The sequence below is a fragment of the Lates calcarifer genome, linkage group LG4 (genome assembly GCF_001640805.2).
Source record: "Lates calcarifer isolate ASB-BC8 linkage group LG4, TLL_Latcal_v3, whole genome shotgun sequence".
Taxonomy (NCBI): Eukaryota; Metazoa; Chordata; class Actinopteri; family Centropomidae; genus Lates; species Lates calcarifer.
In genome coordinates, this window is record NC_066836.1 from 20,811,037 (window position 1) to 20,955,215 (window position 144,179).

Genomic DNA, 144,179 nt, shown 5'->3' on the forward strand with positions numbered 1-144,179 from the left:
CAGAAAATACATTTCACAGCTCTGATTGGTTAATTACTCTTTGTTTTTATGTGTTCACTTTTCTATCTGTGGAAACCCACAGTAAATCATGGCAGAGAGGTTTATACACTGACCTGCAACAAGATGATACAATGCCTCTGGAAGGCCTCTGCCAGTTTCATTATGTTCAAAAGTTAATTAAAAATTAAATCAGCGCACTTAACTGATTTTACTCACAAAGTTATCTTGCCTTGAGGAGTGCTACTCAACCTGTGAAAACAACCCCTATGATGCCATCAGGGTCAACTCAGACTTTGAGACTAGACAGTATTTATTACAGAAACCATACGTAAAAAATGGGCTATACAGACAAGTGGCTATTCCTGTAATATAAAAATAAAATACCAATGTGAGTGACAATATTAAAGCGGTGGCTCCTCTTCTCTTTATAGCTTTACAGCAAGTTTCAGCTCATTGCCTATCTTCACCAGTCCACAGCTTTACTGCTTGGTTCACTCTCTACTTTCTCAAAATGTTGTTTTTGGCCACACAAGGCAGCTGTTTTCAGTGAAAAGGCTCTATAAACCCAATGGTATACTGTCTGAGCAACAAACAACAGACAGACACAGTTAGTGACAAGCTGGTGAACAGTGTGGATCATTTAGCGGCTAAAGAGCCAGATATTTCCCTCAGGCGTTGGTAGAGACTAAAATATGAGCTATAAGGGAGCATATGTTCAGCTGATATTCATCAGGTGGCCAGACACATGACTCCAGAAGAATGTTGCTTTGTAACTGCTTGCTGTGTAAATGTACGGTCAAGTTTACCGTAACTTAAAATTATGATATGCCTATAATGTATTACAAACTTGTTTTTTTCTGCTCTCATGAGGGCAAAAAAGTTAATTACAGGTTTAAGCCGCACAGGGGACTAAAGAATATCTTGGCCTGGATTGATTGATTTTGACAATACTGTAAGTAGCACTGCTTTACAGTGGAACAATCAGATCTACATGACAAAGGCTAATTAGCTCATCAATGTTCTAAGGTCTGCCAACCAAACTTCAGGGAAATACATTAAATTTTCCTGTTAACATACAGACAAGCTAATTATTGGGAATGGGTGGAAATAAAAGTAGTTTTATGTTAATAACTGTATAGTCTTTCATTTGACTTCATGATACAAAGCTACAATGTTTGAATGGCTAGCTAGAGATCCATCTTGCACCACTGGATTGGAGAAGATTACTAAGTCTTTCTTCAAGTTTCACCCCATTGTCATCACTGCTAGCAAACTCTACCATCATCAGAGAAAGCTCTAGAAGCACAAGTTCAAGTGGTCTCCACATGGCACATCCATAGCTGCTGTAGCTGCAGACTGTCTACATTTTTGAGGAGATCCACGTCAGCTCTGACGATACCTTCAGAGCTAGAGGTTCCTCAGTGCCTTGGCCCAAAAGCTTTACTTTGGTCAGACACACCCAACCACCAAACAGCAAAGATGGTAACAGGCTGAAAGATGGCTTCCTTTCATGGTGTTATCTGATCTGCAATGCTAATCTGCTTTATTTGTCTCCTGTCAAAGAACTGTTTATTGCCAATTCTCTTAATACACTTAATCCTGTTTGAACATGCAAAATAGGGAGAGAGGAACAGCACATACACACACGCGCACATGCATCCGCACACACACACACACACACACGGACCTGTGCGCATACTAATAATCAGAAACACATACAAACAGGGGGATGCATTCAACTAAGCACCATGAAGCTAATGTGAGCCACACACACATTAACACACAAACACACGCCAGGAAAACATGGCTTCAACTCACATAAGCCATTTGGCCGATATGGTGGCTGATGAGACTATAAGGCTGTTGGGTGTGAAATCATGTCCTAATACACAGACACACTTTAAATTACCCCCATCACCATTAAAGACATCACAGAAACACACACTCACACACCCACACACACACACACACACACTCCAATCAGGGCCCAATGAGCCCATACACAGACAGAAATGGGCTGAAAGGAAGGGGTGGGGGGTAGTACAAAAAAGACAGGATAGCAGATTTCTGTAACTTTGAGGTAATGTCTGTAATTTCAAATATAACTCTCATATGATGGGTCCATTTTGTTGGAGTGAAACGAGCCGAGTGGGTGGCTGAAAAAAAAAAAAACATGCTCTGTGTGATATTTTATGTTCTGTGTCAGCCTTTATCTTTATCCCCACTTTTTGTCTTTAGAATATTGTCTACAATCAATTCACTTACCAGGACACTTCCTTTATTGTACAGGTCCTTTCCTGCCATCTGGCATTCATGATGTCATTCATTTGGTCACTGCTGAAAAGAGGAGAGTTGGAGTTACAAGCAGACAGAGTGAGTTTCACATGTCTGGGCATGTCGTGCTCTGCGGAATCATACAACATCGTTCTTAGATCTATGGCCACACACCTGTCTCGAGTGCCATTTTTGTGATGAAAAGGACCACTTTGTATCTAATCACACTCATGTTTCATGGCGTTTGTAATTTTCATACTTTTTCCTTCATTTATTATCATTTTATCATCTCTGTTTTTTGTATTGCATTGTGAGTATTCTTCACGTTATGTATATGTTTATTATTTGACAGAATAAAACCCAATGTGTCCACATTATTTCTAGCAAACATATCAGCCCTGGTAAATGAGGCCCTATTGGAACAGGCTAAAAGTGGCTTCACAGTGTGGTGTCCATACGGGTCCAGCAACATGGGTGCCACGTGGTATGTAGATGTGGGCTGACTATGTTGGCCTCCTGTGGGTTTTCTTCTGAGCAAAGCAGAATTCAACAAAAGGATCCTTTCACTAACTTATTGGAAATGTTGTTTATCCAGGCCCAGACAAATCACATTTACAAATGACAGAAGTTATAATAAGTAATATGCAAGAAATTGTATTAAAACATGCTTCATGGAATAAATAATGCTCTGTAATTAATCAAAATCATCATACAATCATACAATTTGATATATTTGTGAAGGCGATATTCAGAATATCTAAAATAAGAGCCTGCTTTACTGCTCTCAACTCAAAAATATCCACTTGGGCATATGCCATTTCTCCATCTCCTTTACATGGGACTCAGACTGAGCTCTTCCATCCTTCCTTTCTTCCCACCTTCGTTCTCGCCTTTCCTCATTTTCCAATTCATTTCTTTCCCTCCCTCCTGCTCCCCTCCCTCCTCTGTTCCACAGTTTGTTTTTCAGCCCTTTCTCCTGCTGGATGTCCCACTGGGGGCCGAGAGCCTCCACAAAGCCCCGACACCCAGAGTGAAGGAGAAAAGGGCTGCGAAAAGAGAAAAGGGGAGAGAGAAAGGCGAGGGGAAAATAGAGGGTGAGAGGTCGCAGAGAAGAGAGGAAGGAGAAGAGAGCAAGGGGAGAGGAGAGCTGTAAAGCAAGCAGAGAATAGAGGACAGAGAAAGAGCGAGGAGAAGACTTAAGAAGACAGAGGATATTGAGAAAAGGAGGCGAATAAAAGGTGGATAGAAAGAGAGATAGTAGTGTTAGAGATAGAATAAGAGGAGGAGAAAAGGGGCCGGAGAGAGGATAATGGAAGGAAGACAAAGATGCAACAGAGAGCCAGGAGAGAGAAATAGAAGCCAGGAGGGAAGGAGGGATTGGATTTGACACCAACAAGAGCATCCAGCAGAGTAGAAAGGTGGAGATGAGAAAAGGGGAAGAGACAGACTTGATGAAAAGAAATCAAGCTTTGAATAAAGAGGGAGGGAGAGAGTCGGTTGCCTGGAGCCTGTGTGTGAGTGTGTATTGTAGGGGATGGAGGGTCATAAGTAGCTGCTAAAAGGCTTGTGCCACCTCTGCTGAGGAGGAGCCCTTCAGAAAACATCTCATCAGCTGAATGTGTGTGTGTGTGTGTGTGTGTGTGTGTGTGTGTGTGTGCGTGTGTGTGTGTGAGCATGCAATTTGGAGAGGAAGTGTTTTCAGGCGCAAATGGCACACTCATGAGTTCGCCATGGGTTAGGTGATTGCACACTTCCCCTCCCCCTTAACACAGATGCAAACACACACACACACACACTGTCCACACACATACAACACACAGTCTGGCCAATCCACAGCCTGTTGACACCTCAGTCTTAATCATCACCTCTGTGTCAGGCTGACAAAATGGTCTGCTCTGATCTGGCTGTGTCACACACTCGCTGCGTTTACGTGCACTTAAGAAAAATCAGATTATTCTCGGCTTTCAGCGCTAACCTAATTTCTTAAATGCTGAGTAAATGAGAAACCTTGTAAAGGGATTAAGAAAAACTTGAGTAACAGAAGTTGATTTCTGTCAGAGAAACCTGATTATTTGCCCACATGCAGTACAAGTATCTAAAGTTGTTGCTATTGTTGCACCTCTGCATGACAATGTAGGCCTGTAGAAATATTTCTCAGGAGTCATCAACTCAAATCGAATGCTAGCACATGTAAATTGTGTAGTAATTTGTTTCGTCAAACTCAATTTATGTGTACAGTTCTAAATTGTCAAGTTCCTGAAGCAGTAGGAATGAAATGAAATCAAGAAAATGAAATGATCTCATTCAAAAGTATTTTATTTAACCTATTCTGCACTTTCTGCCTGCCTACCATTGTCACCAGACAATATGTTAATTCTTGTTGTGATGCCTCACCAAAAAAAACAACACTGTTGTTTCTATACTTCACCTACTTGTCTGTGATATCAGCATTGAGCGGCATATTTGGCAAAAGACCCAATTATAATAGCTGGATCGTGCTCCAGCAAACTACAGAGGTCTCATCAGTGTGGCTGAAACGTTTTTTCTTTTCTTCTTGTCACTCTCCCTCAACTCGCTAGGTGATTTTATTTTATTTCCTTTATGCATGTTTTTGCCCAACTTTTGTCTGGGAACTTAAGGTTTTAAAAACATTTTATCATCATCATGACAGAAGAGAAGTAAATTGGCGGCGGAATCTGATGATGCAGCAGAGTGCAGTTAACGCGACTTGCGACAGGCAGTGGCTGCCTTTCAACTATAATGCACAGGCGTGCAGGCATGTATGAAATGTTGATGTTGCAGCGATAAATAACACAGATGCAGAAAAACCACTGGCAAAACAACAATACCACAGGAAAATAATGTTAAATTCAGTTCCAGTTTTTATGTCAGTATTTTAACTGGCCTAAGCAGGAACTTGCAATCAGTCAGTCTTAAATAGTGCGCCTGGGCCAGCCAGCCAGTTATAATGTTGAGTCCTGCATTTACATTAAGAAATCAATTAAATAACAAGCGTCTACACCCATGCTAGCAGCTCTGTGAGGTAAGAAGCATGGTGGTGCTTTGAGCTAAATGCTAACCGTAGCACACAACATTAATTCTGATGGTGAGCTTGTATAATGCTTACCTATGTTACACCATTAAGTTTAGAGCAGTGTTAGTCTTTTCTATTTTTTCCATGGCAGCTGCTCTGGAAGGAAAAGCTTGATAGCAGAGTCCCTTTTACTGTGATACACCAAAAAACTCACAATTTGGATGTGGCATTTGAAGAAGGTGCTCTGAATTACTTACTGTCCCAAAACTGGAACAGCTTTAGTTGCATATTGTACACAAAGAGATGGATGGGAGGACAAATGAAAATAATCAGTGTCAGTTTTTTTAAATTTCTTTTTTTTATCATCAGTTTTTCAGTGCATGTTATCTTATTTTCATACATGTAGACTATGAATTGACTGAATCATTGATTTTATTGTTCATGTATTCAGTTAGCATGTGATCTTGCAAAAAACTAATTATGCTACTACATGAGTGAGCAGTGTTGAGGGATTGGTTACAGTTTCCTCCCCTTTAATCCAGTTGCAACATTCTAAGTTAGGAAGTTAGTTAGTAAGTTCAAATACAGATGAAATGGTTGCATTCTTGTATTCACCATTGAAGTGGGCCAAGAGAACTGACAACACTGCAGTGACATAGGGTATTGGGGAGTTCCATATTTGTAACCTATACAGCCATCTTGTGTATGAATAATGTAGCTGTTTTGAATATTTAAATTAAAATTGGTGGCATTACCATATCATAAGAAAGCCACTGATTGAAGCGTGGTGAGATGTTTGGATGACACTGGGTTTGAGTAATAAGATGCTAACAGCCTGAGGCTGATGCAAGTGTCATGAGTTTTGCAGGTCATGAGGGAAAAAGTCGCTTGATTACTTCACCCCGAGGAGGTAGTAAAGTCTGTCTTAAAGGCCATGGCAGTCCATCCAATAGTTGTTGAGACCTTTTCTCATGGTAGTGCCAGAGGAAAAATCAAGGGATTGCCATAATAAATAGGCTTCATCCTCTGGAGACCCTGAACGCCTGTATAAAATCTTACAGCAGTCCATCCCAAAGCTGTTCAGATTTGTCAGTTTCGATCAATAGGCTGACATTCCCATCCCCAGAGTCAAGCTGATGGAGAGGGTAAAAATGGGAAACATTCCTTCCCTCTCTTCTCTAGATTCCCATCATGTCAGACAAAATGAGTACACGGAAGTTGATTTGGAATGTGTAAAGGGCATTTAAACAACAATGATTATAATAAAAAATCCCCCAAATCCAACTAAAAACACTACTAATATAGTAAATATTTCAGTCAGATTTAAAAGATAGTATCAGAATATCCCCCTTGTAGTCCTGATCTCCTCAGGCAAATCATTCTAAAGATTTGGGGCCCTGACTGCAAAAGCTTTTGTGTCTGAGTCTTGCCCTTGGAACAAGAAGAGAGGCATCTGAGGAGACACAAGGCAACAAAAAGCCCAGAATATAACTGGGGACTATACCACACTGAGGCCACAGCTGTTAGTGACTCTTTGATATCCCTTAAACCTATTTTGTATCAACAGGTGGCTCTGATTTTTGAATACAAAGTCCTACTTCAATGAAGCAATTATAGTATTGACAATTTTCCATGCAATTCATGAGTGGGGGACAAAAAAATGAGGGCAAAAAATGTTGTCAGAGTTTACCTGGGATACCTGTCAAGCGCCATTACAAGAGCCGTTTTTATACAAAGATTGGGGAATATTGGCATTAAGAAGACCCTCCAATACACTTTGTTTACACAGAGCCACCTTTGTACTCTTTGGCATTGGTCTGTGTCTGTCTGGCTCCCCCTTTCATACAGACGTCGATTCGGCTCTGTGACTACCTCTGGTGCTGACTTAAAGGTGGAAGGATAAGGCCCTCAGTGAGGTAGAATAAGGGTGCAATATTCCCACCTTGAAAAGGCTGTGTGAAAGGGGCTAAAGATTCACCTCAAGGAGAGTGGCAGCAGGGCAGGATTACAGGAAAGGTCGTTAATCAAAGCACTGTCCTTGGATCTAACATTGTTTCAGTAAACTGTTTTCTTGTGTACAGGTAATCATGTCAGCATGACAAGACGAAACAGATGGACAGTAGAACAGTAGAAACAGATTTAATTCATGGAAGAGTAATTATAAATTGGCAGGCTGGTCCCTTCATAGGAAGAGGCAGCAAGTCTCTATAATGACCTGGTTGATGTCAAACTGATTCTGAAAATGTCCAGGACATTTAAATTTCTCTTGTCACGTAATGAATAGTGGTTGCAGTGATGCATAAACCATTTTCTACTTTCAGACAGTTATACATTTGTTACTGAAGCTGTTAATTGTGATGGCCTTGCCATCAGCGCTCAACCATGTCATCAATGCCTTTATTTTCATCTTGTCAGACCAACTGAAACACTGAACAGGACATATTTACCAACGACTTAACATGAGGAGGCAAAAAATTCATTACATTTGTTAATGTTTGTTTGAAGCAATATCAGCATAGTTTTTGAAGCCTTTGTCCAGTTCCAGGACATGGACAAAGACAGTGTTGACGAGGATATGGTGAAAGAAATCAATGTCAATACCTCAAAGGGATATGACATGAAAAAAGAACCTTGATGGGAACTGTTGACAAAATTGGATGTCAGGAAAACCTGTGTGTCATTGTTCTCCCAGCAGGGTTGAGAGCAGTTCCTCTAAAAAGACCTATAATGGCCTACACCAGATAACACAATGACTTCCATGCATGTACCCTCACTTCAGGTAGTCACAGTCACAGTCACATAGGGAAATGTTTAAAAAAAAATAAATAAAAAAATAAATAAATAAATAAAGCATAAGAGTACTTTGTCTATAAGGCATTAGAAAATGGCTGACAGTAAAATTTTGCACTGTGAATAGAGGGCGATAAACATATAAAATAACTGAAAGCTTCAAAATTAAACTCATATTGTTTGGCAAAAGACACAGAATGAAGCGCAGACATCAAAAAAATATTTTGACAAAAAAGTTAACTCCCACAGGCTTATAAGATATGTAAATACTGAGTTTCATATTTCATTTGAGTTTATTCAGATATTATGTAGAGATACAGCATCATCCTTCCACTGTCATTTTGTTTGACAGCAGTTTCAGTTAAAACTAAAATATCAGGGTGACATTTTAAAATGACTTTAGCTTTGACACTAGGTCTTTTTTTCCCCAGCTCGTTATTGTTAGACCATAAACTCAGATTATTCACAGCATTACATAACCAGGACATGTATTGCCATTCATGATCCTTTTCATTTGAACCCTACAGAGTGCAGGATGTGCATCATGCTAGAGGAAGAGTGACACTGGGATTATTCACAATTTCTCAAACTGTTTTGATGCAGGTGTAAAACCAGCCTTCCACAAGGTGGTCTACCATTCTTCCAACTTTAATTTCAAATCAGGTCAGTAGCTTATGAGGCCTTGACCAAACACAGTAACATGCAGACACGGATCTGTTCTCCCTCCTGCCTCTTTATTTGCAGCCTTTATATCAATGTACAATGAAGCAGTGGGGATCAGGAGGAAAAAACTGCAGCAGAAAATAAATGAAATGATTAAAGCCATCAGTGCAGAGAGAGGAAGAAAAGAGGGACATAGGGAAAGAAAGAAAGGCAGTTATTTTTGCTCCATTGTCCCCCAGTGCTCAACCGCTCAAGTGGAGTGTTTATGGTGAGGAAAGCATGTTCTCGAGCTGTCAGCCCCTTGGTTAGCAAGGTTGGGAAACAAAAGGTGTGTGTGCATGTGGCTGTGTGGCAAGGCCAATGAAGACACATACACACACACATATTGTTTGTCTGTTGAATGTCTTCACACCGTAGTGAACCTGTGTTTTTCTCCCTGCTCTCTCCAGCTACACACAGATCTATTTCTATTTTTCTCTTGCTCTTCAGGACACGACTCTTGTCCCTGGAGGAGTATGTATGTCTATTTATCTGTGTGTGTATGAGAGAGAGCTTCTGAGTTCCAAACTGTTGGCCTCAGAGCAACGGAATGCCTGCAGGAACTGTGAATAAAAATAAAGGGTCATACCTTCATATTACAGGACAGTGTGATAGAATTTGAGGATTTTTCAAAATCTTACAGGGAATTTGATGGATGTTGATATCAGTTTGACATCTCTGTGTTCAGTGGGCAGACTGGTTTTGTATATGGTTGATGTACTGTGTCTACATAGTGCTGTAGAAATAGTAATTCCAAAGTTGTCATATTTAAATTTTGTGTGTTCTTGGTTGGCTTGTGTAGCAAACGTTGGCCACAGGTATGTGTTCATTCAGGAGTCACTGCAGAGTAAACAGTGAAGAACTGACCAGATACAGTGTGCTGTAAAAACTGAAAAAACTAAAAACTGCTGAAACACATAATCTCTCACACTGTATGATCATTTCCAGCAGCGAGAAACTTAAGTGATGTTGAAAGTACAGCAACAAAGGCAGAGTTGTCATGGAAAGTTGTGTGAATGTCAAATGTTTACCTGAATCAGCCTTTGCAAAACTTGACAAATGTGGCACCTTTGACAGTGAGTCAGCATGCACAGCAGCAGGACTCTGAAAGTAGCTAAATGGAATTCATTCATTCTATTATTTATGCTTTTTCTACTGTGATATGTCAAAGTGTTTTCTGAAAAAAGGTCTCATGTCCTACCATGGGTGGGTGTCAGAATTCAACACTTATTTTGTACGAGCCAAAAAATGGAAACACTGCAGCAAGATTCCTGATCTTTTTGTTTGTTTGTTTTTAAACTTGGGTCTTGGGTCAGACAACCAGCTCTCATGGCAGTTCGTATAATAGTCACAAACTGTAATCAGTTAATTTTGTGTACATGGAAACAAATTTGACATTTTTCATGACAGCACGACTTTGAAACACATACATTTCAATTGGAAATTGAGTAACTGTACTTTTTCTGTAGAGACCAGACCACGATCTTTCACCAACCTTAACCAAGTGCTGTGTATGCATAACATGACCATAAATAAGTGAAACATTTCTGTGGCCGCTACAGGTTGATATTTTACTGTCACAACTAAAAAAAGGGGGAAAAAAATTATGTCCATGTACACATAATCAATAGATTACATTCTATGACTATTTCATGATCTGCTGTGAGACTGGGTTAAATCAAACTAAGTAAATCTGAGTACTCAGTTCTCAAGCCCCAAAGGTTTAAGTTTAACATTTGAGTTTGGCTTTGTTAAATGAAAAAAAGAAGTCTGTTTTAAGTTAAGATTTCTTTTAGCAAAGTATCAATAATATAATTTTGGAATTGTATTAGCAGTAATTTTGAAAAATCCCACTTGACACCTTGAAAGAAACAGCAGACTCAAAGACAATCACGTTTCTACTTGGTTCAGTTTTTGTGCTTTACATTCTTAACAATACAGATTTATACATTAACAAGGCACTAACCTTTCTCATTTCATTTCTCATTGAAACTGAATTGTTTTTTCTCAGTTTCTGCCCCTATAGAGAAACAAGGCTGGATTACTGTGTAAAGCAAGCAACTGCCTCAGGACTCCAGATCCACTGGGGCCCCAAAAGCCCCAGGGCGACCATATGTCAATTAATCTGAGGTAATGTAATTAACTTATTAGAATAAACTAAAATGGAAAGTGCTTTAAGATGGCTTCTGAATTTTTAGTCCAATAATCAGGCCCTTCCTGTGTCACATTCTAGTTTTAATACCATACCATTACAGTTGATATTATACTTACATGGTGCGTAATCTCAGATAAATTCAAACTTCAAACTACGTTTATTCTGGGAACAAAGGGGACTCACTGCTTATTTTTGCTCCAGAATCTGTCCATGGAGTGACACCTCATCCATTTATGATAACTCAACATATTGGTTAAGTGCACATAAGTGTAAAATATACATTTAGAGCAACACATTCATGGGTGTGAGCAGAACCCTGTAAACACAGTGTACATTTTTTGGCCACAAGCTGACTCACTGCAGCAACTAGGAGTTCACTGCCTTGTTCAAGGACAGCTTTATGGCAGCATTTGAGGGAGGGAATCATATTTTCAATTTCCTCACCTAGAATTTATAATCTGATCTCTGTATCCTCACCAATGACTTCCAATCAGAAACCAGCTCCTCTAACCTCAAGCTCCTCCACAACCAGAAAATACGTCACTACAGACTCACCACATGTTTTTTACGTGGCCACACTGCCTGTCTCAATGTGTGTGTGTATGTCTTCACACATGAGTATTTCTAACCTTTATAGCACCTCCCTGCTCTGAGTGATAATGAGAGGAATTACACACAATGGCTCCACTTTTTTCTATGGAGTCAGGAGAGAGAAATAATGGGAAGACGAGACAGGGAGAAAACAGGATATGGCAAAAAAAGGCTAATACAGGGGGAAGAAAGAGAGAAGAGGGAGTGACTGCAAAAGCAAGAAAGAGTGATTGCCTATTGACTTGATGAGAGAGAGGATGCATCATTATATAATTGTAAATCCCAGAAAGATAGGGTGTAATAGGGCTTTCTCTCCTCCCACTGCTGCTTTGGTAATTTATCCCTCTCTCTCTCTCTCTATCCCTTTCTATCTCTCTCTTTCACCCTGTCACCCATCAATCTTTTTCCAATTACCTGCTCTGTCTAACCACAAATCCATCATAATCATTTCCATGGTAACGGGTTGCATCCTCCATTGGCCTTGGCCTATTGTTCAATATAATTGTATGCCAAAAAGCAGTCTTTAGAAGAGGGAAGGGAGTACACCGAGAGAGACAGATCTGAATATTGTCTCTGTGCTCAGTGCCTAATGTCTCTCCTGTCTCTCCAGAGTCAACTTCAGAGGAGATAGCCTGTTTAATTTCAACCATGGCGTCCATTCATCAGACATTTTATCAGCCATTATGTGTAGATTGGCTTTATCCCAGGCTGATGAAACATCTTCTCCGCTCATGCAATTGTCACTTATTGTGAAAATGAGAAAATATAACTGCCCATACAAGGTCAGTGAAGAACAAAATGATATATATTTGTTAGGAGCAAATGAGAGCTAATGCTCTTCAAAAATCTATTAAGGTGGTTTGATTTTATTTAGCTTGGCATAATTGTAAGTTAATGGACAGAGATTTTCAGAGTGCCTCGGGTCTTTCTTTTTTCCACATAATTACCACAGAAACCTTTTTTTTTTTTTTTTACCCAAAGAGCTCCAAACCCCTGCCAGCCTAGGAGGAGGTCATGATTGGCCTGCTGGCAGAGGCACCAAAATGATCAATATGTCTCCAGTAGATTGTTCCCTTTCCTTGCTTGATGGAAACATGCCAAGTGATAATAGGTGCACTGTGCAAAGTAGGAGAGCTGATCTTTATATATCACAATCAAGTATTACATACAAAAACATTCATTCATGTCTTGTTTTTGTGTTGATAAGAGACATTTTTTTGGATTTGTCTGTGACATTTGAAAGCAGGTTACAGAAAACGAATGATTGCATAGCATAGGTTTAGGTTTAACTTAAAACTCATTTGATACTACCAATGTGATAAAAAAAAAAAAAAAAAACATACAATGCACAAATTCTGTTTTGGGGCCTGTCCTGTTTGTAATGCTTAGAAATAATTTGAAAACAATCTCATAGTCACTGCAAAATGCACATTGAATCAAATATGATGAAGTAAATAAGGTTCCTCTTGAGTATGTTTAGAATACCATGATAGTTACAAAATGTCATAAACAGCAACAATATCAGTATTAACTGTTTGAACATGTGCACTTCACTATGAGTATTTTCCTTTGTGGATTTTGCTCCATAGTGTTGCTTAATTACTTTGAAAGCCTGGGCATAGCCTCAAACATATGAGCAGAAGGCTTCATTTCCTTGTGAAATAAGCCTTAGCCAAACTATTAAGTTGACAGTTGGCTCCAAACCCTCTGTGTCCTGCTGCGGGAAACAGACCGGAGTGCTGCACCCATTCAAATGAATGTGTATTTGCTGACCTGGGGTAATTGATATTTATAGGGCACATAATGGTGTGAATTTAATTTGCAAAACAGTAACCTTGTTATTCATGGAGAAAAGTTGGGATCGTTATCTGCGTCAATGTAAAATGGGCATGTATCAAAGGCTTTACTGTCATGACAGGAGGAAGAATGGAGTGAGAAAGGTGTTTTTATTGGTTTTAAAGAACAGATAATGACCCTGAAATGCATTTTACAGCAATAACAATAACAGCCATAGGAGTATTGTTTGACTTATTAGTATTATTAATTATTTGCCTTACTTGCTTTTTTTAAAAAAAAACATCAGATGGTCACGTTTGCATCAGTAAATTACAGCCATTTGTGTAAAAACAAAGCATGCTGGAATATGGGAAAGCAGATCTGGGAGCTGTAGTTGGCATACCATGCTGATTGTAGACTGGAATACCTTGTTATTGTGTTGGTTAGTGATGTGTAACATCCTCCACCTACCACCAATTTACTCTCTCTCTCTCTCTCTCTCTCTCTTTCTCTCTCTCTCTCTTTCTGTCAACTCTATCCTTGCTCTGCCTACTAAGCCACAAGTCATGCAGACATATAGCTAAAGAGACAGGAAATGAAAGGATTTCCTTTGAAAATAAAAGACTTTCCATTACCTGTGAATTCATTCAGACAAACTGATGATACACAGAAGGATTGCTGCATATTTTAGACATTAAATATGAAATATCTTTTTATTTTTTAAATTATCTCTTAAAGGCATAAAATACATGACTCAGTTTCAGCAGTTTATTGGGAGTGTTATTTGCGGTTAAAAGTCTTTTTTTCCTGTGTCATACTGAATGTAGAGTGACACTTACTTTCTACAAGTCTCAGACATTAATGTTATTTTGATTTCAAGAAGAAAATAGTTGTAGGGACCCATAAAGATGGAGTCAGAAGGAGGAGGAACAGGAAAACAGCCGTAGACATTCACAGGCCTTGTTACTGACTTTTCACAGTGACCTTAGTTGTTTGTTGTCAGAACTGAATAATGCCAAAAATGAAATGAATGAAATGGATTTATTAGAAACAGAACCTAAGTTCATGACCTAAAGTAGCTGTAAACTGTTGATTTCACATAACTGTTGTTCCGCTTGGCTGACTTGCTGACTCTGTAATCATCTGATCAGTCAATGTTGAAATATGGTTTGAAAAAAAAGAGGGTGTAACAACTTAGCAGCTGATTCAAAGTTTGACCTGTTCTCCAAATTCACACACTGTGTCATTCTGAACAAAGAACTGTCTATACTGTACTATTCCTCTTTTGGGAACAAATTCTTATAGAGAAGCAAAGACGTGATGAGAATGAGAGCTAGTTAAAATACATATACTGCAGAAGAATATTTTTGTAAATGTTTGTTGGCTTTGCAGTAATTAAAAATTATATTTTTATCTTTATTTTGGAACTCATTCATTTTGATTAGAACTGAAATTGGCATAAACATAGTGATTATTGTGACATTGACGTTTCATACACTAAATTACTGATTAATCAAAAAAAAAAACTTAATAATAACAGACTTAATTGATAATGACAATAATCAAAAAATTGTTAGTTTCATTCCCTAAATTTGATCCATTTGGATCAATTACCTTCTGAAATGAGGTATGTACAGCATGCATGAGCAAAATAAGATGATATAAATAGGGGTGAATGAAGTAAATACAATATTAAAAATAAAATAAAATAAAAAAAACCTGAGAGGTTTGATTCAAGTTGCACATTTATTGATTCTCAGTGATTCTGTAATTTGAAATATTCCTGGAAATATAATAATGTTGATAGTATGAAGTATTATTATAGATTATCTATCAATATGCAAAAAAATGTAAAATACATTAATTCAATTATGATTCAGTAAAGAGTATACTAAATTAACTAATACAACTTCAATTTTCATTTTGTCTCCAGAACTGCTTCTGAGTGTGGAAATTCTGGCTAAGTGTGGCCCAAATAAAATCCAAAATCCTGTTTCAGTTACAGTTAAGTCTGATGCATGTAGTCTGAGATTTTGTAAAATGTTTTCCTGCTGTTGTTTTGTGTCGTTTAGTCTGAAGTCCAGAATGCTCAAGTACGTTTTATTTTGAAATCTGTGGTCGGAAGTCGCATCTTAGATCCTGTCTGGTTTGACAGTGGCTGCTCCGTGTGTGTGTGTGTGTGTGTGTGTGTGTGTGTGTGTGTGTGTGTGTGTGTGTGTGTGAAATCGGCTTCCTGCTGCTGCTCGGTGTCCGCACACCGTCCGTCTCGTCAGTGTTGATCGGCTCGCCATGGCGGAAGGACGCAGAGAACAGCCGCCCCATCCTCTCTTCTCAATACCACCGGCCAGCAAGCGACCCTGCCTGCGCCCTGCTCCCCGAGGTCCCGGCCCGGGGCCAGGCCACGGCAGCGGGTTACCCAACTCCCGGTACCGTTCCCCGGAGTCCCTTTTGGACTGCGCCGCGAAGGCAGTAGCGGAAAAGTGGGCCTTCGAGAGAGTAGAGGAGCGCTTCGAGCGGATCCCGGAGCCCGTCCAGCGCCGCATCGTCTACTGGTCTTTTCCCCGCAACGAAAAGGAGATATGCATGTACTCTTCATTTCAGTGCCGAGTCGCTGGCGAGGAGGGTCCGTCGGCGGCAACCGGTGGTGCAGCGGTCGCAGGGTCCGGAGCAACGACCGCCGGTGGTAGTGGAGGATCTACCGCCGGTACGACGGCTACCGTAGGGGCAGCCGGAGCGGTGGGAACGGGAGACGGACTACCATTCCGCCGCGGTATCAGGCTGCTGGAGACCGGCTGTGTGGAAAACGTTTTACAAGTTGGTAAGTGGAATGTTTCAGTATAACCGAGGCGAAGCTTTTTGGCACAAACACTATGGACTGTTTCCGAGTCTCGCTGCTGCTGCTGGATCTGTTGGGGATGATTGATGGAAGTTTTCCCTGCCATCGTGGAAAGTATGCAAAGCGTCTGTTTTCGGCGCAAATAAAACCACACATGCTTCTGTGTGTGTTTTTAGTTCAGAGGGCTTATAAGGAAACATTTACTGTCGAATTTCGAGCTTTTATCGGACTTCTCTGTGAAAAGGGAAGCGAAGATAAGGTTGCTTGCTAGCTTAGCCAACCAGCTGCTGTTTAAAAATTAAAGGGCTTCCTATTGTGGCTTTTCATTAGTCTGTAGCTCTACCTCTGGCTACTGCGTCTTTGACCAGTTTTGCCTTTACGGTAAAGCCCCGTCTCACTGTGCACTGGGGTTTTGAAACAGGAGAAGCCGTGTTTCGGCAATTATTAGCAGTTTTTCTCCCTCTCCGGGGGTTTCTAGTCGACGTCCGGAGCTGGCTGAAGCCGTAACCCCGGCAGAGAGGCAGGGGAGGCGCGGAGGAGGAGGGCTGACAGACGCGGATACAAAAGGACCCAGCGTTACAGCGTCGGGGCTTTATTTTTGTTTGTGCGAAAAGTCGTTTTTTCTCAACTCACCATCGGTTGAGAAAGGCTTAGGCGAGGAACAAAGGCGGTTATTGGGTCTCTTATTATGATTAATCCAACGGTAATCCGAAAAAATCCCCCACAGCTTTTTGTTTATTTGCTGCTGCTGGTCGGACCGGACAAAGAGCGCAGTCGGCACGAACGTGGAAAATACATGTTGGGAGTGTTTGTGTTGTTTTTTATTAATAAAGATAACCCCATAGTGGCTGTATGTAACGTTAAATAGCTATTATTAGTGCGTTCGCCCGCAGCCTATCAGTCGCTTGCAACACAAAAGGCTTCCAGTTGAAATGATCGATAAGCGTCTCGCATTTCCAGCGCTGCAGAGGCTGTTTCCAAACAAAGGGCCATTCCGCAAAGCTCATTCTCCACTCACTCTCATTAGTTTCATACCTCCGGCTCCACACAGCCACGAAATGAGCTCAGACATCAGGGAAATTGATGAGATGAAACCGATGAATAGTCCAAAAAAAAAAAAACATGGTTTTTTATGGTTACCGGGAGGATTTTTCTAAGGCCATATGGTGTGAGAGCCACTGGAGCTTGTCTGGGGTTTCATGTTGCTCCAATGTATCGGGGGGGGGCTGCAAACTGTGGCTGCTGCGTTTCTCCCTGTGTGACTGCTGTATCTAATTGCATCTCATAAATGCTCATCGATTCCACCCATAACTAAACGAAATTTGAGACCTGTGAATATGAAAGTGAGATTTGTTGCAGTCTGGCTTGATAAGTTTGGCGAGTTTGAGTGTGTGGGAGAGAGTTGATATATAAGGACAATGTACAGTTAGTCACGTTTAAAAAGTCAAAATTGGTTTGACTTTACTTTTGTTGATTGCCACAAGGCCTTACATTCATAGACTATGTAATGAACTACTTTTACCACTTCCTGTCATTACAAACACATGATCTTGGTACTCCCACATAGGTGAAATCACATGTGAATGTAGATCTAGCCAGTTAATCTGTTAATGCTGGTGTGTGCATCCAGAGCTTCATTTAAAGATGTAAGAAACCGTGTCCTGGTGGGTATGAGCTTCAGTTGAAATTGAAATGATCAAAAAAAGCATACACCCACAAGCAAACACTTCTAGTTTTAACTACCTCACTGGCAAACTGTTTCCTATCTCCCCCAAGGTCAGTCATAGCAGGCAAGGCACATGTTCTTGTTTATCTGTCAACAAAACACAGGACGGGCTAAATAGCTGTGTGACATCAAGATAAGATTTGGCTTATTTTTCACTTTGCAGACCATGGGAACCTTTATTGTGGAGGTTTTACTGACTGACTTATCAGGAGAACAATTGTTTTTTTTTTTTTCAGAGCTGGATTTAGATAGGTTGGGCAACAGAGCGCGCTCCTACACAATGCACTCATTAAGGATCATGTTACACACCTGTAAATTACAGTCTTAAGATTGCTTTCACCTGACATAGCATAACATAATCACCACTTTAAATAGTGGCAGTACTTGTTTTTTAAGAAAGCAAGATGAATGCGCCTCATGTACTTTCTGAAAGGAACTTGCTGAGGAGCGATTAGGAATGAGACCGGGCTGCATGCTGACACATGCATGTTGATGATGCATGGTTTAAAATATGGCATCTCTGGGAAATGGAGTCTGAAAAACTGCTGTTAAACTTTTTAACCACAATACACATGCTAATTGTTTAGAAGGATTGCAAGCTACATTTATACACCAGAAATAACAAATACCTCTTTTACTGGATTTACTCTTTAGCTTTCTTGTAGTCAGGACAGAGTCATTGCCTGTCTCAAGTTGAGGTGGGTGATGCTGTGTTGTTATGCAGCTCCTCTCTGTGTTTGTGACTTCAGGGGTGCTGAAACTGCAGTTTTTCGCTGGCACTATACAGGTTTATAGACATCCACCAAATATGGGCAAATCAGGCATTCTCACAGCAATTCCCCTCACATCTTATTTAATGAAAAATCTAACTTACACAACCATGAAACAGCAAAGAGCACTGAAAGGATGAGCTCACAAGCCAGGCCATCATGAGATATAATTTTTTTTGTTATTCCTCTTAGCTATCACAAGCCCAGCAGGAGCTCCTGTTCCTGTAAACGCGTACTCATCTTTAGACTTGTTTTTTTTTCCTGCTTTCTCTGAATCGGTGTGCCTAGAGCCAGATCTGGAATTGCTCTTGTTTTTTAGGTAATTGCTAATGGGTCTAGTGCCAGGGGGTGGGGTAGGGTAGGGGGGCGGCAATCTGCGATCTGCTTTTCTACTCTGTGGTACTTGACAAATTCAGTGTCTGGGTCAGGGGAAGTTTAAGATCAGACTATGGGTGTGTGAGAAGCGGAGGACAACTGTTGCCTACTGTTACCACAATGGAAAAAAACCCACAAGTTTAAGCAACACAAAATCTAATTTTACTTTTTAGTTATTCTCTGGATATGGTTTCTTGCTGCTCGCTTGCCATTGAGTAATAATGAAATGCTTTTAGAAAGTTAGTCATTTCATTATAAACTGATAATACTTGCCGTTGATGACACATATGTATGCGTCAGCAGTTAAAAATCGAGTTGACTGTATGGATACCCTCCACCCCCGTACATCGCGAGTAAAGGTCTTGTCGGCCTCTTTTAACAGTAATACTGAGGGATTGAAGAGACGTGAGCTCATCAACAACTCATTGCCCCATGTGTTCATAATAATCTGCTCCTCGCCCCAAGTCATAATTAGAATAATCAAAGCTAAGCGTGCTTGTATTTGTAAACCCCCCCCCCATACACACCACATACACACATGCACGCCCAGAAGCCCCCTTTTCCAGAGCCTTATGAAGTCCTCAGAGAGCGGGAGGAAGGGATATAAGAGGAGGGAGGGAAGGCGGAGGGGTGTGGGGGGTTTCTTTAGCTTTGAGTCAAGCTTTGGGATTATTGGGTCATGCTTTGTTACCCAGCTGTAGAAAAACCCCTTGTTCACAGAACGGGGGGGGGGTCCTGTGTGTATGTGTGTTCACATCCCTGTCTCTGCGACGTTACATAAAGCTGTAATGGCTCCCTGACGCCTTTTGAAGCACCGGTGACAAAGCGAGGCAGCTAAATTGAACACGATTAAACTGTATGGGACAGTCAGTGAGTGGGCGGAAAACACTGGGGCTTCTTTACTCCAAATGTTCGAGGTCCTGAAATGTTACAAAGGTCCTACAACTACTCCTTTCATCGAAGCTGGGTATTGAAAATGGGTACTTTTTTTTTTTTTTTTGTGAAATGTGTCTATGTTTTGAAAACTGCCAAATACCAAAAGTTGGAATATCAAGCTTCATATGTTTTCCTAACTTAATCTGTGATCAGGTAGTCTTGGATTTTAGCAAAAAAAAAAAAAAGTTTAGTTTAGTTTAGACTTACAAAGTTATGTCTGTTTGATGTAACATTTATATTTGTCAAAATATCAAAGATGTCTCCGTTTTACAGTGGTATCCAGCAATTTCAAGCAATACCCAGTGCTGCATTCAAGTACCCTGAAGTGACTGTTCTTGTCCAGTGTGTAATTCCAAACTAGATTAACATAATGTTTGTCTAAATTCTGAAATAATTTCCCTTTTAAATGATAAGGAAAGAAGCAGGCAGTCAGAAGAGCACAACCAAATCATTTAATTTAATATCTATTAGGGTTATTACTAACAATATTTCTTTACTGATTAATCTGTCAATTATTAATTAATTAAGTGTAGTAGAATGTGGGGAAAAATGCAAAAAAAAATTAAAAAAAATAGCAGTCACAAGTGTCCAAAGCCAACATCTTTAATTTGCTTGTTTTTTCCAACCAACAGTTAAAAACGGATATGATTTTCAGTATGTTGAATGTGTGTGTATGTGTATAAGATAAGATAGACTTTATTTATCCCACTTGTGGGAAATTTACATTGTGTTGAGGTGTGGGTGGCTGGTCTTGCCAGTATTTCCTCAGGTGTAATTTCCTGGATGCAGGGTTCCTTGTTGCGGAAAAGCTTGCAAGCCTCTGGTGTAAATCTGCTCTTAAGTTGCTCAAGAGCGCGGCGATGAAAGACAGAAGGCGGCGATGAGCTCATCCTCGCTTGCCTCATCACCCATCTTTCTTCTGACTCGACTCTCAGGACCGAGTCCGCTGACACACTCAGTTTTCGTTCCATGTCTCTTCCTCTCTCCTGTCTTTACCTTTCCTTTGTCCTCTTTCTTCTTTCTTTCTTTATCTGCTTTTCACTCAATCATCAACCTGTATGTAAGTCCATGTCTGTCTGTTTTCTATATTTCAACCTCTTTTATGTTCTTTGCACACACTCACTCATCTCTGTTTCTGTAACTTACATCAGTAAAAGATGACTCGCACTTTAATCATATTCTGTCTGTAGGCTCCCACGTAGCAAAGGGCTGTTCGTCGGCCAAAGTTTTTTTTTCTCCCTCTACCTCTCCGTCTCCTCCGCTGTTCATACATGAGGCTGCTGCCGGTTGAGGAAGTGTTAGTGGTTTTGACAGGAGGACTGGGGGAAGCTGGAAAGAGTCAGTCATCAGTGTTGAGTGAGAAAGAGGTCAGACAGTTGTCAACAGTGCTCTGCGTGTGCGCCTCTGTGCTCACCTCTGTGCTGTTTCCACACTGTAGGGATGTTGGCTCATGTTCTTCTGGGTAACCATGAAGAACTTCACAGAGGTCAGATGGGTTAACTAACAGTGTGTGTGTATATGTGGGAGTGAATTCACTTATGTTTTTACTCTTTTGCACCATTTGCTCTTCAGTCCAATCTGTAGGCTGGAAATAAATGTAGTAATTTTACTTGCAAGTTTCATCTTTAGTATGTTTTACCTTATCTTTTATCCTGTAAATGTATATTAATGTAATTTTATCATTGTGTCCTGTTGTTTTTCACTCCAAAACTTTGTTTAATGAAGTCCTTTATGAAAAAGCTGTCATTATCTTAATGTGCATCATCACTTTCATGTAAAGAAATGGTACATTAACAACCTGTAAGTGCTTTAACCTTCACTGCAGTGGTAACTGCAGCTGGATACCTGAGCATTCATTTGAAAAAGCATGTTTTTCCTTCTTTAAGTGCATTTGTTCTTGTATATCTATTTATCCGTGTATATTCAGAACCCATACTGAGCCACAACTTTAGCCATTTAGCACACACAGGCATTCATACACACTCGCAAAGTCTGTCCCCAACCCTTCCCCAGCGCACAGCACAGACAGACAATATTTAATCAGTGTAATTAATTCCATGCCCGCCACACTTGAAAAGAGAAAATCGGTAAAACAAATCGTCCCCACACTCTTATTAGCTCTCAGAGAGGCTCGTGAAAGATGAGGCCATTAGGAAGATGCTCTGTTGTTGTATTCATCAAAGGGAGAGGCACCTGTACACAGGCGTGTGAGAGGGAGTGCATGAGGACTGATTATATAAAATCATTAATCAGAGGTTGTTGTTAGAGTGCTTCCTCCACCAGACAGCGAGGCGACCATCTGTATGTTACATTTGAGACACAAAAAGCATGATGGAAGAGGAATAGGAAAGTGCTAATCCACAGTTTCTTCTTTTGTTTTCAGTCTTATTGCTCTGTGCTTGTCAGTTGGACAGAGTGTCCACTGCTGTGATCTTCCTTGGATTTTTGTTGATTAATATCCATTTCTGATATACTCAGAGTGCCAAGCCGCTCATGCTGTTCACACGTGATCTATAGTCAAGACGGCACATCAAAACCAGAGGAAGAACTGCAAAAATCAAACAATCATTGAAGATGGCAGCAAAAAATAACAAAACCGAATCTTAACATAACCTTGCAAATCCTATTATTCCCTCTTACCAATGAATTAGGTTTAATTAGCATACTACGTGCTAAAGGGTTCAGCATGGTTCCCGCACTTATCTGTGCAGCAGCTCCTCTATGATTGTGAGTTCAATGTAAGCATCCATCAGTGTGTGCACACTCACCAGCCGCTTTTAAACATCCTGTTGAAGACAGGAATGTTGCCCCGTTATTCTGCCTTGCCGTTCTGTGTAAAAGGCATAAACACAGAATGGTGTTTTTTTTTTTTTTTTTTTTTAAGCCGGCTGTGTAAAACAGAGAGCTGTTGTTGCAGTGTAAACAAGCAAAGCTGGTATAAAGAGGGGTCTTCTTGATGGCAATGTAGCAGAATGTCTGTTTAAAAGGGGCTACTATTTCTCATTGCAGAAGTTGGCATAACTTTGTAGTATGTGCTACAGATATAAAACCCAGGGGATGGTTTGTCTTAAGGTCAACAAACACAGGGATGCTGCCAAATTTACCGTATGCATGATGTTTTTTCTTCTGTTTGTTTTGTCATAGATTTTTTTTAAAGACATGGTGGCTTCCTAGTTGTCGACCACAGTGTTTCATATTTCAAGAGGCACGTGCTAGAGGCAGTTATGTAAATTCAGAGGTTTGTGGGTACGCGTGCAATAATGTGAAGACATGCAGCAAGCCTAATAGCCTCAGAAGGCCTCAAATGAAATGCTTATTGGATCGTTGAACAGTATCTGAACCCACCCCCCCTCCCTTCCCCTGGGCCACAAGCCTCCTTTTATCCATTTATTTAATTTTCAGAAGCTACTGCTGTGCTTTTGAGGTAAACTTTTAAAAGTACATAGCATCACCTCCTTTACAAAAGATGTGTCGCGGGACACAGACAGAACTGAGTGAAGATGTTATCAGTATTGTGTTAAAGTAGAATGTAGAAAACCAACAAAGTACCAAAAAAGTCAGCAGTAAATTAATGAAGAAGTATGTGAAATATTTTCTTAAAGCCAAAGAACCTCTACAATTAACCTCACGTGGCTCACTTTTGATAAATGATGGCTGCTCTTTTTCTTGCTGTATCCCTCAGTATTTCCAGCATTGTTTTCATTTTTTCCCCATGTGTCTTTCCCTCATGTGCTTTCTGTTTAAACCTGGCCTCAGGTGCTTCAGCCACATTTTTGCTGTGATTTCCAGCTATGCCATTTCCACTCTGGACTTGTTTGCAGCAGCAAGCAAAAATGGCATTCCTAGCTGTTGGTACTGTTTGCTCAGCGTCATCCCTCCACAACGGCTCATTTTCTTACAGTTGTGTAACCGTACAGCGTGCATGTACGAAGCCTGCGTTAGATACAAAAAACACACAGAGCAAACACATTTTACCACTGCTGTCTGGTTTTTATGCCTCCCTATCCTTAGTACTTTTACTTTGGGTGGTGGGTGTGCAATTATCAGCTGACATCAATGGTGGCCTTGTCCTCTTAGGTTCTAAAGCTGACAACCTGCTGTATTCAGTTATTGCACTGTTCCACACCTGTCTTTTATTGGCTCTCTCTGTGTGTATAAGTGTGTGTTTTCCATGGTTGTTGTACACATTTGGTCCCTGTCTGTGTCTTACAGAGGGGCTGGACTTGAAAGAGAAGGCCGAGGATTGCAGGATGACTGGACTATTATGTCCTTGTTTAGTTGTAATTGCCTAATGTTGGTGAGAAAGAAGAGAAATGGTCAGACATGGAGGGGGAAGAGGGTATTTGAAATGCAAAACAGGCCCAAATTAAACTCTGTCATATGATCATGTTGTTAGCCCCATAAGCACCAGAGCTCTATGATGGTGGGAAATATATTCTCTAGACGACTACTTCATGTAATATAATAACATGAGATTAAGTGACGCATTTCCATAAAAATAAAAGCAGTGCCTGGGGTGTGGAACATAGCAGGAGGGGAAATCCAGGATGACTTTAGTGGGGGAGTGAAGCAGTGACAGGTAGCATTGTTTAAAAAAATTCTCCTGGGTGTAGGCCTATTTGTTCCTAAAGTTGATTTTGACATGCACCAGCCTAACCGTCTTCTCATGAAAGATGAAGTTGTCTTGAACTAGAAGAAGTTCAGGCCCCAACAGTCTTGTCAATAGTATAATTTTATGGCAGACTAAAAGTTTAAACCTGTTTTCCTTTTATTGTCCCTCAAACCCATTTAGCTTCCTCCCTTTTTCACTTTGTGAGAGAAAAAAGCAGCATTATTATGTTCATTGTTGTGATGCTATTGATTACTTGATGGTTGGATAAAACTCACTCAAGCAGAACTCAAGGTGTGTCTGCGGCTTCGATTGTCTTTTTTTGATTAGCTGCAGGCAGTTTTGGAGGAGCCCTCAAAACCTAAAGGAGGCAGTGTTTTTTTTTTTTTACACGAGGTGCTGTGGCTTATTGTCTGTGGATCCTTTGGTGATATCTCAATTAGTTTGCAACATTTCAGACAGAAATGAACAACAGCATGTAGAGCCAGCTAGCAAAAACAATTCAAGCAACTATACAACTATAACATATTTATCAATGTCATCAATTATATTGTATGTATTAAAAAGTGACCAATATCCACCCATTCTTGCCATGTAGAGTTTAACAGGCTAAAGTTGAGGACATGGGACAATATTTGAAAAAGTTTGACATGCTCAGGAAATATACTTGTTATGTTTTCTGAGCTTTAGACAAGAAGATTGATGCTACTCTCATGTCTGTATGTTAAATATAAAGCTAAAGCCAGCAGGCAGTTAGCTTAGCCTAGCCTGTTGGAGACAAGGCTCTACCTACCAGCAGCTTTTGCAAACATTAATATAACATTAATTAGACACAAGTACAGGTACTGGTGGACATATTTTTAAACTTGAAACAGAGCCGCACTGACTGTTCCTGGCCACTTTTTTACAGTCTTACAGCTTAGTTATGCTAAGCTAACTGGTTGCCGACTGCAGCTTCATATTAGCCTACAGATATGAGAGTTAGAATCAATTTTGGTATTTTTCAGCAAGAAATTAAACATATTTCCCTGAATCTTGAAGTATTCCATTATGTTCATGGTTTATGTTTTCTATCATGTTTTATTTGTGCCTGCTGTGCACACTTCCTGTCTTTCTTTGTATGCTAAAGCAGCAGTCAAAGAGCAGACACAGGAGACCAAACCATAACAGTGAAAAGATCAGGGATTCTCAGAGCCAATTAGATTAGATTTGACCTTTTAGACTCCGCAGCATCATCTGCTGTGGGCACTTCTTGGTTTGATCTGTGTGGCAGCGCAAATACCAAAGGAACCAGTTTGGGGTTATTGCACTGTGAATACTGCAACCTTGTACACATTACAGATGCACACAGCATGAATACTAAACACAACGCTATGTATGGCAGCAAATGGAAAGCAACCACTTTAAAGAAACTTAAAATAATGTTATTATCTTTTCTAGTTCCACATCTGTAGTGTTTTTTACACAGGACTCCACTCGCTCTCACTTCTAATGGAAATTCCTCTTCTTTCTGTTCCCATGATGCCCTGCTTTGTGTTAGGCAGTCCTGCCCGTTTCTCGATCTCTATGCTGATGTTTTCCATTTTTCCTTTGAATGCAGTGAGTTTGGTGCTTTGTTGTGTTGCCCATCTCAGCTTGAAATGGCCAGTCGTAGATCACAGATATCTGACACAGATAGTCATCACTCCTCTTTTTAACTCTTCTTTTGAATACACACACAGTTGTGTATTGCAGTGAGTGCCTGTATCCTATGTGCTTTTCCAATCTCAGCAGCACTCAGAGCCCCTCACAACAACAGTGCTATTATTGCCAACAAGACAGACGAGGGCCCATAGGAGTCCATTGTGTGTGAGCCTTCCATTATGGTTGGATTAGGAACTATTTCCATACATTTGGTTGACTTTGATCTCAGGAAATGGTAGTCAACAACCATACTGCATGTCTTTTTTCTTTCTGCATGTGTGCAGCCTAGTATTGTCATGGCCCACAGATGTGCTCTTTCTCCTCATAGCTCTGTCATCTTTCTTTCAGATGAAAACATTCTCTGCCTGCATTCCTGTTTTAACAGTTAATATGTAATTCATCATCACTGACCCCTTCAAGTGTTTTGATCGATGCTGATTGGAAGGGTTTCTCTGTCCCTGGTCATCTTGTGCTTTTCATCGCTCTCTTTCACTCAATCATTCCTTTTCCCCAAATGTGTGGATAAGGTTTTAAAGGAAGCACTTAGTGCTAAAAGTACGAATAATTATATCACTTAGCAACCAAGTCCCCTATTATGGTGATTCAGAATGTCAGTGTGCATTAGCAAATGGAACAGGGCCTTCTGTGTGGCTGAATTATTCTGAGTCGTTCGCTGTGTGAATCTGAAATGTGACCACCACTCTTTAACCTCCCGAAGGTTCTTAAAAGTCTAAACCATTCCCAGTATTCAGGTTCACTTTATCTCTATAGGTACTTTTACATACAGTTGCTAAAGTTTAATAAAGCTCTGAAATGAGGGAAAAATCAAACCATCATAAATATGAATGTGTTTTGGGAATTGATTGACACTGCTTTCAGCTAAAGCGTCTCCATGGTATTAAAAACAGGTGGGCTTAGATCTATTCAACCTCAAAAGAGACTTATACATTGGAATAGCAGCATCTCCATGCTTTATGGAGAATGAGAGAGTGTGGACAGTTAAAGACACAGTTGGTAAACCCAATGAAAACAAGCATCTTACCCACACCACCAAAATTCTAGCTAAACGTTGAACAAAACTTTGATGAACAAACAAACACCACAAAACAGCAAAATCAAAATTTATAAAAGGATATTTCTGGTTCATTACTATGTGGTGAACTAATTTTTCCATTTCCCAAACTTTCAGTAGTAAACTTCATCACAGTTTTTATTTGTACTTGTTTTCCTCACTGTGACTCACCTATCTGTTTAGTAAGTGGCTGTTGGGTCATGCTGCTCTATTGATGGCCTCTTTCTCTTTAAACAAGCCAGACTACTAACTGGTAGGATAGATACAATCACATCAGGATGTAGAGAGGAAGATGCCTCCTCAGTCTTGCTAATTGAACACTGTGTTAATATCAGTCGCCCCTCTATACCTTTTTCTGTAAATTATTCTTTAGGATTTTCCACAGTTTTCCCCCCTTTCTCTGTCTGTCTCCCCCCCTCCTCTCTCTCTCTTTCTCTTCCTGCCTGCTAATAACAGCACTCTGTGTGGGTTTCTTTAGTGGAAGGCTTGCTATGGCCCATTAGGCTGCAATCTCACCAACAAATGAATGGTAAGATGACTGCAGAGAGAGGAGGAGGAGGAGGACAGGAGGCGAGGATGGAAAAGGGCCAGGGTGCGGATGGGATGGGTGAGAAGAGAGATGAAGGAGGGGGAGAAGGGAAGGAGACAGAAGAGAGGGAGAAGAGGGTGTGAAGGAAGGAGGAATGGAGGGAAAAGGAGAATGTGAAAAGAGGTGTGAAGCGAGGAGGAAGGGAAGGAGGGGAGAGCTGAAAGGCAAATGTAAGATGTACATAGCCAACCTGTCACCTCTGGCTCTCCCTTCCCCCTTCACACACACACACTCACACACACACTCAGCAGTCACAGAAAAAGCCAAAGGGGAGGGAGGGACCTCATTAGGCTCCCAGCAGTCCATCACACACAGGGAGAGAGAGAGAGAGAGAGAGAGAGGGATAGAGACTACTGAGCTCTGTGGTGGGGGGTGGGGATGCCCTGAGAAAAGAAGGGAGCAAAGGGAGGAATGAAACTGAATTGATAGGAGCAGTCAAGTGCAGCAACACACACACACACACACACACCAATACATGCAGGGGACAGAAGAGGACAAGCTCCCACCACACACACATACACACACACACCACCCCTCTCTATGCATTATGATTAATATGATCAACAGCCGTGAGGATAAGTCTGGTCAAGACCTCTCACCCTCTTACATGCACACACACACACATGCACACATGCACACACACACAAATGTTGGTCTACTTCTCTCAAAGTGTCTCCATGCTCTTCTCTGGCTCGTCTATTCACACACCCTCCTCACCTCGACTAGCCTACTCCACCCTCCTCGCACCCAAACAAAGATAGAGGAGACAGACAGAGGAAAGGTTTTTTTTTTTAATATCCTCTTTTGTCCAGTGTTTTATTACACTCGTAGAAGCCTGGTATTCAGGAATATTGGCAAAATATCTTCAGGTTCAATGTAGATATTTAGTTGTTCACAAAAAAGAATAATCTAGAACAATCATCCAGTCTGTAAAATATCAGAAAATGCCTTTACAATTTCTCAGAATGCAAGTCGAGGTATTTAAATGGCTTGTTTTTATCAGGCCAAGATTAGAAAAAATAGCATTTCATTCTCACACAGAACAAAGGCAGTCAGCTGGAAGTGTGCTCTTGTCATGTTTCCTTGAAAACACTTTTGTTGTGGCTAATTCATTTTCTGTGGATTGTCTAATCGATTAATAGCCGAATCATTTTAGCTTCAGCCACAACCACAGCTGATGTATCCACATTCAGGAGGATTGTTTATGCTTCAGTTTAGAGAATAATAAACATACCCAGTTCTCTTTTATTGTTTTGCAACCCACTTGGACATTTTACCATAACAAATTCATCCTAAACATTTCCACTGACAAGCAATTAAGCCAGCCGGGAGCAATATTTGTAACAATGTGGGTACCAATGGTTCATTGATGATTAGTATCATATGATTACAAAAAGGTTGCCAGGTTGGAATAGAGCCTTGGAAAAAATTTTAAGATGGCCCCTGAGCTGCATGCAAGCATCCTGAAATCACATCCCTGGTCTGTATGAAGCTTTGAGTTCTTATGGAATGCAGGAAAAGGAAGACTCAGCTTTCCTCTGCAGGTCAGGAACATCAGTCTGCTCCTGACTAGTTTTGGAATGTGGCTTTTTTTAGCTTTGAAATTTTAAAAAGGAAAATTAATAGACACTTCAAAGAATGGAATAAAGCACACTGACAGACCTATGAATGTGTTTGTGTATCATAGTTGACGGCACAAAATTGTCCTCATGGAACCTCCTTGAATCGACTGTGGCTTTGCTGAAAATCTGCTCCTGGACTTGACCATACACTGAGCAGACAGACACACACATTAGTAGACAGACAGCATCACAGCTGTGTACAGCTGTAAATAAATTTCTACAGATAACATAATGAGCAAATGGATCCTGGGTAAAAACCCCTCTTGCTAATGCAGCTGTTTGAAACATTACCTATGTTAGATGGCCTCAAGACGTTTGAACCCAAACCACTTAAACTGTCAGTTCAGATGAGGCCAGTAAACTGTCCATCACTGGAAGCACATAATAGGTTACTAAATGTCCACTTTAAGGCTGTGAATTATTTCCTACTTACTTTGCTGTGCACCTCACTGTGTGTGAATGTGTGTGTGTCCAAGTGTGGGCATATATCAGTGAATGCAGGGTTTCTAGTTGTCATGGTGTAACAGGATTAGGTGCCTTCTCCACTGCCTTACACCGGAGGACCATTGCTGTGTGTGTGTGTGTGTGTGTGTTTTCGTGTGTGCTGGGGTCCATTGTTAGAAGTTTTGTCCCGGGGGGTCTTGCTCTGTCCTGTAAATCCCGATTTGGGGGGGGGGGGGGTATTTCCTGTCTGTCTGTACTCACGTGCCTGTTTTTCAGACATCCTGAGTGGAACATGACGCCTTGTCAAAATGTCATTGTTATTGTGTCGAAATCACGGATTATTAAGTGTGTCCCCATTTACTGGAAGCGACTGTTTATTTGATGGTGTGAAGTTAGTTATTTCTTTGAACTTCCTCATTTTGATTTGTTTGTTTCTTCCTTTTAGTTTCTGTCTTGACCTTAATGGAAATAATATTGAGCACAAAAAATAATCCAACATCCTATCAGAGATTCTCCTCCCCTTTGTCTTCCACTGCTTCTAACTTTCTGTTCCTCCTTGGAACACACACTTAGAGGCGTGATCTGTATATTCTTTTCTTTTTAGATTTTAAAGTCTAATTTTCACCTAGTTAAATTTTGCCTGAAAAAAGTGAGTGTGTAGCATACTAAGCACTTTTTCTGCCACGGCAGCAGGAAATCTTTGTGTGTGTGTGTGTGTGTGTGTGTGTGTGTATATATATATATATATATACTCTGTGTGTGTGTGTGTGTGTGTGTGTGTGTAAATCAGTGTTCAAAGTGTTGTGAGTTATCAGTGGGATGTAACACCACTGCTGTAACAGTGGGATTAAAGCTGTGCTTATGAAAGAAGCAATTAAATGGTATCTTATCTCATCTGCTTCTAACACCAAAAAGCACTTTAATATTTTTCAAGTTTTCTCCTCTTCCACTTCTCTGGAGGCATCTGCAGGTTCCCAGCAGACTCTGCTGAATAGTCGGTGGTCGAACTGTCCTTCCATCTACTTGGTTAGTTAAACTTGTCAAATGTGGATAGGCAACTCGGCTTTTTACTCTTTATATCACCTTTCTTACTGCTAATGAAGATAATTGCAGCATTTTTTATTCATAAATGCATATTTTACAGTGTGTTGCTGTAATATAATAGCAGTTCAATCTACAGCCACTTCATGAAAAATTAATATTTATATTTATTTATTTATATTTTAAAAAATCAGTTCACTAGTTGATCAACAGAAACATTAATTAGAAACTATTGATAATAGAGTTTTTCAATATTTTCTTCTCCCTACTGTTTTTTCATTATTCAGTCAGTTGATCTTCAGTGTTTGTTTTTGACATTTTTAGACCCAACAATCAACTAATTGAGAAAATCATCAACAGATGATTGTATGTCTTAATATGCTGGTCTAACCACCTGTTGTATGCCAGTTGTCCAGTGGAAACAACAGCAGACTTAGTGTGAGTACAGAGTGGCCTCAACATGTAATGTTCAAATGGAGAGAAGCTCAAAGTGGCGTAGTATGTTTTTGTTAAAAGCCTCGCTGCAGAGTTCAGGACCAGTTAGATTTGAGTGAATCAGTTGTCAGTGTTACAGTAGTGGAGCTGTGATTTACCGAAAGCATGGTTATTGTTATAGTTATAGAAAACTCTGAGGCTGCCGGTCTTTGATCTCTCCAACAGTTCAGCTTTGAACTGTGCATAGTTACTAAGATTAACAGAGACAAATTCTGTCACTGACAGGTGAACGCTGGGGAATGTAGCATACAGCAACCGCAAGACACAAAACCTAAGAGATATAAACTCTGAAAAAAGTTGACATTGTTTTTGTCTTAACTTCACTTCTTTCGTTGCTTGATATAAATAGCTTTGCTCAGCTGTTTGTTGCACCTGCTGTTGTAACAGTGTTCAGAGTCATTACAGGACAAATTCTGATGGTGAGGTAACAAATGAGCTGATTCCAGAGCAGTTTTAAATCTGTATTATACATTTGTCATTAGCAGCGATAAACAAATAATACTCCCAGCCCTGTTTGTTCTCACCTCTTCTGCGTTCTCTCCTTTAGTCATCTTTCACCTCTCCATTCTTTGTGGTGGGAGGGAAAGGGAGGTGGGAAAAGAAAGAAAGAAAAGCAGAAAGATGTAGCAGTGGTGGGGGAAATAGCTGTGTGATTGGAGAGGGTTTGTCAGGATAATTCTCCCTGATTGGAGTCTCTGTCTTCTCTCTCAGCCGGGGTGAGCGTCAGAGCTGCTACTTAGCCTTGACCTGGCCTCTTTGTCCTTTGTTCCCTCCCTCCCTCCTTTCTTCTTCTGTCTACCGAGGCCAAAGACTAACTTTAAAGAACCAACTGGAATTTAGTTTTCCTGGAATTGCACGGTGATGGCACGGAGGGCTGCCTGCATCCAGCAGCTGATTGCAGCCTGTTTTTCAGCACAAGCCTTTTTGCAGTTGGAGCGTCTCCCAGAGCTGTGCAGATTGTGTTTCACTGACCTGACCTGGCTGCTCTGCAGCTGATGGGCTTTTGGTGAAAGGAGTTATTAAATCAAATTTGAGTCCAGATGTTTTGTCTTTGAATCCTTTTTAGATAAAGATGCTTTGTTGGATGATTAAGGCAGTGTTTAGTTACATTTTCTTCATCTGACCTCCAGACGTGGTAATCTCTGTGATTATTTATTCATTCATCACTTACAAGGTGCCTCTATTGCTGAACATCATTTAAAGTCATCATGATCTGCTTTTTGAATACCAAAGAGAACAGCCTCCACTGACATTGTGATTTATATAGCAAATAAATCTTTGCATATGGCTTGCAAAAAAATAATAAAAAAATATGCAACCAATTAAAGGAAAAACTAACATAAAGTGTCTTGTTGGTCTAAGAGGAGAATCAAGACCAGTCCAGTATTCACTCCCCTCTTAGATCTGCTTTAATATCTACCAACTCCTGTGAAAAATATGTGGCTCTTTAGCCGCTACATTCTCCACTATGTTCAGTAACCAGTCGCTGACTTATTCTGTCTGCTGCTTTGGTGGTGGGCAGGTAGTGTACAGTGCAAACAAGGTTTACAAGAGCAGTGAGGCTGAACCAAACTAGTAAAGTTGTGGGCAGAAAACCAAAAGAATGAGTCAAAAGACTCAGCACTGTGAATAGCTGCAGAGTTGAGTGATATTTTGCTCTCAGCTCATCAGGAGTTTAGCCCCTCTCACATTACACTTTTCATCATTTGATCTGTTGTTGCACTTACAAACATTATTTAGAGCAGCTTTAATGTAGTGTGGGGACTGAAAAGCAAATATGTACATCACAAAAACTGTAATGTGAAGCTGTTTATTATTTATTGTTCATCAACACCATCCATCACTATGTGCAGTTCTGAGTGCAGTGAACGGGCGTTCCCTTGGTTTTGGGGTCATGAGACAGAAAACAGCAGAGACCCCACAGAAACAGATACCTGTTCACATACATGACTATTAGCTGCTTCTCAAGTGGCTGCCAAGCAATCCAGATATGTACACACACACACACACACACACACACAAACACACATACACTCAATTTTCTCCCTATACACACTAAACTAACAATATTTAACTGCACACACACTCCCACCCTGCTACACAGACTGCACACACTAACTGACCCTGGCCTACATCCCTAGGGGGGTTCCCATGCTATTTAACCACTGCTTTTGTTGCAGGGGTCTATAGCTGAGCCTGGCACACCTTTTAACTTACAAAGACCATTTCAGTTGGAAGCCAGTGGTTACTGAGGCCTGGGGGCTCTCAGTATGTGTGTCAGTGTGTGTGTCATGGTGGGAAAACTTAAAGACTATGATCAGACCCTCCTCAATTGTCTAGTTCCTGCTCTTTTCTTTCCCTTTTTGGCCTTGTCTCCACTGTTAAAGCGTCCTTTAGTTTGGGCTTCCTCTAAGCTGAGGTTTTACTGTTGCCTGAAGAATTATCTGAATCAACAAATAAAAATAAAAGCCTGCCCACTGTGGCTTTTTGAAATGAGGTTGCTATGCATGCTAGTTAGCAGAACCTTTGGTAGTCTGACTTGGTGTATTGAGTCTCCAAGGTGAAACCAGGCACTAGTTTTTTTTAGTGTGTTGCCAGGTGACTGATTCAGCTGGCTCAATACATGGCAGCGCAATGGTAGCTGACTGGTGAGGAGAAGGCTGAAGAATGCTTTTGATATCAAATACCACAAAGCCAGGAAAAGAGTATTTTTTCCAAAAGCCGAGAAAGGCCACACAGGGCTTGCCAGGACCAGCTCTAAATGCTGCTGGCACTGAGTGAAAACCTGTTACTTTATTGTTATGAGAAACTGCATTTCCCATGGCAACGAGATGAATCCTGTCAAATCTTTTGAAATCTGGAGGTGCTGCCCTCCTGGTCGTCCAGGCTAAAGACCAAAGGCTGACATTATGTTGTGGAAGAATCTGAATCTCAACTTAAAATACTGGTCTTATTTATTTAGAGTTTGAATGTTGTATATTGGATTGTTAAAACTCTTTAATACTCTTTTGCAAGAAGTGCTAAAAAAAGCACAAATTCAGGATATTTCCATGCACTTTGATAATTGGACTGTAATCAGATTAAGGCAACACTCTGACTGTGGGGGCTGTAATAATATATCAGATTAGTTTCTAAACTCAGGATCTGCATTAATATAACCTGATTAGGACACCTTGCTCACTAATTACCAATCACAAATTGTTTTGTCCTTCTGAGTCATTTATCAAGGAAACAGCCAAAAAATATGCTTTTCCTAGTTTGTTAGATCATATTTTAATGATAAATGATATGTAATAGTCATTAATATTTTCTTACTTCCCTTTGGCCTCTTTCTGTCTTTGTAGTCATGTCTCCCACTCTGCTCCCTGCAGTATTGTGTCATAGCTGCCTGCTAACTTGAGGAGGAGTTCCCCCATTCGTCTGTCTCTTCTCCCTCAGGTCCTCACACTGAAAGGACCTCTTCTTTTGTCATAAATTGTGTGTGTGTGTGTGTCTGTCTGTCTGTCTGTCTGTCTGTGTGTGAGAGTGTGCACGTGCATGCAAGGACAGGCTGCTGTGACATTTCTATTGAGCTCAAAGCAGAGAGGAGTGTTTATGACACTAGAAAGCAACCTATAAGATCTCAGTGTCTGAATCTGTCACTCTTTCTCACACACTCCCTGAACCTGCCTCACCCTACAGCTTGAAAATTTAGAGCTTCTCTTTGTGGTCTATCATGCTGTCACTGCACTGTATGGTATTTCATTCATGCTAATCATCACCACATTGACCTCCCACTATAGAAACACAGTCAATGGGGGGTTTTCTATAAAAAAAATACAGCAGAAGATATTTGAGATGCAAACAGGGCTAAGATTACACACATGCACACACACACACACACATAGACACACACAGTGTGTACTCTCAGCACTGATGATCAGACGTTTGTTCCCTGTGGGTTTAAAGTGAGACACAGGAGCAGGTTTGTAGGAGATAGCAGCTGTACGCAGACACACACTGAAGTCTTGGAGGCCACTGTGTGCGTGTGTGTGTGTCTGTATGTGTGTATGTATTACCATTCATGTGTGCATCCTTTTTGATGATTGTACAAGAAAGTAAAACATCCACCCCATCATCATATCTTTCTTTTAACAACTGCAGTGCTAGTCAAAGGCCTACTTTCACCATACTTCTCCTCCTTTTTATTCTTTGATTTTCCTCACTGAACAGATGACAGGGCTGAAAGTTCTGAGGATTGTTTGCTCTGGTCAGTCCATCACTGACATATTTGAGTCATCAGCCTGCTTTGCACGTGAGGATTTACCATCCTCTACCTATCAGAGTGTGTGTGTGTGTGTGTGTGTGTGTGTTGAAGTACATGTGCTTTGGAATGTTTCCACTTCTGTTGATGCGTCTTCACTCTTACTGTGTATGAATGTTGTGTGTAAAACTACGAGTTTGTCAGTTGTACGTCAGGTGATGATTACCTTGATCCCACTCTGCCAGTTTTTAAAGGGACAAACCACTCGAATATGGCTTTGAGTTGACAACAAATTGGGGTTAAGAAGGAACATACACTGGAGTAGACTGTGTTCAGATCCACAACAGCTCTCCAGTAAAACAACCATGTGGGCTGCATTGGTCTAGGCACGATGCTGTACAGTTCTGGTGAGAAATATAGGAAATACCAGTTTGAAGGCCAATCAAACCAGTAGATTTATCTTTGGGGAAACGATAAAAGCATGAAACTAAAAGAGAATGCTGAACTGTACAAAATCCATATAAAGAACTCTTTGCTCTAAAAGACTAGTTCTTTGTGGACTTTGCCTTTCTACACACGCTCCATAATTTCCACTGGGAGTCTGATAAGATGAAACTTTAATGGCCCCTGTGGGGAAAGTGGGTCTGATCACAGATTTCCCCCACACATCACCGTACATTACATTACATTTAGCATTTAGTTGAGGCCCTTATCCAGGGAGACCTACAACAGTGTTTCTAGTTTGTCACTGTCAAATAAAGTGCTGCATTCTTTCCGTTTTAATAAGCACAACTGTTACATGGACTCATTTCCTTATGAAATGAGGTGAAAAGACTACATGTCTGTGTGTGGAGAATCCTCCCAGTGTTTTGTGCTAATTTAAGCGAGAGCAGGCAGAGCCTGTGAGCTCACTGGCTTCCATGCAGGGCGGTCGCCGAGCACTCTGCACTGTCTTTCCAAGCTCTATTCATTAATTCATTTCTTATTGGGACGAAGATAACAGGATTAGTGCTCCAAGCATCCAGGAGTCAGCAGGGAGGGAGGGGGACCCTTTAACCCTCTTCCCTCCTGCAGACAATGGCTGTGTGTGTGTGATTGTGTGACTTTGTGATTGTGTGGGTGTGTGTTTGTGTCCTTGCCAGATGGGACCAGTGCTTCTTCCAACTAAGAAAATCAGCAACACACATGCACACACACCCCACATTCTCCAGCTCTCATCCTCCTCCTTCTGGTTTGCGTCCAATCATCCACTTCTCTCTATTGTTCACTGGCTTCTAGCAGGGCTGTGTTGACAAAGCCAAATATCCACAATATTTTAGACCAAATACTATTCCTTAATATTGATTATTGTTAATAGAAAATTTACAGAAATAAATGACAGAAAATGATTATCCTATGATAACCGAACACAAGCACTCAGTCATAAGTTGTGTAGCCATTACAGCTAGTAACCTTAGGCTAAATCACAACATTATGTGGGCTTGTATATGATGACATCAATATTATATTGATTGACCACCAGGTTTGATCTTCCAGTAATGAAACATAACTACTTTTAATATCCACATTTCAACGATGCTCTTAAAGCATCCAAAGAGCATGTATTATGTGCATTCTGAAAACCTCAGTGTGTTGGATTTTTTCATATTAATTTAAAATTTTCAGTTTATAATATATGTTATTATAACTAGGTATGCAGTGGTAGCTTTATCTTGTACAAGATGCTCAATCTGAAGGGGACATTTTACAATTTTAACTCCATTTGTAAGAACCCCATCCTCTTCTTGATTCATGTCATAAAGCAGTGGTTCTCAATCCTGCTTCTGTGTGTCCACTGAACTACATATAGCTGATTGAGCCAATCAGCTGTGGGTCAAGCAGAGACAGAAATATTTAGTGTAGAAAAAAAATTCACAACTATATCTTATATCTTGCGTAAAACTGACTGATAGAAGATGTTGAATAGTTAATGATTATTATAGTTCCGTCTTAGTAATGTTATGATCCTACATGTGGCACCTTTAAAATATTGTTGTGAAAGAGCAGTTGATGGCATATAAGCACTGCTCAGACTGTCTCCCAGCTTGCCCTTCGATTTGTTCCTTCTTGCTTCAGCAGAGCTTCCTCCCCTTCTTGACACATCCTCCATTCCCTCCCACCACTCCCTCTGTTGAGTCTATAGCCTCCTCTCACTGTTACTGTGGAGAAACCGGCAGCATGCTTCCCAAGAATTCAAGCATATACACATTCCTATGCACACACACACACACACACACACACACTCACACACTCACAACCACCCAGTGCCCTGCCAGCTTTGCGGGTCATTGTATTTGGCACGTGGCCACTATCTCCCCTACTTTGCACACATATATATACACACACACACACACACGCACGCACACGAAACACACACTCGCCCCCTGCCTGACTCCTGCCTTGGCAGACAGCTCCTGCTGAGTAAGGAGGCCCTCACTCTCTTCTCTTTCTCTCTTTTTGTACGTTTAGTTTCTTTTCAGATCAGCCCTCTCTCCACACAGTGGTCTCACTTCATCTCTTTCCACATGTTTAACACATCCTTAACCTGCCGAGAATAAGCAAACCCAAGACACTCCCAGTCTTGCCCATTTTCCAGACGCCAGCCCCTGCCATTCAAAAGGTTTTACTGTCAGCTGTATTGCAGCATAGCTAAGCTGCAGTGCATGCCTTTGAATTGACACGTTGTAACTGGATGTGAAGATTTAACTTTGGTCATTAGTCATGTCTTTATTCTCCTGCTGGCAGTAATGTCTCAACAACTAAGAATTAGAGGCAGGGCCTTTGGGAGGCAGGCTACATTTTAGCCTTAAGCTATAGACGATGTTTCACAATGGCGGTGTATGGCAAGGCTTACCCAATCCCTTCTCAGTGACTCAGATATTAATTACAGACGTAGGTTGTGGCAAAAACAGTATGGCTTAAGATGAACACAGTTAAAACCTGAGTATATAGAGACTCTTGCTTAAGCACAGACTTCTTTGACCATTGTTTGAACTCATACACACCAAGCATGTTGTCTGTCTGTTGATTCAGGGATATGCACATTGAATGACATCTGAGTCACTGGGACAAGTGTTGAGCTGTTTGCTTACTGTAACCATACAATTCTTGCTGTTCTGTAAACCATGCAGATAATGACAGTATTTAGGGCCTAAAGAAAAGTGGGTCGGGCAGGATTTATATATTTTTTTCCATTACCACAGTGTTCTGTGTGAGCTGTACTTCTGCTCTGAGAGAGGTTGGCTCTGGTATGAGAAATATAGTCAAATCTCCCTTCAGCTCATTCTTTAACACTGGCCATCCTTTATTTTTTGCCTTGCTTTGGTTTTCCATTGCAGTGATGCTAACTGAGCCAACTCATAGCATCTGTTTTACTTGTTCTTCTATACAGCTCAACAGGTGCTGGACAGGTACAGGTGCATTGGACATAAAATGTCAACTGATTGTTGAATATTATAAATAAATATAAAGATTTGCTCAGTGCGGTCGGTTCTGCTACCTCTAGTGAAATTTCTTTTTTAATAACCTCATCAGCATATCAGAAACTTTACTGTTTGTTTCACGTTTTCTCCGATGGATGACGCAGCAGCTAAAGCCTTTTACTAAAACATTTGGACCTGCAACCTGATTGTATGATGCTTAACATCTGATTGTGCTTTTGTCCTTTGAAGAAAGCTGCAGACCTCCACAGTTGCATAATTGCTGCTGGTGCATGGACCAGCTACCATCACTGAGGCATTGTGGTCTGCTGTTTAGCTGATTGTCAGTGGCTCCTTGCTGATGACTGGTCTCTGATCTGTGTGACCAACAGTCCTAATCAGCTGTCGATCACACAGAACAATATTCTTTTGTTCGGGAACAATGTCTCTGATATGATGCTTTGTTTGCTTATCAGTGGGCTGTAGTACATTAAAATGTACAGTATGCTGTAACATACAACACGTGTATTGTTAGAGTACCAACTGATGTGAATTATCCGAAAGAATCTGTATGTATACCTGGTTTCATGTCTTTATGGTGTCATTTCTATAGATTGTCCACAGCGTGTCTGGAGTCAGGAAGATGTATTAAATAACTCGGCATTTACCCATATAGTGACAGAATGTTGGAGAATCCATTCTCACTGTGAACCCTGTGAGACAAGACTTGTCAAGTTATAGATCATGATGAAAGTGTTTGCATGTTGATTGTATTATTGGTGTTTGTCCTCCATGAAGCCAGGCCTTGACTCACAAGTTCAAATCAGCTGTCTGAAAACACCCAGCACTACACTTGAGGTCTGTCCCAAATATTCACCCAGTTCCCTCCATGGACGCCAGCTGAGTCCCGTTCAAGTTCCTCTGTGTTTCTTTCCCACTCTTGTTTCCAAGATGAAAAGAGGATCCTGTTGTGATTCTGTGGTGTAGCCCCACACTGCCTCTTTTTACTGGGATCTGATGAACACAACTCGTTTTAAGTGCTGAGCCTCTCTATAGCTACCCTTTTCTATTTACCTGAGAATAGAGGGAGAAATTGTGTGTGCATATCGGTGTGTGTCTTTACGTGTGTGTGTGTGTGTGTGTTTCATTGTCATGCCAAGGACAAGCGGCCCTGTCCCGTGCCAAGTGGTGCCAAGCCAGCTGGCTGTTGCTCATGCTTTTGTTTTGTGCAATGCTCTGTATTCAGCCCACGACACACGTTGTTGTGAAGAGCCTTTCACTTGCTCTCCCTCCCTCGTCCCCTTTGTGTGTGTGTGTGTGTGTGTGTGTGTGTGTGTGTGTGTGTCTTTTATGGCAGTGACCTTGATGTGGGGCAAAAACCAGAGACATGAGTGGGCCAATAGAGAGAAATAGAGAGAATTAGAAATTAAATGCTCCTGCATGTAATTGCCTACTTAATATTCACTGGTGTTTGACTTTGGATATACAGTAACTCTGGTTTCATCTGTTGTTACACTGAAGAGGTGAAGGGGCACTGCTTGGCTTTGTGGTCAGATCCTGGTCATGACTACAGTTGCCTGGCATCGTGTATGTGTACAGAGAGGAGCTGGAAATATTCTCAGAATGATCAGTTTACAGATTTAAATTTCACCGGCCCAGCTGTAGTTCACTGAAACCCTATTCCAGTGTCAGAATTAAGGGGGCTGCATCTAAAAAGTTTTACAACTTTCTAAAACTGAGTTTTTTCAGATGCATGACAGGATTCTACCTTCTTTCTGAAGCTCTCTTTTGATTTTGATCCTTCATACAACTACTTGCAGAGCAAAGCAGAGAGCAACACCATGAATGACTGTCCAAAACTGTTGACATTATCCTCATTGTTACAGTTCATCACTTCTCATCCCTCTCTATAACAGCAGTGTTTTTGCTCTGCCCTCAAGTGTGGTGTTTCACTACTAATTAACACTTTTGCCTTTAGATGTGTTCAACAGGGACTGTTGGTCGCATCAGGAAGTGGCAGAGCAGAGTTCATCCTCAGATCTTTGCAAAATATGTGGTTCTAGATGATGTAGGCACAGCAAGTAGATGATAACCTGCTGTGGCTGGTGCTAATAGACCACAGGAACTCCCTAAGCGTCTCTTCTCGTCAGCTCGCTAACTGAGAGCTTGGTTGCTATCAGGACAAGAAGTCGACTCATCTTCTTGAAAAGATGCTTTTGTACCATCAGCTCCTGTCTCATAACTGCCCGTAAACCATTCCTCTTTTGTGAAGCAGTTCATACTCTGACAGAGGAGGATAAGTAAAAAAAGAATGCAGAAAATGATTAATAACCCATGTTAGCTTTAAAGTCCTTTAAACTGCCAGTCTCACAGTCAAGAAGTCAGGAATGACTGTTTTACAGCTAAAATGTGTTGCCACTTTAATTGCACAGGACAGGTGACAGGAGGTAGTGAGAGGTAGAGGCAGGTCTTTTGTTAATGTTTGAGAGACAAACAGATCTTTACTGTTATGCAATAGTCGTATTTTATAATTCATTTCTTTTCATTTAGCAGTATTTAAACGCTTTGGCAGTGATTTCAGTGTTTGTGCCAATAAAACAGACCAACTTGATTGACTTGAACCACAGTGCTAAAGAGAATATCTCAAAAGAAATTGATTGGCTGGTTCTCCCCCCATGGTGACCCATGAGAGGATATGTTTAAAGTGTCTGTTCATGAATATTCATGAATAGAGTCCAAGGCCTCAGCCCCCTTCACCCTCCCACCTCCTGCTGCCTCGTGTGTCCATAGCTGTTTTTAAATCTACATAATTTGGGTTGAAGTGCCTTTCAGATGGCCTTCCCTGCTCTGACACTTTCCGGAAACAAGGGAGAGACACACTTATTAATCAGGCTCTCAGTGTGTGTGTGTGTGTGTGAGAGAGAGACAGACAGACAGACAGACAGAGGGAGATGGCTGCAGAGGAAAACTCACAGTAGAAAAGAGACAGAGCATGGAATAGGAGAGAATTAGTGAGGAAGAGAATACATACAGAGGGAGTGTGTGACAGAGTAGTCATGCTGCATTCAGGTTGTGGCTTAAAAAAAAGCAAAACCAGTTTCATGGTGAGAGGTTGGTCAACCGCAACGGCAAACTGCCATAGTGGTTTTAGAAAACAAGATGTTCAACTATTTCATAAACATCCATGCAATTAAAGTCACTCTCAATCATGTGTAACTTGTCAGAGAAACAGTTGGCATTCTTTATCTTCACTGGAGGAGGAGACAAGGAGAACAGACTACATTGTGCTATAAAATTCATCTTCTATCACATGTCCTTTTTGCCAATCAACCTTGTCAGAGTTAAGCATCATTCTCCAGTTGAAAGCCATTAACAATGCCATTAACTTTGCTGCATACAAACACTGTTAGTATATGAATGTAGCATCTGGCATTAAATGAGTCTCCATTATGCACATTGGAACAGGCTTTCTCTTTTCTCGCAAAAATGTAGAATCTTTGGCAAATGACTCTGTTTCATAGTGTTACCTCCTTCACCCTTAACAATTACCTCACTGTTCTCTTACCTTGACTATCAAGTTTGTGCCAGCATTGACATGCTCTCCTCGGATTGGCTGATTCGATCTTAGGGCTTAAGAATGTCAAACCTGCATCTTGATGCTTTTTTAAAAGTGAAACATCAGGGACATGTTGATTTCCAAGAAAAGAAGAGAAGAGAAGAGAAAAAAAGATGAGGAGATGGAGGTCATCCAGCAGCTCCACTGGAAACCTCCAAGGAGGAGATCTAACTGCACCCACATCAGACTCCACTCACCCAGAATAGTGAGTTAAATGAGGTGCATGGAAATCAGATAGAAATCATGTCCAAACAAATCAAACTTTATTATCATTGGGCCTTTCATGTAATCAAGCACATATTAAAAAACAGAGAGGCCCATGGGCCAACACAAAATTCATAGCAGAATCAAAAAGAGTGTTATGGTTACTATTTTCGGGGTTTTGAAATTTGTTTGAGTCGGTCCATGTTGGGGCATGGCTCCACTTTCTGGGACTTCTCTCTTACTTTAGAGCTTGAGAGAGAAGTTCAGATCTTGCACACTAGGTCAGTCCCTGTGTGAAGCTGCTGTGATTGTTAGATAATAGGTTTTGAAAAGTTTTTTTTTAATTGTAGATGCAGCCCAACCCCAGTTCTGATGTTTGAAAGGTGTAAAAGGGTTTTCAGATGCTGTAACAAACAAACGGTGACCACTTGTACGACAGGCTTCCAGAGTGGAGCTCTGAGGGGTCCCCGTGTAACACCAACATAAACAAAGTAACGGTTATCAAGGGAAACCAATTCAAATGATGGCAGAGAGGCACAGAGTATGTTATGTCTGTCTTTAAAGTCTTTTATAGCTATTATCATTACATTATATCTTACAGTCTTGAGTCTCTTATCATCCATGTTCACTCTCTTAGAGCTGCCCTGTTGCTGTGGTGAAGATTAAAGCCGTTTCTGTTTCTGTAAAATAAATTAAGCAAAGGTTTTGGCTGTTTAAAGACTAGTATTTATACCAGGAAGCTGGGAAATACCAGTGCATCATCCTCTTGACAACTGAACCCACATGAAAAGGCGACTGACTTGGGGTCAAACGTCCACGTTTGAGTTGCATTATGTCCTCTGTACCTCTGTGCTTTCTTTGCAACGCAAAAGTGCAGATGTATTTTTCTTGGGTTTGACTGGTCCTATGATGTCAATGGTAGTTTCAACATTTTCCTTTATTGTTAACTGGTTTTGCACGCCAAAACAAAACGCTGAGCTGAGAGACAGTGAGATACTCCAGAGAAGTAAGAGTTGCAGAGTTCAGCTTTGCAGCTTTTATTTTCCTCTGCAGGTTTTAAGGTTTCAGGTTTGAATCTAGAACCATGAGTTGGTTAATCACTCGGTAGAGCTTTGTGTTGGAGTGAAAAACCCAGCACACCAGGATCACACATGCTCACACACACCTATATACAGTACACTCACACACACACACACACACACATCCATACAACTGTAGCCCCGGGGTTGTTGTTACTAGCCCTTCATTGTCTATACAGAGGGGATTGGAAGGCTTGCATCACTGTTGGTTCAATCTCAAGCCGTCCCTGTACTGTGTGAATCCAGGCTATTGTGATGAGATGTGATGTGTGTGTGTGTGTGTGTGTGTGTGCGTAGTGCCATAGTGAGCCAGGCCAACAAGTACAGCCCGATCCCTCCCATCTGTCCTATATTACCAACTCTGTGATAAATGACTGAGATCTTCATAAGAAAAAAAGGGAGGAGAGAAAGAAAAATCCATTGATGAAAATGGTTTAATTTTAAAGTGCCTTAACAGAGACGAAGAGAAGGGGAAAAAGAGCAACTGAATAGAGTAAGTGAGAGAATGGTCTGCCTGGCATTGTGTGTCCCCTAGTGCATGTCATAAAGGTCTCTCTCCCGCTCTCGTCACAGCTCGTGTGTGTGTGTGTGTGTGTGTGAGAGAGAGAGAGAGGAGAGAGAGGAGAGAGAGAGAGAGAGAGAGACTGAATGAATGTCTAGTGACTGGAAACCTTTTCTTTTGTAAACTCAAGTCTCTGCCAGAGAGCATTGTGGAGCATTGTTTATCATCCTCCCCTGCTTTGTTCTGCTTGTGTGTGTGTATGTGTGTGTGTGTATGTGCACGGATGATGTGTGTCCTTGTGTAATAGTTGACATTATCAGATGATTGCTCCCATGACTCGTCTCTGTGTGTGTGCGTGCACACGCATGCCTGTGTGTGGTTATGTACATGACAGCTGACATTATGGGATTGCCACTATTGTGTGAGTGTTTGTGTGTGTGAGTGAGTGAGTGTGTGTTTGTGTTCACGTACAGCTCCATATCTGCGTGTTTGACAGTTGACATTATTGGGCGATTGCTTGTGTGAGAGTGTGTGTGTGTGTGTGTGTGTGTGTTTTCATGTGATTATTTTCCATCCAGCGTGCCCTGTGGTCTGACAACAAGATCTCCGTGTTTTTAAAACAGCATTGCAGTGCTGCCTGTAACAGTCGTCCAAAACCCTACGTGTTACTTCTTCATTCCTGTTATTGACAGAGCTGAACAAACTCTCGGTGTGTTTTCATGCTGCAGGTCAATGGGGTGCAGTTTTGTAGTTTACTCCTGAAACCTCAGTGGCAGTTTTTGTTGATAAGGTGGTTGTTGAACCTGGACTCTTACTGGTATTTTTCAGCTTTCAAATATTAAATTCAATGTGGCTGTCCTGTAAACATCATAGCTCCATTAAACTATTTACCAGAATGAGTTAGCTCTTCAATCCCATGTCTCAAAAGCAGGGACATCTTTATGAATTCATGCTGTGCAGACTAACTTTAAACTGTTGCAACTTTTAATTTCTAGTAGAGATCCCAAAGTTTCCAAATACACCTAATCTTCCCGGCAGAATTTTGAGGAAATTTGCCTAAAACGGTGCAGCAGACATGTAGAATCTATCCTTATAGTTGGATGGTCCAGCATTGGGGTGAATTTCATCAGTGGGGAAACATGTAACTTCAGTGATGCAGAATATACAGTGTATGACTTCTTTCAGGCTAACCACTGAAAGATTGGTTTTGAAATAGCTAAAGTTCCCCTGTTTTGCTGTAACTGAATGTACACTTGGCTAAAGCTGTAAATGGCTTGAGAGTGAACATGAATGATAAGAACCTCGTAATTTTCACACACTGCCAGGTAACCTTAAGTTCTTTTGCCTCCGTTTTAAGGCCACTGGGTCTGTTCCCTGTGCTGGGACTCTGCTTTGCCAATGCAGTGGTTTCTCTGAAACGAATTAAACTGAAGGTTCCTTTTTTAACGCAGTGCCAATGTCTGGTTGAACATGGCCTTACTGTAAATCTCTAAGTAAGGACTGAACTGGTGATGCAGTCTAGCTGCAGTGACAGATGTTTCTATTTGAAATAAATAACCTCCATTGCAGAATAAAGCTCACTTTGTTAAGCCTGATCCCAGCTTTAGAGAGCAGATTCAATGGAGCAGACAGCCCGTGTCCAGTATAATGCTGTAGTGGCTTTGTGAATAGAGCTTGCATCATTCACAGCCTGTTTGAGTTTGTTTAGCTGTCCCCCCTTTACTCACTTATATTGCATGTTTCAGATGTGGTTCCATTTCTGATACTTAATTCCCACTCTCATCTTTTCTATTCATGTGTATTTCATTAATTAGGTTTATCATTATATATTTGCCTATGCAAGCAAGCCAGACCCCCTCTGTGCATCCTCCCCCTCCAGTAGCTGCTCTCCTCCCTCTCCCCTGGCTTCCTCCACAAGGCCTCCTGGCTGCTGCCTGCCTGCCAGCCGCCTCTCACCCATTGTGGGCTAACAATGGCAGGCGAGGCCCCAGCCTCGAGGCCTACAGCCTGGGTCTTAGAGTGGGGGTGTCAGGGTGGGCGGTGCTTGGAGAGGAGGGAGGGCTGTGCCTCTATGGGAGCAGCCAGTAAGGGGAGGGAACCCGGGTGGGCTGGGGGGGCAAGAAAAAAGCAGGTCACACCCAGATTAAAATTCAATGTATGCCCCATGTACGACTGTCTGCCTATGTCAGCAAGCTGGCTCTGGTACATGGTGTGTATGTGTGTGTGTGTGTGTGCGTGAGCGAGCAGGCAGGCAGGCAGGCAGGGGGGTGCAGTGAGTGGGGATTCTCAGGATTTTCACGGTGCCATGCTGGCTCGCCAGCTAACATGGTGAGAGAGAGGAAGGGGAGGAAGAGAAGACTAGAAATTAGAGAGACAGGAATAAAGACACAATGGGGGAGTGAGGAGAAATGTGTGTGTGGATAGGAAAAAGGAGGAGGTAGTAATCAGAATGTCTGGCCTTCATCATTGCTTTGCTTCAGCTGTTTTGAGCTCAACACACCTTCAGGGTGTGTGTGTGTATGTGTGTGTGTGAGTGAGACAGGGGGGTTTTCTTAATGGGGTAACAGCAGCGTCATAATGCATGCAAGACAAAGCTGATTTGGTGATGCATGCTTCCTTTGTGTTGCTGTTGCATTTTGTGGGGGGGGGGGCTCTCTGTAATACACACACACACACACACACACACACACACACACACAATTACACACAATCCAATCCCCCTCTGTTTTGGGCCCCATCCCCATATGGTGGCTTGGCTTGATGAGAGCTTGATGAAGTCAACCAGAAGTCCCCCACCCCTGTCTCTGTGTGTGTGTGTGTGTGTGTCTGTGCAAATCTGTGATTGCTTTTCAGCTAATGGATAAATGAGAGTTTCACCCTTGCAGAGCTATTGTGAGTGTGTGTGTATGTGTGTGCGTGTGTGCGCGCGCGTGTGTGTGTGAGAGAGAGGGCATGTGTGGATCGTCAGCTTGTATATTGGCTTGCAAGCTGTTTTCATTATATTTCATTATTCATGTTTCATGCATGATTGTGCAAGTGATCAGCTCTGTAGGGGTGGAGGCTAATCAGGAGGTGGAAAGGTTTCTAAACTCAGACATGCAGACAGTCCAACAAAACCACAAATGTCACGGCCTTTGAATTTGACAAAATATTTCCCAGAAAGAACTGCAGAAAATATCTTGTGGAAGCGGAACCAAAACATCACATAAAACCTACAGTCAGTATTTATTTTCAGATTCGCCTAGCAGGGATTGAACTGAGTCCATGTCTGAAATTTCTGCTTCTTTTGTTCGATACAGGCCCCAGTGAGACTAGCTGTGTAAATGGGCAGCCAGATTAACCAGTAAACCACCAGCATTTATTTTAATTTCCCTGGGTATGCTCAGAATCCAAACAGTGATTCACCTTCAACAAATGTTCAAATGTGCATCTAAAATTAACTCTCTGTAAATGAGTTGCAAGTCAGAGTTAGGTTTTTTTTTTTAGCTTTGTTTGTCAGAAGCAAAGCTGAAGCACACCAGCTTCTGAAATCTTGTTGACATACTGTACTTGGGCTGATTTCAGTCACCGCTTAACATCAAAAAGTTGCTCAATTATTCATATTGTGTGTGTTTTTGCTAATTTTGTGTGCTTTTGCAGCACGCGTTTCTTCAGAGCCTCTGAGAGAGAGTGTCATCTGCTTGACAAGCTCAGGTCAATATTCACTTATTCTGAAATGTCCTTGAAGTTACTTTTGTTGAGTATTTAGACATTGATTTGGCTGCTTTCATCAGATACTGGCTTTTAGCTGTACAGTAAACAAAAACACTGATTAATAAAGCTGGATTTGTATATCAAATGTTGAGCTTTGTGCTCAATTGTGTTTGTGCACAAACTACAGTCGACTTGTCTTTGTACCTCCTTTCTCTGTGTATGTGCACAAACAGCGTCAGAGCGAGCTTTGTCTTTCTTTTCTGTTTTTGTTGCTACCTCGCCATTCCTTATGTTGTGTCCGCCAACTCAGAATGGAGCCATTTTGTCTCCTTCAGTTCCTGAAATGAAATATAAGCCTCTTAAATGCATACTTATCTTGCCCTGCAGACTGCGCTTGAAGAACAAACGTACACACGCATGCACGCACACACACACCAACGAAAGAGGCATTGTGATGCCAGCCCTTGTTGTTCCTAAGACGGCGGCTGCATGCATATGGCAGATGGTTGTTCCTTTGCTTTGCATGCCGCCATATTAAACAAAAACCATGGGCTAAGGCCACGGCTGGTTTAGGAAAAGGGCAAAGTGCGAGAGAGACAAAAGAGCAACAGAGGGAGAGACAGAGACAACAGGCTTGGCATACATAAACACAAGCAGGAAATCCATGTGTGTAAATGTGTATATGTGTGTGCATAACCACATTAGCACTGCACACATTGCTTACAGAGATGCACACTGAAAGATGCAAACACACTCTCCCAAATTAACACGCAAAAAGAACCAGGATACTCATACATACCAGATGAATGGTTTGCTGCAGGGAAGCATCTATACATGTAGCAGATATCGCGTGTGTGCGCTGTGTGTTTTCATGTGTAGGGGTGGTTTCACTTACTGAAAAAAATTGGTTTTGCATATGTAAGTGAGTGTATCTGTGTGCATGTCTTTGGTAAGATGATGTATTGGTAATTGGAGGGTAAATCCAGGGCAGTGACCTTTTACAGCTGTCTGCTCCTTTCATATGCTCACACGTTGGTGTATCTTGTGTGTGTGTGTGTGTGTGTGTGTGTGTGTATCATGTTATGGTTTTGTCCTCCACTGCTAGGAGGAAAGGTGGCAACCGATTCGAACTACAGTCTCGTGTCTCACATTCACATGTCCTAAACTTCTCATAGACATCATATGTCTTGCTACAGTCCTGTCTATTCACAACTTTGTGACACAACATGTGATAAAATGTAAATTTCTACGTGCTAACTGGTTGTCTCATGCTAAAGCAAGCTAGTTTTTGTGATCAATTTCAGCAGTGTGAAGTGCTTTGTTATGAAAAGTGCAGAATAAATTAAGTTTATTATTATTACTATATTTCTCATTATAGTCTTTAACCTGCTAACTTACAGTACTTTCAGTGGTTGCTTGGTAAGAATATGATGACAGAGCAGATACGTGTTAAACATAACACTTCTCACACTGACACATGTTTAATTCCATAACTTGTCAGGTTGTTCACACGTACAGATACAAAGAGGCAGGCTGTTTCTTGTGTCTCACTGATTTTGTAGCCTTCAGGCATATTTGCTCTCTGGTTTGCGTCGAGCATCTTATTTACATGTTTAACTCTGACTGGGTGATAGGACACTTCTGTGGATTCATTTTTAGTGGGAACTAACACAAGTGCTATTGAGTTACTGCCCAGTGCACCTTAGTACATTTGCAAGTGAAACTCAATTTTCAGCTCCCTGTTGTTGCTGCTTTGAGTCTTTGCTCCTGTGATACTAGTACCTTGTGTAGCAGGTTTCCAATACACTGCTGTATATTTCTACATTCATATGCCATTACATTGCTTCAAGGGTTATGCATAAAGACATAATGCTAAGTCTTAACCACAGAAGAAAAATGTAAACTGGAGGTCTAAGTTTTTTAGCAGATGGTGAATAGGCTTTGTCGCCTGCAGGGGAGTGACATGAGTTTGTCTCCTGAGTTTGATAAATTGCTTTTGCTCATTTCTTTGTAAGTGTTGCCAGACAAGGCTGCAGCACAATAATGCCTCTACACTAAAAACAGAGCAAACAAGGGGCCAGAGTAAAAAAAAGTTTTCTTATCTCTAATATAGCCTTGGGTGAACAGGGTTTACACACACTAGAGAAAGGAGAGTTTCTGTGTATGGCACACATGAACCAAGACCCTAACTCTGCTTCACCTCAGCCCAGCTCCAGTATAATTCATTTCCTGTGTTTGTGTGTGATTTTTGCTTTCGGCGCTCTCAGGATATTGGTGCATTTTTTTTTTCTCCTGCAAAGCTGAAATCAGCATTTATAGCTTTTCTCCTCCCCAAGTAACCTTCATTCTAGTGTCGCACACGCTCACAATGGCATGAATCGACCAAGTGACTCTCCATTAACAGCAGAATGTATGCAAGTCTTGAATTGGACCACTTAGGCTTTCAGGTTGTGTTGCTTGCTTTCAGATTGCATAAAGTGCCCTGAAGTCCTTGATTGAATTTCAGATGTCATCAAGGAAAGGATGACATCCCACTCTCCATCAATATATCCCTACAGTTTTTATCTGAAGCAAGATATTTATGTGTGTGTGTGTGTGTGTGTGTGTGTGAGAGAGAGCATGCGTCAAAAACAAGACTTACAAGCTCCATCATATGTGTTCTTCCTCATTCTGATGATGTCGACTGGTCTTTGTCTCTCTCTTTATCAGAGTAATCAGGTTTACGTCAAGAGCTACCTTCTCTCCCTCTGGACTTTTTCTCTCCCTTTCCCCCATTTTTCCCTTTTTCTTCGCTCTTTGCTCAATCAGGTTGGGAACTTGGGGCTGACACGTCAGCCTTTTGCTGATTTCCACCCATGTCAGCTCTGTCAGATCTGCAGGTTTTCCTTTCTTGTTGTTTCTACAGTGACACATCAGCTGAAAGGGACTTGATTAAACCTTTCTCTTCCATTTTTCTCTTTCTTCCTCTTGCTCCTCCTCTCTTCCCTGTCTCGTAGTTCTCTGCTCCCCTGTCGCAACAGAATGGAGCAAATCAGGGAATCAATTCAATGTAATCATGACAAATGAGTCCCGGCGGTTAGCAAGGATTTTTGTGTGTGTGTGTGTGTGTGTGTTTGGGACAGAGCTGCTAGGAAATCACAAATGAATCAATCAACTGTTATCGCATCAGCAAACACTGCAGGAGGGAGTGATGGAAGGATGGATGGGTGAATGATGGATGGATGGATGGATGGATGGGCAGAGGGGAGGAGAAGATTCAGTGTACTTGGTGTGTGTGTGTGTGTGTGTGCATATGCACGTCTGCTGTGCAGAGATATATGGCTGATTGAATACAGGGCCATGTGGGTGTCCTGTGTGTGTGAATGAGAGCGAGCAGGGGGGTGCTGTGTTAACCTTGGAGCTGTCAGAACAGATGGGAGATGGGAAGGGCCGCAGGCTGCGAGGGATGTGTTGGCTGCTGGAGGTGGATGAATCCTCAGCTACTTTTGGAGAGGGGGGCAGTGGGATTAGAGAAGAAAAAAAAAAACGCCGTAATGGGATTTTTTTTCTCCACTGGATGTATTACTGCTGAAATAGAGTTTCTTGATCAAAGTAAATAATAATGTGTCATAGATGTAGAGAGAGTGAGGGAAGCATTCAGAGACAGTCAGTTTAGGGAGGCTAAGGAGAATGAGTTGTGTATTTGGCACAAGAAAGAATGTGTTTAATTGGTGTTCAGTCATAACAGGTAAGTAAACCAAACTGAAGTTCTTGCCATTTCATCAGGAAACACTAACTTGTCAAGTGTCTGGGAAATGCAGTACAAAAACACCATACTAATGAGCAGTTAGCATTAGAGCCTACTGATTCTGTATTTTTAAAAGCAATGCCAGTATATCGACCAATATTCATTTTTTTTTGACAGACATGTAACATAAACAGACATTTTTGATAAGGATTCCAAAGCAGGATTTTTCTTGGTTTGGTTATTGTTTAGTTCCCTCTCAGATCCTAATGATCACGCCTTGTTTCATCAGTAGATGATAGCCTTAACAAGATCCAGGGCCACTGAATATATGCCTTTTGCTGTATAAAAAAAGCATCCGTGCTACACCACAAAAATCTTTTTCAAAAATTTCAGCTGCATTTAACAATTGTGACCAAGATATGTGCTGAGTGGTACATTTTACAGTCAAAAACTAGACTTTATCAATGTTCTCTGGTAGACAAATGATGTCATTGTCTCTTCAGACATAAGTCGAACATGTATTACTTGAAATGTATCTTTCGCATTTGTGCAATACAATTTTTTGTCACTTATTACCCAACAATAATATCAGTATGATACATATATGAAAACTGAAAATGAAATAAAAACCTTAATAATCAAGTGGAGAAACATAATGAACCCGGATGATTCCTCAGAGTGCACAAGAGGTCCCTGAGTTCAATTAGTATAAAATGTGAATCATATGGTATGGCCTTCACAGTTACCACATCTTGTGATAGTTGAACACCTATAGTAGATTTTGGAAAATCTGTTCTGGAGGCTCATGGTGAACCTACACCCAACGCCAAGGCACGTTGGCTTCTCCTTTAATTTGACACCATACTATATTACTACCAAATGGAGGATGGTGTGATCCAGTGTGGGTTTCAAAATGAATGAGTGGTTTTTGGCAAAGTGTGTTTAGCATAGGCACAGCGCTGTGGGAACAGTAGAAGAATGGAATCAAAGATATTCTCTTCCTGAACTTTAAAATCCACTGAGGGGTGGGCAGGGTTTGTCTGTCTGCCTGCGAGGCCTGTGGTGAGGTGGTGGTTGAATAAGACTATGGTTTGTGTGTGTGTGTGTGTGTGTGTGTGTGTGTACACTTTGGCTCGCTGCCTGGTTTCATCTCCCCAGCTGATTAGGGGTTAATGGCCTATGAGCGTGGGGAGCTCTCTGCCTTCTGATTGGCTGACAGGCTTCTGTGTGGGTGGGGTTGCCATCGAGTGACAGATGGTGTACAACCGGGAGGAGGAAGGCAATGTGGAGTGTGTATGTCAGTGTATATATATACACATATATACATCTACACCTATAGTACTATATGTTGTGAGGTCTTACCCACATATATATTATTATACATTTTGAGTGTCATGTAAAAAATCTGGATTAAAAACAATCCTACATAGAAAATCTGAGAGCTGTGGTTCATTATGTTTCCTCTTTCACTGAAGGATCAGAGTGAGGATTATATATAGGCTTTCAATTCACACAGCTCTATATGTAGCACATATGAAATGTGATTGTTAATAATCACAAATGACACACACTACATTCTTTGTTCAGCATGAAAGATGTCAGTGGCAGAGGTTTTCTGGGCATGCATGCATATCTGCATCAGACAAAAAAAGATGACATGCACACTCACAGACACACAAACAAACACTGCCATGTGACTTTCCCTAAGGATTAGGCCAGATCATTGTACTTGGCAACACTCCCAGTTTACACACATCACACTCCTAATTCACCTTTGTTAGAAATTCATCTGTTTTGCTGAACCAGACCCATAGCTAGGATACATGAGGTGTGTGTGTGAGAGAGAGAGAGAGAGACACAGAGGGAGACAGAGAAAGAGGGTGAGAGAGATTAGCGATATCTACTGTGAATATCACTGACTGGTTTGCATCGTTTTGTCTTTATGCTCACTGTGGCATTAAGAACAAAAGCAGACAGGCTCTGAAAAGGTCGTTTTGTTCACTGTGTTTACGTGCGTGTTTGTGTGTGTGTGCGTGCAGACTGTCTGATGCAGCATCTTTTTTATCAAGTGTCATTGCATCCCCATCTGCTGAAGACACGCTGTCTCCCTCAGCCTACGTGCAGACACACAAACACACACACACACACGCAGAGGCAGTCTACATGAGAGGGCATAAAAAACAGAGGGTATAGTTTTACACTGAGCCTTTGAGTAGTGAATGACCAGGCTTTGGGACCAGATACAAGTTTATGAATGAGGGAAAGACAAATAGTCAGCTATAGAGGACCTCAAGGTTCTGTCCTGAATCCTCCTCTATTTGCATTGTCAGTTAGTTGTATTAGTGCCTGCCTACAGACCTGAAAAGCCCCTTTGTTGCATGGATTTTAACATTTTAACCTTGCTCATGTGGGACAGGAGATGAAGTCACACACGCTGGCAGTTTGTGGGAAATCAGGTCTCAAAACCAACAGTTATTCACAAATAAAACACCCAGAAATGATTACTACATTCTTATGTATCTTCATATAAAGGATTGGTTCATTAGTTTGTCATTTCAGGAAAGCTACATTGTCATTTTATTGCCAGAGTTAGATGAGAAGATTGACACCACTCTCATATTTGTACTGTAAATGTAAGGCCTCAGACAGCAGCTTTAGCTTTACTTGCCATAAAGAATGGAAACAGGGAAACAGTGAGAACAGCTCTGTCCAAAGGTTTCCCTCTGCTTCCAGTTTTTATTTTAAGCTAAATTAATCTGCGGTTGATTTTATCCTTACATTTACGCAACAGATAAAACAGTTACATCGGTCTTCTCATCTTCTCAGCCAAAGAGCGAAAAGAGTTTATCACCCAAAATGTCTCTGGGATAACTCTGGGAGACTCAGAAGGTATTGTTACACATAATGTCTTGCAACGCAGAGTCTCATGTGCCAGGCACTGAGTCTCGCATGAGTGGATACCTAATCTGTTACGAATGGCCATGTGGAAAGAGACTGGGATATGAATGCCAAAACCTGCTAACTTAACCAGATAATTAAACCCAGCTTTGCTGCAGGTTTTATGTGTGAAACTGGCAAAAGATAGAGGGGAGGGGTGCCAGACAGACGGACTGTGAACTGTGTCTGAGCCATTTTAGACTTGATTGAAAGTGAAAAGAGCAGCAGTGTCACCGTCACATTCATCCCTCTGGCCTGAGCAACAATAGGCTTTAACCTAACAGACACAGGCGGAGAGAGAAGGGGGGGGCAGGTCCAAAGCCAAGAGAAAAGAGGGAAAGCAGCACTCCCAGCTGTGGGAAAGATTTAATGCTGAATATCATCTGCCATCAAAACTTCTACACTCATCTGAAATGCTACACTGGATTTCTGGAGACAAGTGCAGCAATGACTGATGACTGAAAAGACATTATTTAGACAGCTTGGATGGAAGATAGCTCTCAAATGTTCCCCTGATGCTTTTAAGAAATGCACTCTCCCTGATTTTTGTCTGATACTTTGCCCTCCGCTGTGATGATTTTGTCACCGGAAGATCAAATTTGGACCTACACTAAGCTGTGGTTAGTGCAAATTGGCTCTACAGGTATATCCATTATAGAGACAGAGGGAAGGAATGGAAAGCCCTTTTTTCTGACATTTATGATATTACCATGTGCTGCAATACACAAAGATTGGTTGGACAGGCGGACTCAGTGGGAGGGAGAGATCTCAACAATTTGGAGGAATCTTTATGTCTATCACTCGCAGATGCATCAGCCTCTCTTTCTCCCTCTGCAGTCTGTTCTCTCTGTGTCATCCTCCCTGTCATAGTCAGATGCCCTGTTTGGCTCAGTGGACAGTTTGTGCTGGTCAGTTACGCTCTTTTGGAAATCGATGGGTATGTTTGTTAGATGACAGTTATATCTGTGAGATTGTTCAGTAGGCATGTGTAGGTATGTTCTAAGTCGACATGTTGGCAAACTGATGTGTTGGTTGGCACGAAACCAGCCAGGTCAGTATGTCAGTATGTTGGTCAGTATATCATTGATATATTTGGTTATGTTGGCGGATAGTTAAAATGGTTTTGCCTTGTGCAGATCAAAAATAGTTAGTCCTCTGTAGTGACAGTTTAAAGTTACATAGTAGAATTATTGCAGTGGATTCACTCTTCATACTGAAAGGTATTCTGGACTTACACAATGAGCTTTCTGCATTAGGAACCCTACTCTACCGTTCTCAGTGAAAGGAAAGCTATGAGTTTTCTTGGACATAGTACCAACAGGATTGTCCAGTGAAAAACCTGACCCTGGCTAAACCTTGGCTGCAAAACAACATGTCACCATCTGGCAATGCATTGCATTTGCTAATCAAATTCTATGTGCAAATACACACAGTAGGACAAGATGCTTTTTAACATGAATGGCATTATTCTGTTTCTGTCTATCTTTGAGACAGAGGATAAAATGTCTGTTGTGAAAAAAAACTTATGGTATTAGCTGTTGACTTTTTAGCGCCATAGCCATCTCTGGACTAATGTTATCTTACATAACAATGATCACAGTGTGCTTCACACAGTGAGGTCTACAAATTTTACATTTGAGGAAACCAAAGCACTGATACTAAATCAGTACTTCATATGGGCATCATAAGTTGATGTATTGTGCTTTGTCACTTTTCACTTATGCTGCTTTTCCATTACACAGTTTTAGCACTATTTGACTTAACTCCTACTCAGTACTCGGTTTCAGTCGTTTTCCATTACAACTGAGTACCACCTCAATGTGGGTGGGGTTGTCTTAGCAAGGCGGCCCAAAACTCCTGTGACATCAGATGTATGCACTGTCGCTGTTGCCAGGTTGATTCTTATGAAGGAGTTGAGTTGCTCTCATGACTCATCCAGTGACATCACTCCCTGGCCAATCAGTGGCCTGCAGTCTGTTGACATCACATTTTCTGCTCAATTCACTTGGAACCCCTGACCGAGTAGGTACTAAAAAAGTACTTGGTACCAGGTGCTACCACCTAATGGAAGTCCCTAAAAACCAAGTAGAGTCGAGTCAAGTAGAGCCAAGAAGGTGCTAGTGGAAAAGCACCATTAGTGTTACCAAAACCTTGCTTGATTCTATTTCCTCTTCATACATGTGGCTGCACACCTACACCTACATACCCTTTGTTAAGGCTATTTTTGGCTGAATGCAGCTGTAGTTGTTGCATCTGTTGGTCAGTGTTTTTGTAGCTGCATGTCAGCAGTGTGGGAGGTAAAGTGAGATGTTGATCTGTAAAGTGGGTGGTTGGTATTTTGGTGGGATGTGGTGAGTTGACAAATTTGGATTTGATTCACAGAACAATTTGATCAGATGCTGTGACACTGTATGTTCAGTAGCATGAATCAGTCCTTTCCAACTCTTCATGCGGTTGTTAGTTTCCACCATGACTTTCCGTGTAGCTGTTCATCTTTTTTCTTGTTGTAGTGAAAGCAGTTTGCAGTTGATTGGATGTCAGTGTGTGTGTGTGTGTGTGTGTGTGTGTCCGCTTTCTTGTGGGTCTGTGTTCACATCATTTGGTTTAGAAAAAACCTGTTGAGGGATTTTTCCAGGGAGATGGTTTAACACACACTTATTAGACAGCTCTGCCATGCTGGCCCATACCCCAGAATTTAATTGTTCATGTCTGTGAACGTGTGTTTGCGTCAGCGTTTGTTTGTTTGTCAGAACTTTAGATGTGTACTTTTTTTTTCAGCCATGCCCAAAATAGCCATATCATTGCTTTCCAGTTAGCTTGCTCATCCTCCCTTTTTGTTTCTCTCCCTCTCTTTCCTGTCTGTCTAGCTGTGAAAGCAGCAGTGGGGTTGCTATGGTTTGGTGAGATACAGTAATCCAATGTGTACACACACACACACACACACACACACACACACACACACACACACACACACACCTCACCTCATAAATAATTGACCCGTCACTGTGAGACGACAGGACAGACCAGATACACTCTCCCCTCCTCTATTCACTGTTCTCCTCTCACATTTCTCCTCACATCTCATCCCCTTTATCCACTGTTTCCTCACTCACTGTTCTTTTACTCACCCTGTTTTTTATTCCATATTGACTTTTTCCCCAGTTCTTTTTTTTCACATTATTTCTTTTAGTACCTGGGCAGTTGAAGTTTTAATGAAAAGCCATCATGAGTTCTTTATGTTTCAACCAATCTAATAAAAGTCAAAGTAAATCAAATTTATGTTTTAACCAGTGGCTCTGAATACAGAATTGACTCTTTGTCCTCCTGGATGTATGCATATTTACTTTTTTGAAGTGAAGGTCAGTAGGTGTTGATGATGATAATTGATTCTGATTTCTTTTTTCTTTTTTTTCTTTTTTTTTTAAAAAAAAAAAGGTTGGGGCATAAGGTCTATGCCACATGCAAATTCAACCCATTCTCTTGGTATGTCACCCAGTTGTATTGGATTGGGTCATCAGGTTCATCACAAAAAACAGGTTCATTCAGTTTCAGTTCTTTGTTAAATGTTGCAGTCAAACTCATTGCAATGACTGTAGCTGTTGGACTGCTGTTGACTTTTTCACTGCACACACACAAATGCACAGAGACATCAGGAGAGAGGTGGAGAGAGTATCAGATGGCACATTGCCCTGTTTGGAGACGTCTCATTAAAATGTGTGTTTTGTACTGAAGGTTCACTCTGTATGTTTGTACAGGCTTACATTACCACAGATGCTCCTTCTCTCCTTCTCTTATGCTTCTCCTCTACTTGGTAGTCCACACACAAGATCTAGGTAGAGGCTAAAACAAAGGAGTTGAAAATGTTTGTTTCCATTAGGGACTGCTAAAAAACCTGTTTTATTTTGCAGTCATTCCAGTAAAGGATGAAGCCAACAAAAGCTCTCTTCTTTAACTTTCTTCCTTGTGTCTTCACAGGGTTTCACCTCAGTGGCACAGTAACTGAACCCACCACATCGTCAGAGCCAGAGGTCACCCATAAGGTGGCCATCAGCTTCGACCGCTGCAAGATAACTTCAGTCACCTGTGGCTGTGGGAACAGGGACATTTTCTACTGCGCACATGTGGTGGCACTCTCGCTTTACCGGATTCGCAAGCCTGAACAGGTAATAATTACAAAATAGAGTATTAATTCTCTTAACCTGTAGCAGCTGAATGATGCAGAGTCATAACGCAGTCATACTGGAACACACACACACACACACTCTCATATTCACACTGGAATCAGCAACTTACTCTTCCATCAAACTGAAAAAGCCATAGTTTGTTGTCTGTAATTTCATGTTACAGAACTGAACAGTTAATAACTAATGCTAACTTTTCATGGTGCAGATTTGCCAAATGTAATAGTATGATGGGAACCATGCTACCAAAATTCAAACATGTAGATGCCAAATTAAACTAATATATGAAATAGAGTGACAATGAATAAAGTGAAAATTCTTACATTTATCTTTTCACATTACTTTTAATAGGACTATTAACCTATTAATAAGCAACTAAGTCTGTAAATAAAGGAAATGAAACCTGTACATATAGAGCCTTTAAGGGTTTATAAAGTTTGGGTTTGATCTGAGAAAGATAACAGTTATATCTCCATATGTGTGTATTAAAAGAACATGTGAGACCGAAAGCCTCTCCTAGCTACAACATTGTCATAGACATGTCATAGATGAACAATAATGAACACATCATATACTCTATCTATATATGTGTGTCTGATGCAGGTGAAGCTGCGGCTGCCCATCTCAGAGACGTTGTTCCAGATGAACAGAGACCAGCTGCAGAAGCTGGTCCAGTATCTGATAACAGCCCACCACACCTGAGGTGCTGCCCACCGCTCAGAAACTGGCTGATGAGATCCTGTCCTCCAACTCTGAGATCAACCAGGTCCATGGTGAGAGGGCAACTTTTGTGTGAACTTGTTCAGTCCATGTTTGTTTGTTTCAAGTAAAAAAAAAAAAAAAAAAGCTTGGTTCTGTGATTTTTACAGCAGCTTTCATGTTGCACTTACCCATCAAACCCATTCAGAACAGGGTTTTTTGATGCCATAAATGCATGGCAGTCAATAGGAAGGTGCAGAGCTTTACTTAATTCTTGAAAAGTTTTTGCTCTGTGGAGATGCTGTCCATCCCTCTGCAGTGCTATCTTCACAGCAACAGGCCAGACTTAAAAGCTTCCAGACTTAAAACATGCAGCATGCTAAGCCTACAGGCTGTCATACGTCAGAGCCCCTGATTACTCCAGCGAAGCAGCAAACCAGGCTTCAAATGGCTCGTTTGATTTCTTAGTTCCCACTCTCCAGTCACTACCTACTTCTAGTGGCAGGGGTATGTTGAAGAAAGCAGAGAAAAAGAAGTTGAATGGTGAAATGGATGCAGAGGAAGGTAGAAAGAGATGTGTGGAAAGGAAAGAGACACTGAGAGGAAGAGACAGGGAGAAATGGCTCTTGGGGAAATGGGAGAGAGGAGACGGAAAGGAGTGGAAAGATGAAAGGGCCGGAGAAAGTACTGAGATGAAAAAGAAGGGGAGAACCACAGCAGACATGCATCGGGGAAATGACAAACGAGACACGTCCTTTCACCAAACAAAACTCTTTATCTGCTCCTCTATTTCATCCTCCTTGCCTAAATGTTGACATTCTCCAGCTCTCCCGTCCAGGAAGGCCCGCACTGTGTTTCCTCTCTGTGTTTGACAAGGGGAATCATGGGGGTTGAAGTTCAGTCGATCCAGGAGCGAGGCCGTCTTTGATGGAGGAATGTTGGTGTTTGCTGTGTTTGCTGCAGTGTACTCCTAGCCAGTTGGAAACACATCTCTGGGCTTTCCTCAGCTCACTTCCTGCTAGATCAAAGCAGCTTCCCCCTTTAGAGCATATCTACATTTCCCTGTAGTATTACTCAGACACACACACACTCAGTGCAGAACAGAGGAAAAATAAAGTTGGCCTTCTATTCCCTCTGTGCATGATTAGCCTAAAAATAAAAAGTGTCACATAGATGCACTTTGAGTTAAATGTTAAAACAAATACATATGAGATAGCAAAGATTTAAATGAATTCAGAATTATTGATTTTTATGTTTTGTTTTCAGAAGGATTAAATCTTGGATGAAATGTCAGTATCAAGCAAAGGAAACCAGTGTTTTTGTGAGTGAGGCTATTTAAAAGGAATATCCATTTCTCATTGGGTCTCCGCCTGTTTATTTATTTATTTCTTTTTTGAACACAAACTGAGGACAGGGAGGGACGAAGTGACTGAGTGAATATACAGACTTAACTTTGTTTACACCATCGTTAATGTCGCGAGAATAGTTAGATTGAAATTGTGCTCCCGTGTTCAGTTTAGTTCACTTTTTCATGCTTTACTATCTGTATATCTTTCTATCAGTGTAGTATTGTGGTAACCTGCCATTAAGTGTGTGTGTGTGTGTGTGTGTATTCCCAGGTGCTCCAGACCCGACTGCAGGCGCCAGCATTGACGATGACAACTGCTGGCATCTGGACGAGGATCAAGTCAGGGAGCAAGTCAAACAGTTTCTCTCCCAGGGAGGATACTACGGCTCTGGGAAGCAGCTCAACTCCATGTTCGCTAAGGTACACATCACTACTACCACTACTATAACACAGTTTATTTGTTTTGCTCACCAGGAGCCTCTCTGATCACACCAATGATCATTTTGAAACTGCACTGAAATATACCATTAGTGTCTGTCATAAGCATGAAACTCTTACAAGTGAAAATAAAGCTATATCATCTTATATGGTTCCTTACCTCAACAAAATATTATTTTAAGACTAATCCTAAAAATGTAAGTTGTCACATGAAGTGCTTTGTGCTCCACTTGAGTCCAAATTAAAGAAGCCAGATTGGTGCTTTAATAACAATGGTTCAAATGAGGTTCAAATGTGAAATGCCACTCACAGTGATGAATCCACTGTACCATATAAAAGCTAAGAACTATATTCTAATAATATATAAACAAATTTCTTTCATTTAATTTTAAGTGGCATTTAGATGTCTTAGTCTTGAGCCATAAGTACATATCTCACACAATACAGTCAGTTTCTCTCTCCTGAAATACATTCTAATGAGCAAGGACAAACATTAGTAGCAGATGGAAGAGCAAACTGTTCTGATTACATACAGTGACTAAACCTCGACACTCTGGGTCTTTCCAGGTGCGTGAGATGCTACGAATGCGAGACTCCAACGGCGCCCGAATGCTGACGCTCATAACCGAACAATTCATGGCGGACCCTCGTCTGTCGCTATGGAGACAGCAGGGCACAGGCATGACGGACAAGTGTCGGCAGCTCTGGGATGAGCTGGGTAAGAAGAACAGTCAGAGAAATGTCCTGCAAAAACAGAAACACACGGCCACAAAGACTCACATGTTTATGATTTTTCCATGTTGGCCAATCAACCCGTTAGTTATATTATCAGTCAGTGCAGGTCAAACAGCAGGGCCAACAGAAGTGTCCAGTCTGTCAGTTACTGAGACAAATATCTAGTCACTTTGTCAGGTAAACGCTCACCCAGTCAGTAAGCTATTAGGTCATCCAGTCAGTGGCTTCTCCTCCTGCTCGAGCCTCTCCTCTCCTCTCCTGCTCCCTGAGTGAATGATAAAGGCTGCCGATCAATACGGCTGCTCAGCTTCTCTGCAATCAATCTCAGCATTTAGCAGGTCAATAAGAACACTTCCTGGGTGAGCGAGGGAGATCATGACACAGACACAGACAGAAATAACAGCCAGACAGTCAGGGTTTGTTGCCCGATAATTTTTCTCAGATGCAGACGTCTGACAATTGACCCAGCTTGAGGTTTATGGCCACCGAGCTGTCAGCTGGTATTTCCAGTATTATTTTGATTTATTAAATGTAACAGCTCTGGCTTTTGTGAACGGCCAAAGCAAACTTCTTCTCAAACTTCATGAATTCTGTTTGATTTATGAAATTCAAAATGGTCAGTCAGTCTTTTTTTGGTTGTTTTGTTGTGGTAGTATTATGATTAAAAACAGTCATCATTGTGGATTACCCCCAATGGCATGGTTGTGGTAGGTTTGAGTGCAGTGTAGAAAAAGAGAAGAGAAATATTATGCACTTAACACAACTAAATGTTTTTCTGCCATATTATTTAGGGCTGTTCATCAACCAATCTATTGCTGGTTTTCTTGATTATTGAGTTTAGGCTATAAAACATATATAACACCAGTAAATAGTGAATCTGTTTCCTGAGCGCAAGATGATGTCATCACTTTGCTTGTTTTGTCCAACTAACTAATTAACAGTCCAAAACCCCAAAGCACCTCAATTTACTATCATATTTGAAGATGTTAAGAATTTTTTTCAGTGTTCTTATTTCGTTTTTATTGATTTTATGGAGTCAGTCTAAAACTGTAATTCCATGTAAAAATTCTTGAACGATTTGTGTGATGTGGTGACAAAAAAGACCTCTATTTTAAATAAAGATAGAAGTCCTTGAGTCAGAAGCATCAGAATTGTGAGGTTTTTTCTTGTTGGAGCAATACATTATGGAATGGTAATATTTCCTTTCCTTTTATAAAGAATGATTCATGTAGGTCTTATGTTTCCAAGGCCAGAATAAAAAGAAAGCACAGACTAGTCTTCTCAGTGGCATTTAGAGAGTTTATTCAGTTCTCACCATGGCCGAGGTCAGTTCTCTCACTTAGGACCACACTCATAAACAGCACTCCAAAAGCCCTATATCTGCTGTGTCCTGACCTCTGACTACATCATTTCCCCAGGTGCATTGTGGGTGTGCGTGGTGCTAAATCCCCACTGTAAAAGCGAGGAGAAGAGCAGCTGGCTGAAGCAGCTGAAGAAGTGGGGGGACATGGACGTCTGCCCGCTGGAGGACGGCAACTATGGCAGCGAGCTTCCGAACATCACCAATGCTCTCCCGCAGAGCAACCTCGCACAGGGTCAGCACACACACACACACATACTTTGTAATCACATAAATACACACCAGAATTAATCAGAACTTGAACTCTGTGGCTTCTTGACAGATAGGATTGGACAAGATGACACTATGTGACACTGTGTTTTGCTTTTCTCAGACTCTCTGTCCAGGCCAAGGAGAACGGTGTTCAGCCGGGCCATCGAGGCCTGTGACCTCCACTGGCAGGACAGCCACCTCCAGAGGATCATCAGCAGTGACTACTACATGTCTCCGTCCTACCAGAGGGAGGGGGAGAGCCTGCTGTTCAACCCACAGGGCCTGCCGCTCTGGCTAGGTAAACTCATTACTCATATCCAGGAAGAATAATTGAATTTGCCTATTGCATCATTTGCACTCTGCAGTGTATAAGTGCACACATCTATTGTGATTTATTTTGTCAAATAATAAAAATAAAATTTATGCAGGCTACAAACATGCACTGAGCAACACACACACACACACATGCAAGCACACACACTTCCTGTGGAACCTGTGAGTATATAGAAACTTCATTTTCAGGAGGAATGACAGTGTTACTGTGGCACTTCCATATACACCCAATCTCTAATTCCACTGAAAGCTGACCCAACACACACAAGCACACACAAGCACACACACACACACACACACACACACACACACAGTAATTCTGCTGATATTGAGGCCAGTATCTGCAGTAAGCAGCTTCCAGCTAAGATCTGTCAGATTCTGCAACTTAAGCCAGCTATCAGACACACACTGGTGTTCTGCTGAGACTGCACTGTGTGTGTGTGTGTGTGAGTGTGTGTGTCTGTGCCATTACTAACTACATTCACTGTCCCACAGTGTGTGTTTTTGTGTCTATTAGTGAGAGAGTGAGTGAAAAAGTTTGGGAAGAAAAATGCTCATCTGTGACTGAGTGTGTGTGTGTGTGTGTGTGTGTGTGTGTGCATGTGTGAGAAGCTATCCTGACCATACCCTTTCTCCTGGCCAACCACACAGACCATGTCCCGACAGCATGCGCTCGCGTCGACGCCCTGCGTTCCCATGGTTACTCCAGGGAAGCCCTGCGATTGGCTGTTGCCATCATTAACACGCTCCGCCTCCAACAGCAGAGACAGATGGACATCTACAAACACCAAAAGAAAGGTAAAACACACACATTGTGCTGTGTCTGTTGTTTGTTTGTTGTGATGTAGTACCTTGGCCAGTCATTTTACATCAGCCTCACTTCTCCCCTCTCTTCCTCTGTCAGAGCTTCTCCAGAGGGGTGTGACCTCTACCACCAACCTGGAAGGCTGGGTGGGTCATCCCTTAGACCCAATTGGCTGTCTTTTCACCACGCTCACCGAAACCTGCCGCATGGATGACGACAACAACATGGATACTGGTGGTATGAAAACAAAGACATACCTCTATTTCTACTGTTCTTTTCTAATGTCTGACATACACAGTGAGACTTATTTTAAAATCTAAGGAAGCTATCATGAACACTATTACCAGGCAAAAAGCCTGATGTGCTTTATGTTTTGCCTTCACAACCTTTATAGTTCCTGTGACTTCTCTTGTTTTCATGCATCATTCAGCACTTAAGTGTCCTTTTCTTGTTGACTTTCTGCATAGTCAATCCTGTGAAATGTAATTATTTCTGGAGCACCAGCAAACTGTCTACTTTTAGACTGTGTTTGTGGTCTCACAGAATATTTTTAAAGGGTTGTCATGAATTGAGTTTCAGGCATGTAAAGTAGTTGTTGTCTTGAATCCACTTGTGAGTTCCCTTTGTTCTTCACAAGCTCAAGAACTGAGTTGCTAAAATATATAGTGGAGCTTTCAATTAGTTCTTTTTGTTTGACTTTTAATAATAGGCACTTTGCCACTGCTCTTTACCTTGGTGACATGGTGAGAAAAGCTGAAAACAAGCTGCACTTTCTATGTTGCCCTCTTTATAAGCAGCCATCAGCAAAGAGCTGCAGCAAACTGACAATATAGTAATAGACAGGAAATGAGAAGCAGAGGTAGCAAGACTGAAAGGATTTTTAAATGTAAAAGTAATCATGTTACATGACAAATTACTAATATTACAAGTACTTTTTGTTATGCTATAGATAGTATTATTAAACCATTAGTCAAATGATAAAAATGAATGGCCGGCAATTCTGATAATCAACTAACTGTTTTAATAATTTATTCAGTCAACAATCTAGGAGCCTTTAGCCATGGTAGCAGCTCTGTGAGGCTTTAGTTAGGCACAGCAGTGCTCTGAGCTAACCGCTCATGTTGTGCTTGCTATGACAGTGCTAACATGCTAATGTTTAGCAGGTATGATATTTACGATTTTTGCCATCCCAGTTTAGCATGTTAGCAGTCTAACAATTACCAATTAGCACTAAAAACAGTTAGTTGATGAAGCTAATGGACGTCTTTGGTCAAAAATGCTAAACACTGGCAGTTCTGCAAGCTGAGACAAAACATTTGAAGGTGTCACCTTGAGCACTAGTAAAGATTTCAGACATTTTATAGAGTAAATGTGTGCTGTACTGAATTGATGTGGTTCTAAGCTACACTCTCTGTTCACTAAACCTACAGAGTAAGCTAAAGCCTTAGTATGTACTTCAGCAAAACACATACTCAACCGTGAAACTCCTCCCAGTCTCCTCACGCAACAATGCGTTGGTCAGAGAGCTTATTTGACAAACACAAGAAATAATTCCTGGCACACTTCACCAGCTGATGCAGTGCAATCCTGAGGAGAGGTGATCGGGCTCACCAGCAGTGACTCATTAGACAACAGACTCCATGTTCTTATATGAGGACCAGGCGCTATTGTGCTGCAGACAGCCATAAACTAGCAGAGCATGAATGGATCGGGCTGGAACGCGCTGCTCATTTAGACCACACTCTTTTTGTGTGTGTGTGTGTGTGTGGTATAGAATCCATCACCATTTGCATTTCTCACCCTGCCCAGGGCCTTTTTTTTGCACCAGTGACCATTGCAACAAAGCAGAATAAGAGTTGAGCTTTCCCATTGTTACCAGGCTACAGGGAACTATTGTCAATTCAAACAAAGCAATGACCACTGGCACACTGATTGGTGTGTGTGTGTGTGTGTGTGCGCGCGCATGCGTGCTGGAGAAAGACTGAATGATTGTCTTTTGTTGTTTTGGGAATTTGAGGAGAGTGGTATGATTATTTTGTGTGTGTGTGTGTGTGTGTGTGTGTATATATACCCTGGTCACCCTGCTTTATTTCCTTCTGGAAGACAGCTGGGAACATCTGTCAAAAGGGGGGCGGACCCAGACTATGTCAGCCAATCAAAATGCACCTTTGTCTCTGATCTTTTCAAATCAACCAATCGGCCAACAGCCAATTGAGAAAAAAAAAAACCAACACAAATGAGTTAGTGCTGGCATTCAGTCTGTAAAACCAGTTTCCACTTTTCCCTTGATTTCCACACACACACACACACACATCCCTGGAATAAACAGGTATTGAGGGGATCTATTCCACGGAGGGGATTTAAGCAGAATGATGGGGTGGGGGAGAGACAGAGAACAAATGAGCACCAATCAACAGCAGAGACTCTCGTGGCATCTGTTCTCAGTTATAGTTGTAAAGCACTGGGGTAGGGTTAGCGGCCATCTTAAGATTTGTGAATACAGTCACTTACTATGCTAGACACAGCTTTAATCACTACTACCCTGTAAGAAACAGGACAAAAAAATCCACTGTAGATTCTTTCCCCCAATTGTTGTATTATAGTGAAGTTCCACATTGACAGATTGAATTATTTTTTTTAGTCATTTAATTTTTTTTGCAGCTTGACATTGGCTACTTTTTTGTAGTAGTTTCTGCAACTTAAAGTAAGGCCCAGTGATCTTTCCTCTCATCATAGCAGTAAGATCGAGATTATCAGGGCACTGATGCTCAGCTCATCACAAACTAAAAGCAAATTTCTTATCAGTTCTTTAACACTAGACTTGGTTTTTCTCCTATTCAGATTATTATTAATGGTCATAGCTAAAAGATTTGTTCAAGTGTCTGTCTGCTCATATAAGTGATTTCATAGTGACCATTTTTTTTGTTTGTTCTTGTAACTGTAATTTGGGGTTCATCAAAGAACACAGAAGCTGTAGACCTTAATAGGAGGCTCCTGAGGCTGCTTCCCATCACCAGTTTAATGAAGGAAAAAAAAATATTGGGCTACCTCTGTGATGAGTGAGCTGCTTTAAAGCTTGTGTCAGTCAAATCTGGCAGCACTGGTGCAGTGATTAAGCCAGTAAGGGATTGATTCATGGTCAGTATTGACAGTGGGAATAATTACAGTGACCCCTAACTCCAGATCCAGCACGCTGCCCATGGGAACTGACTGTTCATTTATTGTCAAGTACATCGCTGACTTTGTTATCATGTTGTTAAAAAATAATGTTATTTGCCTCATCTGTGAGTGGTCATGATGTGTGGGCTCATCAGTGTCCATATGAGAGTATTAAGATAGATTTTTAGTGAAGCAGATCATTTGTTTTGCAGACACCGTGTTTCTGCTGCCACCAGTGTCGATGACATTAGCAAATTCACTGACTGAAGCAGAACTAATGCATTGTTTCCACCTTCAGAAGGAGAACCCAGACCTCCAGTCTACCACCATGTACCAGTGTGGGGTAGTCCAGATGGTGGGGAGTCATACCTGACTCTCGCCTTAGAGGTGGCTCTGATGGGTATGGGCCAGCAGAGGATAATGCCTGAGGGCCTCTATGCTCAAGACAAGGTATTTCTGAAATACACACTGTCACATGATGATTTGTAGTAATAATATATCTATTTAAATATAATCTGAAAGAGAATTCAGTAATATGAGGCTTCTTTGCAGTGGGTAACTGATCTGCATTTATGGCTTGTTGCATATTTAAGTGGTATGAATGTGTCTGTTGTAGACAACGTTATCATGCTTGAAAATCACTATAATTAAGCATCTGTGTTGAGGTGCACTCTGTGCAAAAAGAAAGAAAAGGTCACATCATTTTGTACCCTTAAACTTAAGCAGAAAGTCACAGTGCTTAAGTTCACTGTGAATAAATCCAAGGAACATGTCTTTGTGTGAATGGTAATCTGCTTTAAAGTGCTTAACAGTGCTGCTGCGGACCTTTGTTAATGTCATGGGAATCAGCAAAAACATTCATGTTTTAAACAAGAACTGCATTTAAAACCAACCAAATTTGTTAAAAGACTTCTTACTGGATCATGTGCTGAAATAAAATCAGTTTCTGTCATTTACTGTAATAATAGATACACGCAGATGCAAGAACATGAGGTACTACAGTATGCTGCTGGTCCTATAATACTTAAACTCTAAATCTCTTCTTAACAGAGTATTTAAACTTCAAAGTGTTTTTTAGTTAAGTCAGTTTAGTTTTCATTATTATTAAACAGGTATAATTAATAGATGTTAACTTATTATATGCATATTCTTGAATGAATTCTAACATGACTCATTGACACTATTGGTATGACAATCTGAAATGAATCTAAATTCATAAGAAAGAGTAGGAAATTGATAAGGTTTTTTGTGAAGGTCTATGGAAGTTTTTAGCTTCTTCAGAACATTTAAGAATATTTTTCTCTTATTTTTCATTGAAATCAAACTGACGATTTACTCTACTAGCACAGTGAATGATGTGTGTTATTGAATATGTTGTAGGTGTGTCGTAACGAGGAGCAGATTGTTGTAAAACTTCAAGAACTGGAGCTGGATGATCTCCTGGTTCAGACTCTTCGGAAACAGGCCATACAGCTGCTAGAAGGTACAACAACATCTTCCCAGAACACTTTTTCACTTTATGTTAAAGCATCTAAGATCTTATAAAATGCACTGATTTCCCTCAAGATTCTTAGTTTGAGTTTTTATGCTATATCAAATGTGATAATTTAACCTTCACACCTTAAAACAAAATATTATTCTGTCTCTCTCTTGGTTCAGCTGGTCCGTTCAGTGGTCTGGGTGAAGTCATCCACAGGGAGAGTGTTCCCATGCACACCTTTGCCAAGTACCTCTTTTCTGCCCTGCTGCCACATGATGCAGACCTGGCATATAAAGTGGCTCTGCGCGCAATGAGGTCAGATTCTGATTCACTTCACTATGAACACATCTAGATCAAGTGCTATGTGTACGTACTCATGATACCCTTACTATAAATGAACGAGACCGTTGTTAAAACAAGTGGTGGCCTTTATGTCATGATGTTGTAATATTAGTTTTAGAGCTTCTTTATTTCCTGTAAACTCCATTACAGCCTGTAGCAGACACAGTCTTTCTCTCTCAAGTTAATGCATTTCCTTACATCACTTAACTTCATATTATAAATATATTTCAGAGTGAGGTTCCATTTACACTGGAATTTAAAAAAAATTGCTGTCTGAAAATGTGCCTTTGTACTATAAGACTCTCTGCGTTAGGTACACATAACAAAAGCACATAGTTAAAACTAATGCAATGCAATAACGCTGTCGAAAATCCTTTTGGGAACCTTTGAGAAAGCTACAGTGTTCAGTTTTTATGGTTTACTTTATGGTCATTCTGGAGGCAGCAGTTTGTGCTTGTGTTGAACTGCACTGTTACACTAACAGATGATTTTAATCATTTATCCATCCTCAATTGTGCATATAAACTGTCAGGAAGGTAGGATTTATTGTAGAGCTGTAGTGTTAGACTGCATTCATTTTAGTTGATAGGTGGACCTAATAAACTGGCGTGTGAGTGTTCAGAGGTAGTAGGGGCTCTCATCCATTGCAGTGGTGGTCTAATTTGTTTTAGGTATTTACCAGTATGTCTAAATGAGTAGTCTAAGTAGTATGATCTATCATTACAACATTTTGGGAAACACTTATTCGTGCTGTTGCTGGGAGTCAGATGGGAATACTTGTCCCCCATTCCCAGTCTTTATGATAATCTAACCAGCTGCTGGCTCCAGTTACATATTTACTGTGCAGACATGAGAGATCGATCTCCTAATCCTCAGCAAGAAAGCAAATGAGCCAGTGTCGAACTATTCTTTTAAACTAACACACAGCCAGTAAAGCTGGTTCTGAATCTCTCTTTAAGTCAGAATTAATTACCATTCACCAGTGACAGAGGTGAAATTCATGTGAGAGTTTAAACTAACTGCCATGAAAAAAAAAATCTTGATCCTTGAAAATAACTAAATACATGTTAAAAACTGATGTTGTGTGTTTCTGTCAGGCTCCCGGTGCTGGAGTCATCAGCAGGCTCCGGGGACGTAGGCCACCCTCACCATGGTATCTCCATAGTTCCAAGTAGATACCCACGCTGGTTCACACTGGGACACCTGGAGTCACAGCAGTGTGAACTGGCCTCCACCATGCTTACTGCTGCTAAAGGTACCATCAACACATCCACATATTCATGGCTGTAATGTCCTCCAAAGGTTGTTTCTTACTGTTAGTGATGATATTTTTATGCATCACAATCTTAGTTGACATTTCCCTCTCTCTGCAGGTGACATGTTGAGGTTGCGGACGGTGCTGGAGGCCATCCAGAAAAACATCCACTCCTCTTCCTTAATCTTCAAACTTGCCCAGGACGCCTTTAAGATAGCCACACCCGCAGACAGCCCACCCGATATAACCCTGCTCAACGTGGCACTGGAACTAGGACTGCAGGTACTTAGTGTGTGTGTGTGTGTGTGTGTGTGTGTGCGCGCACAGCCAAAGCGTGAGGGCGAGTCAGTAATTTCCAGAAATCATTTAATTCCAAAAAAATCAGTGCTGGTCACCCATCAAAACACGCAACAGTTTTCTTGAAGTTGTAATTTCTGCAGTCCTCCACAGCCTCACTACAAATTAGCAGAGAAAACATCACACAGCGTCTTACCGTTGTTGATGAGAAGAAACCACATAATTGAGCCTTTTGGGTTCCACAGTAAACACAGAAACTCTTCAGATCATCAAGGCAGCAGTGTCATTGTGGCTTCACCCGCCTCTTTCTCCTGGTATTTAGAGTTTTCGGCAGAATTCCTGTCAGCAAAACTGCTAATAAAGTGCTCAGAATGGAAGAGTCACAATTAGTCTTCTGTGTAATTATGAACATACTTTGGGATATATCTGTCATCAGTGGAGACTGTGGTGTTGTACTAACTTCCAAATTTTTGCACATCTCATTCTCACTGGTTCGCTAAAGGTATAAATATTTTAGACTTATCTTTTTAGACTATTTTAAGCTAGTAAACATGAGTTCTTATTCTAATTGAACAAAGCTGCAGAATCAGAAAACATAATCTTCTGCCTGTTTGTTTTACAGGTGATGAGGATGACTCTATCCACGCTGAACTGGAGAAGGAGAGAGATGGTTCGCTGGCTGGTAACCTGTGCCACAGAAGTCGGTATGTGATGCCTTTTAAAAACACACCACTGGGACTCATCTAGTAATTATGTCCCTCATAGTGTGTTAAGGTTTTTCCCTTAATTTGAACTGGCTGGTACACTGGCACCATTAGGGCTTCAGTAGTTAGGTAAAGTAAATGTTAAATCTGATCTTTTTCTCTTCCTCAGGTCTGCGGGCGTTGGTGAGTATCTTACAGAGCTGGTACACTCTCTTCACACCGACCGAGGCCACCAGCATCGTGGCAGCCACCGTCATGTCCCACAACACCATCCTGCGCCTCAGCCTTGACTACCCCCAGCGTGAGGAGCTGGCCAGCTGCGCGAGGACCCTGGCCCTGCAGTGCGCCATGAAGGACCCCCAGAACTGTGCCCTGTCGGCTCTAACGCTCTGCGAGAAAGACCACATCGCCTTCGAGACGGCCATACCAGATCGTGATCGACGCAGCGTCCACGGGGATGACGTACTCCCAGCTATTTACCATCGCAAGGTACATGGAGCACAGAGGATACCCTCTGCGGTCATTCAAATTGGCCTCCCTCGCCATGACCCATCTTAACCTGGCTTACAACCAGGACACACACCCAGCTATTAATGATGTGCTCTGGGCCTGTGCGCTCAGCCACTCTTTGGGTAAGAATGAGCTTGCAGCCATTATTCCCCTGGTGGTGAAGAGCGTGCACTGTGCCACGGTGCTGTCTGACATCCTGCGGCGATGCACCATGACGGCGCCCGGTCTTGCCGGCATTCCCGGGAGAAGGAACTCTGGGAAGCTGATGTCAACAGACAAGGCGCCATTGCGGCAGCTCCTGGATGCCACAATTTCAGCCTACATCAACACCACGCACTCTCGACTGACACACATCAGTCCACGGCACTACGGAGAGTTCATAGAGTTCTTGAGCAAAGCAAGGGAGACTTTCCTGCTGGCACAGGATGGCCACATTCAGTTCGCCCAGTTCATAGACAACCTGAAACAGATCTACAAGGGCAAGAAGAAACTGATGATGTTGGTCAGGGAGCGCTTTGGCTGACCTTACCCCTCCCTGGGAAGTAGTTAAACTTATTTGTTTCTATTTAAGGTTTTTGGGATTTTTTTAAAATTTTTTACTTACGTTGAGCCATTTGTTGACTAAGTCATAAGTTTTTGTCCCTGTTTTGTTTCTTGAATGTGAACCAGGAAGTGTTTGCAGTACATTGCTCTACTTCGTTGAGACTGCAAAAGAGGGGGGGGGCGGCTTGAAATGTCAAAGAAACACCAACAAAAACAAAACATTTTCCCCTCCAACTAATGTTAAATCTAATATAAAAAAAGTCAAAAGATTGTCATGACAAAAAAGGCGAAAGGAACGTTTGTTTTTCAGTGGCACATGACGATATAAAAACCAAATGATTTTGTTGGATGGGGTACATACTTTGAGCCAGAAGATGCTTTCAGCTGGGGTTAAGAAGAAGAAGAAGTGTTTTTCCAGTGGAAGAAACATGTAATTCCAAAAAAACCCACTGAGGTGGAAAACACACATAGTGTTGCTGTCATACCTCGACTGTATTATTTGTCAGCTTTAACTTCTCTATCAGAAATGGCCTCTTATTTCATTCAGGGCATCTTAGAGTAGAGAGGGCAGAATACAGAACTACACATGTGTTGTCTCTCTGTAGAAAAAGTCAGTACCAACAGGTCTAAAACTTGACTAAAGCCACCCTAGACTAGCTCCTATCCTCTACACCTGCTGGTCAGTGCTTTTCATTAAGAATATCTTCAGAGGAAGAACCATGTTGCTTCACAGAGTGCATGCTCTCAAATCCTAGCAGCCTGGGAGTGACATTATTCAGGCTGTTTTAGCTAAGGTAGAGTAGTAGAGGCTCCACATGCACATATATATACAGTATATCTCTTATGTCCTCCTATAAGCTTATTAACAGTGACAAAATACAACTGTGATGAATGGTGGGGTCACAGTATGCCCATCTCTAGAGATACCACTGCACTGCTGTACAGCTATTTGTGGCCAAAACCTTTTGAATCTATATGACTCCAGTGATCACTTTTCACATGCTAGATCAAGATTTAGTCAATAAGCAATATAAGTCATGTCTGCTTTGTTTTTATCATCTAGCGGCATTAATTTCATCTTCTTGCATTCTGTTAGGAGGCTTTGGAACATATTGGGACCCTGTTGATTTCAGTGACTGTTACGTGTTTAACTCTGCCTGTAGCTAAAGTCCCTTTTCCATTTCAAAATTTTTTGTGGGAACTCAAGAATTCTTTCGTTCCCCAGAACTTTTACACGAACCGAGAGCTCTACTACATTTTAAGAGCAGAAATCCATTTATAATTTTGGTTCTTTCTGTCATAGTTCCAACCCATAAAAACCCCTGTCAGTCTAGACAGTAGTATTTATATATATATATATATATATATATATATAGAATTGCCGTAAATTCTTGGGGTGAGGTTAGCAATACTTATCAACCATTAACTCATCAAACAGGCACTATTTATATGAATAACGAACAGCATTATCTGAATTTATGATGAGAGTAAGAGGAAATAAGGAATGAACAATTGAACCTGAAGTGATAACAAGGTGGACTTTCTATCTTGTATATTGTGTCAGATGTCCTTTTGAAAACTTATTCCAGGAAATTTTAGTAGAATTAAGCTTAAACCACTGATAAGGCTGTGCTAATTCATATTTTTATGTTAGTAATAAATCAAATAATTATGTGTAATGTGAAAGGGGTCATTCACAGTGACAAACACAGAGAATTATCATTCGACTCTGATTCAGCTTTTAACGGTTTTCTGGCAGTAAATTACAGTTTGGTTCAGTCTTACTGCTATTACTGTCTACTACTTCTCAAGTGATGGAAGAGAGCAAAACAGAACAAAAAAGAGGGTGAATATTGGGCTAACATTTGTTCGGTGTCCAGAAAAAATGGCTAAATGCTCAATGCTGCTTGACAGGTAAATTAGCAACTGTTTGCTAATGGATAAAAATTTGTTAATGTTGGTTTAAGCAAAAAGAAAAAGGTGAATATTTAAAACATTAAAAAACTGTAGTAGTAAGTGCACTTCTCCCATCATGGCTAACACAAAATGAGTATGCTAACGAAACTTTTTGTGGTTTCAAATCTGTTCTTGAAGTTTGAAGTTCCTGCAGTTCTTAGATCTTGATGGAAAAGGGTCTATAGTTACTAAAGCTACTTACCTGTGAATGCTACTGGTTGTGATCACTCTGGACTGTGAAGATGAGTCATTCTCAAGGGGTTACAGAAACACAGTGAACATACAACAAATACTGTATATTTTATGACTTAATGACGTAATCGTACATATTTGAGACCACATGCCTTGGCACAGGAAGTTATTTTTTCTTTATGGGGGTTGTATATACCCCCTTTCTTACCCAATGGCAAAGTGTTGTTAATGGCAGTATACAGTACAGCAAGAGCTTGAATCTTTACTGGTTGGACTGGTCATCGTACAAGCACTTCACAAAAATACCTCTTCAGTACGTTCCTGCCTGCTTCAGCATTTATTTATTGATTGTTTAGTATCTTTGTATGATTGAGTAGGAATCGCAGACACACAAACAGAACAGGACTATAGTTAAAAAAAGACACAGCGGATGAGTCAGCCTGTTGATGGCAGTAGAATAAAAGACTAACGTTTTTGAATGGAGGAACATTTTCTTGTCTGCTTTTACATTCCATGAGAGCTACCTTCACCCACTACCCGGGTAGTCAGTCACAGCTCTGGGCCTTTTTTGATCTGAAGAAATGCAGATAGAAGAATGAAAAAAGGAAAATTGAGTAAAAGAAAGAAAAGAGAGGCTAAACTCAGTTCTCAGGGACATCACTTAAAGAAACAAAACAAAAAGTAGTAGCATTAAGCATTTAAGATATTGTAAATATTAAAGTGTCAATTCAGAAAATTGTAAAGTTATAATTATTTATGATAAGTATGTTATGTGTTTGGTTTTTTTTCTTAATTTTCATGTTTTTTGTTTTTTGGCGGGGGTGTACTTGAATTGTTTTGGATGGGGGAACTTGATGGCGTTTTTTGTAAGAGCAAAGACTTCAAGGCATTTCTCAGGTGCTCCTGTGTACATTTATTTCAGTTTGTTTTTGCTATAATAACTATTATTATTTGTATTTTTTTTTATTTTTAGATTTGCAAAGAAAAAAAAAATCTGTTTTCCAAAAGGAGGCATGTTATTCAGAGTGGAGGAAAATGAGTAAGGCATTCATTTGTAAACAGATAACGTTCTAAACCTGACTATGCAGAACCACTTTGATGGTCTTGTCACCTCTTAAAGATGCCCTCTAAAAACTTGGGAGGAAGAGACACAGTGGAATGAACCACTATTAAAGAGAAGGGGGTGGGGGGCAAACAAAGACAAGACCCAGCATGCTTGTATTTGGACAATGCGCAGTAGCCAGCCTGCATTCACTGCAACATTTAGAGGAGAAAAAAATGGTGGAAAATGCCTTTCTGACCGATCAATGTACAAAGTTTATTTTTGCTTTTCTTCGTTGGTTTATTTAATCAGGACTCAAGCCTTTAGTGTCTTCTCAGAGGTGTTGTGTTGTGTGGCAGCACCGCAGTGAGACAGAACAATATACAAATGTCAGAGTCAGAAACAGCAACTGTATGAACAAAAGAGGCGGCCTGTGGATGACCTTGTGTTCATTCCTCATTTGTTGTAACTAGTTTTTCTTTTTATACTCTCTCATCTCCCTTCAGCCACAAAACTGTGGTTCACCTCTTCTATCTCATTACCATAGTTTCTTTTTTCTAGTTTTCTGTTGTTTATCGCCTTGCTCCGTCTCTCGCAAGGAGGATTTTGGGTTGGTAGCAATGCATTGACGTGTCACTGACCAGCCCTCACTGCAGCCACTTCCTCTGTTGTCCTACCTTATAAAGCACTCGAGATATCAGTGCTCTGCAGCAGCCTTGTATCTGCACAAAGTCAGCTTTTGACAAAAACTAGTAGGTTTTCATCTTTTGTTGCTGTAAGGTTTCAACGTAATGTTGATTTTAAAAAGGCTGAATTCATTTCTTGGCTTCTACCTTAGCATGATAAGGAAGTTTTCTTAAAGCATAAATGACAGAGGGATATTATTTTACCAGTTGCTTAACTTGGAAGCTCCAGTCAGCTGCCTTTATGTGATGCATTAACTGACAGCATTACAACAAAGATGTTCCTCCCTCTTAACTGTTTTTCTCTCTGTGTTAACTGTATCAGCCAGTTCCATGGGTTTTTCTTAATTTTCCCCTTGTCCTTTCTTTCTCTCTTTCTTTCTTTCTTTCTTTTGTAGGAGAGTACTATTTGCTGGTAGAGATCTAGTTCACCTACTGTTTCCCAGTTTGTTTTGTTTTGGGTTCTTTCTAACTTAAGGGAAAATTGAAAGTGTTTGTTGCCTCTTTGTGCTACTGATTATGAAAAGGTATTTCCAGTATTTGTTGCCACAGAAGTATGATAGCTTATCATCAACACTTTTTTTTAATTTGTAATTTTTTTGTGCAACTTCTTGAGCTACTGTCTATAAAGCGAAAATTTATTACTATTTATGTAACGCTACTACCATTTTATATTGATTTGTGTTGGAATCTCAGTGCTTTTCTATGAATAAAGTGTGAAACACGTTACAATGACTTCTACTTTATATGTGTTGAACCAAGCATTACTGTAGGAATGGCATTCAGTGTGTGTGTGTGTGTGTGTGTGTGTGTGTGTGTGTGTGTGTGTGTGATCTGGGTCCTCATAACAGTTAGGCCATGTTACTAAAGCATTTACTTAAGCACTGTATAAGTATAATTTTGTGGTACTTTACTTGACTTGTGCTTGAGTTTAAAGGGAGCATTTGTAATTTTGGGGTTTTTACTATTTGAGTAATCAAAATTAAATAAGTGACTTATCCATTTGAATTAATGTATATGCAACACACACAGTCTAATCTAAAACTATATTATAGAATTGTTGTGGTTCTGTTCATTTGTGGTGCCTCTGCTGCCTCACCTGAGTGACACTCTAACATTTTACAATGTCAGCAAAAAGCACAATTTATTTACTTTTGGTGTCATATTCAAAATACCACCATACATTACTTTGGTTTGTTATAACAAATCCGTTTTCTCTACTTTAGTGTGAAATTTGAATTTGAACTAATTATAACAAAGTATTCTTCTACGTTTATTTGTACCTAATTATTTTTAGTTACATAAGAACATATGACCATCTTATAAAAACATAACACTTTATTATGGATTACCTACCAAAAGTATATGAAATCATTAAAATGAGTTCCAGCTTGACCAGCTACAACGTTAAAGAAATGAGCATTATTATTATTAAAGGATAATCCTAGCTTATTTCAATTTGGGTCTTATTTTAGAAGTTTTTACCCATCTTTCTGTTAATGCGCCCGTCTGTAATTGTAACACTGTAATAACATAAGTTAATTATTGAGAGAGGAACGTGGTGACATCACTAAAACCAAGATGGAACTGCACAGTCAGATGCTCAGACTGGTTTTAAACAACTCTTCAGATTTGAGAACAGTAACATTATTGCCAAAACTGTCCATTAGAAACATCCATTATAGTGTGCAGACCAACTTTGACCTGCAAGAAGAGAAATAATAGGTGGCATTACTGGTGCAGTCACTTCCATGTTTTACCTTTAACGTAAGTGGTTAATAGTCTGACTAAATTGTTGGCTTGTTTATTGCCTCTCTGATCATCTAGCCATTTGTGTTTCCTGCCCCATTGGGTGTTGTTGTAGTGATGTAGTGATGTGTAGCTATATCTGTTCTGAATCCACAAAGTCTCAGGAGTGGTCTAATGCCTTAAACTCAGCAGCAAGTGACCCCCCCCCTCCTCACACACACACACACACACACACACACAAACATATGGATAAATTATTTTGCAAAGAACTCTGTATCCCAGCTGGTGTGGCATAATCCTGCATTTTCATCCACCCAGCCACCCAGAATTAGTGATAAATGAAGCACATGGAGGGTGATATAGTCCCATCAATCTTTCACTCATTTGTCTCTAATCAGAATATTTTTTTCTTCTATTCCTCCTTCACCGCTTCATTCTCATTCATTAGAGATTTCTGCAGAGCCATATAACCAGACAATCAGACCATCAAGAAGTGCTAAGTGTGCTCATGACTCAGTGTGTGTGTGTGTGTGTGTGTGTGTATGTGTGTGTGTGAATGAGAGATGAGAGAGAGAGAGAGAGAATGTGTGTAAATCTAGATTGATTGGCTGATGGTAAATGAGCAGATTTATATTAATTATCCAGACAGATAGATGGAGAAGTGATTGCTGTATGCTCAATCTTTTTCTCCTCAGTTTGCACCATGTCCTCCAATCTGTCTCTCTCTCTCTCTCAAACTCACACACACACACACACACACACACACACACACATGCACACAAATGGACAGTTACTGAAAATACAAGCCAACTGAACATTTGGAACAGTCAGAGAGTGTGACTGTGTGGCTCTCCAGTCTCCAGCCTACAGGTCACTCTCCACACACTCATTCTCTTGGGTGATGGGACCTACTGTGCTTCCTGTCCCAAACACAATGGCTCAGCCCATCTGTGACTTCTGGCTGAAATGCTTTGCACACTGCTTCCATATTGAGCTATTGTGCTATTCTGTCCATTACATCAGAAGCAGAGTTGATAGTTTTACCACTGTCATAATACCAAATGCAATTAATTATAAACAAGTTGAATTCAAGCTCAACACAACAGCTCTTTTCCAGCCATATGTCTATTGTTAAGTATGACAATTATGTTTCCCTAACTTTTACCATGTGATTTAGTTTTTATGTAAGTTTTGCTACTGCTACAACACTACATTTGCACAGCAGCCTAGAAGAAATATTGTGAGTTCAGCATCCAACTTCATTCCTGTACTCACCAAGAGCTCTCTCCAGCAAATGTAAACTCTATCACTTTTCTGCTGCTGAAGCATGCTAACCAACTAACCCCATCCCAACCCTTCTCTTAGTACCACTTTATGATAGTGAGTCACTGTAGTGTCCAGTCTGCTCTCAGTCCAACATGAGAGGATGAAGATGTAGCACCTGCCAGAGGCCATATTTTCACCTCTTGTAAAACCAACAATGGCTGAAGCTCTTGGTAAGTAAACAGCTGTTAATGCTAACATTTGCCATGTAGTGATAGCAAAAGCTGACACCAACATAAACTACAGTTAATTTGTCATAACCTTGATTTTTTAACACACTAGTTTGCTTTCCTTCCACAGCCATGATGGAGAGACTATTACATCAAATTCATTCCACCTGGTCTGCAGTTCTGACAGTACCTCCCTGAAGAGCTCAGAGATCTCGGCTGGAATGGCAGAGTCTTATTTAGCTTGGTGCCACCATGACCTGGACCTGTATAAGTGGTGGAAAAAGGACAGATATCAGGTGGATGTATGTTTCTGAAATCTATAAAGTAATTGATCTATTAACACCCAGTTTCATAGAACTGTTCAAAGTCAGCATTGTCATGTTTATTACCAAATTTGCTACCATCTACTAGGGGATAAAAAGATTAAATGATTGCGTGAATGAATGAGCAAATGAATTAATGCATATTTCAGTTCCTTCTGGATTCTCACATCTGCAACATCCCCAACATCACATAACTTCAACCTTTCTTCATATAGCTTCTTCTTTTTTTTTTTTTTTTTTTTTTTTTTTACCCAATTAACAATTTTATGCAACAGAATGTGATGTTGTGGTACAGAATGTTAACTTTTGCAGGCATGTGGGTCACAAACAGGGTCCAAATCAACAGGCTGAACATGATGGTATAGAAAGGTATCATCAGCAAAGAGGGACAGTCACAGCTGTCAGCATCTGCATTAGTGTGTAGCATCCCAAGGTCTTCAGTCTAAAGACAGAGTCTCTGCTTCTCTCTCTGCCTCCCTCCAAACCACTATGGTAATAATGCCTATCAGTCTCTGTCACAATGGGCTATGTGTGAATGTGTGTGTTCATTCATGCATGCGGTCATTGAAATATATAGCCTGTGTGCGTGGTGTATGTGTGTGTGTGTGTTTGGTGGGGGGGGGCGGTCACTGATAAAGCGCTGATAGTGTCCATCCATGGCAGATGATGTACAGCCTGCTGTCTCTCCAGGCAGATTGGATTTTCAGGCCTGCTGATTTGCTGAGAGATGGAGCCTGGACCTCCTTCAAACGCACACAGAAACCCACAAAGACACATCCACCTGTTCAATCACTGTACACAAAATAAGCACATAAAAGCCCAGCCACACACATAGACACAAATACATACAAACACACACGCACACACACTTATATGTTATTCTCCTGCCAAAGCCTTTAAAGGCGACCATGTGGAAATTGATCTCCATTTCTAAAGAGAACACATTCATTGTTACATCTTTCTCTCTCTCTCTCCCCTCTTTCTCTTTCTCTCTCTCTCTCTCTCACACACAGCCTGTCACTTTGTTCCCAGATGGCCCACTGACACACAGTCCCAACCTCTTCAGTCTTACCTGTCGACAATCAGTGGTGATTTTTGTTCATTTGTCTCTGCTATTTACGCAATAGGGGGGCAACAACAAAAGCCTTTGTGTGTGTGTGTGTGTGTGTGTGTGTGTGTGTGCTTGTGTGCATGAGTCTGTGTTTATGTTACTGCAGCAACACAAAGGACAGAGATGAATGAAAGCCCGCTTTCATTTGAGCAAGAATAGCTTTTTTCCCCATCATCAACATTAATTCAGCTGCTTTGAGCTCCATGTATTGTTGTATTTATTAATAACACTGAGGTCCACTCACTGCTGTACAGTCTTAATTATTTGGAGGATTGAATTCCACATTTCATCTCCACCCTCCATCTGAAGCTGAAGAGTGTTCTGCAGTAAAATGAATAAAAGACACACAGCCTTCACCTGTTGTGGAATTGCACCGCTAACCTTAATCCGGTACTTCTTCTGTGTTCAGGATTAAGGATGTTAGGAAAACAATATTCAAATGAACCATGAAGAGACTAAAACCAACAATGATTGTATCCAAATAATGAATATTGTGTGTGTATTCAAAACCTAATAAATCTTGGTCCTCTGTGCCATACAATGTGTGCCAACACTGCACTGACTGGCTGATTTAGAGAATGATTTAGAACAGGTCTAGATGTTCTCTTTAGATTATTATAATTACAGATAGAGACCCAACAGTTCCCACCATAAGCAAGCACTAGGCGACAGTGGCAAGAGTGCACTGGTCACCACTGTTTTATAGAACATTTGAAGCAGCCTGTTGCACACACTGAATGACCTGAGCCTCCTCTGGAAGTACTGTCTGCCCTTCCTGTAGAGGGCATCACAATTGTCTGACCAGTCCAGTTTGTTGTTAAGGTTCACACCCAGGAGCTGGTTGGTCTACAGGTGAGATGCTGTAATCCAGTATACCACGGCACAGTCTACCTTCATGGCTGTAAGATTCTCTGCAAGCAGTAGTGGCTGAACGGTATTGATCTTCAGAAGTCAAAAAACATTTTTTGCACTTGGGCCATATGAAATTCAGACCATTCTGAGATCCATATGAGACTAAGTCTTGTGCAGTATGTAAATGATGGCATCACCCACACCAAGGTTCACCTGGTAAAGGGTCCAGAGAGTCTGCCATCAGGGGCCTCAAGTGCTGCAGGACCAGTCTCTCAAAGGTCTTCATTATGTGAGAGGTCAGTACCACTGGCTTGAGGTCATTGAGAGCACTGGTGCCCTAGGGGGGAGTCAAACCTGGTAAAGAACTTCACTCCTCTCCACCCTTTGTTATCTGAGGCAAGTCACCTGCCTCAACACACTCCACACCTCCTTCATGTAGTCCTCCTGACTCTCAGCCCTCTCCTGGAATGCATTCTTCACCTCCTTAATTCTTCCTCTTCAGCTCTCTCTGGATGTGTTGGGCCTCCTCTCTATCCCAAGCCTTGTAATCCTGTTCCCTCTGGGTGAGCAGGGATCTGACGTCTCGATTAATCCAGGGCTTGTTATTTGGGAAGCAGTGGATTGTTTTTGTGGGTACAATGTTGTCCATGCAACCATGGAGGTTAATATAGTCCGTGATGCAGTCCGATCTTCCTAATGGGGGCAGGGAAGTAAACATGTATTCCATACCCAGATTTGGGGTAAATTAATCGATAAATTGATGGATTGCAATACATTAAGAGGTTCTTCATGGATTTTCTATACTGCTTATCCATAAGGGTTGCAGGGGGGGCTGGAGCCTATCCCAGCTGACACTGGGTGAGAGGCAGGGTACAGCCTGGACAGATCGCCAGTCCATCGCAGGGCCAACACATGAGGACAACCATTCACACTCACATTCACACTTACAGGCAATTTAGAGTCATCAATTAACCTGCATGTCTGTGGGAGGAAACTGGAGTACCCAGAGAGAATCCATGCAGACACAGAGAGAACATGCAAACTCCACACAGAGAAGAACTCAGAAACTTGCTGCTGTGAGGCGACAGTGCTAGCAACAGTGCAACAAGGCAACAAGGATAAAAATAAAATCCTTAAAGTTTACAAATTACATTACAGGCACCCCTTCATTTGTACTGTAGCAGGAAGCAAAGGGGTTGACAGGATACAGGATCACATGCTGGAGAGGAGGGGGGTGGAAAAGGTATGAGTAGGAGTCACACCTGGGAGCTGAGAAGGAGGGAAATTTAAACAAAGAAGAGACGGGAAGGAGGTTGATAACTGGAGGAGTGAGAGGAAAAAGGAAATGTGAGAGAAAAAAGAAGAGAACTAGATGTGATGTCCATGGCCTCCCCCAGTGAGGAGGAACCCCAGAAATCACAAACGCCTCCCTTTTCCCCAGTCTGGTCACGTGATGTTATGATTTTTATTGGAATCCTTCACAACAACATCATCAGCAGCAGCAACAACAACAACCGGATTTACTAGAATCTGCTTATCTGACGTTCTTAACTGCCTCACAGAGAAAAACACAATTTGGGATTAACTGATCTTTTTTTCCTCATGTAAAGAGCCTCTACTCTGATTACAGTAATAATGCACGATTTTATTTTAAGCCAAATTCAGTTTAATAAAATGTATTCTTGTTCAGTTCACTAAATTGTTAAATTCACATGGAGACAGTGACCTTGAGGGTTGTGATTGGATGTTACTGCTTCCACAGTTTATCTAGCATCTCACTGGTGGTTGTGATAGTAGTAGTAGGCGGTGATGAGTCCAACTGATTTTAACTTTCCTCACATTACTGACTCTGTCTTTTACTTTTTCACTTGATGATTTTATGTGAAAAAATATTATATTCAATTAGATTACCATGGAGGTGAACTTTCATTGGATGCATGATCTATAAATTTTAAGTGATAATATAATTCTACACAATATTTCTTTTAACACTTCTGCACAATTTCAAGTTCACCTTGCGGCATAACAAGGTAAAATGACTTAGAATGTCCTTTTTTCATAGTCATCTACAGTATATCAGTCAATCCAGTCCCAGTCACTTAAGCCTTCACTCAAACAACCCATTAATTTTAGTGTTTAGCATCCAAGCCAAACTTACAGGTGAGGTACCATCAGTAAATGAAGCCTAGTATTTTAGATTCAGCCCCTACAACCCTGTACACCATCTTATATTCTCAACAGCTGTAACTGTGACACATAGACTTACCATCAATCACTGTTTGTTGCTGGAGCTACAAAGTTTGTGAAAGACGGTGAAGTCTGACAGTGACACAATAACAGCAAGATGGAAAACTGGAGGGAACATTACAGCCACAATAAATATTTGTTATTTGGCTTTTATATCTCCAGGTTGCTTAATTAGTATTTCTAGGGTCTACTGACTTCAATATAGCCAGCCTGACTTGTCTTGGGGCCTGACTCCAGCTGCCATCACAGGATCAACACTTCAACACTCAGCAGTGGTGGTTATCACTTGGATTTAACTACACAGTGTGATGATACCAAATGGCAGCACCACTGTGAATTTTTCAAACTATAAAGGACTTTGCCAAGTGTGAAATATCTACAAATTATGTAAGCTTGTCAGAACATTGTACATTCCTCAAAGCTTCTTTCTTATTTATAGTCATGGTGGTACTCACAGCTTTTTAAAGCTAGAGGAAAAACCTACACAAAATACTCTGTCATTAGAATCAGTTAAAGTTGTTCCAGAGGTAAATGGTACTGTTTATTTATATAGATCATCCTTACAAAGCATGTCTCAAGGGACTTCAGACTGGGTGATAAAAACCTGCTCCCACACCTTCAGGCAGGACAGCGTCTCACTTCTGTCCCAGTTAAAGCTCCAGTAACCGTCACGTCTCTGTCCCATTTTCTGGGCCAGGCCTTAGCCTCAAACCAGTCCCCACACTCGACTGTGGAACAACAACTCTGATGTATAATCCATCAAAACAAACAGAAAGTCTATAAGTGGGTTTATAAAATGAGCTTTAAAGTATTTAGGCACTTTTATCCAGTGGGACCTTCAAGTGGATCAGTAGAACAAGCTAAATGATACCAATAACCAGAAGTAAGAGCACATAGGTCAATGATTTTATGCTATTTCTGTTCATTTACAATGCTCACATGTGAGGTAGATGTCAGAGTAAGAGGAGTAAGGATAGACAAAAGGTGGGAATGTAGCTTTATGTTAGCATGCTGATATTTAGCATGTTTACCACATTCACCACCTTAGTTTAGCAGGTTAGCATGCTAACATTTGCTCATTAGCGCTACACACAAATTACAGATGAGGCTGTTGGTAATATCTTTAGCTTTGCAGGAATTTGGTCATAAACCAAAGTGAAATTTTGACCAGATGATGGCGCTAGGTGAACCAATAAACAAAAAGTGCTGCTTTTACACCTCAGTGTTTACATGGTTTGAGTTGTAGTGCTACATTTATGAAATTTGTTGTATAAAGCTTATACAAACTACAAGTTCGAAGACAAAAAAAATTGTAGGGTTGTGGTGTTGGGAAGAAGTTAGCTTTCCAGACTTTACTTAAGAGTAGCAGCTCAGGCCTACTTTAGCTGCTACTAGCATTCACGTGATATAGAAGAGCATAAATCAGATTTTGTGGTTGAGTATGTTTCTCTCAGAGAATCTAATCATATAAAATACAAAGAAAGATACAGTTCACCAAAAATTAAATTACTGAGATACATACATATGTAGGCTTTAATATTCTGGAAAACTGCACTCACATGTATACAACCTCTCAGGATGATTACACTCATTACCTCATAAACCACTTTGTGCACAAGTCTGAGTTGATAAAATAAACCAAAGATAAAAACAGATTTAGTGTGAAAAACAAAAACACCATCTTCTCATTATATGCAATTTTCTGAAGATTTTGTATCCACAGGAGTAAAAATAAAACTCTTCCTGCTGAGATCCAGCAGGGGACTTGTTCACTGTTAAGATGTTAGATGGAGGATTCATCAGCTACTGTGTGCTGACATTTTTCCATAAAGATGAAAAAAAAAAAAAGAAAATAGATTTTATAACTGCAGCTGTGTGTCCCTTGCTGAAAGTATTTTTCCAGATCACCAACTTTTGTTTTCACAGCAGTTTGAATCCTTTTTGGTTTTTGCTTCAAGGGCTTTTGAGACAGAAACTACTGACAAAGAGCTCAGTTTTGATTGAAGTGGTTTATAGCTATTAAGAGGTTATAAAGGTTTGTCTGTATTTGTATTTCTACAGTCACATTTTGTGAGTTTGACTGGGTAAGTACTACATAAAAGAATATTTTTCATCTGCAAGTCAAAGCATTTATGAATAGATACAATATTAATAAAAATACAATCCCATTCCACTTAAAATGCATTTATAATGTACATGTACTCGCAATAATGATGTCATCCCATTCCAATCCAAACACATAATCCACTCCTGTCAGATCAACATATTAAAGATGAACAGAGAATCATGTCTTAGAAAACCATGTGGTTTATCCTGAAAATCTACACTAGACAAGAATGTGCTTTATGTCAACATACATTTTGATTTTGATGTTTTTTGTGCCACAATATTAAGGCATTTTTTTTCTCCCTAGCCGTCGTTCATTGGCAGCCTCTTGTAGAAGCCCACAGTGAAAATGTAAAAATCTCATGGAATCATATAAATCTCTAGAAATGGATTTTGCTGCTGAAAACAGATATGAAGCAGTAACATTTTTCCTTTTAATGTTGCCCTTTTGTATTCCACCACCAACGCTCACTACTTCATACTTCATAGTTTTTAATAAAATATTACATTGTTGTACATTTTTTCCATCACAATTATCAGCATTTTTAGCTAATACACTCCTTCACACAGACACATCTATCTTTACATCTGTTTGATCATCTGTTTAGAGTGCTGGTGCACAGCTTCGACGAAGGCGCCCACGTTCTCTGGGTCCATGTCGGGGTAAAGGCCGTGGCCCAGGTTGGCAATGTAGCCTCTCGTGCCGAAACCCTCCAGCATCTTCTTCACGATGTCTGAAATGCGCTCCTGAGGAGAGGAGACAGAGGGTTATACTTAAGGATCAACTGGCGGACCTTTTAGATGAGTCATGGTTCAACTATTGCACTACTACTATTGATATAACTTTAGTATATCTGTAGTAAGTCTGACCATCTAACTGGGTCAGATGAGTTGGTGGATAGTTATAAATTGCCATACAGTGTGTGTAAACAACAGTTTGTCAGAATGAATTACAACACGTCAGTGTATTAAGAAGAAACATATGAATCAACAGACTGAAGTACTGCAGAATGAAAATAGAATTCTCAGCATGTATGCAGGGGTGCTGAAAATAGTATCAGTTGACAAAGACAACATTTCCTTCCTTTCTTTTTTTTTTTTTTTTTTTGGCAAGGAAAACAATACTAAAACTTAACTGTCATCTATCACTCTCAAAGATTAGGAGCTTGGTTATTCCCTAAAAGAAAACTCTGGAGCTCAGGTTAAACCACATAATAAAGGCCAGTTACACGTTTTATAACATATTAGTAACAGAAATTTTTTTGAGGGCTTACTTACATTACATCTGTTAAAGGTAATGGCCTTTTTTGTCTGCAATGTACATTTTTATAGTTTTACCTACTTATGTGTGTATTTAAGTAGTTTTTATATATATTTTAAAATCCATAATTTAAAATTTTTTTTTTACATCTGTAATTATATTTCTACGTGCTCATGCTCGTGTTGATTGGTAAATGTCTCCTTTTACAAAGACAGGATACTGAGGATGAGTGGGAGGTTTTTTGCAATTGTTTCAGAAGTGTTCAGTTTTTTTTTTTTTTTTCAAAATTAACAGAAGCTGATAAAAAAAAACTGTGAAACATAAAAGAAAATTACATTTCTGTCTGTAGGTTTAAACCAAACTGGGGGGTGGAGGTTACCTTTGGAGCGTAGAGAGCACAAGGGTCCATGTTTCCCTGCAGGCTGACCTTCCCTCCTGTGCGCTCCCTGAATACACACATGACAGGACACACAGGGTAATCCTTTAACCAACAGGTTAAGTATTTGATGAGTAGAGCGGAAAGCATAGACAGTTTGTTGACATAAATGCTGCACCCTGTGACAAACCAGGGACGAGGGAGGGGTCAGTAATGGTTAACCTGCTCCTCAGGAAATGCCACAGTGTGGTTCATGATTTGTGCTTCAACTCGCTGCAAGCCTGAGATGGATTCAGCTTCCATTTAGCTTCAAACTGTCTGAGTGTGGTGACAATGAATTCTGAGGCTGTAGCTGTATGTGCTTTTGAACAAAGAGATTCATATATTGATCCTTTTCTAAGCTCACATTCCGGAGATATTTGACAGTGTCACAAACTACAACCAGAGGAGCCAGCTCAGGTTGAAATTCAAACTTCTCTGACAAATAGCCAATGGGCTGATGTGGCATATTTAACACAGATCTTGTGCAGAGAAGAAATTCTCTGATCACTGGAGTTAGAGGATTCAGTTTGTATTTAGAATTTTGGGTCATTTCATTTGTCATCTTAGGACCAAAATATCTCTTTATTATATCTATAACTATATCATATATAACTAGATTATTAATCTTATTATAATTACTGGGTAGATATCAGTGGTAAAGTCAAAACAGCTGTTTGTATTGATGTGTGTTACCGTGCTGATCGTGGGTCAATGGTCCAGTCCAGCCCGACTACCTCATAATGAGACTGAGAGAGATCTTCCAACCCGTAGTGAGCATCCTTTGCAAATGCAATCTGGAACACACACACAGACACACACACACACACACAAATGAACAGATTTTCAAAGCAACTTTTACACATATCAGTGTGTGCCATTTTTGGTGAATGCTGCCATCTGCTGGTAATCAAGTACAAAAGTTATTTCCATCAGATCAAATGAATCTTTAATGATCCCTCTTGGGAAACGATGATGCTGAAGCAACAGAGTGCTGATAAGAATAGAACACAGTATTGAAACTAATACAGAAAGCAATTATTACAAGAGAATAAACATTATAATGCAGCAGATAAATAAATAAATACAAGTGTTGTCACTGCTGACTTGTTTTCCTCTCTGTGTATGTGTTCATCATTAGCTCTTCATGTCAGGTACAGATGAAACAGCACATGCAGAAGTATGTCTTTTGAAATGGTTTCATGTTGATATGTATACTAGTGTGTATTGCATGTTTATAGATTTGTACACATTTATACATCGGGATAAAGGCAAGTTTAGTTGTTTATTTCTTATCTATCTCTCACCATGGGAACATCCTGTCCTGCCTCCTTCAGTTTATCCTTGACACGGCGAGCGATGTCTCGGAGGTAAGGCAGAGAGAACTCTTTAAACTCAACAGGTCCCAGAATTCCGGCGTGGGACTCAAACACCTGCAGAGCCTGAAAAACACACACAGCACAGGAAATAAGGGAATTTAGTTTTAGTTAACCTGAATGAATCCAGGTGATTATTTCTTCTTATTTAGATTATTTTTCACACCTTTTCGCATTTGCAGCATATTACCTAATTGTAACAACAGTAGACATATTTCATAAAAACTTCACTTTAATACAATACATACTGGTTAGTTACTGGTGATTTACAGGAAATCAGGTTGAACCATTACAACTTAAAGAATGTCCTAGCAAATAAAAACTTTCATAATTGGTTGCTAGGAAACATGTGAAATGATGTCCAATGAATAATTAACAAACATAGTGACTGTGTGACACGTCTTCCCAAAGTAAGCGTTCAGGAGACCAAATGATACATTAAACTTAACTCATTTATGTTGGTCTGCCTTTGTTGTATTCAAACCTCCTTTTTGAAGTCATATTATTTTAAGTAGAGAAGATGTTTTACAGTTTGGACCTTATTGCAGCACCTTTAATATTTGTTTTAGCACATCTTGCATGCCGAGCAAGAAAAGCATAAAATCCTCTCAAAGTCACTGTAAAGTGCTAAAATAATGATTTCACTTTCACCCAGTCTTCTGCAGGAAAGTCAGAGGTCAGGCAGAGTAGGTGCTCAGTATCACTGAGGGACCTGAACCCTTGTTCTCCAGGTAGGACAAATGCTCTAAAACTGCTCTGCTGCCCCAAATACTGAAAACGAAATATGAAACTGTCTAGACTGTGTGTAATAATCCAGGTTTGTGCTTTGAGACTCAATTTCTCAGGGAAAAAAATGAAAAGAAAAATGCTGCCTCACCTGGATTTTGTGCTGATACAGAGACGCAAGTTTACTTCCATAAGGAGAGTCACAATCAGCAAATAGTATTTATGTCCGCCTCTTAAACACTCCATACTATACACATCATACTGAATCTGTGAGGTCTGCTTCTCAAGCTTTTTGTTGTTGTTGGTGTTAACTATCAGCTATCCACTCATCAGAAAGCCTGCATGCTATTTCTTTCAGCTGGGTAAGTCACACAAAAATGACTTAATATCCACTGATATGAAGTTAATATTGCAGCAGAATAAAAAGTGTAGCAATGTAACTCGGATGGATGGAAGGCAGTGGGGTCTGACCTGAGCTCCAGCTGCCACCTGTCCCAGCAGATACTCCACTATCACGTCTGTCAGCATCCTCAGCAGCATGTGGCTGGCCTCAGGGTGTCGGTACAGCCAACGCTTCGCCTTAGAGTGGGTGTTGGAGCCTCCGCCTTCTATCATGTAGGACATCAATGTCCACTGTGGAGGGATGCACCAAAGAGGAGAGAGAAAGAAACAGAAAACTTTAACATCATTTCCCTTTTTTTGAGTTTGACAGCATTTATCATTTTAAACTTAATAACCTAAACAATCAAATTCTATTTCCAGCCCAGTGCATCAGAATACTGAGTCTGCGTCATCTCTCACCGGAGCTCCAGTGAATCCTATGAGTGGCACTTTGCCCTCTATCTTGTGCCTGGTCAGCGTGATGGCTTTGAAGACGTAGCCCAGCTCTTTGGCCACATCCACTTTGACGCGCAGTCTCTGCAGGTCTTCTGGCTCCTTCAGGGGCTCTGGGAATGTAGGCCCTTTACCTGGCACCATCTGGACATCCATACCCATGGCCTAGGAGGGAGGAGGATGAACAAATAAAGACACAAAGAATATTTGACAGATGGCTGCAATTTGATACAGATGGAGAGACATATTGAGCCATGTTTGTCAACAAACTGTCCTGATGATGGACTTGCTTAAAGATAAGATCACAGACACTAAAATCATCCCAAATTCTAAATGAACAAAAGAAATACCTGACTCTTAATATCTGGTTTACTCTCTGGAACACATTAAAGGAGAATCCACACACTCATATATTTCCTTGAAAATGAATGCCTAGCTGCTCAGTCGTACTAGATTGATGGATTAAAAGTTCCCCAAAGTACCTAACCAATTTAGTATCATTAAAAAATGCAATGGTTTTCATGTGGATGATTTAGACATTTTGGCAATAGTTCAATCACTCCACATCACAGGTACGGGTATGCAACAATGTGGCCACTAGGGGGCAGAGCAAGCAGAGAAATACACAGCCAGCACATAAAACTGGTTAATAAAGTTCTGTTCCTGTTCATCTTATGACTTCAAGTCCAGTGTTCATTCTCCTCAGAGCTCTGATCATTTGTGAACTGTATGACACTATAAAATAGTTAGCTAAAAGAAGCTTAAATGCTCCATAGGCAAATCCCTTTAAAATCACATGTGGTCATTTGACTCAATGTTATAACTAAAAACACTGACAACTGTAAGTTTAAATAATACAGAGAATTTGACAGAGAAATATGATCTGTGTGGTGGTAAACATAATAAAGAAGGAGACTGCTCTTGTTGTTCTTACCTGTGGGACAACCAGGATGTCAGAGAAGATGATGGCAGCATCGAAGGGAAAACGTCTCAGAGGCTGAAAGCAGAGAAAAGTAGGAGTCTTTAAAAAAAGGAAAGGGATAACTTCTATGAAAACACGGATTGCAGTTTGTTATCTCAAGGCAACGTCCTGATGATATTCTATTAATCCCTCCATCACAATGTAACGCTACTTTGAGATCAGATCTTTCTGTATGAATTCAGGGTCATACCTGCAGAGTGAGCTCACAGCAGGCCTCTGGTGACCGACATGTCTCAAAGAAGTCCTTCCCTGCTCTGGACTCACGAAACTCTGCAAAACAGATTCCCCACCAGGATACTGAGGTCAGAATATAATATGGACACACTGTCGAAAATGTTCCAAATGACCGTAAAAAAAAAAAAAAAAAAAATAAAAAATAAATAATAAAAAAAAAAAAAAAAAAAAAAAAAAAATAAAATATATATATATAATATATATATATATATATATATATATATTAATGACAATAATAGTATGTGCTGAAAATGTGCATACTGGGACATAGAATATGCTGGACAATTTAGTAAAATAATTTGTGAAATTAAGGTATGAGACAAAGATATTGGAATATATGCAGTCTGAAAATACAGGTAGAGATATATGCATGCATATATTCTGGAAAAAAAAGGCACATTGTCATGTCTCACTGGGACACTCACATGGAAGAGCCATCATTTTCTTACTATAATGAGTCAAAATATCTGTTGTAAAAAAGAAATGTGAAATGTTGGAAATGTATTCTAAACTGAATCACAAGACAACACCTGGCAGATATCTTCCAGCCTGTCTCATACACCACACCGGAACATGTTCAGTCTCTTCTCCTCGCGCCGCTCGCAGGAATGTATCATTTTGGAGCTGAGGAAAGTCCTTTGGGCTGAATGGAAAAGAAAACACAACCAAGTGCAGTTGTGGATTACAATAATGTAATAATAAAGTAACCACAGGAAATCAGAGCCATAAAAACAATACCCAGCACCAGAACACATGCAGCCCCCAGTGCACGCATGAAATACTATTAATGTTAACACAAAGGCACAGAGATGTGACGCTTCTTTTGGTGGTCTAGAAGTCACGATCATTACTCCTATTGACCTCCATTTCTTTTTTATTCACACTAATTTTACCAAGAGAGCTTTCTACCATGCTGTACTGTAGAACAAACTGATGCTAATTGTTGCTTTAATGTTTGCAGTAACAGTCCAGTACACACTCACAATACAAGTTTAAATGACAAAAAGCCATTCCTGTTTATCAGAACTGGGTTTGGCAGTCAGTGCCCTAATCACTATAAACTGAGGGCTTCAATGCAGTGGTGAGCTTCTGTTATCTAAAACACAAGCATACACCTCCCTTTCCTCAGCAATCATACTGGGCATCCAGTGACAGAGTGATTCTGGGAGATAACACTCCTCTGCTCTCTTATCAAGACCCAGCAGCAGAAAAACGGTTGAATGACAGACATCTTTTATTTATCAGTGATGCATCACAACCTGACTGAAATTCAAACTAAAATGGAAATCTAACTGTTAGATGGGATCAACCACTAAAAACTCCAATGGAAACTAATTAGGTTAACTTTATTTAACTTGAATTCAGTTCACTTTAATTGTGATATATAACACACAGCATGACTGCTATTAAAAGAAATGCATAAAGGGGCAGTGCTTGTTTTTATATGGGATATTTTTGTGTTGTGACCCACTATTTACACAAACACCGCAGTAACAATTATTACCAAAAATCCATGTTCTTTCACTGAAAGGCATATTAAAAGTTGAGCAAGTTTAGACTAAGAGGATGAATGAATAATTCACTAAAGGATTATGTATATGCCGAATTAATCAGAATATCCAAGTGACTCGTTAAAGCTGATAACTCGTGTTGCAAGAGGGATTCACCAAAAAATATGAGAGAGACAATATCAAATTACTTAAAACTTAAAGGAAGTTCCCCATGAAACGGAGGGCTGCGCTTATCAGGATTAATATGTAGGATCGATGACCAGAACACACTTTTTTGTGAGTATGAGATTATAAACAGTGAAGAAGACGCTACATTCAGTTCACGAGAAAAGAAAAAATGTTTTCATGAGAATGACGGAGGTAAGTTCCAGGACGTCACCCTGCTTTGACAGTTTGTAGCCAAATCGCTAACCTTTATAACACGTTGATACCAGAGCTACTTACAGTATTAAAGTGTCCTTGCTCATGTCGGCAGGGCTGAGGAGGTACCAGCCTTTCCCAGGCGCTCCTCTCTATCTATCTGGAGATGTCAGCTGCGACCCGCGGCTCCTCAACTGTCATTTACACTGGCTTGCACAACTGCTACACCACTGCACTCCAGGGCGCGGCCATCTTGGAAGGTCATGTGACCAGACCGGGAAACCAGTGTGGGTTCCAAAATAAAAGATTTATTTCCTTAGTTATTTTAAGTATTGGTTAAAAAATAACTGATGACAAGTTTTTCGGTTTCTTTACATTTTTACAAAATATTAAATTGTTAAATATAAGATTTAGGAAAACGTCTCTACAAAAACTGTTTTCTGCAAATAAAAACAGTTAAAATACATGTTCCAAATGCTCCCATCACCCTCCCTCTCCTCACTTTCTTCCTGTGTTGCATGGTCTAAAATTATTGTAAAAGATAAACATTGTAAGTTTAGAGCCACTTGCCATTGACCAACTGATTTTTTGTTTCTTATAAAACATGTTTTTTATTCATATAGACTGAATACACAATTAACTTTATTCAATTAATACACATTAGTGAAATCCTACATAATTGTCTGTCTATGAATGTAGTCTAGGAAACAAAGGCATCAGGACAAGCTGCCTCCCATTCATTCATTAAAGCTCTGGTATTAACTATAGATGCAATTCGGCAAATTATATGAATAAAAATCTGAACTATAAATCATATGGGATTGATTTGTTTTTATTCAGGATAGGCTTTCAAAGTAAGACTGACAACTACATTTCTTAAATAAGAGTTAAACATATGACATTGACAGACATTACTGCATTCCATGCAATGCATGCAACAAGCATACAACTCAAATAATCGTTAAATGACAAACCATCAAACCATCAAACAACTCATTCATTTGCCTGATACTGTAACTGGATACCCTTCCTCTGTCTACTTATGTCTTACATTTAAATGAAAATTACTTTTACATTTACTCAAGAACACGAAGAATTATCCAATGTCAAAGCCAGAAAGACTTACTCTGTCCAGATTACACTTGATTTTAAAGGACTGTGTTTAAAATGATGAAATTATAAAGACAGCAGATACCACAATTACTTCCACAAACAACAAGACAAGCAAGCTGAGCAGCACTTCAATATGAAGTGGACTTACAGGTGATCAACCCCTCAGTGGTTAATGAAACAGTAATCAACAGAAACAGCACAGTATTTACTTAAAATAATAGCATTTTTGTTAACATCAAGGGGATGAGTGTCCCACTGTTAGAGCAGCTTATAAGACAATTAGCAAGAAATGTAAAATTGAACTCAACCCAAATGGAAATGTCATTATGGGACATCACAACATAGAATAGTGCTTTTACATACATGGGCCAGACAGAAATGTTGAGGTTTCTGCTTGAAAAAGGCTACTGCCTAGAGATGGACCTTAGATTATGTGAACAACAACGGTCAGAAAACAACTCAGTTGTTAAAACAAACAAACAAAAACAAAAAGATAATGTCTGCATTTAAATCATTTAGATGTCAAATAAATCATAACTAAATGCTCAGTAGGAGAGGTGAACAGAAGTCTATCAAGTCTGCAGAATCATGCATTATGATCATTGCTTTACCTGTAAGTCATTTTAACAGCTATCTCTGTATACAGCGTGCCCCTCTTGCCAATGTCACATTATTTACACAGAGCTATTATGTATGAGGCAGCTGTTGTACAGAAATCAATCAAAACACTAAGCCTTATATATCCAGCCCTATCTCTATGTATGATGTCAGCTGTTTGTTCAGTTCCTGTGTACACAAACACATGTTGAAATCTCACAGGACATTTAGGGTTTGGTGTAAAAAAAGTAAAACAATTAACCCTGTTTCTTTCTTTTGGATGTAATGCTCATCTGTCTTTATCATTTTTGTCACAAATTCTCCTGTGTACCTCATAAACTGCTTTGCAAATTCAGTATTTGTAAACACCAATGGCACAAAGATTACAGCATCATATAGAATATATCATATATACAAAAAATTACAAAAATAGAAAATAAAAACAAATATCTAAAGCAGCTCCAAACATAATCTGGAGGTATTTGTCAAAGTCTTTCTGAAAGTGTCTCTCTGGCTTTGTCTCTGTCTATGGTTGCTGCTGGTACTGTCCCTCTGTGGCAGTGTAGAAGTCATCAAGGACGCTCTGCATGTACTCAAAGGTGGGCCTGTCCTCAGGTTTGTTTTTCCAGCAGGACATCATGATTTCGTAGAGTTCAGCAGGACAGTTGTCAGGCTGGGGCATCCTGTAGCCACGCTGCACCGAGGACATCACCTCTCCTTTGGTCATACCTGAGGACAATACAGGCAGCATGGAGGTGTGAGAAAATATAACAAAGAAGGGTAAATCTGCTCCATGGAAGTGCTATGCACAGAGTGGCAGTGGATTCTGGGTAATTAAAGACCCCTTTTCATTGCAGAATAGAAAATAAAAGTCACCAGTAGAGGGCAGTCAATGTCAAAGTAATGTCCTCCAACATGAGAAATGTGCTCAGAACATTTATTTTGTTTCATATTTGGAAAAAACAAAAAACAAAAACTAACTTCAAGATGTAATTACAAGATGTAATGATTCATGTTTTGCTCTTGTATTAGTGTTTTTTTTTTTTTTGTCAGTGTTTTTTCATTGTCAGTGGTTTTCAGTTTTAAATTTCTGTCACTGATTTGCTATAGAGAGGAGAGGCAATGAGCACAATAGGATTATAAAATTGTGAGGCTGCAATTTTTCTTTGTCAGTGTTTTATTTTTCAGTGAAACTTGTTTTAGTGTCAGAGTTTTTTTTCCAGTACAAGTATTTCATATGCTGCTATTTCCTTTTTCAGTTCAGGTTTTGTTTTCAATGCCAAATTTTTATTGTCAACGTCAGAAGCCCAATAGAATATAAGCCAATATGATCTCAGCAATATAACTTGGTCTAAGACCACTTAATGTAAGTAAAATCACTTCAAAAAGCAAACTCCACATCTGATGCATTTATGTCATTAATTGTGCTGCTGACACCACTGCTCAGATGCTGCTGAGTAAGTATCAGTAACCATAGATTATAATACAATGTTACATGTAAAAGTTCTGCATTGATATGGAGAGGTACTATCAGAAAAATATTTTAAACTATCAAAAAAAAAATATATAGCTGCTAATGCAAATTACTTGTGTATTACGTTACTGTGTTATTATTCCTGATGCATTCATGTGTAAGCATTTAAATGCAGCTGGTTGAGGAGGTTAAATCTGTAACAAACACCATGTTTTATAAGATGATCAGTTTTTAATAGCAATACTATTGCTATTAATTCTATCAACGATAATTTACTATAATTTACTATCCCTTGAAGTGACACCACTCACACACTGAAATCACACAGTGTGAATGTGATCAACAGAACAGTTCACAAACAGTAAAAAATAATGACACACAATAATGACACACAGTTCAGTGAATGTTTACCTGGGTAAGGAATTTTCCCATAGGTGATAATCTCATAAAGCAGAACTCCAAAGGACCACATGTCTGACTTGATGGTGAAAGAACCATAGTTAATGGCCTCTGGAGCTGTCCACTTAATGGGGAATTTAGCTCCTGGGGAGAACATACACAGTTACACACTCATTCACAGACCTCATAACACCATTAACACAAGATTATCTTTAGGTTAGACAAAGATATCAGCGATGGCATTTACAAAATCTGTAAATGACACTTCTTCGTGGCCTAGCCTGCTGTACGTATGAACGGAAGTGGAGAGTGTGTGTGTTTGTGGCCATCAGAGGCAGTGGGCATTGTGGTATGGGTTCACATGGTGATGAACCGATAAGTAAAACCAAAAGTGTCTGGCTTGTCACACACTAATCTTTTCAAATAAGTAGTCCTTTTTGCTTCTGGCTCTGAAAGGGGATTTTTACGTTAATGTGTCACAAGCATCCAGTGAGGGAGTCACATCATTTGTGATGGGAAAAACCTTTTACATAAGACATAAATGGAGACACACACATATTCCCAAATATAAAAATACATTGACACACAAACAGAAAATGTACCCTCTCTGGCAGAGTACTCGTCGTCCTCTATGACTCTCGCCAGTCCAAAATCAGCTATTTTACAGAGCAGACTCTCTGACACCAGGACATTAGCTGCTCTCAGGTCTCTGTGGATATAATTCTTCTTCTCTATGTATGCCATGCCCTCTGCTATCTGCAACAGCAAAGGAAACAGCATTAAAACTTGTGGAAAACCTGTGAAGAAAAATGAGTAAATAATAAATAATACCTCAGATACAAATATCATGATAAAACAGTTGCTAAATGATACCACATGCAAAGTCATTCAGTGGAGTGACACATTATGGACTGATTAGACAGATCTGTGGGTGACAAACACAAGGCCAACATGAAGTTAGCCTTTTTGCTCATATGCTGATCTATGAACTGAACACACTGAGTTTTGACAGTTGATCATAAGAAAAAGTCATCACATTTGAATTTAGCTCCTGTGGCTATTTTTCATTATTTTAACATCCTACATCTTAACATCTACTTTAACTAAAAATTCTACAGCAACTCATGTTTATCTATATGTTCTCAATATGTTTTTTATTCAAAGTTCTTTCTTAATTGTCCATCACAATGTAAATTTAACCATGAGAAACTCATACTAAGTCTGTAATTTCCCAATCATTTTCTAAGAACTTTCCTGGAAATAATGATGTAACCCTTCTTTTCTTGAAGGAACTGATCCATTTCTGTCTGAGTAAATATGCTGAATTTCACATTATTGCATGTTCAGCCACCTAAAAGAGGATATACTAGCAGTTGATAGAACTCAATTATGTATTTTGTTTCAGGAAACCCTGTAGGGTAAATATTAAATAAGACACAAGAGTTTCCATCTAAACACAGGGAAGCTGTGATCTGTGAGCTGAGTAAAAAGGATCCAAACATTTTGCTTTCTACTTTGTTTTGGTTTTGGTCTACCTGCCTGCCTATGAATTACATAAATATTGAAAATAATAAAGAGTTATGCATCATAGTCAGAATAACTTTTGGCTCAGCATGCTCAGTTTTCCTCAACTCATTGATCCAACCCCCCTCAACGTGGTGTTGCTACAGAGCAACACAGAACCCAGGCTGTGAAATTTCACAGACATCTCAGATTTTTACTTTTCAGTTGTTGTTCCTCCTTTCAGTTCAGCAATGGAAACATTGACATCACATCTGTTTCACAACCATGAGGAGAGTGAGCTGTGAGAATGCAAGCTCAAAGCAGCTCATCATAGTCAGTGTGAAAATCACCTGTGCTGAGAAGTCGATGAGCTTGGGTAGTAGCAGTCTACATCCCTCGTCGCTCTTTAAGAAGTCCAGCAGGCTGCCTAAAGACAAGACAGGACAGGAAACAGTGTCAGGGTCTCGTGCCTCAGTGTTCATGAGTGCACTGTATGTTTACTTTTTGAATGTTTGGTTTGAATGTTTTTTTGAATGTGCCCTTCACAGGCGTCTTGCTGACCTGAAATGGGTCAAAGGATCAGTTGTGTAATCATGACTAACATGTGTCACAACACTAACCTGCTGAGCTTTGCGTTTTACAAAAGAATTCTTACTCTGAATGACTAATTGTTATTTTCATCACTGTACTTCTGCGTTGATTGGAAGTCACCCCCGCTGAGAATATCAGCTACATGTGTTGAACATAAAAGTTACCATTTGCCATAAACTCAGTGATGATATAGATGGGTTCTGTCTTGGTGACGACAGCATAGAGCCGCACAAGCCTGTCGTGCTGCAGCGTCTTCATGACATTGGCTTCCTCCATGAAGGCTTCAGGAGTCATGGTGCCTGGCTTCAGAGTCTTCACCGCTACTTTGGTTGCGTTGTTGTAGTAAGCTGACAGAAAGAGAGGGGGTGAAGTGGGATGTGGAGAATACTAGTAAGTTTCCACAAAAGTATGAAATCGTCTGCTTGACATGCTGCATGGCTTCTGTGTCTTCTGAAAAAGACTTGTTTTTTTTTAAATCTTTATTAAAACTTTAATATGTAAAGTCATTATTAAATACCTTTACACATACAGTTACTGTTTTCAAATGCAAAACTGTACTGTATATATCATTGTTCCATTGCATCCAAAAATGCAAATAAGCACCACTATAATTACCGTTTAAGGTTCAGTGACAGCTGAGGAAAATGTCACACAGTCATACAGTTAATTGCGTGTTACATTTAGATACGCTGAGGTTCAGTAGTAAGAAAGTGGTAGCTTCATAGAAGTGGTCAAGTTCCAAAAATGCTGGACTCCACATTTCCCACATTGCAATTTAGTACAATCTTTCCACACAGGTACATCTATTATTAGCCCCTTTCTGTCTTTTAAATGTTTCATATATTTGGAGCTCAGCAGCGTCAGTTTATAACTTTGGCTTTCTGTAACACATTTAAAGTCTTGAAGTCCAAGCTGAGATAACCCTGAAGACATTAACTTTTTGATGTTATTGGCACACAGTACAATGTACAAAATATACAGAGCAGCAGCAGCTTAGTAATGTGATGGCTTTGGCAGCAGCTCAGGTAACAAGGAAATAGAATATTATATTCCTGGATGTGCACATTTAAATGCTTTTCACTTTTTTTTTTCTAGGTGATGAAGTTGAACATGCCAGGCCACATTTACTTCTCGCAGTCTTTCAGGTACCTGACATATTAAATGAACAATAAAAAGAGGGCAGAGTGTGTGTGGGCTGGTGGTGGTGCTTGTGGACTATTCATGAAACTACAACTGTTTCCTGATAAGAACCTGAACACCCCTCCTCCTCCACCCACTGAAAGTCATAGGTGTTACATCCCATTTCCACAGTGTTTTTATGTGTTTCGGTGCTTGAGCCAGCTGGCATACCGTCAGTGAAACAAACATCATTTGTTTTTTTCATTCTGGCCATGAATGTAAATCATCCAAACATACTGCAACAGCACAATGAATTCATATTAATCTTAAGATTGAAAAGATCCTTTATAACATTTATGACCAGGCTTCTCTGTATTTACTCAGGTGTTTTTCAGTGTATTTCATGCCATACAGTATCATGACCAAGAATAAAACAGTGGTCTTACACATTTCAGAGAAAACCCTTATATATGGAACCATGATCCCTGATATCACCAACCCACAAATAAACCTATAAACACTTCACCACTCTGCTGTCATATACCTGTTTTTTCAAAGAATTGCAGCAGGTTGTGTGAGTACTTAGTCAGCGGTCCAAAGAATATGTTTATTACTGTAAAATTCTGGTAGATCTTCCCACACACTCTTTCTGGAATGTGTGTGTGTGTGTGTGTGAGATCACTGCTCCCACACTTCCAATGCAAATCTCCCTTCAGACTCAAACATTTCCTCCATAGATGAAAACACTGACAACACTTACCTGTGATGTTCCTGAGCCAGTTTGCTGCAGCAGCACGAGTGGACACATTTGAGTGTACTTTCACATAACGTTTGTACGTTGTCACCAAAAAATAACACGCCTCATGTAGAACAAGAGAGGGAAGTCATTTCATTTCAATTAGGAGGAAATGTAACTTCCCTGTGGTGTTGACTTCTGCAGCTTCGAATTTACAATAAATGAGACAGAGGAATGAGAAATCCTCTGACCTGCTAAACTAAATTGTCATTTGCAGTATATCTAAAGGTGAATGAATTGGGGTGGAATTGGCGAAATTGTGTGGAAGCCTCTAACTCATATTAAAGGTATTACTGATGTTTGTCTTCATTTCAAATAAACTCCACAGTGTCCTAAATGGAAAGGTACAATCTTTCTCTTTACTCACCCATCCAGACTTCTCCAAACTGCCCTGCTCCTAGTTTCTTCACCATCTTAATAGACTCTTTGGAAATTTCCCATGCATCTTTGTCCCATGGTTTCTGAGCTTTGGGTTTTACACATGGACGGTCCAGTTTACGACACAGGCCATCTGCTTTGTCTGGAAGGCACACACAGAAATGCACACTGAGAACTGCTGTATATCTCTACATTAGTGTTTAATATTCCTTGGTAAAGAATAACATGGCATGTATGTTCATCTTTTTTTGGAGGATCAGGATCATTTGTGTGATGGAGCTGGAGCCTGGAGGTAATTTGCTAAGCTCAGCATAAAGACTGGAACCCAAGTAACAGCTAGCCTGGCTCCTCCACAAGTGCTGGCATCACTGAGGTGCTGGAAAACCAGTGGAGACTCCAAGAATTCAGAGAAATAGTTTCAGTATGCAACGCCCCATAAAAGCATGACTTGTAATTTTGTATATATCTGTTTATATACAGACTAAACCAAGCACATACTGTATAGAAGTTCTAGCAGACTAACTCTACTCTACTCATGCTTGCAGTCATTATACTAAGCTATGCCGTGCGCCACCTTTAATCTTCTGATCTAACTCTCAAATAATGGTATTTCTAAGTAAAGATAATGTGGTATAAGTAAAGGTCTAATTTGTAGAATAATCAACATTTCACACCAAGTTTTGCAAACATAGTATAGGCTTAGGACTTGATAAGGGACTAGATAAGGGATATTGTGCTGTATCTTTTAATGAAAGAGTAACTTAAAATCCCTTAAAAAGCAGCCTTTGCTGAGCTCCAGTAGCTGCAGTGATGAATAAGTGTGCCCTTTCACACCTTAAGTCACTCTTTAAGTTCTCTACTCAGAGTCGTACTCACTGTGGTAGTGTTTGATCATGCTGCCAATGTCAGGGAATGAGATTTTAGGAGAAATGTAGTAGCCGCCATTATCCAGCATCCTTATCTTATAGTGTTTGACTGAATCTATCCTCTGGGTGTCCACGTCTCTGATGGACAGTGAGTAACTCCCTGTGGGAAAATCAGAAAATATAAGAGAGATAGAGTAGATTGTTTTTTGAGTGTATGCCTGTTTCCCAGCGCTGTTGTGTTTTTCATACCTTTTGATGTTTCACTTTCCCTGATAAGATAAGAGCCTGGTTTGTTTGCTGGAGCCAACAGCTGCCTCTCTGGCATCTTTTCTTGTTATGTCCTTGAAAAACCACCTGCAATGAACAGGACACACACTGAATATTACCAAAGGGGCGTTCTCATATTCATATTGATTTCCTACTTATTTTTTACAAACTGCACCTCAGCGGTGGCAAGTCTTGAAAATCTTTGTGAATATGGGAAGTTGATATAGAATTATAGTTTTTAATAAAATTCACCCTTAAATTGATGTAGATTAAGTATTTTTATACAATGTACCGTGTATCTGTGCAATTGTCAGCATGAAACAATATAGTCTGTAAAAGGTTTTTCACAAAACAAACCAAAATCCACTCGTTGAGAACCTATAGTCATTTATTTAGATGTAGCTACTCACTCTTCTGTTTCCATGGTGTCAGCTTGAGCAACATAATTGGATGGGATGAATCCTTCTTTGTTGGTTATCAATGACTTTGCTCTCCACCACTCACCACGTCTGCAATAAATATCAATTCATATTCTATTGTCAGTGTTGACAGAGCACCTACTTCCTCACATGCTTTTTTAATCCAGTATTTTCATTTTAGGTAGTTTACAAACACAAAAATCTATAAACATCATATATTATTTTTTTTTAGCTAAACCTCATACTGTATGTGATGCTCACAGTGAGTGGAATATTGTTTTTAATGGATGTACTGACTTGAAAGATCCTTTCTGCAGATCTTAAGCATCATCCATTGCATACGTCTTCAAGTTTAGCCTGACATATGTTGATATCTCTTGAAACATTTGGATCTTGATTAGAATTTCAATTATGTTCAATGAGTTTTCACTTTTGATGATGAAAGACTCTGTAATGATGAACCAACTACCAGGGTTTAAAAGGCTGAGGTGAACTGTTCTGTCCCTGACAGTCTCCTCATGCAGTTGCAGTTTAAACACTGCTCCGTTTCATAACTTGTGTAAGCTTTCATCTTTGGTTTCTGCCTTACGTGATGCAGTAGATAAATGATGAATAACATTTCCTGGAGTTGAATCACTCTTATATCAATATCAGATACTCACTCCTCTAAGACTTTCATCTTTTCTCCTTTCTTGAACCCCAAGTCATCTGGGTGTGTGGCTGCGTATGGGTAAAGGCTGATCACTATTTTGCCAACCCCCCTTTCTACAAAGAGATGAAAGAGAAAAAGATATTGGCATGTTAGATACTGCGCTGCAAAACACATAGGCCCACAGTACAATTATCAATAACAAGAATGCATTATCTTATCACTGTAATATATGTGATGCAGGATAAGCATTTGTACTGTACAGTCATGTCAGACAATGAATTGATGAACAAACCCACAAATGGTAACAACAGATAGTACTTGACACTTTGTGTCAAGATCAGCACCACACCACATTGTTGCTACGAGAGCAGAAATCAGCATCCTATCATCTTTTACTGAAATTCTAGTTTTGCTCAGCCCACTTGTCTGACTACTTACTATGTTGTTTTTTATATTGGAGGTGGGGTCTCTGACATAGTATCACACTAGCAGAACAATTCTAACAACTAAATATTCAAGTCTGACTGTGACTGACGTGTTGCTGAGTTTCTCTCACCTCCTTCTACTAATTAATACTAATTCAAATTAGCTCATAAAATATTCGTTATATTAAATAAGCACTGTCTCACTCAGTATGTAGCCACAATAGTACTTCACTAACCACCAACTATGTCAGAAGTAAATATCCTTTTGAATTAAATGTTAAGTCAGTTCAATAAGTCAATACTTCTAGTTTCTCAAGTTATTTATTTATGTTTTTGATGTTTTCATTTTAGCTTCCATATAACGTATCTATAGACAAATTCAGAAACTCACCAGTGGCCAATATATGCTAGCCCCAGTTTGTGTTAAGCTAGCCTGGAAAATGTCGCTTAGCTAGGTAACTAGCCTTGCTAGCTGGTTATTTAATAGCAAATGACAATGCAGAGCAGGGGTTCAGATATGCTGAAATTTGTCTGAACATAATACTCACATGACCATGTTAGAGGTATTGGTCATGGCATTCTAAAATTCAGCCCAAAGCTAATGTGAGGTTTGAGCAGTCTGTGTGTTGTAACAAAGTAGTAATCTTTTAAGTATTCAAGTAAAATTGTCCTTAAATTATCCTTTATTTTTACAGCATTGACTTTGTTCCTTGTGGCAAACATCAAGCTAGCAAGAATATGTGACCTGGCTAGCCACATCAAGCAGGCAAAGGTTCATGCTTGAGTATTCTCTTGAGTACTGTAGTCATGTGTTTTTAGAAATGTTCAACATGGCCTGTAATAACAGCACTGGGAACACTAGTACCCTCAGGAACAGAGGGTACTAGCTTTTTACACCACTTCAAACATGAGTCAGTAAGTAAGAAACAATAAATAAACAACCAAAAGAAAGAATGTGGAGTACCTTCCATCTGTTGGAACATCTGACCAGGTAGCAGGGAGTTATTCTGCAAAGGCAGAGTTTTCACAATTACAGATATAAATGTTATATGATGACAGAGAGACAAATTGCTTCCAACACAAAAGTTATAACATCCTATCTATCTATCTATCTATCTATCTATCTATCTATCTATCTATCTATCTATCATTTTAACAGTCATCACTAGGCATTCACTCTGATACTCTGATAGCCATCTTCCTGTGAGGCAGAGAAGTTCTGTTCATTAGGAAATATCTGAGTCACAATTTTCCGAATGATGAGGAAAGGGTGTAACAGAATTGTAAAATACTCTCTGAGAACTGAATGACTTTGCTTTTACAACATGATCCATTTAATAAAGTTTACACATTACATAAAAACTGTAAAATGCATCACTTCTATGACTGTGCTTTGATTTTCCCTGAGATTTTCACTTTGTGTCAAGATCAGCACCACACCACATTGTTGCTCCGAGAGCAGAAATCAGCATCCTATCATCTTTTACTGAAATTCTAGTTTTGCTCAGCCCACCTGTCTGACTACTTACTATGTTGTTTTTTGTATTGGAGGTGGGGTCTCTGACATAGTGCGTTTGCTCGGTACGTACAGTCTGCTCGCTGTTCTTCCCCTCCACAACTGCGCTCAGACCTTCGCTCAGCGTGGACTTCATACAGCCCATCCTGCCTGCAGGAGGAAGTGAGAAAAAGGCAGAGTGAACTGGACTGTTACACATTTATCATTGACAGCTGCTGAAACAAGCAACACCTAAAAAAAAATTAGTATTTAACACCTGTAACCTCTCAATTTTAGAATAACAAATAACAAAGACCAAACCAGTGACACATTTCAGTCTCCCCTTTTTAGCACTAGGTGTTAAAAAAAGGAAACCCACATATATACTTGGTGTAACCAACCACTTTGTGGATAAGTCACATTCAAAACGTGCAAATGATCATTACGCTGATTTTTTAATGGTCTGTGTGTCACAGATATAAGTCACTGTCAAATCCCTCACCTGATCACGAAGTTACAACATGAACAGCAATAAAAACAGTGCACAGCTATCTTTGCAGCTCTTCAGGTCCGAATGACTCTTTTTTGCTACTAGTTGGTCAGTGCTTACATTATCAGATGCATCATATGAGGGGTAAATAGAGCCTGTAAGATACAGAAGGTAGTGAGAGTTGTAATGGTGTATGCAGTGCACTAAACACGGCACCTTAAGCAAAATACAGAGAGACACATTGCTCCTCCTTGAAAATTCATATAATTCCATTCATATAATTATGAATGACACATTTTTCTTTCACACACTTTGGAGATGAAACTATGGAAGGAAACAGAGGAGGAAGAACCAGTCCCCTAAGGCTTTCAAGTGAGCACAGAGTCACCACTGTGAGTCAGACTTTAGGCTGTGTTTGTGCTTTGTGGTCTTGTGTGCATGACTTGACAGACTTTGCCTGTCAGCAGGGTTTAAATGGTTTGCCTGTCTAACAATGTAGCAAAGTGTTGGCTAGCTACAGCAAATAGCCGGTGCTAGCTGTGCTCTGTGGCTGACACGCAGACTCTGTAGCTCTCTGCTGTAGCTGACTTAGCTAACAAACAGCTATATGCTAATACTGCTTTTAGGTTATTACTGTCTGTTGTGCATCTTAGTTGGTATTTCCTAATGTAAAGCTGCGTGAAATATCATCATTTATGGTAGAGGTTAGTTATACAAGTCATTACAATTACAGCTGTACTGACGGGACACACTCTGAAATATATTTTTATTTATTAAGCTCTGGTGTGGTCTTTGGGGTGTGTATATGGATACAGACCAAAGACTTGTTTTAATTTTTTGTTTATTTGGATCTCTGTTAGATCCAGATTCATCTCCCAAGAGTCAACTCTTGAAATAATAGTAAGAACATTTAAAAAAAAAAAAAAATACCACAGGCCTACAGCACACTTAGACACACACACATGCACATTTATACATATGATCATAACACCTACACACACTAATTTTCAAAAACACATCTGTATATATATATATAAACTGACACATTTTGACAAAACCCTGGCCAAAATAAAAAGCAGCTATAATAACTTATTCATGATATATCAGTTGTTACTGCACATTACTGCACTGAGTTCCATTGTTTGGTTTTTGTATTGTACCTAGATGACAGTCCAAAGTAGCACATTTTCTGTTCCTTTATAATCCACAGTGTAGGGAGTGTAGCTTTCGTTTTTGCTTGTACAAATAGTTTTCCTGTTTTAGTGGACTAGAGACAATTGACAACCCTAACCCTAACCCTAACCCTTTAGTCTTTATATCAAATATCTGAGGTCAAATCCTCCAATTCACTGACTGTCTTAAATCTGTGATCCATAGACATCAGAAGATACTGTACACAGTACCTCCCCTGGTGATGCTCTGTCAGGCCTCAACTGCAAATTGAATTTAGTGAGCGACCTGATGTGCTTCACATTTGTCTCCTTCTTTCTGTCATTTGCATATTATCATCATGTCTTAGTACCTCCTGTGTAAGAAGCAAGGAGGAGATGCAAGGAGAGACAAATCCAGGAAACACATTTTTAGAGAAATAAGACAAGACCTGAGACCTTTTGTTAGACCCGTCGTCTGAAGTGACATACTTTATTTTTGTACAACTGACACAGTGGTGATGTGAAAGAGATGCTAGTAAAGTCAGCACAGTTCACAGTATCTTTTTAAGGCATGCACAGAGAGCCAGGAGGTAAAAGTGAGACTCAGGAGCGCTAAGGGCAAAGAACTGTTCATTTAAGATTAACTGATCTAGCATAAGTGTTGTTACTGTGACTAAAATTCAGTTGTGACTAAAATGTTCAGTGTTTCTTGGCATAGAAATTAACTAGTGAACACACAATATACCTATAACTGCCAGCTTCAGTCAAAAAAAAAAAAAAAAAATCACTAAAAGAACTATATGGATTATTCTGCTTTGCTCTGCTGTCAGCATCTCATTTCATCACCATGCGTCTAAGTTGAAGTTCATTCAGCGCTGTAAAAGATTTATTGTTGTAGTTTTTCTATTAATGTCCACAAACACTGACACACCATGGCAGTTGCATGTGCCATGCAATATGGTGTGTAGTTTTCTGTAGAAATTAGGCATAGTAAGGCATATAGAAGTTAAACTACTTGTAAACTAATTTTATGCACAAATTTCAGCAATGAGGTTAATTTGCAAAAGTTATATATAAAGTATATATATGAAGTTATATAGTTGAACTAGGCCTGGAATATTATGTGATTTTTATGACTTAAATAGGGAACTGTGAAATGGATGCTTACAACTATACACACATATGTAGATGGTATGAAGAAAAAGATTTATGTTTATGTTTATATCTGGTAGAAGTTTTAGCAGTTTTCTTCGATGGGGAAACTTGGCATACACATGATATTCAAACTTTGGACCCACTAGATAATATTTAACCAGTCTGTCAGCTTGGTTAAACCAGCTCTTAAGCTAATATATTATATGTTAAATACTCAGTATTTACTTCCTCATTGTTTATCGCCTCTTTTTTCTCTCAGTTTCAGTATTAGGTCATGTCTCTGAGTGTGTGTGTGCATATATGCACGTGTGTGTATGTGTGTGAGAGAGAGAAAGAGAGAGAGATAGTTTTTATTTTTTATAACTAAACAACAGAGTGATGATCTCAGATGAGATTAGATAAGATCAGTTTATTGATATCACACGGGGAAACTGAAGCGTCACAGGAGCGGGAAGTACATGTTGGTCGTAACCTTTCTCTAAAAACAATGTACACAACACCGTTGCTCTTTCAATGGGAAAGAAAAGTTCTTGATTCAACAACACAAACAGAGAAAGAAGGAACAAACCTAGCTTGTCCTGCAGGGCAATGAATGCTCCACAACAGGAAACTGAAGTTATTAGGGGACAATGGACTTTATGGTAAATGGTGTTTGGCCAGTCAGAAAATAAAGTAGGTTGAAGTCAAGAGAAACAATCGGCCATATAAAATCTATAGTCAAATCATAAACAGTAAAACGTCTTTAGTTGTATCATCTCCAAAAGCAGCTACAAAGACACATTGATAGCACTTCTTTTCACCTACCCTTGTCCACCAAATTATTATGCTTTTGTCCCTGAGGAAATTAAGTTTCTTCGACCTTGGTGTTAGAGCAGCACACAAAACAATAGTTGCTATTATCCCCAAAGATATTCATGAGGCAAGAGTCAGGGCATTCTTAACCTGAATCTGACTTAGATTGTTAGTTAACAAGTCTATCACCACCCCAGGTCATGTGAGGCTGGATTGAGGAACGGAAATTTTTAAAGATGAATGCTAGCATCTCAGCATGGCACCATGCTCACACTGATGAGGCTAGAAGATTTTGACCTGCCGGTGATAGTTTAGGAAAAGTTAAGGGATCACCAAGGTCAGTAGGTTTCATCCTGAATCACGAATACCTGTTGACAGGTGCTAACTGCCTCTGCCTCCCCCAGAGAGGCACTGATTCTGATACATTCAATCTAAAATCATTAAAACTTCATGCTTTAAGGCTTCCAATAGCAGAATAATACATAAACATACAACATAATGATACTTATGTTAGTAGGGAAATTAAGTCCATTTTACAGTTTTCAGTAATAATATATGAAACTGTGGTGGTTATTGTACTCAAAGAGCAGGTGGCAGACATTCAGATCTTGTGCAGTGTAACGCTGCACAACTGCACCAGGCTGACGTAGACTGATGGATAAGAGTTAGGGAAAATAAGGTTTGAGCACCATCAGCCCAATGGCAAACAGAGAAAGCACACACCTGAAAACCAGAAATGGAGCTTAACGTGTCTCAATATGAGGTGACAGTGGAGAAAATCTGAGGAAAAAAGACAAAACTTTATATGTGGTTGCACATATAAAACATTAGTGAATTAAAGTGTTAAAACCAGCAGCTGGGTGGTCTTTAACAGGGTTGGTATGTGCTTTGTTGGTTCAGTGGCTCTGTTATATTTTTAACTTGACAGTCAGCAAACAGCCGGAAACCAGCGGTCTGAATAGATTAGGAGCCAGCACACGCACACACTCTATGTCCCTATGACGAACACATAGACTTTCTCCTTCCTCCTGGCTGAGCCAAGGACCGGAGAGGTGAAGAAATGAAAGGAGACAGAGGAGAAGAAGTAAACCAGAGTGGAGTTTGATGTCAGCATTTGATACATGTGATCACATGGCTCACTGTGATGCTAACGAAAACCTACATCAAATGAGGGTAAACAGGTGATTTATTAATTGACTAAATGTCAAACCCTTAAAAAACTCTACTTAAAATTTAATAAAAAAATTCATACTTCAATCTGAGGGTAAAACTGTCCATTACACTGAAGAGAAATCCAACAGTAACTGAAATATTAAAAATAAAACTAATTTTAAAAAAATTCAAATTGATTCATAGTTTAAAAATGTAATTAAAATGAAAATCTCCAGTTTGATTACTCAACATTTACATTTTTCCACCAATTAAACTCTCTCTTAGTGTGTGTTTGTGTTTGCGAGTGTGTGCTCAGACACACAGACACATTTCTGACTGGTTTCATTCACACCTTACGTGCATTTGTGCTTACCTCTCTCACTGTGTATCCCTCCCTGGTTAAGGAAACAGTTAATCCAGTGTTTAGATGTCTTTTAGTCCTCAGATTTCTTCTCTGTGATATTCATCAGACTCATATACAGGCTGGCTGACTGTCAGACTGGTGGTGTTTGGCTTGACAAATCGGTCAGCAAGTTGACATGGACTGTTACACTCACCCACCAGAATGAGGAACCTAGGCAAACTGGTCGGGGGTTTTTCTTTCTTACTGAAACTTCCTGGTACAATTGTCTAATGATTATTTGCATAATCAGCAACACACACACACACACACACAGACACATTCACAGGGGCGTAGCCCACGGATGGTCTTTCAGGCCTTTATAGATGAAAACAAACCTGGTAATATAGAGGCAGAGAGGAGCTTTACAATATGTCACAAAAACAAGGACCAACAGAATCTCTCCAGCATCTGCAAACATTAACCATTACAGCAGCCTCTCACATTTCCTTATTTATTTTTGTCAAATAATTAATCTCGTTCAGTTGTTGACAATGGTTACATCAGTGTTAAAACATAATATTGACAGTTTTTTCCCCCCATATTTTGAGTGTGATGCATGTTGTAGTGTCAAGTTTGATAAATTCTCCCACAGTGCTATCTGTTGGCCAAACTGCTGAAGTACAATAACACAGGAAACATGGCCTTTTACTGTCATCCATTATTTATTTCACTTTGTTTGACACAAGAAGTAGAAAATATGGTTATAGACAGTCAGACAAACACTTACACATTTAGCAGAATCATGCATCTGCCACACGTCTACATGCTGAGTTATGAACAGCTGGGTTTCACACAGTGTAGCTGAAGCGGGAGTGAGTCACTATACATTCACATGGCAGTTCACAATTTGAAAACCTGACTGAATGAGTATTATAAAAAAGATCTACATTTGCCCTGTTATCATCAGCATGAATAAGAATGAGATTCAGTCAAGCTGCTAGTCTTACAGTAAAATTATATTCTGTAAAACTGGGGAGAAAACTGACAAAATGGGCAGTTTCAAAAGTGCATGCATCGATCATCTTTATGGATGATTATTATGGTATGTATCCATTATTACACAAAGTAGCAGGAATGTAGTTCAGCCTCAGTGTCAGAGACAAACTTTCACACAAACATGTTACACTTACTGGAAGCTCCACTGAGTATTGCATATCTACATTTAAGGAATAGTTTGACATTTTGGGAAATGCACTTACTACTACTGAGATTTAGATGAGAAGACTGATACCGCTCTCACATCTGTATGCAAAATGTGTAGTTGGAGCAGGGAGCTTACTTTTTCTACAGTTGGTAAATAATAATGAATCAGGATCTGTTTTCTAAATCAAGAATACCGACAGTAGAGCTCCTTCATCAGGAGATTAAAGTACGTTAGTGAACAACATAAGCAGAGGATGGAGGAAGACACTTGGCTAATCGGTGGGTTAATTAATGCTCCTTAAAACACCAGAAAACTTACAGCTAAATTAGAAATGGAAATCCAAACGTCAAAAATCTGAAAATAGAGAATATTGTAGGTCAGGACAAATCAATAGACACATTGATACCAGACCTTTAGAGCTTTTCTCTTTGCTTAGCAGAAAGACTAGAAACAGGGAGAAAACAGCTATCCTGGCTCTGTCCAAATATAACACAGTCTGTCTACGAGCTGCTTTAAAGCTCATTAAATAACTTGTTATGTCTAATTTGTTTAATTCGTTCAAAAACTGAAGAGGAAAAATTACCGCTACTTTCCTTGAGTCTCAGCTGGTTGCCTGGCAACCCAGAAATAGTTAAGTTGGCTAATGGTTAACTTCAGCTTTTGTATGAATTAAACAATCGTATAAAGAAATTAGTGAACTTTAGATTTACTGGGGGATTTCGCTCCTCTCAGATATAGCTAGGCTAGCTGTTTCCCCTCTTTCTGCTAAGCTAAACTAACCTTCAGCTGGTTCCAGCTACATGGTTAGTGTGCTGACATGAGAGTGGTATCAATCTTTTCATCTAATTCTCAGTTTAAGGTTGTGATTATAATGGCATCATTAGAAAGGTTTAAAAAAAAAGGTATAAACATTTTAAAAGATACAGTAGTATACCATCATCATTTGTTTTTTAAATCACTGAGCCACTTAAATGCGTATGTCATCCCCACTAAATGTAAAGGTATTCTTGGTGTCAACAGAGCGCTGTCACACCACCTCCCCAGTGCTGCCTTCCTACAGTATAGGCCAGTTTCACATACAGTACACATCTGGATTTTGTTCAGCAAACACAGACCCCAGTGTTTTTGTTCATGGTGTTTTCCAGCCACTACAGCTGAGTAGTCCAATTCCCTCTACAGCAGTGTCAATTTAAAGGAAGCACAAGCCATTAACTGGCAATATAATCTCTATCAGCATCACTACCTCTACAAACATGCTACTCCCACTGTGACCCATTACATCAGCACGTCTCAGTGGTCTTACAAATTGCTTACACTACTACAAAACTCACATAGGATCTTTGTCTATTTTTTCTTTTCATTCCAGTCGTCCAACCTGTGTGTTTAGTAACTAAGACTGAAAGTAAAATCAGCTTTACAAGAGTTACAAATGTGTCTTCCTGCTTACACTGGCTCTGAAAAACCCCCTGCAATCAGTCTGTTTTTCTATTACACAGAAGAGCCACAGGTACATGAGACCACTGGATGATCACATCACAGCACAGCACCTCTACAGTGGATTTTGGGTGTCAATGCACTGCTTATAGGCACCACAGCTGTGGTGGTGCTACCCTGCGGCTACCAGCCCACTTTGGACAAACAGATTCATCACACGTAACGCACACATCACACATACAGGTTAGCTGTTCCTCTGCTCTGCCTCCCTCTGTGCTGAGGAGGAGGAGCTCTGGCTGTCCTCTGTGTCGTCTCCCTCTGGAGAACAAAAGAGGAAAAGGGGACATTTTTTAACTTATCATCATTAAAAGGACATTACCAGTGTTTCTGTATGTCTTTAGATGCATACACTAGTCCATTTGCAAACCCATTCCCCAGCTTCTTCGATTGATGAATGGATTTTTCCTGTTCCCCAGAAAGCCACTGGTTGCTCTTCATGTCAGCGTGATATGAAAATCAGATCACTGTCCCTCTGACTCAAATATTTATTGTCTCAATCAGATTATATTTTATAGATTCTTTCTATAAAAGAAAAGAAATAAAAAGCAAAAACTCACCAGTTAGTAGTGAATTTACAGCTAACAAAATACTGAAAGACTCTTAAGACTATTTCTGCAGCACTGAGCCCTACAGCAATGCAGCTCTGCAGCTTACCTACACTACATCAGGAGAGGCACAAAAACCTAAGTTCTGAATTACAAATAACTTTTTATATATTTTATCATCCCTTCAGGGACAATGAAGCGTCCAGTATACCTTGGAAATGATGACAATCTCATTTTGAAAGGTTATGTAGCTTTCTAGCTTCTTTTTTCATCTTTTTTGTGCATAGCTAGGTCCAGCGAACAGGGTCTGTTATTCCCATACAGCTGAAGACTGATCAATATCAAGCCTGGCTATTTTTTTCAAGATTGTCTCTCTTTATTTAGAATACAACAGCCCTGAACAACAGAACACCTTCAAAGTGTTCCTGCACACCATGACCATGCACCATTAAAAAAGAAAAACAGCTTCTGAATTAGTCCATGTGAAGAATCCTTCTATCCTGAGAATGAAGACTTGAATTTGCCACAGTAGGAAATACAAAATACAAATCTGACTTAAAGTTAGCTACTATTTGCTCTCTTTGTCTCATCTTTCTCTCTCTCCTTCTCGGCTCAACCGAGTATTTTGCAAATTTATAATAGTCCTATTACAGCAGCAGCAATAACTGTGCTGCGGTGGACCACTGCTACAAAATGTATATAGTCCTCGTCCAATGACCCTCTGTGATGTGAATTAGAGTCTTCTGACTGATGCATCAAATAGTCAACAATTAGGGTGCAGCCCTAAAATTGAGCTTATGGTATCTTCATATCTCTTAGGTGTTAAAAGGAACTTCTAAGTTTGACAGAAATAGTGGTTTGATTTATATTGAGATATATATCAATATCGACCGATATGAAAAATCTTATCGTGATATGCTTTTTCCCATATCACCCAGCCCTACTCACATGGAATCAGAAGTGGACCAGACTTACAGTAAATGTGTTGCTGATGACACAGTTAGGTAATAAACAGTATGTGGCCACAATGTCTGCTGTTGCAAATACATTTTATTTTCTTTTGAACAGACTGAAATAAAAAAAAAATATACAGGCAATGGTTTCCTTATAGAGCCTGAAGGTACTATGGCTCTTTCTACATGCAATGTTATTTTTCATTCATAACATTGTGTTACACTCTGGAGCCAGGCCTCAGTCGACATCAAATCCATTATATTGATAGAAAAGATAATGTAATGCATCTCTTCCATCTTCTGACCAAAAACAAAATACTACCAACTTCTATGTGAATACATAACACTGGTCCAACACAATGCAGTATATTACAGTATAACACAGTGATTTACCTCCCCCTCCTGCGTTGATGTGCAGCTGGGACAGAGACAGGGTGAGGGGCAGCTCTCGTCCCTCGGGGTCGGTGGGACTCTGCAGGATGTCGTGCAGGGCGTTCCTCCGTCCTGTCCTGCCAGAAGCAATGAAGTCTGCATACGTGGCCTCAACATCAGACATCGCTTGTGCATTGTTCACACAGCAACACCTGTGAGAAGAAAGAAACAGCTGTATTTAACACACACCCCTAAAGGTTGGCCTCCACATATCAGAAAATAGCAACGTATAACATTTAAACTGGGCAAAGCTGCTTGAAAGACCCAGTCCTCACATAACTTTATATGACATTATACTTGCATATACATATATATATATATATATATATATATATATATATATGTAGTGTGTATATGTGTGTGTGTGTGTGTGTGTGTGTGTGTGTGTATAAAATGAAATATGTTACTCAAAATGGCAGTAATAGGACTGCAATGTCCATTTTAATAGGTTAACAGTTATTTTGAAACCTACATATATATAACCTATGTCTTAACAGTTCTGCTTTTCATTAATTTCCAACAGCTTTACAATGTACCTGATGCTAATCCAGGCAGTCCGTCCATAATTAGGCCCACAAGTCATGTATCATGTAAAGGCGCGACTATATGTAATAAGATAGAGATAACAGAATCTTATAATAACTCATAATGTGATTTTATTGTGTCTGAGTCATGTTCTTACCTTCAGTGATCGCTCTAACAGTTGTTATAACCCGAAGCTACATTACTAGGGAGTGACTTCACCTACAAGGCAGAGCGACGGGCCCGACATCACATCAACCAGACCGATCCAACACAAACGCAAGAAAAGAAAACCCCACCAAAACCGAGCAGCGGGTACAAATAAAAGTGCCTCACATTACATACCGCGACGAGTCAGCGCATGAAAATAATGCAACTACATCAATCACTTCAACAGGACGGTTTGAGGAGTCCCCAACCTATTCTCCATGGCCGTCGCATCTTCCTCCTTCGCGACCAATGAACAGCCAACAAACCAACAAACCGCGTCTGAACGCTGATTGGACAGGAGACACAAAAGGATGAGAGGAGAGGGCTCTAAGCAGCACCGAGCATGGTGACGCATTCAGGGTCTCCTCGTAAAATATCCATTCATCTATCTATCTATCTATCTATGTTGTTGGCTGTTGGGCTGTTGTTTTAGATTAGGAAAAAAATAAAGAAAACAGACACACAGATAAAAATGCAGGTCTGTGCTGTTTTTAAATACAGACTAATGAGGATTATTATTCATCAGTCAACATTTAAGTCAATTTTAAAGCAAATATGCCAATTATTTAATGCTTCTAGCTTCTCAGATATGAGCACTAACTGCTTTTTCTTGTCTAATATAATTGAATATATTTGGGCTATTGGTCTGACAAAATAAAAACCTGTCATAACAAAATAATTAATTATTTCATTGAAAACATTTGTCAGATTAACCAATAATGAAAATAATATTATTGTAAACACGGAAAAGACTTAAAGGCAACAATAAAATAGAGTAACTACAGTCACATAATAAATATTAATAGTTTTAGACAGACTTAACATACATGTATTTATTGTTATACAGCTATGATACAGCTCAAATTTGATTCAAATAACATACACTATATGTATTATATACACTGTATATAATAATATATTGGTCTGCTCTATCATAAACAGAGAGCTGTCATCAGAGTGAGGTCACGTTGCATCAAGTCTGGCTCCTAAAATTAGACACATTTTGATTCAACACGAAAGATCTCTCTGTAAAAACAGTTCTGAATTGACTATCACATAAGAGGAGATGCTGTGGGCTCAGTGACACATGGTGCATTAGTGTTGAAGATGTTTGCTCCTCTGTGGTGATGAGAAGTTATACTGACAAGACAATGCTGTGCAATACTCATTGAAACCACAGGGGGAGGCTCTTGTCAGCATGAATGAATGTAGCTTTTTTCACTGCAAACCTTCACAAATTCAGTGTTGGAGTGAGCCAAGACAGATTTTCTGATTATGTGATCATATGTGATTAAGAAAATATATTTAATGTAAACGTCTAGCAACACATCCAGTTATAACAACAGAGCTAAACAAAATGAACAGTTATCTTTATACAGAATATGTATTGTAATGTATTTCCTCTTTCCACAGAGGATGTGCATCACCTAGTCTGACTAAATGTCAACACTCGCTCAACTCACCCAAAATAAGCTATTGTTATAAGAAGCGCCAAACAGGACTGTGCATTGAGAGGGCCTTGGTGGACTAAAGGGCCATTTCTTACATTGCAGGAATTTCATTATTAATCTTACTTTGAAATCATTTCTCATTTTAAAGAGTAAATTAATGAAAATCTAATTCTCTTACCTTGTTGCAGTGAGGTGTACTCCTGGACACCCAGCTGTGACATCACTGTAACAAGTCTGACCACGCCCTACCACACCCATCAAAACACTGCTTTTCAGCTTGGTGTTAAGTTACACTTTAAGTCCACACCTCTGGAGAGGGTAGGGATTCAATATGTTACTCACTGACACCAGCAGCCATACGTTTTGTAGAGTAATGTGTCTATAGTCAGTGAATCAGTATTAAATATAGCTCCTTCCGTATTGTAAAGACAAAAGGATGATTTCAATTTCATGAACTGTAAACAATAATGCATAAAACTACAGGGGAAATATAGAAAAACATTGTTTTCAGTATTGACCTTTAAACAGTCCATGACTCCAGCTCTAACTGTGACCAGTATGAGTGTCTCAGACTATGTTGCTGTGGAAACACCCCCTCCTTTTTGCACTTGTGCTGCAGGGTTTCAGCAGAACAGAACCTGGGAAGTTTTGAAAAGGATTCTGATTAGCAGCAGAGAGTTGAGATCAGATCACCCCCACCAGCTTCAGAAGCCACGCAGAACCACTCTACTTTTAGATCTGTACTGGTGACAGGATCCACAGAGACATAGCTCTCTCATTCACTGGCTGTTAATACTGTTGTGCTTTACCTCTCTATAATCTCAGGGTTTTCCAGTAGCATTTTGTTTTTTCTGTAACTGACAATAACGTGCAGACTGCCCATGGCTGCTGAATAGTATTATGAAATTAAACAATTGCAATTAAAATATAGCCTATATTATGACTGAAGTAGCCTAAGTCCTTTTTCATTTGCAGTGGCTATGATATGTTCAGCAGTTATCACAGCTTTTTTGTGAGAACTTGAAAAACCCTTCTGAGAAGAGCACATTTAGCAATACTGGTTTTTAAGGTAAAGCACTGAGTTAAAATCAGGTATGGTGTTTTTCATGTTCACTTTTCATGTTTTAGCTAGTTTTAGGGCACCTTAGCTTTTCTTATCCTTCATCAGTAGCATCAGGGAGGTGTCTGATCAGCCCCAGATTAATTCTGCGAGCCCTGATCTCAACATCATGGAGTCAGTCTGGGTTTACATGAAGAGACAGAAGACACTGAGACAAGCCTGAATCCACAGAAGAACTGAGGCAACTGCCTAAGTACAGGTGTAGGAAATACTGACCAGATTTTTTTTACATGATGTCAATTGATGAATAAAAAATAATCATGGGATTATTTTTGACAGCATACTCACTTTACCTTTATCACTCTAACTCTATCATTACATGGCTAGTGTTAGCATTAATGTTGGCTAGACTCTTTACTCACCAATCTAGATGAAACCTTGCGAGTTTAGCATCAAACTTCATCCATTTACTTGCTAAGAGCTGTCAACATGTCATGTCATGTCATGTTTTGCTTCTATTTCTATCACATTATTTCTGAAGATAGCATGCTAACCAGCTGGTAATGCCACTTTGCAACAGTCAGTCACTGTAGCGTGCAGTCTGCCGTCAGTACAACATGAGAAGATGGTGGAGTAGAGCTGCCCAGAGGCCTATTCCAACCTCTTTGCTTGTAAACTGAAACTCTTGGTAAGTAAACAACTGTTAATGCTAATGTTGGCTATGTAGCAATAGCAAAAACTTACAAAGAGCACCTGAACTATTAAGTAAGTAAAACTATTACTTTTAAGTAGCATTGAAAACTGTCTAGTGTAAAGTGAAGTTTTAATGTTTAAAAGGATTGGGACTCATTCTGTATGATGTAAAATATTTAAAACCAGTTGTCCAAGTTCTGTTTGAACACAATACAGCTAAAACAAGTTAAAATGTTATGAGTACTGTGCTGGATTTAGATGTGATTAGAAAGCAGAAGTAATTGGGTAGTTTTGCTGGCAGTGCCTCACAGATAAATAACAAACACATAGATATACTGTATAAAATATCAGATACAAATAGAACCTTTATCAAGTGCAGATATACTGGTAGATTGAATGGTCTTCTTAATACCAGAAGAACAACATGATTCTTCAATTTGCCAGTCATGTGTTCCTCAGTGGGTCTTGACAAACCTGAAGCCTATGGATATGATATGGTAGGCAGGGTTTTCTTTTGTAATCTTAAACGTATGATCAATATTTATGTTTGGACTGTGGGAGGAAGCCAGAGAGAACCCATGCATATATGTACTCTAATATATTGATATGATATAGTGATATTTTGGTTCCTTTTCTCGCAGCAGTGTACATCTCCTTAGATGGCTGTATGATTAGTGGCAGTTTGGAGTGGGTCAATAAAACCTACAACTTCATTCCCCAGTATCTTCAGTAAACCTGAGAGTTTTCACTCTCCTGCTGACAAACTCTCTCTGCTCCGAGCTTCTTCCTGTCTCTTTGATTTCCAGATGAAGGTTAACCTTAAGAGGAATTTCTTTACAAGCTGCTTCTATAGAATAGAATGTGATTCAGTGAACCTCACTGAAGGCAGTGTCATGTTTTATTCACCACAGAAGACATGGTTAGCTGTAACCTGAGCAGACCTGAGTCTACACAAGAATTTATCAGAGGAGGAGCTGTTCCAGAGATAAGAAATAATCTCAGCATTAATCTGACTGGGTCTGTCTTTTAACTTTTAATTAAGACCAAGAGCAGTGCTTTTTATAGCAACATGTTAGTTTACTGTAAGTGTTAAATGGTAAAGGTGGAATGGGTTAACCCATTACCCTATGAAAAGATAATGGATCAAAATGAAAGATAACACTTTGCAAAAAAAAAATAGAACTGACCTCATATTGTTAAAAAAAGAGCCATTAATACAATGCTCTTTTTTAACAATATGAGGTCAGTTCTATTTTTTTTTTCAAAGTGTTATATTTTTATTTCTATATATTATATATGCCCTGCACTGTACAATAATGCATCCTCCTGTCAGCCTATATTACTGGCAGAACATTTATCCTATAATATGGAGCCGTGTAGAGGAGTAATAGGGCTGCTCCCGTTCAGAGTAACAGCAGGGGAGGAAATTAAAGGTATCTGATGCAAATCAGCCTGCCAAAGTTCAGCTCATAAAATAAATGAAATTCTGATAAAGGCAAGAGGTTCCCCTGAAAAAAGAATTTAATGCAGAACATATTTACAGAAGAAACAAAAAGGCAAGACATAAAACATGCTCATAACACCTTCACATTTTCAATTCAAACTCCATCTGTGAGAGGAATGAGAATAAAAATGTAGTATCTATAATTTAATAAGGGTATATGTCTGTGCTGTTTCACTAATTCTTACACCGTGTTTACACAGGAGGTGTAGCATGAGCACATCAGCAGAGTAACAGCAGCAGCTTCACTCCTCAGTCTACACAGGATGTGCTCAGACCCAGGAGTGAGTTTGTGTTGCTGTTACACAGCCTATGGCGAAAACTGGACCAAGATTTTTTTTCTTGTTGTGTGAGACCGATGATTGAAAAAAATGCAGCTGAAAGTCATGCTGCAAAATACCACTTGTTGGATGTTGAAGGTTAGCTGAGAAACCTGAGGATAACTGAAAGTTATTTCTATTCATCCTATGGGGGAACATGAATGTAATGACATATAACTCACAAGAGCTTCATGATGGCGGTAGAGGAAAAGTCAGTCACCATAGTTGTTATGTTAGTTAGTGATAGTAGTTGTTGAGATATTTTCATCTTGGCCAAAGCGGTAGATTGACTCACCAATATATGCCATCCATGGAGTCATGTTGGGAAGCTCACCAGCTTTTCTAACCTAATTTGCATATTTAGATCCAATCACTGCGTGGCCAGAATTGAGAAAATGAGGATCCTTATTAATACTGGTAAATGCAAAGGCTGCAATCAATATCATTAGCCAGATACTCTACACAGATATGGTCCACATATTAATATGTAAATGGAGTCTAACAGTCAGAGTTTCAAATCGTGTGTGTATGCATGTGTAATTTATATGGTCTATCTGTCTCACTTTTTCTGTCTCTCTCTCACATGGTATCACTACAAGTCAGTCTGGTACATTGGTTGTTTTAGTTTGTTTTCTCTGCCAGTTTGAAAGCCATACATAACAACTGCATAATCACCACAATGTTTCATCAACACCCCCCGCTTTCAATCCACTACCCATGGGTTCATATATTCTTTTGTGTTAACATAGGTTTAAATGACCATGTGTTACTCCTTGCAGCATTGTGCTTCACATGCATACACACACACACACACACACACACACACTGACACCTGCGAGCAGCTTTCTCATGCAATACAACCACATTTTCCTGCTGATGGACACTGAGCAGCTCCACTGGAGCAGACAAGTGCCTCGCTTAAGGGGACTTCAATTTTTAGATTAGGTCAGATGAAACTTTAATGATCCCTGCGGAGATGTCAGGTCATTAGAGCAGCAGAGGATAGGCTATAGATAAGAATAGCTCAAATGGAGTATACTGGAAGAAACAGCGCGAGGAGAGCATACTGGAGATGATGCAGCAAATAAATGAATTAATGCTCAAAGATTTACTTGCAGTATGCATAGAGGGTCTAAAAAAGTGAATTGTTGCAACATACACATGTAGTGACATTTAAAGATTTGGTATAAATTAAAATGGCTGCTTCCTCTGCTGTTAAAATATGACATTTTGGCTGTGATGTGTGCAGATAATCAGAACATTCAAAGCAATTTCTAGTGCAGTGAAGCAAACAGTGCATGAGAGAACAATGTGTGCAAGATTTAGTTTACCATTGATGCCATTGACTGTGGCATTTGGAAATAGCTTACAGTTGACTGAACAAAGAAATGTTAGACAAAGAGGAACTGAGAGAAAAGAGAGGGAGACAAATATAGACAGAGCCAGAGATAGAAAAGAGAGAGGATATACAGGGCTCAGTTCAACTGGGTTACAAACTTTTTCCAGTCTCCTTTTGTGTTCTAACTCCCTCTAGTAAAGGCTTTGTCCTGATTTGGCATGTGTGTCTGTGCATACATTGTATTCTTTCCAGACAGTTTTACAAAGCAGCCATGTCTGGTTTCAGCTGGTATGGACTTGGACTGGAAGGGGATATATAAAGGAACAGAAAGATAAGATGTTATGGTTAATTCTGAAGACTATTTACAGTATGTTTGCTTGCTACCAATGACCATCAGGGGTGTTAAAAAGTTACATGAGCTTTAAACTTGCCGTCTGCCACACAACAGTTTCCTTTTCCTCCTGTCTCTGGAGGGCAGGAGCACCCAGGGATGACAGAAGGGTGTGGGGTTGTACAGGGTTGCCATATGCAATATGGAGGGTACGCCGCACTCATCTGGTCAGGTGATGACTTTTACACTCACTTCTCCCAGATGATTCCTGAGTGGCAGGCAACACCAAAAGCTTATTGTGGATATGCTCCAACCCTGGTCAGGCCAGTCCAAATGCAGTGGTTTTAGCCCCACTCTGTCCAGCAGCTATCTGGCTTCATAATTCAGTAACATTACACTCCAGGGTAGCAAGCTTAACCTTGATACATCCTGTTCAGCTTCTCCTGCTGCTGCTCTTAATTTAAAAGTACAAGTTATGTGCTTGTATAACAGCTATTGTCTGAATAAGGGCTGTTACTTTCCATTTCTTCCATCACAACAACACACAGAGGTTAGAGCTCTCACTAGGAAACTGTTGGCTGTGAAAATCTACTGCATTGGCACACATATAGCTCTCTGGTAGAAGTAGCTGTCTTCCAAACAAAAGGTCTGGGGTTTAAGCTTACATAGCCCTGTGTTTAGAAACCACTTTTCACAAACCTTCACTTTAGAAAAGGCTGAGAAGGAGAGGGCTTTCTCAAGGACTGTTTCAGCTAAAGGAAGCACACTTTTGTTCATGTTATATATGTAATTATAGAAAATGTTGTAAAATAAAGACTGTACTTTTGAAAGGTCAAGGTGAAACAGAAGTTAGAATGTCTTTAGCTTCAGCTATGTGACCTATTTTCAAGTGAAACAAAATATGTGGATGGTGCTCTGTTATGAAATCAAAGCCTTAGCATGTGATTGGATCTCAAAAAGGGGATGTGGCTCAATGGGTGATGTAGAAGACTGCTGGCCTCCACACATTCACACATTCCCCTCATTCACTTTGTTAGACCAAGAGGAGCAGTGTAAGAGTAAAACGAATGCATCAGACCTCCACTGCATTCTTTGGAAATTTAAACAAAGTCTTTACCAGCTGAAATCCAAGCACACACCTCCATACCTGCCAGCTGATGATCAAGTGCAATTTTATATGATGACTGGGATTTGCTTGCATCTCAAATCACATTTGACTGGGTAAATCTTTGTAATTGGCCCAAATACAGGATGACTCAGCATCATCATCTCATCTTTATATTCTACAAGAAGAAGAAAGAAAGATTTTGATTTGAAAATAAGACAAATGAACAATCATTACAACTTTGAAATTAGATTATTTATTTCACCGTGTCTTTAAGACTGACTTTAAGAAGGTGCTATATGTATGTTTTTGATGGAGCCAACAGCTGCTAATTACCAAGAACTTCAGCCATCATTGCATTTACAAGACATGGTTAGAATACACTCTTTGGGCAATGCTACTTCTTCATCCTATCATGTTGGACTGATGGTAGACTGGACACTACTGTGATTGATGGTCACAGTGGTATTATGAAGCCAGGCCAGCCAGGCCAGGGCTAGCTGGTTAGCATGCTTATTTCAGTAGAAGATGAGATGTGGCAGAAATAGAAGCAAACAAAGAGTTAACCTCTGCTGGAGACACCTCTTGGTGAGTAAAGGAATGACATTTGATGCTAAACTTGCAATGTTTCTTCTAGAGAGGCAACTACACAGCTGTTAATGCTAACAATGGCTATCTAGAGATAGCAGTAAGGTACATATAGCACCTATATTATTTTATGTCCTGTGCACTCCCTAGTTTTGCATCAAGTCGGAATGACATTGATTGTATACAGAGGACTCCTTTATATATTGCTAATCAAATAATTTTACATTAAGCTGTATTTGAATAAAGTGTGATTTTGCAGCTCCATCTATCACAGCCTGGTTGTGGCACTGACTAACAGCCAGACAGAGGCCTGCCATACAACACAGAGAGAACCACAGACTTTGAACAACAACCAATTAACAGCCAAGCTAATGTTTTCTTATCTGCAAATAAAGACATATTTTGTCTGTGCATCTTCATTTGCTGAATGAGAGACCAAACACACATCCACCATGAAGAGGGTAAGAAATTAGCTAGCACACCAAAGAGCTTAGAAATGTGAAACTTTATGTGAAGGTTGGTCTGTTTAGATGCTAAATGTTTTCTATATTCACCTCTGTGACAGCTTTACATTTTAAAAAGGCTGCTTGCAAAAAGTTACAGGTACCAGTGCAAGTTTGTTCACACTGTAGCCTGGTGTCCACTAAAATATGATTTCTGAGGCCAAAACCTGTCAGATTATGTGACAATAGGTGATAAGTATGTGAAAAAGACCAAGTGTCAGGTTATGTGTTACTGCTCTACAGACAGGTCCGAATGCTACAGTGGACCATGGATATCAAAATGTGTGCAATTTGAGGGTGAATTTATGGTTAAGGCTAGAGTTCGGGTGTTGGATAAAAATGTTGGATGAGGCTCAGATGTCAGTCAAACATGACATACCCACTCTGAGGCTTGAATGGTGATGGAGCATTATTAAAATGACCTGAAAGAACATTTTCTTTCTTTCCAATAATTACAAATATATGTATAATCAATCTAAAACCAGTTTCATATTTATTTGTGAATTCTCAAGTTGTCCTGCCGGACTTGCTCTAACATCCAGCAGCCATAGTGACAGCACTTTCCTCCTCCAGCTGCTGCTGCTGCCCCTTTGTGGCATTTATTACCACCCGTACCGTATTCCCTCTCATCACCGATGGGTGTCGCTGCTGACACTGGTACCCAAGCCGTCTGTCAGTCTGTCTGGCAGGGATGGGGGGGATGTTGCATTGTGAACTAGAGGAGAGAGAGAGCGAGAGAGAGAGAGAGAGACAGAGCACCTCTGCCGCTCTCCCAGCCTCCTCTCCTGTGCGCAGTGCTCCGGCCCGGCCGCTCCTTCCCTCCTCACTTCCTCCCCACAGCTGGCGCTCTCTCCTCTCGCTCTCTGATGCTGGCTCGCCTTCTCCTTTCACACACCGGACCAAATACTTCGGAGGGTGGAATGACTGACTACCTGTTTTGCATGGTCTGAATCTCGGGAAATTCGCACGTCGGAAAGGAGGGGAGTCAAGAGGGAAAAAGGAGGCTCTCCATCCCCCGAGGGAATTTATTTTACAGTAAGCAGGCGCAATGTCATTCCAGTTTCCTCATTCCGCTCGTCTCACACCTCCCATCTGTGCAAATGCTTGAAAAAAAAAATGCTAGAATATGACAGCGTGCTGGGAATATGGCTGCATGTTGTATTATGTGTGTGTGCCAGATGTTTTTTGTTTTGCCAATTTCTGTCAGTTTATTCCGAGGCGTGGTATGCGCTGTGTTTTTTTATTATGAGAACGCTAAAGGGCTGTGGTGCGCTTGCATTGATCGTGGACTGAAAATGGACCCCCCCCCCCCCCCCCATTTCAGCTAGACTCGCCATCCATCCGTCCATCCGAGGCCGGGGTGTGTGGGGGTCGGAGGAGGATGAGGAGGAGGGGGGGGGGGGGGGGGGGGGGGGGCTGATGCGAAAACGGTATTACTTTCAGATTGACCTAAATATGAGTGATATTCGTAAGACTATCACGGGTGACAGCGGCTCATCGTGACCGGCTGCACCGCCTTTGTGCTGCCTTTGCAGGGGGGGAGGACGGTCAGAGTATTTGTTTCTCTCAGCCATCACCAGGCATGTGAACGGATGAAGAGCACCTTGCTGCCTCTGTACTACAGCTCCGGCCTGCCTGCCTTGCTTTGATCGCTCCATGTTGATCACTAAAAAGCACCACAGTGTGTTTCTGATCAGCTCCAGGCTGTTACTCCACCCCACTGTAGAGTAATTAATCTCATTCATCACGTTGTCAAGACAACTGTGTTTCAACAGAGAGCATCATAATGTTTGCTCATGTTATTTGTCTGTGGATTTGTGCTCTGTGACCTGGCAGAAATTGGGGCCTGCTAGTGCCCACTGAATTAGCCCTCATAGAGCCTCACTGAACCACCAGCCACCGTGGGCTGTATGGAAGTTAATGAAGCCTAATTTTAAGTTAATTCATGTGTTTTCTCACATGACCTATACTGGAGTAGATCAGGGCGCACTCCCAAGATGGAGGAGCTACCCAGCCCTAATAAGAAGTTTAATGTGATGAACATTTGAGGGTTGGGGTGGGCTGCAGAAAAGATTATGTCTGACAGTGAAATGTCTTATTAGGTTGATTATCAACAGGCTGCTTTTTTCCACATTGGTCTTTGTATTGTGTGCGTGCAGTATGCTGTAGCAGATGTTTTCCATTAGGTTTGAATGGAGATACATGACAGGGATCAGTGGATATGGCAGCATGAAAGATGATGATGATGTGTTCATATTTACTGAGATGGCAGTGGAGAATTGATGCTAGTTTCTCTGCCTTTTGACCTCTGTCTGCTGCTGCTGGACCGGCACACATCTCTGACTGAACACTAGAACCACTCAAATACCAAGCAGCTGTCAAATGCTTATTTTTCACACGATGACGCTGTTGTGTTTAAGGCAGCGGGTCTTCCATTATTACTGACTTTTCACTTTCTAAATGAAATAGTCTACAGAAGTACACTTGCACCACTAGCTTTCCTGCTGAGAGTTAGATGAGAAGATCGATACCACTCCTATACCTATACGGTAAATATGCAGCTACGGCTAGCAGCAGGTTAGCTTAGCTTAGCATAAACACTGGAATATAGCCCACTAATTAACATTTGTTTGTCTGATTTGTACAAAACCCACGCTGTAACAACAATTTGTGCTTTTACTGGGGCTATGGGCGGGACTGTTTCTTTGCTGCACTGTGGCATCAATGTGAGAACAGCTTTATATTTAAGGGACAGATATAGGAGTGATGTCATTATCCATTGTCCCAAGAAAGCAAATAAGTGTGTTTTGCAAAATGCATAGTTGTGACCTCTTGCAATGAAGGAGGTGAAACTATCCCATATTTCACAGCAAAAAAAAAAAAAAAATCGAAGATAAGTAAAGAGTGGAAATATGAGACCGCTTAGATTGATCATTTGTCCCCTTAAGGGGTTACGACACCCATGTTGGGGACCACTGACTTACTACTCTCTGGACTCATAATCCAAAATAGATTAGTGTTTTAATGTAAACACTTTTTCTCATGTTGTGACTGATCACAGTTTGAATTCCTTGTCTCCAGTATTCATTTGGTTTGCCAGAGTGAACACAAACAGCCTGTGTTTACTGACTGCTACAAACACAGATTTGCAACATCTCAAAGCAGAGCTCTAAACACTTAACACACACAGGTGAAACTTCCAGCCAGTGTTCTCGTCACGCAACATTTAACTGATCAAAGAGCTTCTTTTCCCAAATGCTGTCTCACACATTCCCATAACGCACTGTACAGCATTGCAGGAAGCCAGAAGTCTTAAGGGTACACTAACCTGCTACTCTGGGGTATAATAGAGTGTACCCCCCCACACCCACCCACTACCACCACCACCTACCTAATTGCTGAAGATTCATGGTGGATAGTGGAGATACCTCCCTGGTGAAAAGTCTGAAAAGTGATGCTCACTGCCACGGTTCAGAGAAGTGTTAAGAGCGTGTTACCATCCTTCTCCAAAGACTTGCCTCAGCTGCTGCAGCCTCAACAGGCTTCATTAAGTTTTTATATTAAGAAGATGATACATGTGATGTGGACAAACTCTCAATAACCTCTCACTGAGACTGATCTGAGATATGAATTAGAGCCAGAAACAAATTTTTCCCACATCGATCTGTGGATTTAGCTGGATTTAATTCACCCCACAAGACTAGGGAAAAAGGACAGACAAAATAATGTGAACGGTTCTTACAGAAAGACTTGATGAGTCCAATTTATTACAACTTAGCACTTATTTTTCACTCACCAGTGTTTGCTGAGGTAACAAAATGTGTGTCAGTCAGCATTTTAATGTGTAACTACTTCATGTCTTATATTAACTAACAATCGGTTAGCATAAACTGCAGGCACATCAGTCAAAAAACTGCAAAATTAGTCAATACCACAAGGAGAACAGCACAAAAAATCAAGAACAAACTGCTGTGAGAAAGAAGAACAGTCTAGTTGAAACTGGCCATCAGGGATACTATATATACTGTATATACAGTATATAGGGGTTTGACAAATACATAATTAGTATGAAACATCATATGACCCACTTTGGTGGCAGCATTAGCATGCTTTAGTAACTTCAAAGTTAAAGTTGTTTTTCCAGAGTAGTTATGTTTCTCATGTATCCCCTGCAGACTTCATGTAAGATTATGTAGCAGAAGAAGCAGTATATAACCAGGGAATTATTGATGTTGATGGTGGGATCCATACTACTGGTAATAATTCCAATGATATAAATATTTAACAAACGTGTGAAAATGTTATAATATTTCACAGGTTCATTTCTGACACACCAAAGACATTCACCAGTTATACCACCAGTACTAGTACTGCAATTGGTATTAGTTATCGCTGGAATATCACCACTGTCAGTATACACAATATGCACTCATGTTCTTATTTTATTTCAAAAGAACCATAATCCTAAATGAGATCAGAAACTGAGATACGTTTTTTGCCCCAAACATTCACTACCTATGTGAATCAGCCATCCATTGTCCTAACCTGATAATCTGTGCTGATAACCTTGTTCAGAAAAAGAGACACATGGCGAGAGAGAGAGAGAGGGAGAGAGAGAGGGGGGGGGGGCTGTGTGGTACCAGATCACTGTATTCCAATCATGGTCTGATTCATATCGCAGCTGGCACCCCCCTCCTTCAGTGAGTAGATGGAGAAGATAGGTTGCCTGGTCAACAACCTCTTTATTCCTTGAACCATTCAGGGCAGAAGCACAGTGGGAGATGCAAAAAGCAGGAGAGGTTGCTGACAGTATGAGCCACATTTTACAAAAGACGGTTAAATGAAAATGTAAGTGATTGTGTTAGTATATTGATGAAATAGCGATTGGTTGGCCAGTCAAGGATATTCCACTGCCTCTTCCTGAAAAGTTCTTCGGTTGCTTTGGTCGCACGTTCAGGATGGTTGTCCTGCTGAATGATGAAATGTTGTCCAATGAGTTTGATGCATTTGGCTGAAACTGAGCACAGATGCTCCTGTGTACCTCTGCATTCATCCTGTTGCTCCAGTCAGCAGCACTGAAACCATTAATAAATGCTAGTATGCAGGTTCCACTGGGAGCCATACATACTCAAGCTATAACACAACCACCACCACATTTGACAGATGAAGGTGGCAGCTTTGAGTCATGAGTTGTTTCTTTTCTCTCCCCACCTTCCTTCCTCCATTATTTTGAAATTTTGTTTCATCAGTCTATAGAACTTCCTTTCAGAACTCTACAAATGTCATTTTGTATGTTTTTGCAAACTGAAACCGGCCTTTCTGTTTTTGAGGATTTCCAAGGGTTCACATCTCATGGTGAATTCTCTGAGGTTATTGTCATGTCCTCTCGTGATTGTTGACGAGGAAACATGTATGCCTATATCCTGGAGAGCATTCTTGACTTGCTGTGCAGGCATAAAGGGTTTTCCTTTCATCATGTAAACGATTTTCTGCTCATCCACAAGACTGTGCTTCTCAGTCTACTACTGTAGGTCATTTGGCATTTTCTAGTTTCTAGTGGGCGCTTGAAACTAGACTGCTTTGTAGAGTGTTTATTTTGGCAAACCAACTACCTTTGATACTTGCTCTTGCCTCTGTACTCCTCATATAGACTGATACCACCACCTCAGTCTACTGTAAACCCAACTCTAAACTCTCAGTGAGCTCTGAGCCACGTGTGAGCTCATTGGTGCATGAACTTGCGCTGAAATGACACAGAGCTGTCCAAGAAACATTTAGCAGCCAAGTGTCCAATTACTTTTGATCCCTTGCAATTTAGGCACTGTAACCTACTCACAGTAAAGCTGAAACCATTATTTTTAATTGAATGCGCTGAGGCACTGTCTAATACTTGAGATACAATACTCATATTTGCTGATCAGGTTACTTGACGAACAAGGTGAAGACGTAAATTCTGAGTACATGTAAATGAAATCATTGATGGAAATTCAGCAGTGCTGGTGTTGACCTACAGCACTGATCAGGCACAAAACTCAGGTGACTTTGCGGCCACCAACCATTTCCTTTCTCTGCAGCTCCCACTCATGGGGTCCGGCCGGTTTGCTAATGGATGATGGCAAATAACAGCTGCACTTTGCTTCCCTGTCTCAGGCACTGAGTGGTTTTCCCTCTTCTCTTCTGCCCTAAGAGGAGAGAAGAGCAGAGTGGGAGCTATGGAGAGGGTAATGGTTGTTTGTCGGACACATCATTTTGTCACTTGAGTTTTGTTCATTTCACTTGATGGTTGAATGTGCACTTTGCAGCTGGAAAACTCTCCTTGCAAAATCGCTTTGCACCTATATTTACTATGGCAGCCATTTGGTTGCGCTTTGAACAGACACTTGAAAATATGACCATATCTGTCTCAGTTGAGTGATGTCATTTAGTTAATTTTGCTCCAAATCTGCTCCACCAAAAGAACACCATAGTATTTTTTAATCACTGCAGCAACACATTAGTAAATGAATGAGTAATGGATAATTGAGAGGCATCTTTCATCTCTGTGTCAAGCCAAGTTCAGGCCAGGGTTGTCATCATTGTTTCAGTGAGTCCACCATCCTCTCAGTGTCTGGCAAAGCTCAGACCCTGCGTGTCCCTCTGCATCGAGGGAGACAATAATACTCCTCCTAATCCACCTCTCACTGCATTGCTCACCCAATCAATCCCCTGTGGAGTGGGACGTTGCCAAGTTGCAGTTGCCAAGTTGTGGTTGCCCTGGCAACAGAGACTCGGGTTTGCTGTGATGTCAGCCAGGTGCGTTCTGGCAGTCTGGGCTCTAACAAGGCCGACCCTTGTTGGGAATAATGAGCAAGACTCTGCTGTCATGGTGATGACTCTTTTTGTGTATGAGGGGAGGTCAGCGAGGGGCGACTCCCAATTAGCTTGGAGTGTGTGAGGGAGAGAGTGAGTGGGTGGGTGGGAGTCTGAAGTTTGTGACTGAATGTTTGTGTGTGTCCAAAGGCTCTTTTCTGTTACATGTGTATCAAACACATTCAAATGTGAGGCATACAGTATGTATTCATAAAATGATGGAATGGTCATTGAAAAGGCCAGTTTTACCAATGAGAAAACTAGATATGTTCTCTACATAGTGGCTGTATACAGCTTGAAATTGTGTGAAGAAACAAAAGGAGTGTCTCAGTACCAATGTCAAAATGACACCTTTATTAATCCTAACTCAGCATGTTCTCTATAAACCATTCTTAAATTTAAAAACAAGCCAAACATCTTAAATGTTGTCTAAGCACAAGTTGTCATACAAGAACTTTGTCGTAATAAAGTTGTACATGAACAAGTGGCGAGCCCTGAAGCTCCCACTCAGTCTCTTGATTCAGTCAGTCACCACCTGCACAACCTAAAACGAAACTTTGCCACACAGTGCTGGGTGAGTTTGTAAAAGGTTGCAAAGCTTTCATTTATATGCCTGACAGTTAGTCAGCTAACATGTAAAAGCCAGACAGATGGGAGAAGATGAAAGCTTTCGTCATTGTCAAACTTCAGAGAACAAGGATATGGCTATTTCATGGAGGCAGTGCACACCACAGTGAACTAAATTTGAATCAAACTTCCAAAAATACCAAAAGATTTGTTCATTCAGGGCAGCGTGACTCGCTCTGAACATGCTCTCAGCTCTGGTGTCCGCCAAAGGTACTGTCAGCAGCTGCTCGCTGTCTCAGCTAATGTGGGAATCAGGAGCTTCCTTGCCTGTGAGTCAGCCACTGCAACATCTTCCAGCAGCTATACTAGCTTGAAGCCTTGTTGCGAGAGGAATAGTAGATCAGAAGTGAGTCCATGTATTGATTGAAAGCTGTGAGCTCCCACCCCTGACTTTGGCCTTCTCTGATTGGTTAGATGGGTATAACTTGCTCAAAAACTCTAGACTGGAATATCTTTCCACTGCTGTTAGGCACCAATCCACATTACAGTGTGTTAAGCATATTTCAAATAAAAATGATGAGAAGAAGTTACATGTAACTTGTAAAAGGTCAGTGTCGATCCCAATAACAATTGGATGGTGCATCCTAAATGCAAATCCTAGTTTCAGGTTTCAAGGTCCTGCACCTTCAACACACCCCAACCACCTATGACCTCTGTATGGTACAACAGTGTAGCAATTCCTGGACAGGGAAAAGCCATGTGGAATTTCCTCCAAAATGTATTATGCAAAAGCAAATAACAGTATGCTAAATGCCTCACTTCACATGGAGCATGTAACTCTATCAGCTTAGATATGTGACTTAGATACTTAAATATGTGATTAGAGCTATGTTTGCAGTTCTTTCTGATGAAGGTAAAATTAGGGCTTACTCTTTCCTTTCCCCAATCAATATCTTGTTGTTTTAGGATTTAAAAATCCTTGTATACTCATTTTCAAGTGTGTGACTTTGCCTGCCCTTGTCATGTTGTGTGTGTGTGTGTGTGTGTGTGTGGTGTGTGTGTGCGCGCGTGTTTTTGACTGGGTGGGCGATGAAGGACTGGCTGCAGCCTGACAGCTGCTCTTTGTTCTCCCATGCCTTTGGCGTTTATGAACTCTTATGTGTAAGTAGGCCTTACATAATTACCAATGAGTTTCTTTTCCACAGGAGCTGCAGAGAAAAAGCCATTATGTCCTGCAGAGCTTTTGGAGCTGCGAAGTTTAAATAAATGGCAGATTGTGTTGGTCAAACATCCATTCATCATTTATCACCTTGACGGGAACAGTTCTCACTCTGCTTTATTTTACTGCCTGTGGTCCTTTTAACTGGCAGAGGGTGGATGGTTTAGCAGAAGGGCGTTTTTTTTTTTTAAGCTTTGTTCCCTTTTTGTGTTTAGTTTAATAAAGCAATACATTTGCACCTCATATTGGTAATTGACACAACTGAGATTTATTTTAACTTCTTTCCAAATGATGAAAATTTCTAAAAGTGTGATTTTTCTTTTCTTTGTCCTCAGCCACCCCACCTTCCATGCCTCCATTGTTCAGTTTTTTTACCCTGTTGTTTCATTTTTTGCTGACTCTGTGGTTTGTGTGTGGTCTGTTGCAGACTGCATGGTGTCAGTGTATTCTTTTGCTTCAGGCTGTGTCCTTGATTGTCTTCTGACCAAAAACACTTCTGTTTTTGTTACCCCAAATGCACCACAAAAAAATAAAAATAAATAAATAAAAGTCAAATGAAGTGGCCATTACATATGAAAAATGTCCACTCAACCAATTAAATATGAAGAGGGTGAAAAGCAACACCAAAAAAAAAAAAAACACTTCAAGAAAGGGAGGGGATGCTATCTTTTCTTTTCCTCTGCCCGTTTTTATTTCATAAGCATTTTTTAAACTTTAAAGGGCATTTCAGAGCCCAAAACCCTCATTAATTTCTCACCCTGTGCAAGCATTTGCTTGCTTGCAGGTTTTGTATGAGTGGGCTGTGTGTGTGTGTGTGTGTGTGTGTGTGTGTGTACGAGGAAGTGGCGTCTGGCCAGTGTAGCCCAGCTTTGTCTGCCCTTAATGCCTCTTCATTCACTGTACTCACATCCAGCCAGCGCCCTGACAGCAACTAATCTCCTCTTTATCTTAAAGGTTTGCTCAGCACTTTGGTGTCCCTTTCAGGCAAAGGCAAACCAGAGATTTCAGGCAGCGATGCTACGCTCCTAGTTGACTGCTTCACTATGTCCATTAGTTTTCATTGTCCTTTAGAGTAGTGAGTGTAGTCTAGCTCCATAGTAGCTGTAGTAGAATTTTCAGACCTGTCCAGACACAGTTCTTACCAGTGAAAGTTTTTACTTTTTTGGTGTTCAGATGATGACTCCTATTAAATAACTTTCTTAACATCTAGTGTCACAGTCACATTGACATTTGTGGTTTTGGGTGAAATATCTGGACACGTGCTGGATAGGTTGTCATGAAATTTGCCTCAGACATTCATGTTCCCCTCAGGATGAATTATAATAACTTGTGGGAGTCCATAACTTCAATCACCAGACTTCATCTAATGTCATTGTCTGGTGGATGGTTTGTCAATAAATACATACAAAACTAATGGTATTTCCATCAGCCTCAGCTTTACTTTTTGTTTGGTGCTAACTAGCAAATGTTAGCATGCTGATAGGCTAAGCTAAGATGGTGATCATGGTAAGCATTATACCATCAGCATGTTCATGTTAGCATTCAGGTCAAAGGACTGCTGTGCCTCAGAGTTGTGCTCTGTGCTTTATTGTGACATGTCAAGAAAATGAAATGTGTGTGTTACATGTATGATCCATTAACCTTAACAGCAGTATCATCCTTTATTCACATTTTGTCACCACAGTGGCCAGGATGAGATCATGCGTCTGTAAGCATTAGGACCTTTTGTGCTTGAAGAAGATACGAGTCATTACATTTGCTGATCTCCAGCAACCCCGTCAATTAATGGCTTTCTTTGCTCACAGTAAATATCCAGGATAAAGAAAAAAGTACTTGTGGATTATATTTTTTTCCCCTGGAAATTAGTCATATTATATGGGAAAACATTAATAGAACTAATTAGCTGGAAAGGTCTTGCTATGAGATATTTAGGCACAAAATAAACAGTGCAAATAATGAGGATGTTGTTTCCAGTCACTGCCTGTGAAATTACTCCCGGCTCTCAAGGCCACGCCCATGACGTTTGTGCACTGCTCCGGATTTGGGATTAGCTGAAAGGAGAGCTGTCACTGATCAGCCTGGCTGGGGGTACACACACAGATGCAATCAATAGAAACCCACCTTAGCCCACCATTTAGAGAATGAGTCATCGTTTTATACCACTGGTGTTTTGTCATTTTTACATTTACCGATTGATCACTCGATCATGAGTCTTTGCACATCTGGAAACCCATTAGAATACAGCTTGAACTTGTTGAAATTATTATTTTTTGCATTCATCTGGGACATAGAAGAGATTGAGGTATTTTAATCAGCTTTGATGTCAAAAAGAAAACAGGCCATTTCACTTGGAAAAAAGAACAAGATGAAAATGAAATGAAATCAGAGATTCATATACTTTTTATAACCACTGTGAATCAGCTGTTGGACACTGTCTGTCAGCTGTGTGGGACTTTTTCAGGTGCTTTATCACCAGATGCAGCTAGGCAAAAATGGCTCCAGCATTTGGCAGCCGCTGATTGAAACTGTGACACTCTGCTTCCTTGAAGACAGGCCTGGAACACAGAATGAGCCTCTGAACATAGCTCAAAGGAAATATTTTCTCTCAGACCTTTTAACTTTGACTAATAAGGATTTGTCAGGTTGAACTGAGCATCTCACTGATGACTAAGCATTGTGTCTGAGTGAGAGATGAAGAGACATTGCAGTTTATTGGCTAAGGGTCAAATCCCTCAGAGATTTTCACTCAGCTGGCTAACATGCTGCGCTCCATGTGCTCTAGTATGTGAGCTGGGCCTGGGAATTCCTTATTTGCACTCCTCTCGGCTGCTCAAGTAAAATAACAGTTCGTCCTTACTTATCTCAGCCTTCAGGCTAAATTAATGAATCTCATTGATTTGTTGTAGTGAAATAACATAGTGCCCTCAGTTAACTTAGTTTTCAGCTTAATTAATGGAAGACATTGATCAGACAATGATTAGACCTTTATGTTATAGGCCTTTGATACGTATGACACCCACTTTCTTCTTCCTGCCGCTTACATCAGTATTCATCACATTTGATTGCCAAAGAGCTCATTATTTACACAGGAGGTTGTGATGCATTTTGTTGTAAGGTATTTAATTACTAGATAATATAGCCTCATATGACATATATGGTTGTAGTATTCATGGTCATAATAACACAACATGACCACTTTCATACATCATGTCACAAAACCTTCTGTCATAATATTTTCTTAACCAGAGGTCCTACAGTCTGAGCAGACAGAGGAACCTGCTTTCCCTTTTCTTACACTAAACACTTCATCAGTATCCTTGTCCATGTGATCATATTTAGTATACATGTAGTGACATATGTAGGCTACACTGGTGACCTATTATAGATTATTATAGAATTTTAAACATTGTGTACAGTGTAATACACAGTGTAAATGAACTGAACTTCCTTACTGTTTCTATAACTCTAAGATCCTCATATAAAGAGAAAGAAGAAAGTCGAAGAATAAACAGAAATGAGGCAAAGGAGGCATTTCTCTCTAATTTCAGATCCCACGCAGTCAGTGACAGCTATGTAATGTTAGCCGGATCATATTTCCGGAGGTCAGTTATTTTTTGATGCAGCTTGTTTCAAATAATGTCATATGTCCACCCTCTAAACTTGACAGTGCGTAGCAGTAATAGTTGCCTGGTTGATTGCTGCCTCTTGTTCAGAGAGCACAATGTTCCGGAAGAGCACAAAAGAAGCAGTGTTTTCTACTTTACTAGATGATTTGAAAGGTGGGCTAACAATGTTTATGTGCATTTACGCTCCACTACAGCCTTGATTGTAGCACAAAGCTTTGGGTTTTCATGTCACTGCTGTGCTATACTTAAACATTGCCCATATTTTTCTATAAACTAAATGGGACAATATAAGGTCACTATTATTACTGTTTTTCCAGTAAAATTATAAGAATGCATAATGTGACTGAACATGCATTGCTTTTTCTTTTCTGCTTAAATTGCCCCACATATGAGGGTCTAGTCCCTTGCCACTTGAAATGTGGTTCAGGCTTGTTTTCTTAGGCTGCAGCATGGAGAGGAAAGCAGAGAGGAAGAGAGAACATTAGACAGCAGAAAGGAGAGTGAGGAGGTGGAAACAAATGCGGAAGGAGGCTAGAAGCGGCTTTCTATACGCGGTGAACATTCTTCACCACTGACTGTGGGAGCCAGTGACACATGAAATATGAGAGACAGCAGCACTCTCCACTATTTATAGCACTGCAAGAGAGAAAGAGAAAGAGAAAGATAGAGAAAGCGGCCACACCACATACACTCCAGGGCAGAGCTGGCATCATTTTTTCATCGGCTAAAGAGGAATTGCGCCCAATTTTCAAACTGCACATTATGTCATGGCAATGGCACTGGACAGGCCAGTCAGATTTGTGAATATGTACAAGTCCTTTCCATAGTGTCTGCATCCACTGGCCATCACTTTTCTTAATTTTCAGAGAACTAAACAGATGCATGGGGGAAGCGCTGGTCGTGGCTGTGTGTTGTTGCTTTGTGAACGATTCAAACCCATCTGTAGCTCAGCACTGTTTTGCACAAACTGCTAAAAATGTATCAGTGCTGCAGGGAACGCAACAGCATGTCCTGTTCTGCTGTAGATACTGATGAAAAGAAGCCAAAATAAGCTACGGCAAAGAGAGCGAGCAGCTTAAAGAATCATTCCATTTCTGTTGTGTTATGTTTAGATGAAGCTGTGACCTGTGAGTAAGAATCAAAAGAGAGATGGTTTGGTTCTGCCTGTAGTGGCCTCTCAAGCACTAGAAATAGCTAACCACTGCTAAGCTAAATTAATAGGGGTCATAAGGGCAACTGGATGGATGAATATTTGGGGGAACACTCATCATTGGACATCATCCACTGTGCCGTCTTTGATGTAAGATGATTTAGAGTGATGTGACCCAGAATTGCATAACATGCCTGCACTGTCAGGCCAAAGAAGCATCAGAACATCAGATAAAAATAACATGATTGGGAGGAAGACTTTGAGTTGTGATTCTAGATAAAGGAATAGCCTTGGGTCAGCGACTATGAGACCTATGAAGAAACCAGAAAAATTATCTCTAAGAAATCATTCCGTTCTGTCACAAATAGAAGAGAAAGATGGAAAAAAAAAATCTTTATTCTGTTTTCTATGGACTCACTGCACCTCTGCAGTTTAAATAATGCTGAAGAAGCAAAGCAGTTATTTGTGAGTGCTTTTAACAGTCTTTGCTTCTTGACATTTCACAGAATCTCACAGTGTCCTAACTTGCATCACGCTGTCCAAACTACAGTAACCTCTGCGGTTTGATGCTGTGGTTCTCATGCTTGGAGTCAAGCTTTAACCATGGTGTGGGGCAGAAGCCGGGGGCGGTTGTGCCTCTTTGATGCTCCCTTCCATAAGCAGTTTCTTCAGTGATGTCATTTCTTCTGAGAAAAGCCCTTCAAAGTTGGGCTGATGTATAATGCATGATGCTACAGTAGCTAGCCAGTATGCTAGTAGTGCTCTGGGTGGTAATGGTGATGCTCGCAGTGCTGAGAATAGCAATGGGAAGCCTTTGTGCTGTGGGCTGAATTCTTCTATAGTCAACTTTTTTCTCCACTCAATGTATGTTCTGTTTAAGTTATGTACGAGTGCTGTGCCATCATTGTGCAAAGACAGTACAGTGATATCAACTGATCATTCATACTGAGTACAACAGTAAAATGCACTGTAAAAAAATAATTTAAAAAATCCAGATTTAATCCTCCCCAATGCAAAACAACTTGGCTGTTGGAATTATTTTATTTTTTTTATTTTTATGAAGCTCATCAAAAAATGTACTAAAAAATCCTTTTAATCCTTTTAAAACAATCATCACAATCACTATCCATGCCATCTCTGACCTTTAGTAAGTTTAACTTAAAATACAGCTTTCTGATTTTGACTGGGGTTTGGCTAAAGATGGAGAAATGTAAATGACTGCTTTTTACATATAGATATTTTAAGATATTTACAGAAATGACGTTTTGCTCTTTTTATATTTCGGTTCTGTTCTTCAACTACTTGCATGTAAAATTAACCAGATGTTTAGATACTGCAGATGTTCGATCCTTTTTGAAAGTTTACCAGAAGTGGAACATCAAGCAGTAAATCCACTGACTGAAGGAACAACTGAGTGCATTGAATCTGCACTGCACTTCTGTTCAGTTAAAATAGACAAATAATTATACTGGCACTAACAGTTCTTAATCATCTTTTTGTTTCTTCACTTCACTGTGTGTTCCTCAAACTGGTTTTGTCTCATTTTCTAATTGTTGTCTGCATTGGCTCCTGACGTAAGCAAACCATTAAGGACACGTGTTTGTTGGAATTGTTAACATCTAATGATTTTTGTAGCTGTGCTAATGGCAGGGGATGGGAGTGCCAGTTAGTCAGTCCCTTTGGTCCAGATTCAACTCCACCTATAGGTTGACATTTTTGGTCTAAAGTGAAATGTCTCAACGACAAGTGGGTGGGTTGCTATGAGATTTGTGTACAGACATTTGTGTTTCCAGGCACAGCTGTAGACTTGTTTTGTCTATAAATGCCAGAGTGGGCTTCTTGGAACTGTGTAACGCAAGTTCAATTCTGAGGAACTTCTTCCACTTAGACAGTACTATACCTAAGGTTAGAAGTAGGTTTTGAAGAGGATCAGAACACAAGGTCATTAGCAGCAGCAGTGTTTAGCTTCTTTTACTGTTATTAGATAAGACATTCTGCTAATCGTCATGCAAGTATTTAGAGGAGTAAGGAGCATTAGGTCATTCCATCCATCCATTATCTATACCGCTTGTCCTTTAAGAGTCACAGGGGGGCTGGAGCCTATCCCAGCTGACACTGGGTGAGTGGCAGGGTGCATAGATCGCCAGTCTATCACAGGGCTGACATATAGAGACAACTAACCACTCAAATTCACACCTATAGGCAATTTAGGGTCACATTTGGTCATTCCTGAAGAAAATGTAGTTTATGTCATGAGAAATCAACATGAAGAGTTTTTTCATAGAGGGCAGAATGGTGGTGCTGTGGTCAGCACTACAGCCTCACAGCATAAAGGTTCAGGGTTGGAACCTGCTGGCTGGCTTGAACCTCTCTGTGTGGAATATGCATGTTCACCCCATGCGTGGGTTTCCTCACACAGTCCAGACATGAAGGTAAGCGTAAGTGTTGATGGTTGTTTCTCTCCATGTGTATGTGATAGACTGGTGACATGTCCAGGGTGTACTCTGTTGCCCACTGTCAGCTGGGACTGGCACAAGAGTGTTGTTAGCTGATGAATAATGGAGTTTCATCATACCTAATAGACGGTGCCATTTTAAAGACTGTTTTTACAGCAGTGTGGCTAAAGCTGACACAAGATCACCAGTCTCAGGCATTATTGGTTGGATTTAGAGTCAGTTTCAGTTTTATTGCCGGGATGAATCTTTGGCATACTGTTCTTGAAACTCAGGAATTGAACCTGTGGTTTTACATTGAGTAACTCCCCCTGCTAATACAACTCTGCCCCTTGTATGTACTTCACTGATGAACATGTAAACCCTCAGGGGTTTAGTTCTAACAAATGCTCTGGCAGGTTTTCCCAACTAAACACTGCAGTTTGACCAGCGCAGTTAACTTTGAAGTACCTCAGCCTGTAACTTCCATTTCTGAATCATCTCAGTCTCAAACAGCTTTGTCATGATACTTCTGTCATCGCATTGTTTGAATTCCTTTGTGGGTAGAGGAGGATAGTGCAAGTTTTAATTTGTCTTTGCACTGTGTTTATCACCACCGTTGTAACCTCTGTAATTATACCATGTGGTGAAGCCGCTCGCGAACGTAGCTCACCCGAGGATCTGCGGAAAATGCATAATTCATGACGTTGATCATATTTTTAGCTGCTCCGGCTTGTTGTTTGAAGACAGAGATGTAGCATTAAACAAAGGCTACTTTGTAATGAAGATGAAGATCTACTCTATGAGTGAACGGTTTGTTTTCCTCGTCTTTTAACTTCCGTCCACTGTCCGCTGGGAGGTTGTGCTGAAAGAGGTGTAGCCTTGGGTTCTTTCTCTTTTACTCAAGTTTCCCCTTCTGTATTTTCAAAGGTAAAAAAAAAAGAAAAAAAAAAAAAAAGAAAAAATCAACATCTGTGCCTGAGTTAATGTCATTCTTTATTCTTATTTAATTGGTATTTTTCTTTCAAGCTAAAACAGTAAAGCAGCACCATTCTAGTGAGGGCCATTACACTGCATAAAAAATGTAATGTCTTAAGCTTGGAATTGCCCACATTTCCCTGTTCGTTAGAGTGGCATAATTTATATGGGAAACCTAGGAGCGTGATCTTTCATTTTAAATTGGAGATGACTGACTACATGATGTTTGAGTCATGAGAAGCATATCTTTACGAGCCCTAATAAGAAGTCTGCTCAGTACATGCAAAATGACTCACTTTGCTGTAGTAGACTGTACTTGTGCAAGGTGGATATGATCCACCAGCATTTCATTGATCTCAGTGGGAAACTTGGTGAACTCTCTCCCTCCCCCTCAGTGTGTATGGTGTGTGTACATCAATAAGGGCACATTAGCAGTGACCTGCAGTATGTGGAGGTCAGCTGTGTTGCTGGCATGGTTTGAAGGTCTCTCTCTCTCTCTCTGTTGTTCCTCTAGATATGTTTCAGAAGCAGAGCATCATCAAGCTATCTCTTCTTCAGCAGACACATTTACTACGTATGTTTAGTTATTTTGCCTACAGTTTTTGTGCTTTACAAGGACATGACAACACATTTGCAGCTCGTTATAAGTGTAGCATGTCGGCTTATCTTTATTTTGTGTCTGTAGTTCCTGCAAACTGCACAGCTATCCTTCTCCTGCTTCTCAGTTAATGCTGGGCGTTGGTGATGTTGGCTTGTAGTCAGCATTACAATTCATGCCAGAGATGTTGAATGGAGTGAGGTCAGGGGTCTGTGCAGGACGTTAACTTCTCACTGGTAAGCATGTCTTATGGCTGGCTAGGGTCATAAGGGCTTTGTGAATGTTTACAGCTGAAAGATGGAATCGCACTACTAAAAATGCTGTTTGACTTAGATTTTATGATATATTGAGGTAAGAGGTCTGTCCACATACTTTTGACCTTGTTTGTTTCCAACTACTGATATGTTTTTTCTTGTGCGCTCATTTTGCTTGTGTCACTCAGCTCTTGATGATGTACAT

The 144,179-nt window shown here is 40.3% G+C and overlaps 5 protein-coding genes across 5 annotated transcripts in view; 2 read left to right on the forward strand and 3 right to left on the reverse strand.

Annotated features, from left to right (window-relative positions):
- Positions 1-15,196: 15,196 nt before the first annotated feature.
- Positions 15,197-78,025, forward strand: zswim5 (zinc finger, SWIM-type containing 5). The gene is given in 18 exon segments (XM_018677570.2): positions 15,197-16,140; positions 58,955-59,142; positions 59,764-59,859; positions 59,861-59,933; positions 61,479-61,627; positions 62,213-62,363; positions 63,799-63,975; positions 64,114-64,290; positions 64,977-65,123; positions 65,230-65,367; positions 68,588-68,739; positions 69,670-69,772; positions 69,949-70,084; positions 71,209-71,366; positions 71,485-71,648; positions 72,286-72,367; positions 72,537-72,790; positions 72,792-78,025. Coding segments are annotated over 18 exon segments (3,483 nt in total). The 5' UTR covers positions 15,197-15,611; the 3' UTR covers positions 73,401-78,025.
- Positions 78,026-87,586: 9,561 nt separating this feature from the next.
- urod (uroporphyrinogen decarboxylase) lies at positions 87,587-95,145 on the reverse strand. Its single transcript, XM_018677571.2, has 10 exons — positions 94,958-95,145; positions 93,533-93,645; positions 92,959-93,038; positions 92,721-92,783; positions 91,754-91,951; positions 91,424-91,585; positions 90,158-90,292; positions 89,547-89,647; positions 88,815-88,881; positions 87,587-87,921 (listed from the first exon to the last, which is right to left on the reverse strand). Exons 1-10 carry the CDS (start codon positions 94,978-94,980, stop codon positions 87,757-87,759), a joined length of 1,107 nt encoding a protein of 368 aa, XP_018533087.1. The 5' UTR covers positions 94,981-95,145; the 3' UTR covers positions 87,587-87,756.
- Positions 95,146-96,176: 1,031 nt separating this feature from the next.
- On the reverse strand, positions 96,177-112,292 carry lyn (LYN proto-oncogene, Src family tyrosine kinase). The gene is given in 14 exon segments (XM_018677573.2): positions 96,177-97,312; positions 98,469-98,600; positions 99,059-99,212; positions 100,310-100,386; positions 100,715-100,897; positions 102,833-102,985; positions 103,720-103,869; positions 103,959-104,028; positions 104,030-104,063; positions 104,387-104,485; positions 105,058-105,160; positions 106,437-106,479; positions 107,002-107,138; positions 112,081-112,292. Coding segments are annotated over 13 exon segments (1,533 nt in total). The 5' UTR covers positions 107,134-107,138; positions 112,081-112,292; the 3' UTR covers positions 96,177-97,109.
- Positions 112,293-114,391: 2,099 nt separating this feature from the next.
- On the reverse strand, positions 114,392-117,673 carry LOC108883974 (cAMP-dependent protein kinase inhibitor alpha). Its single transcript, XM_018677574.2, has 3 exons — positions 117,361-117,673; positions 116,640-116,830; positions 114,392-115,006 (listed from the first exon to the last, which is right to left on the reverse strand). The coding sequence occupies exons 2-3, from the start codon at positions 116,800-116,802 to the stop codon at positions 114,933-114,935; spliced, it is 237 nt and encodes a 78-aa protein (XP_018533090.1). The 5' UTR covers positions 116,803-116,830; positions 117,361-117,673; the 3' UTR covers positions 114,392-114,932.
- Positions 117,674-127,001: 9,328 nt separating this feature from the next.
- Positions 127,002-144,179, forward strand: part of ctnnd2b (catenin (cadherin-associated protein), delta 2b) — a 181,204-nt gene continuing 164,026 nt past the window's right edge. Inside the window, 1 exon segment of the mRNA XM_051070171.1 lies at positions 127,002-127,336. The gene's annotated coding sequence lies outside the window, so the exon portion shown is untranslated.

Coding starts and splice junctions, on each gene's coding strand:
- urod (XM_018677571.2), bottom strand. CDS start 94,980: ATGAGCAAGGACACTTTAATACT. Junction 93,646..94,957: donor AGCAAGGACACTTTAATACT/GTAAGTAGCTCT, acceptor TTTTCCATTCAG/CCCAAAGGACTTTCCTCAGC. Junction 93,039..93,532: donor GGCTGGAAGATATCTGCCAG/GTGTTGTCTTGT, acceptor TCTGTTTTGCAG/AGTTTCGTGAGTCCAGAGCA.
- LOC108883974 (XM_018677574.2), bottom strand. CDS start 116,802: ATGTCTGATGTTGAGGCCACGTATGCAGACTTCATTGCTTCTGGCAGG. Junction 115,007..116,639: donor CATCAACGCAGGAGGGGGAG/GTAAATCACTGT, acceptor TTTGTTCTCCAG/AGGGAGACGACACAGAGGAC.